The sequence below is a fragment of the Oncorhynchus mykiss genome, chromosome 19 (genome assembly GCF_013265735.2).
Source record: "Oncorhynchus mykiss isolate Arlee chromosome 19, USDA_OmykA_1.1, whole genome shotgun sequence".
Lineage (NCBI taxonomy): Eukaryota > Metazoa > Chordata > Actinopteri > Salmoniformes > Salmonidae > Oncorhynchus > Oncorhynchus mykiss.
Genome location: NC_048583.1, coordinates 20,202,613 through 20,334,681, shown reverse-complemented (window position 1 = coordinate 20,334,681; position 132,069 = coordinate 20,202,613). Strand labels below are relative to the sequence as shown.

At 43.3% G+C, this 132,069-nt stretch overlaps 1 protein-coding gene across 2 annotated transcripts; it reads left to right on the top strand.

Moving 5' to 3' along the window:
* Nucleotides 1-59,700: 59,700 nt before the first annotated feature.
* LOC110497518 (RING finger protein 24) lies at nt 59,701-131,332 on the top strand. Of its 2 annotated transcripts, none has more exons than XM_036954439.1 (6): nt 59,701-60,176; nt 102,217-102,366; nt 112,904-112,946; nt 113,474-113,515; nt 123,927-124,006; nt 125,945-131,332. In XM_036954439.1, exons 1-6 carry the CDS (start codon nt 60,157-60,159, stop codon nt 126,087-126,089), a joined length of 480 nt encoding a protein of 159 aa, XP_036810334.1. In that variant the 5' UTR covers nt 59,701-60,156; the 3' UTR covers nt 126,090-131,332. The 2 variants fall into 2 exon arrangements, with proteins under 2 accessions (XP_036810334.1, XP_021429333.1); XM_021573658.2 differs by lacking the exon at nt 59,701-60,176 and adding an exon at nt 70,832-71,324.
* Nucleotides 131,333-132,069: the final 737 nt, after the last annotated feature.

Sequence of the window (132,069 nt, the reverse complement as noted above, 5' to 3'; positions counted from 1 at the left end):
ATTTGCAACTGCATCAACACACCCACACGATCAGACTAAGAATTTCAATGGCAATTGAAATATATTTGGAGTTATTTTCATTAAAATAAACACACACAGTGATTTATTAGACATACAGTGATGATAAAAAAAAAAAAATTTAAAGACTGCATTGGGTCTTAATTAATATGAGCAACCCTGACCTGCCCAGCCAACAGTGCCTGAGGTGAGTGCCCACAATGGCTAACTGAGAAAGGATCATTTGAGACACCACAAATTGTAATTGTATATTGGCCAACAGCTGAGCTATTCACGTGCCAGACTCTAAGGCCTACAGTAAATTAACTCTGCAGGTGCTGGGATGTGAAAATGCTCAACTAAACTACAACCAGGGCTAGAGTTCTAAAATTCTAAACTTCCCTAAAATTCCCAGTTTTAAAAAAAAAAACCTGGTTGGAAGAACCCTGGAATAAGGTATACTGAGTATACCAAACATTAGGAACACCTTCCTAATATTGAGTTGCACCCCCCAAGGCTTAAAAATCTTTCTTTAACCTGTCTCCTCCCTTTCGTCTACACTATATATATATATATATATATATATATATATATACCGGCCAGTTTATTAGGCAGTTTATTAGGCACACCCACCAGGTCGGACCCCCCTTTGTCTCCAGAAAAGCCTGAATTATTTGGTGCATGGATTCTACAAGTCGGAAACGTTCCACAGGGATGATAGTCCATGCTGACGCGATGGTATCATGCAGTTGCTGCAGATTGGATGGCGGTACACCACCACCAGCAGCCTGTACTGTTGACACCAGGCAGGATGGGTCCATGTCGCTTCGGTCACTTCTTTTGCCAATTCTAACGTTCAATCAAACAGTAACTGAATGCCTCATAAACTACATGGCCCAAAGTATGTGGACATCTGCTCGTCGAACATCTCATTCCAAACTCATGGGCATTAATATGGGGTTATTCCCCCTTTTGCTGCGATAACAGCATCCACTCTTCTGGGAAGGCTTTCCACTAGATGTTGGAACATTGCTGCAGGGACTTTCTTTCATTTAGGCACATGAGCAATAGTGAGGTCGGGCACTGATGTTGGGCGATTAGGCCTGGCTCGCAGTCGGCATTCCAATTCATCTCAAAGGTGTTTGATGGGGTTAAGGTCAGGGCTCTGTGCAGGCCAGTCAAGTTCTTCCACACCGATCTCAACAAATCATTTCTGTATGGACCTCACTTTGTGCACGGGGGAATTGTCATGCTGAAACAGGAAAGGGTCTTCCCCAAACTATTGCCACAAAGTTGGAAGCACAGAATCGTCTAGAATGTAAATGTATACTGTAAAGTTAAGATTCCCCTTCACTGGAACTAAGGGGCTTAGCCCAAACCATGAAAAACAGCCCTAGACAATTATTCCTCCACCACCACACTTTACAGTTGGCACTATACATTTGGGAAGGTGGTGTTGTCCTGGCAACTGCCAAACCCAAGATCATCACTGCAAAGAACGCATTTCTACTGCTCCAGAGTCCAATGGCGGCTAGCTTTACACCACTCCAGACAACGCTTGGCATTGTGCATTGTGATCTTAGGCTTGTGAAGCTCCCGACAAACAGTTATTGTGCTGATGTTGTTTCTAGAGGCAGTTTGGAACTCAGTAGTAAGTGTTGCAACTGAGGACAGATGATTTTTACATGGCGGTCCCGTTTTGTGAGCTTGTGTAGCCTACCACTTTGCAGCTGAGCTGTTGTTGCTCCTAGATGTTTCCACTTCACAATAACAGCACTTACAGTTGACCGGGGCAGCTCTAACATGGCATAAATTTGACAAACTGACTTGTTGGAAAGGTGATATCTTTTGACGGAGCCTGGTTGAAAGTCACTGAGCTCTTTAGTACGGGCCATTCCAGTGCCAATGTTTGTCTCTGGAGATTGCATGGCTGTCTGCTCGATTGTATACACCTGTCAGCAACGGGTGTGGCTGAAATAGTCGAATACACTAATTTCAAGGTGTCGCCACATACTTTTGGCCATGTAGTGTGTAAATATACACATATATATTGCACTTGGTGATTGAAAACGTGCATCTGGTAACCCAAAATATATATATATTTGTAACTTTATTTAACTAGGCAAGCCAGTTAAGAACAAATTCTTATATACAGTATAATGACGGCCTAGCAACAGTGGGATAACTGCCTTGTTCAGGGGAAGAATGACAGATTTTTACCTTGTCAGCTCGGGGATTCGATCTAGCAATCTTTTGGTTACTGGCTCAAAACTCCAACCACTAGGCTACCTGCCCGAATATATACATACACTACTGTTCAAAAGTTTGGGGTCACTTAGAAATGTCCATGTTTTTGAAAGAAAAGCACATTTTTTGTCCATTAAATAACGTCAAATTTATCAGAAATACAGTGTAGACATTGTTAATGATGCAAATGACTATTGTATCTGTAAAAAGCATTTTTTTTATGGAATATCTACATAGGCGTACAGAGGCCCATTATCAGCAACCATCACTCCTGTGTTCCAGGCAGGCCCAGGGTCAGGCCAGGCCAGGCAGAGGTCGGTAATCCAGAGTAAGGGCAAAGGCACAGGATGGTTGGCAGCCTCAGAGTCAAGACAGGTAATGGTCAAAACCAGGAGGACGAGAAAAAGACAGACTGAGGAAAAGCAGGAGCTGAGACAAAACGCTGGTTGACTTGAACGAACAAGCCGAACTGACACAGACAGACAGAAAACACAGGTATAAATACCCAGGGGATACGTGGAGAAGATGGGCGACGCCTGGAGGGAGGGGTGGGGAGACAAGCACAAGGACAGATGAAACAGATCAGGGCGTGACACCAGGGACTGAATGTTAGAGAGTAATTTACTCAGAAGAGGTGGATGGTACGCACGCCTCCTGAGTCTGACCAGGAGCCCACTCCTTCTTTCTCTTCTCTGGCATCAGGCTTTTTGGTTCAGCCCCCGGGATGAATGGAACTGACTCTGGGTGTTCAAACAAAGGATCCAATTCAGGGTTATCGCATTTCTGGTTGAAATGCCAATCTAATATGCAAAGGTTATTTTTGGCTGTGGGTAATGATGCAAGCAACGTTCTGAGCAAATAATGTAAGAAATAACACAAAAACAACAAAAAACATTTTTCATAAATAATGCAAAGTTGGCTAGTGTAACAGTATAATTTTAGACCGTCCCCTCGCCCATACCCGGGCGCGAACTAGGGACCTTCTGCACACATCAACAGTCACCCTCGAAGCATCGTTACCCATCGCTCCACAAAAGCCACGGCCCTTGCAGAGCAAGGGGAACTACTACTTCAAGGTCTCAGAGCAAGTGACGTCACTGATTGAAACGCTATTTAGCGCCCACGCTAACTAAGCTAGCCGTTTCACATCCGTTACACTCACCCCCCTTTTTGACCTTCCTCCTTTTTCCGCAGCAACCAGTAATCCGGGTCAACAGCATCAATGTAACAGTATAATTTTAGACCGTCCCCTCGCCCATACCCGGGCGCGAACTAGGGACCTTCTGCACACATCAACAGTCACCCTCGAAGCATCGTTACCCATCGCTCCACAAAAGCCGCGGCCCTTGCAGAGCAAGGGGAACTACTACTTCAAGGTCTCAGAGCAAGTGACGTCACTGATTGAAACGCTATTTAGCGCCCACGCTAACTAAGCTAGCCGTTTCACATCCGTTACACTAGAAGCTAGAAACAGGGTCGCCATGTCTGCTGACGCCATCCTGTGTGTGTAAGCAGGAAATCCAGCATCCAACAAGGATTTCAGGAAACCTGGGAATTTTTGGGAAAGTTCCTGGAATTTTTCAACCTGAGTTGGAGTGAATTCCATTTTCAATTCAGTCAATTCAGGAGGAAACTGAAATTCCTATTCCATGTTTTACTTATAGAGAAGCATTGTGGGAAATAATAATTGGATTCTCTGTTGAACTGCATTGAAAAGGAATTGTCCCCAACCTTGATAACAACCAAATGCTTTTGTAGACATCTTAAAACGACAACCATTGTAGTACGGTGTACTGTTGAAATATGTGTTCTCAGTGTGTTCAGCAACCATCATGGCCAAACTATAAACTGTGTGGTCCTACAAATAGGTCTTTGTCAGAGTTTGTCTGAGAGTAAGAGTGGGCAGTTGGCAAAAGCAAAGCCCTTTCATTGCATATACCCACAAATATCCATCAGTGGGTGCTCCAGGGGCCCGGGAACTAATCTGCCTTTTGTTTCCAGAAGGTCATTAATAGCCCATGCACAGTCCTGCAATCAGTTAAACTTTTCAGTATTAGTTGATTAAAGAGTATCTTCAACCCTCCCATCAGAGAGCACTAGACTAGAAGATAGAAGGGATGTGAGGACAGCTACACTCCCCTATGTATGTCACGTTCTGACCATAGTTCTTTTGTGTTTTCCTTGTTTTAGTGTTGGTCAGGACGTGAGCTGGGTGGGCATTCTATGTTGTATGTCTAGTTTGTCTATTTCTATGTTTGGCCTGATATGGTTCTCAATCAGAGGCAGGTGTTAGTCATTGTCTCTGATTGGGAACCATATTTAGGTAGCCTGTTTTGTGTTGGGTTTTGTGGGTGGTTGTTTCTTGTGTCAGTGTTTGTGCCACACGGGACTGGTTTCGGTTTGTCACTTTGTCTATGTTCAGTTTTTTTGTATTAAAAACCCATGGACACTTACCACGCCGCATATTGGTCCTCCGATCCTTCTCGCCTCTCCTCTTCAGACGAGAGGAGGAAATCCCTTACAACGTATCTATTTGGTGAAGCATATATTTTTTTTCGATTTGGCTCTATACTCCAGCATTTTGGATTGTTTCATATGAGACGACAGTACAGAATGTCACCTTTCATTTGAGGGTATTTTCAGACATATCTGTTTTACCGTTTGAAGAAATGAAAGCACCTCATGTATCTAGTCTCCCCCATTTGAATAAATTATTTTTTCCAGAAGTATTTGGACAAATTCACTTTTATTAAAGTAGTAAAAAAAAATGTTTTGGGGTCCCATACTCCTGGTACACAATGATTCAATCAAGTTTTTTACTCTATGATGCATTTGCAGTTTGTTTTGGTTGTGATTATGGTTCAGACTATGTTTTGCCCAGTAGTAACTGAACAGTGAATGATGTATTGTGTCATTTTGGAGTCACATTTATTGTAAATAAGAACTGATTATGTTTCTGAACACTTCTACATTAATGTGGATGCTACCATGATTATGGATAATCATGAATTAATCCTGAATAAGAATGAGTGAGAAAGCTACAGAGGAACAAAGGTCATGCCCCCCCCCCCAAAAAAAATCCTAAACTCCACTGTTATTGGTAATGTTGAGAGGTTAGCATGTCTTGTGGGTATGATCTTTGTTCCTCTTTAACTTTCTCACTCATCTCACTCTCCTTCATGATTATACTGTATGGAATCATGGTAGCATCCACGTTAAGGTAAAAGTGTTCAGAAACATATTCTATTGTTATTTACAATAAAAGTGACTCCAGAAATACTTATGACACCTTCAATTGGGAGGACTAGATACAGTACATACAGTGCCTTCATTTCGAAAAGGTAAAGCAGATAGGTATGAAAATACTCTCAAACAAAGGGTACCCTCAAAAACTCTCAAATAGAGGTGACATTCTGTACTGTCGCCTCATATAAAACAGTTTCTCTCAAATCCAAAATGCTTGAGTGTAGGCTGGGGACAAATGACATTTTAGCTTCACGCTCCAAATAAATACAGTACAATACAGTACACAGGGTGAGTGTACATCTCTGTCTTTTAGCTCTCCAACATCTGTTTACAATGAGGGGCCTTTGTGTTACAGGGTCTTCTACATGAGCATCACTGGAAACCAGTCCTTTTGTGTTCACAACTTTCCACGGGCACCCCTCAGGCAGTAGGGGTGTTGTTTGTTTTGGTGTGCCCTGTGCATACTGAGCCTTTAACAACTGGTTTCCTCTGCAGGTTCCTGGAAACAGCCCTTAGCTGTGGTATATTGGCCATATACCACAAACCCTCGAGGTGCCTTATTGCTACAGTGCCTTGCGAAAGTATTCGGCCCCCTTGAACTTTGCGACCTTTTGCCACATTTCAGGCTTCAAACATAAAGATATAAAACTGTATTTTTTTGTGAAGAATCAACAACAAGTGGGACACAATCATGAAGTGGAACGACATTTATTGGATATTTCAAACTTTTTTAACAAATCAAAAACTGAAAAATTGGGCGTGCAAAATTATTCAGCCCCCTTAAGTTAATACTTTGTAGCGCCACCTTTTGCTGCGATTACAGCTGTAAGTCGCTTGGGGTATGTCTCTATCAGTTTTGCACATCGAGAGACTGACATTTTTTCCCATTCCTCCTTGCAAAACAGCTCGAGCTCAGTGAGGTTGGATGGAGAGCATTTGTGAACAGCAGTTTTCAGTTCTTTCCACAGATTCTCGATTGGATTCAGGTCTGGACTTTGACTTGGCCATTCTAACACCTGGATATGTTTATTTTTGAACCATTCCATTGTAGATTTTGCTTTATGTTTTGGATCATTGTCTTGTTGGAAGACAAATCTCCGTCCCAGTCTCAGGTCTTTTGCAGACTCCATCAGGTTTTCTTCCAGAATGGTCCTGTATTTGGCTCCATCCATCTTCCCATCAATTTTAACCATCTTCCCTGTCCCTGCTGAAGAAAAGCAGGCCCAAACCATGATGCTGCCACCACCATGTTTGACAGTGGGGATGGTGTGTTCAGGGTGATGAGCTGTGTTGCTTTTACGCCAAACATAACGTTTTGCATTGTTGCCAAAAAGTTCAATTTTGGTTTCATCTGACCAGAGCACCTTCTTCCACATGTTTGGTGTGTCTCCCAGGTGGCTTGTGGCAAACTTTAAACAACACTTTTTATGGATATCTTTAAGAAATGGCTTTCTTCTTGCCACTCTTCCATAAAGGCCAGATTTGTGCAATATACAACTGATTGTTGTCCTATGGACAGAGTCTCCCACCTCAGCTGTAGATCTCTGCAGTTCATCCATAGTGATCATGGGCCTCTTGGCTGCATCTCTGATCAGTCTTCTCCTTGTATGAGCTGAAAGTTTAGAGGGACGGCCAGGTCTTGGTAGATTTGCAGTGGTCTGATACTCCTTCCATTTCAATATTATCGCTTGCACAGTGCTCCTTGGGATGTTTAAAGCTTGGGAAATCTTTTTGTATCCAAATCCGGCTTTAAACTTCTTCACAACAGTATCTCGGACCTGCCTGGTGTGTTCCTTGTTCTTCATGATGCTCTCTGCGCTTTTAACGGACCTCTGAGACTATCACAGTGCAGGTGCATTTATACAGAGACTTGATTACACACAGGTGGATTGTATTTATCATCATTAGTCATTTAGGTCAACATTGGATCATTCAGAGATCCTCACTGAACTTCTGGAGAGAGTTTGCTGCACTGAAAGTAAAGGGGCTGAATAATTTTGCACGCCCAATTTTTCCGTTTTTGATTTGTTAAAAAAGTTTGAAATATCCAATAAATGTCGTTCCACTTCATGATTGTGTCCCACTTGTTGTTGATTCTTCACAAAAAAATACAGTTTTATATCTTTATGTTTGAAGCCTGAAATTTGGCAAAAGGTCGCAAAGTTCAAGGGGGCCGAATACTTTCGCAAGGCACTGTATATAAAATGGATACCATCACATTAAACCAATTAATTACATATTTTGATTTCAATATAGTCAATTCAGGCGGAAACTTGACATTCCTATTCCACTGTTTTCCTATAGAGAAGCATTGCAGAAAATGAGGGATTCGTTTTTCTGATTACTTCTTGAATTTACTTAATTAAAAAGGAATTGTCCTCAACCCTGATAATAGTAACCCAATGCTTTTGAAGATTTCCTAAAATAACAACATTGTAGCATGGTGTACTGTTGAAATACTGTATGTGTTCTCATTTTGTTCAGCATTCATCATGGCCAAGAAAAGTTGATTTGTGGTTAACAGGTGTGTGTGTGTGTGTGGGTGTGTGTGTGGACATGTTTAGCTATACTTTTACCAACTGGGGGACCTTTTGTTAGTCCCAACAAGGTCAAATGCTATTTCTAGGTTGTTTAGGGTTAAGGTCGAATTAGGGTTAGGTTTGGGGTTAAGGTTAGGGTTATGTTTAGAGCTAGTGTGTGTGTGTGTGTGTGTGTGTGTGTGTGTGTGTGTGTGTGTGTGTGTGTGTGTGTGTGTGTGTGTGTGTGTGTGTGTGTGTGTGTGTGTGTGTGTGTGTGTGTGTGTGTGTGTGTGTGTGTGTGTGTGTGTGTGTGTGTGTACGTGTGTGTGTGTGTGTACGTGTGTGTGTGTGTGTACGTGTGTCTGAGAATGAGAAGAAAACTCCCCTTTGGGGCCTTCAGGCAATAGGGGACGTGCCCTGTGCTAATAGATCCTTTAACATGTCTAAAGGCCCCTTCCAATTGTTTTGTCTGCAGGTCTTAGCGCATAAATCAACAGGGAGACTTGGGGGGAAACTCAAATCAGAGGGTGAACTTCCATGGAGACGTCATCACCATTTGTCTGAGAATTAGCCAATAATCAGTGGGCTTCATCCAACAGGACCCTCAGGTCGACTCCCATCCTGCCCTGGTTTTGTCCCTTTGTTCAGAGTTTATCATAGAATGGAGACATTTTTATTTAAAGGGGTAGTATTCATCACAGGTATGACAGTTGAGTTCCTTTGTGTTCGTATCGAAAAGGAGCACGTGCAGACAGGCTGACTGTGAGCAGAGAATGTTTTTTTTTTCATTTTTTATATTGATAAGCAAATTTTGAACATTGAAAACTATAACGGGACTTGGGGAGCGTCAGTCATTCACGTGCTTTATCACTCTCTTTTCCTCTTTCTTCCTTTCCTTTTCCTCTTTTGTCCTCTTCTTCAATCTTTTTTCCTCTTTGTTGATTTCTCTCTCATCATGGCCTCTGATTATGGACATGTTTCAGCCTCCGAGCAGAAGCTAACGACACTTCTCCTACAGCTTTTTGTCTTGTTACTTGTGATCTATTGTCATTCTGTGTACCTCTGTTCGCGTGTTTGCGCAAACTGCAGAGATCAGAACGCAGGCGTTGAAACAGTCCACCATCACCCACAGAAATAGCTCATAGGAGCCAAAAAAGCAGATCTAGGAGCTACATATGCAATTGGGTTCGATAAAGTGAATTTGTGCAGCTTGTAACAAACAACGATCACTATTAAGACAAGAAAATTGAAATGTCTGGGATGAAAATGAATGATATGAACCTGTTTTGTTCTTCTCGGATGACATTCGTCAGAACACTGGATGCGTTCAGAGGGACAATTTAATTTCAAAAAGGTACAATCTGTGAGAATTGAAAACAGCCAAGTGTGCTATTATCAAACGAGACGATTCGTTTCTGAAGAAAATCATTTGCGCCATTTTTTAACAAAGGCTTCAATAAAAATTCCTATTATTGAAAATTGTCTCGGTACAATTTGGCAGATGGGTTTTTTCACAAGGGGCTGAAGGTGGACTGTACTATCCCCTTGTCTGTGTACCAATATACCAAAAGAAATGAACCAGAAATAACAATCACACAATGTGGTCAGAAATTACAGATGCCGTTTCTTGAACAAAATCTGCACAAAAGCACTGTGTCGGAACACTTATCCCCTTGTATGGCTCCATTTGAGTGGTTGGCCACTGAGTTTTCTTAAAAGAGTGTGTACATGCACTGGGTTTTGTAAAGGTCAAGTGTGTTTCATGGGGTAGTTTGGGAGGAAAGGGAACAACATGACGACCATGTGACAAGTCCCCTGTAGCTCTGGAAGAAGAAAGGGGTAGTGGGCAGTGGTGACAGGGGGCACAGATTGTCAAACAAGGCTGACAGAGGAGAGTCCAACTGTGTGGTTTTTAACACACACACACATGCACACGCGCGCACGCACGCGCGCACGCACGCACGCACGCACGCACGCACGCACGCACGCACGCACACACACACACACACACACACACACACACACACACACACACACACACACACACACACACACACACACACACACACACACACACACACACACACACACACACACACACACACGCGCCAGCTAAATCTGAACTCTAAATGAATCCTTTGGTTTATTCAGGGTCATGTGATGAAAGTAGACCCTCTGGTCAGGCTTTAGAGGGAAACAAAAAGATTTACTTGTACATTCCAGACATTCAGACTTTCACACAGCTTTCATTTTCATGCCTGTACTTATGCCCCAAGCATAGCTGAGTATAATCATAGCTCATTGTGTCCTATTTATAGCCATAAACCATGCCAGTTTTAAAATACCCTTGTTTCACATCAGCAAAACTTGAATGATTTCTATATCATTACCCACCCTTGTGCTATGACGCTGCTAAAATGTGTAGTTAGGAACTGAACCACACTTACGTTGTCATTCCTTTAACCAGTATAATTGACTTAAATGTCATTTTTAGAGCCAAAGATAACCTGAAATAAGTGTTTCCCCCATTGTACTGAAATTATCCAAATTCTCGCAGCATCTACATAAAAATATTATACATGCCATTTATCAGACGCTTTTTTCCAAAGCAAATTACAGTCGTGTGCATACATTTTACGTACGGGTAGGGTAAAAACACTACCCTGGTGTTACAAGCGCCATGCTCTACCAACTGAGCTACAAAGGACTGTTGAAACTCTTCCATTTTCTGTGGTAAAACGTTCTGTTAAAGAGTCAATGTGTGATTGCAAGAACATTTTTGACTTTTTATATTCATGTTATAGTATATAACCAGTGACACCAAGTCCAGGGGAAAAAAACATAAACTGTTGCTTATCTCTTGAAAATACAGTACTTGTAGATACTGGCAGAATAGGAAGATAGGAGGATAACGACATGCGAGTAACTAGGACATCATGTTCCTGCATTCAAATAGTGAAGCTACAGTGAAGGGAAATGTAGCGGTTCCATCGCGCCACATCAGCAGGAAAGCACATTGTCATATCTACATTTTTTCCATGGTCTGTTTAAAGGGACACTTCATCACTTTTTAACCTCATTACCTCCAGCACCAAACCAGTGCCTACCTATTTATATACAGTCTATCGTTCAACTTGTGTGTGTCACGGGCGCAAAGACAGTGAAAAGCTTCACTTGCAAGTCCTACCCAACAGTGCGGTATTTAACATCAAGAAAGTATAATTAATCATCTTAAATAAATACAAAAACATGAGAAAAAATAAATAAGAAAGGAAGCTACAGTATATACAGGGTCAGTGCCAGTACCAAATGTACAATGTGCAGGGATACTGGAGAATGTATATATGTTTCATGTAGGCATAGATTAGGAGAAAGTGACTGGTAGCAGGATAAATAATAATAATAGTAAATAGTATGGCAGCAGCATAGGTGGTGGGTGGGTGGGTGCGTGGTGGTGGTGAGTGGGTGTATGTAAGTGTATGTGTGTGTGTGTATGTGTGTGTTAAATCAAATCAAAAGTTTTTTGTCACATACACAGGTTTAGCAGATGTCATTGCGGGTGTAGCGAAATGCTTTATTCTTCTAGCTCCAACAGTGCAGTAATATCTAACAATTTCACAAAAATACACACAAATCTAAAGTAAAGGAATGGCATTAAGAAAATAGAAATATTTGGACGAGCAATGTCAGAGCGGCCTGGACTAAGATACAGTAGAATAGGATATACAGTATATGCATATGAGGTGAGTAATGCAAAATATGTAAACATTAATGAAGCGACTTGCGTTCCATTATTAAAGTGGACAGTGATTTCGAGTCTATGTATATAGGGGCAGAAGCCTCTAATGTGCTAGTGATGGCTATTTTAACAGTCTGATGGGCCTTGAGATAGAAGCCAGTGTGAGTGTGTGTGCAAGAATGTCAGTGTAGGTGTGATAGGCAGATATGCATGTAAACAGGCCTGAAATGCGACTGGTAGCAGGAATATATATATATATATATACTTATGGTAATATACTAATGGTATTAACAGGAGTAACAGTGACCAGTAGTAGGATAAATAGATACAGTGCCTTGCGAAAGTATTCGGCCCCCTTGAACTTTGCGACCTTTTGCCACATTTCAGGCTTCAAACATAAAGATATAAAACTGTATTTTTTGTGAAGAATCAACAACAAGTGGGACACAATCATGAAGTGGAACGACATTTATTGGATATTTCAAACTTTAACAAATCAAAAACTGAAAAATTGGGTGTGCAAAATTATTCAGCCCCTTTACTTTCAGTGCAGCAAACTCTCTCCAGAAGTTCAGTGAGGATCTCTGAATGATCCAATGTTGACCTAAATGACTAATGATGATAAATACAATATATTGTTTTGTGTGTTCAGTCTAATAAATAATTACCATAGACACTTACCACGCTGCATATTGGTCCGATCCTTCCTACTCCTCCTCAGACGACGAATAAATTAGTTACAGAACTACCCACCACAACCGGACCAAGCAGTGTGGTAACCAGGAGCAGAGGGTTCTGGAGTCCTGGACATTGGAGGATATTTTGGACGGTAAAGGACGCTGGGCACAGGCTGGGGTATATCGCCACCCCAGGGAAGAGCTGGAGGCTGCCAAAGCCGAGCGGCGGCGATATGAGGAGTTAACAGGCAGCGCAACAGGGACGAGAGGCAGCCCCAAAAATGTATTAGAGGGGGCATGTGGGGAGTGTGGCTAAGTCAAGCAGGAGACCTGAGCCAACTCCCTGTGCTTACCGTGGAGAGAGGTTGACCGGGCAGGCACTGTGTTATGCTGTGAGGCGCACCATAGCCCGGTGCGCTACATCGCAGCTCCTCGTATTGGCCGGGCTAGAGTGTGCATCGAACCAGGAGGAATGAAGCCGGCTCAGCGCATCTGGTCACCAATGCTTCTCCTCGGCCCGGGTTATATGGCACCAGCCCTACGCACGGTGTAACCGGTTTGCCAGCACAGCCCAGTGCGGTCTGTTCCACCCCGCCGCACTTGCCGGGCTACAGGGGGTATCCAGCCAGGACAGGTTGTGCAGGCTCGGTGCTCGAGACATCCAGTGCGCCTCCACGGTCCGGTCAATCCGGTGCCTCCTCCACGCACCAGGCCTCCCGTGGCAGCCCCACGCACCATGCTGTCTCTCAGTCTCCTCCCTCCAGGTGCTCCCGCCTGTCCAGCGCTTCCAGAGTCTCCCTCCTGTCCAGCGCTTCCAGAGTCTCCCTCCTGTCCATCGCTTCCAGAGCCTCCCTCCTGTCCGGAGCTGCCAGAGCCGCCCGCCAGTCAGGAGCTGCCAGAGCCGCCCGTCAGTCAGGAGCTGCCAGAGCCTCCTGTCAGTCAGGAGCTGGCAGAGCCGCCTGTCACTCCAGCGCTGCCAGAGTCGCCCTTCACTCCGGCGCTGCCAGAGTCGCCCTTCACTCCGGCGCTGCCAGAGTGGTCCTTCACTCCGGCGCTGCCAGAGTCTCCAGTCTATTCGGGGCCCGCTGCAAGGGTCCCCAGTCCGAGGTCGGCGGCGAGGGTCGCCGCTCCAAAGGTGCCACTTAAGTGGGCCAAGACTATGGTGGAGTGGGGTCCACGTCCCATTCCAGAGCCGCCACCGCGGACAGATGCCCACCCAGACCCTCCCCTATGGGTTTAGGTTTTGCGGCCAGAGTCCGCACCTTTGCCCCCCACTGTCACGCCCTGACCGTAGATTGCTTTGTGTGTTTCTTTTTTTAGTTTGGTCAGGGTGTGATGTGGGTGGGTATTCTATGTTTTGTTCTATGTTTGTATTTCTATGTGTTTGGCCTGGTATGGTTCCCAATCAGAGGCAGCTGTCAATCGTTGTCCATGATTGAGAACCATACTTATTGAGAACCATACTTTGTTTTCTGTCACTGTGTCTGCACCAGACAGAACTGTTTCGTATTGGTCTATTTTTGTTATTTCGGTCGTAGTGTTCTGAGATAAAATAAATGTACATCTTGAAAACGTACCACGCTGCACTTTGGTCCTCATCCCCTTCTTCAACCCACGACAGCTGTTACAGGCTGGCTGGCTAACTAGCAAACGTAGCTCCACACAATAATACCAAAGTGAATATCAGCATGTGTGTTGGCTGTAAAATCACCAAAACAAACTGCACTATCAATTTAGGAGTCTACAATATCACCATGTTCAACCTGTAGATAGATGTGGAGTCTGACATTCGTAACGGCCATGCAACGACACCATGCAATGCACCCTGGACTGAAGAGGCAGAGAAATGTGGTGGACCCTCTGTTAAATTACGCATTTCTCGAGGTAGGAATATTGCAAAAATATGATCAATGGCTCATTCGCGAGAAGAACATGTATGATAGACATTTTCACAATCTAAAAATGTCTACGTCGTGGGCAAATTATTGGCTCGTAAAAGATTGTTGGTCGTCTTGGTTCGTTCAGCGTGAGAAGGTCTGCTGATTAAGTACCACCACGTGCAGTCGTAGGGTCCAACAAAGGTCTGTCAGTTTCAGAAATGTTGAGCATTTATCGTGTGGTGTGGCTGGTGTTACAAGACGATTCCGGTGAGTGACTAATATGAACATGCACAAAATAAAGTCAGATTAATATAATAGTTTGATTTAAACATTTACATGCTTTGCAAGAACTTTGATTTCCCTAACAATCTTGTTTACCTGACATCTGAAATCCGGATACCTGATGCGATTTTGATAAATGCACAAAATGGGCAATCAAAATAAATGTTCTCCCACAACGACTGATTTGATTTATGAGTTCAGACATATTATATCAGACCTCAGGATAAGACCCAGATGCAGACAGTTCGAAATAACAAATGTTTATTTATGAAACAGGGGCATGCAAAACGACAGGTCATGGGTAGGCAGAGGTCAGTAATCCAGGGCAGAGTCTAGAGGTACAGAATGGCAGGCAGGCAATATGGTCAAAACCGGGAGAGCTAGAAAACAAAACTAACAAGAAACGGTGGCAGCCTTGATGAGACAAACTTGCAACAGACAAACAGAGAACACCTAGAAATGTACTGGGGATAATGAGGAAGATGGGCAACACCTGAAGGGGGGGTGGAGACAAGCACAAAGACAGATGAAACAGATCAGGGTGTGACACAAACTTTATATGTATGTGAAAACTATTTCTAATGCAAAATGTCAGTTTTTCCCAAGTCACTTGGGAGGCTTGCACTGCTGGTGCAAAGATCAAACACACTGCTGCAGTTGGCGTAGGCTACGTCGACTGATGTAGCCTTGCAAGCCAATCACAGAATGTGTTGGCAGAACTGAAGCAAGTTGTACAATCTGGCCAGGTTGATATCCAGATTTTAATTTGGTAGCGTTTCCTCTTGGGTATCCCGAAGATTTGGTCGGAGGTACACAAAGAACCCAAGGCAGATCAAATTAAATCAAATTTTATTTGTCACACGCGCAACCTTACCATGAAATGCTTACTTACAAGCCATTAACCATCAATGCAGTTTTAAGAAAATAGATTTAAGAGGTGAGGGGGGTTTAATGCAAATAGTCTGGGTGGCTATTTGATTAATTGTTCAGCAGTCTTACAGCTTGGGAGTAGAAGCTGTTTCTTCGGCATCCAGGGCAGTGTTCGGAAGTTCGGACGACTGACGTGCCCAAAGTAAACTGCCTGTTCCTCAGACCCAGAAGCTAGGATAAGCATATAATTACTATTGGACTACTATTGGATAGAAAACACTCAGAAGTTTCTAAAACTGTTAAAATAATGTCTGTGAGTATAACAGAACTGATATGGCAGGCGAAACCCGAGGAAAATACATCCAGATTTTTTAACATTTTGAGGTCACAGACCATTTCAATGCTATCCAATGGAATATACAAATAGATAGGACCTAGACTGCAGTTCCCATGGCTTCCACTAGATGTCAACAGTCTTTAGATAGGGTTTCAGGCTTGTTTCTTGAAAAATGAACAAGTAGTTGTAGTTTTTCCAAGGTGTCTATCATTAGAAAAGTAGTCTTGCTGTGCGCGTGAATGAGGTGCGCACTCTTCGTCATTTATTTTCCCTAAATATTATCATTTATTTAGAGGATTAATTAGAAACATCGTTTGACTTCTTTGGACAAACCTTACCGGTAACTTTTTGGATTCGTTTGTATGCATGTTGAACGAGTGGATTACTGAGATCATTGGCGCCAACTAAACAGATTTTTTGGGATATAAGGAAGGACTTTATCGAACAAAACAACCCTTCATTGTGTATCTGAGACCCCTGGGATTGCAAACAGAGATCTTCAAAGGTAAGTGATTTCTTTAATCGCTTTTTGTGACGCCTGTGATGGTTGAAAAGTATTTTGATGTGGGGCGCTGTCGTCAGATAATTGCATGGTATGCTTCGCCATAAAGACTTTTTGAAATCTGACAATGCGGTTGGATTAACAAGAAGTTAAACTTTAAAATGATGTAAGACACTTGTATTTTCATGTGGGTTTAACATTACGATTTTTGTATTTTGAATTTCACGCTCTGCAATTTCACCAGATGTTGTCGTAGGTGTCCTGCTAGCGTTTCATGCGCCCTAAGTTAAGGAGCCTTTTGGAACTAGACTTGACGCTCTATTACCACTTGCCCTGCGGTAGCAGAGAGAACAGTCTATGACTTGGGTGGCTGGAGTCTTTGACCATTTTTTGGGCCTTCCTCTGACACGCCTAGTATATAGGTCCTGGATGGCAAGAAGCTTGGCTCCAGTGATGTACTGGCGCATTGTCATCTGTAGCAACTTATGGATGCTGAGCAGTTGCCATACCAGGTGGTGATGCAACAGGTCAGGATGCTCTCGATGGTGCAGCTGGGGAACTTTTTGAGAATCTGAGGACCCATGCCAAATCTTTTCAGTCCTGAGGGGGAAAACGTGTTGTCGTGCCCTCTTCATGACTTTTTTTATTTTTATTATTATAATTTATTTTTGTTACCAACTTTTATCTCCCCAATTTCGTGGTATCCAATTGGTAGTAGTTACAGTCTTGTCTTATCACTCGGGAGAGGTGAAGGTCGAGAGCCATGCGTCCTCCGAAACACAACCCAACCTAGCCGCACTGCTTCTTGACACAATGCCCATCCAACCCAGAAGCCAGCCGCACCAATGTGTCGGAGGAAACACCGTACACCTGGCGACCTGGTCAGCGTGCACTGCGCCCGGCCCCCCACAGGAGTCGTGAGTGCACAATGAGACAAGGATATCTCTGCCGGCCAAACCCTCCCTAACCCGACGACGCTGGGCCAATTGTGCATCCCCTCATGGGCCTCCCGGTCGGGGACGGCTGTGACAGAGCCTGGGCTCGAACACAGAATTTCTGGTGGCACAGCTATGCACCCGGGAGGCCCTTTCATGACTTTCTTGATGTGTTTGGACCATGACTGTCCTACACGTGATCCATCATCTAATGACATGGTGTGTGGATGATCGTTGTCAGATATGTAAGCTTGAAGCCTGTCTTCTAACTGTTTGGACAACCATTTGCGTGACTGACACAATCTTTGAGTTAATCAAAAGGGCAGGATGTAATACACAGTAATAGAGTAGTAGAGAATCACTATTAATGTAATCAGCAGTTTGACATGAGATGGAGCCTGGGAATCCTACTCATTTATGCACAGGAACTTGGTGGAAGACGAGTTAGTCAGCCGGCTACAACTGGCTTTTCCACGCCCCATCTAGCGGTTCTCCAGCACCAACCGATGTGAATCCTGGGCGTTTTCCAACTCCATCAGGGCATGGGCGCATGGAAGGATGGAAATGGACCAGACGGAGAGCCAGTGTTTGATGGCTGTTTGTTATTGTGTAATCAGCATTGGTTGACAGGCAGGAAGGGCCTTTTTAGAGTGTGATCCCTGTACCATGGAAACTCAGTGTACGTCCCAAATGGCACTCTATTCACTCTGTGGTGCACTACCTTTGACCAACGCCCATATCGGGTCCTTTATTCTGCAGAATAACGTTTTGCAGTATTAGGGACTTGCATGATGGTTTATCATTGATGAACAGATCAATATCAACAAAACCCTGTTTGATGTGTAACTATTTGTCATTATAAAGTGTTTCTCATGGTTGCAATGTTGAGGGACACAGGAGTCATCGCAGTTCAAAAATGATTCAGACACTTGTGAGGGCAGAGTTATCGTCGACTTTTCTGTAGACTTTGATGACAAGCCGTCAAAAGGCAGTACGGTACAGTAAGAACAAAAGTAGGTCAAAAATAATGACAGATAATAATAGGAACAAAGACTTACTTTAGATCTACTTGCGTAATACAATTTGCTTGCGCAAATCCCCCACGGACGATGATCAGGCTGGCATATCTCAAAATTCCAACTGGAGTAGAAAAGCACAAACAAAAGCTATTCTATTTCAGTCTAAAATTCAATTGTCTCTTAAATGCAGTGAGCAAAGCTGGTTGAAATTACATTTACAACCAGTTGTAATCTGGTTATAATAATGTCATTTCAACCTGTTCTGCCCACTGGAATTGTTCTAACAGACATGAGGAGGTTTAAACATTCTAATATTTCCCTTTTATGAAGAATAATGTCTTGTTAAGTTTGTGTTACGTTATGTTATGAGGAAGAGGATACAGTTAGTATTCTCCAATCTCTATTACAACAACTTGGATATACGATTTTATTCACTAGAATTCCAAGCCATCATTTGCTGAAGTTGGAGTTCCGAAATGCAACGGCCACAAATTGACACTGCTTGCATTCCAAATGGCACCCTATTTACCAATAGTGCACTTCTTTTGACCAGGACCCTATTAACCCTGGTCAAATGTAGTGTGTGTGTGTGTGTGTGTGTGTGTGTGTGTGTGTGTGTGTGTGTGTGTGTGTGTGTGTGTGTGTGTGTGTGTGTGTGTGTGTGTGTGTGTGTGTGTGTGTGTGTGTGTGTGTGTGTGTGTGTGTGTGTGTGTGTGTGTGTGTGTGTGTGTGTGTGTGTGTGTGTGTGTGTGTGTGTGTGTGTGTGTGTGTGTGTGTGAGAGAGACTCACATAACATAGGACAAACCTGAAAAAATGTGTTCCTCACAATAAAATGACAGGTTTTAATAACTATTGTTATTCAAATTATTTTTTATATTTTTTATAATTATTGTTTTATTATTATGAATTTTTCAGATGTTACATTAATTACCTAAATGTCATCACACAACAGAGGACAAAACAGAAAAAACACAGCCAAATTTACATTTCTACTGTGGTAAGACATGGTAAATTCCCACCTCCCACTTGGTTATGAACAAACCATAACATTGCTGACCATCCACTGTAGAGCTCTAAACATCCACTGTGTGTGTGTGTGTGTGTGTGTGTTTGTATGCGGGCGTGCTTGCGTGCGGATGGCTTTAACTTGGATTAAAACGAGAACAAATTAAGGAAGCCCAGCCAATTCAGGCACAGCTGTAACACACACACAGCTGTGCCAAGCTGCTACAGATTGGCGAGGCAAGAGACAATCACTTCAAACAGCCCAACAAGAGCTCAGCAGTAAGGGACTGTACATTATTGATAATGAGGGATACCTGGAGAAAATCAGACCTCTCTGAAATGAAAATGCATGGGCCTCCCTTCAGTAAAACACACAGTACCAGTCAAAGGTTTGGACACACCTACTCATTCAATGGGTTTTCTTTATTTTTACTATTTTCTAAGTTGTAGAATAATAGTGAAGACATCAAAACTATGAAATAACACATATGGAATCATGCGGTAACCAAAAAAGTGTTAAACAAACCAAATATACTCTATATTTGAGATTCTTCAAAGTGGCCGTCCTTTACCTTGATGACAGCTTTGCACACTCTTGGCATTCTCTCAACCAGAATGAGAGAATGCGGTAGTCAACTGAAATGCATTTCCTTGTTAAAAGTTCATTTGTGGAATTTACTTCCTTCTTAATGCGTTTGAGCAAATTAATTGTGTGTGACAAGGTAGGGGTGATATATAGAAGATAGCCCTATTTGGTAAAGGACCAAGTCCATATTATGGCAAGAACAGCTCAAATGAGCAAAGAGAAACAACAGTCCGTCATTACCTTAAGACATGAAGGTCAGTCAATCCGAAAAATTTCAAGAACTTTCAAAGTTTCTTCAAGTGCAGTAGCAAAAACCATCAAGTGCTAGGATGAGACTGGCTCTCATGAGGACTGCTACAGGAAAAGAAGACCCAGAGTTACCTCTGCTGCAGAGGATAAGTTCATTAGAGTTAACTGCACCTCAGAAATTGCAGCCCAGATAAATGCTTCACCGAGTTCAAGTAAAAGACACATCTCAACATCAATAGTTCAGATGAGACTGCGTGAATCAGGCCATCATGGTCAAATTACTGCTAAGAAACCACTACTAAAGGACACCAATAGTAAGAAGAGACTTGCTTGGTCCAAATGGAAATAGACTGGTGGAAATCTGTCCTTTGGTCTGATGTGTCCAAGTTTGAGATTTTTGGTTCCAACCGCAGTGTCTTTGTGAGATGCAGAGTAGGTGAACGGATGACCTCTACATATGTGGTTCCCACAGTGAAGCATGGAAGAGGAAGTGGGATGATGTGGGGGTGCTTTCCTGGTGACACTTTCAGTGATATATTTAGAATTCAAGGCACACTTAACCAGCATGGCTACCACAGCATTCTGCAGCAATATGCCATCCCATCTGGTTTATGTTTAGTGGGACTATCATTTGTTTTTCAAAATGACAATGACCCAAACAAACCTTCTGGCTGTGTAAGGGCTATTGGACCATGGAGAATAATGGAGTGCTACATCAGATGACCTGGCCTCCACAACCCCCCGACCTCAACCTAATTGAGATGGTTTGGGATGAGTTGGACCGCAGAGTGAAGGAAAAGCAGCCAACAAGTGCTCAGCATATGTTGAAAATATGTTGAAAAATTTTATGTTGAAAAAGCATTCCTCATGAAGCTGGGTGGAAGAATGCAAAGCTGTCATCAAGGTAAAGGGTGACTACTCTAAATAACCTTTATTTAACACTTTTATGGTTACTACATTATGTAGTAACACACCATGTGTGTTATTTTATAGTGTTGATTATTCTACAATGTAGAAAATAGTTAAAATAAAGAAAAACCCTTGAATGAGTAGGTGTGTACAAACTTTTGACTGGTACTGTATATATTATATATATTTAATTTTCACCCCCTTTTTGTGATTATGATCTTGTCTCATCGCTGCAAGTCCCCAACGGCCTCAGGAGAGGCGAAGGTCGTGTCATGCGTCCTCCGCTCGCTTAACCAAGATGAAACTGTTCTTCATTTTGTAAGCATTTTGTAATGAAGGTAGCCAGAAAGATGTGGATTCACAGACCACCGCAGACACTGGTAGGGGTGAATGATGGCAGGCCTGTGTGTAAAATGACATGTTTGTATGAAGGTATAAAGGTCTACTGTAGCTCTGATTGGCTATAGTGCACCGGTCTGTGTAGACTCCGGTCCTGGACAAGACAGATGTTATTATTCGTTTTTTATTTACTGCAGTGTCTATTAATTGTCCAAGTGCACGTCCACTTTCCAACTCTATATCGCTATAGAATTTTCACAAACGCCTTAGTATAGGTATTTCCCAAACATTCTAAGAATTTATGAAAACGTGAAAACAACCATGTCTATGTGGTTAACACGTTTAAGGTAAGACCCAGATGCAGACAGCGTTGATGAAACAAAAGTGAATTCCTAACAACAGGGGAAGGCATGCAGGGGTGAATAATCCGGAGAAGGTATAAAGGGTCCAGAACGGCAGGCAGTCTCAGGCTCAGGGCAGGCAGAACGGTCAAAACCGGGAAGGTCTAGAAAACAGGAGCAGGAAAACAGGGAGGAGCAGGGAAAAACGCTGCAAGGTATGAATGAACAAAACAAACTGGCAACAGACAAACAGAGAACACAGGTATAAATACATTGGGGATAGTGGGGAAAAAATGGACAACACCTGGAGGGGGGTGAAGACCAGCACAAAGACAGGTGAAACAGATCAGGGTGTGACAGTGGTCACTGTCAGAATGTTCTTTTTTAAGCATCATATTCTTCCTGGGGGTGTATATAAACAGATTTTTAATAAGATTTCATGTTGCTAAAATGCTGTCAGTTCCACTTTAAATGCAACAATGTTTCATACACAAGTTATTTTCAAAGAGATGGCTAACAACAGCAAGTGCACTGCAATAAAAAAAACACAGTTCCACTCACCAGATGATGATCATTTGAAACTTAACTTCCTGTTGAAAGTTATTCCTGAAAAGGGAGAAGCTAACAAATTATCAACATTAATTTCATGCCATTCTACGTCATTTTACATGAGTGGAAACAAGCAGAATATATTTTAATACCACAACAGAGCATGACAATGTGTAATGCTCCGGGTGTCGTGGGTGTGGAGTCAAATGCAGGAGACAGAGAGTTCAATGCTGCGCGTCTTTTAATCGCACCAATGCACCACAGGGTGCTCACAAAAACGTTACGTTCCCAAAACACAGGGAATCAAAATGTACAATGGGAAACAATCCCGACCGGACACTAACACGTGCCTATACCACAGAGCCGAAGGTTTACATAGAAATAATCCCGCACAACAACCAGGCGGGCCGGCTGTCTAATAAAGACAAACTAATTAAACATTCACAGGTGCTACCACTCAACATACAAGGAGGGGAAGGAAAAACAATCAGTGGCAGCTAATAGGCCGGTGACGACGACCGCCGAGCGCCACCTGCCCGGGAAAGGGAAACACCCTCGGTCGGACTCGTGACACAATGAATGTGCACCAGCCACAGCACCGGGGACATTTTGATTTCTATACAGGCTAAATGTTAAAAAAGGGGGATAGTCTAAGTTTGGAACAGTGCTAAAGTTGTCTATCAACTGTAAAAAAAATAAGCGCGACAGAACCATCTGATCAGCCGCATATCATCAGTTAGGCCTATAACCAAAGACTGGCCAAACCTGTGTTTTCTAACAGTGAATTCAAAGGCCCTGTATAGCCTAATAAGGCATTTTTTGGTTTAATTATTATTTCATTCAAAGCCTTTATTTTCTATTTTCTTTATTTTCTCTGTTGTGCGAAATTAATAGGCATGTTGTTGAAGTGCCGCTGTTGATGAATTGTTGAAATGCTGAGCACTCCTGCCAGCCCTTTTAAATAATTCAAACGTGTTCCTTCTTAGGCCATCTGGCTTGCTCTTGACTGATTTAGAGTTAGCATGTTGTTTCATAGCCTGTTGAAATGTCTAACATGTTTTGTTTCCATGGCTATATAAAGTTGTAGCGCAGCCTCTGAATGTCATAGAGACAAACCAAAGATATCACATATGCATAGGAGTCATGTCTTTCTCCGGCTTGTTTGTAGCGTAAAGCATTGCAGACTAAAGAGTTGTTATAGATTGCTTTATATAATCAAGTCCATTCAACTCCTATCCATTGCCATGTGTAGTACAGTGTAGCTTAGTTTTACATACACCATCCCAGCAGCTGCCAAACTTATGGAAGGAAGTACATTTTCTTAGAAATGTGCACTGTGCTTCTCTGAGCATGCTCTTCGTATGGCTTAGGCCTATAAACCTATAGTATAGGCTATGAATAATTTGATTGAAACCACACTAGGCGCACTTGATATTGCGCACCCTGCAGAGAATCAGGGCATCATCTGGCACACAGTCAAGATACTATAATAAGTAACTACATCTGAAACCCAGAACAATATGACATTTCATATAAATGACATGACCCTCCCCTGGACTAAATTGAAAAATACTAAACCCTCCCCCTAATTTAAGTGAAAAAGCATGACCCTCCCCCATTCTCCCTTGGGTAACAATTGTGTACATTTTGACCGCTCACGAAGTGGTGCCATAAACTCTCATGACAGGTTAGATGGGACAGGCTAGATGTGAGGACACTTCAGCCCATACAAACGGGCATAGATTTGTCATAGCTATTAAGTTGTCTGAAGTACAGTCGGCAACCTAACCCTAGAATATTGTTTTCATGGTCTGCGTCTCCCCCTCCCCCAATCCTTGTCTACACTCACTCACACCACCAGTTGCGCAATTCTCTTGGTCAGAAGTCACTCTCTTTGTTGTCGTGGTGGGGTGCACAGAATGGCATGACGCCCTGTCCCCACAATACAGGCTGCGCCCCAAATCGCACTCTATTCCCTATACAGTGCACTTAGGGTTGCAAAATTCCAGTAACTTTCTCAAATTTGCCATGTTTTTTAGAAAGGTTAGAGGTGTCCCGGATTTCCGACTGATTCCCTCCTGATTGCACCATTCTTCCAACCAGGTTTTTTGCAATTGAATTTTGTAACTCTAAGTGTACTAATGTTACGCTATAGGGAATAGGGCCCATATGCCCCAAATCAAATGTAGTGCACTATGTAGGGAATATTTGGAGCTTAAAACACAATGTGACGTCTCCCAACCGCCCTGAAAAGAGCATAAGGTGCAGACTAGTAAACTGCTCTGCTTGCAGATGAGAACCTAACGGCATGAACATATGTAGTTGAGGCTGGGGGGAAAAATGAAGGGTACTTTGTTTATGTCCCCCCTCTCCTCTCCCTATTGTATATCAACAATTCCTCATGTACTCCAAAATACCTCACATTTGGGAGTTTTTCCAGTTTAATTGAATTACTGCATGTATAGGCCTACATGCATTTGAATGTTATTTCTTAAGAGCGCATCGAGGTCAAGTGCTTGTGATCAGAGACCTATGGGCCCTGGTTGAAAGTCATGCACTATTTAAGGAATAGGGTGCCAATTGGAACGCATCCTACAGTCACTGAATGTATGATGGTATTCCCACACATAATATGTGATCGCATGCCACTGTAAGCAAGGGTTCAAATGATTATGTTTTAGTCAAAAATGATCTGTTTGGGCTTCTTGCGGTCAATTTGTAATTATGTTCCGGCCCCCAAACAAGCTGCTCAAGAAAAAAAATATCATACCGCGACTGAATCTAGTTGAAGATCCCTGTATTATGGTAGTGCCAGCTGTAATGATGTACGCTGAGAGCCGGGAAGTTCGGGGAGTGAACACATTTAATAAATGAACAAAAGAAACAAACAGCGCACGATGTGAAACAGGAACAATGCGACTGGGGAAGAAACCGAAAGGAGTGACATAAAGGACAGGTAATCAAGGAGGTGATGGAGTCCAGGTGTGTCATTATGCGCGTAATGCTGGTGACAGGTGTGCGGCATAACGATCAGCCTGAGCCTGGTGACCTAGAGGCCGGAGGGGGCGCACACAAGACAGTACACGAGACCCCCCTCCCCGCACACGAGACCCCCCTCCCAGATGCGTGGCTCTAGCCGCAGGACGCCAACCAAGATGACGATTCCAGGGATCAGGAGCGGACCGGTCATCTCTGCTAAAGCGAGGGAACCTGTTGAGCCGGCTGAGGCACGGGAGCATGATGACCTATAGTGCCGGAGTACCCCCTAGAGCGCTGACAGTACCCCCTCCCCGATGCGGTCGGCTCCGGCCACCAACCAAAGGGAAAATCCAGGGGATCTGGAGCAGACCGGTCGCCTACGCTGAGGCACGGAAACCTGTCGAGCCAGCTGAGGCATGGAAACCCGACAAACCGGCTGAGGCCTTGTTTTGGTGTTGGATGTGATGTGGGGTCCGGGGTTCGGACACCCGGACCCGACATCACATCCAACACCAAAACAAACAAACAAAAACAATCCCTGATGCTTCCCTTTGATGAGTCGTCATCCTGTAACAATGTATGCTGAGAGTCGGGAAGCAAGTTCAGGGAGTGAATACATTCAATAAATGACTGAACAAAACAAACAACGCAAACAGCGTACCGACATTACAGGAACAGAACAATGACGGCTGGGAACGAACCAAAGGAGGTGACATATATAGGGCAGGTAATCATGGAGGTGATGGAATTCAGGTGAGTGTCATTATGCGCGTAACGCTGGTGACAGGTGTGCGCCATAACTAGCAGCCTGGTGACCTTGAGGCCGGAGAGGGAGCACACGTGACACCAGTACACTAAAATCCCACAACACTGTATTATACCGCAGTGTTTCACCATGTCTAAAGGGATTCATTTGGATCTGGTCTACATTGAAAAATGGTTTGGTGGATTACAACGGATTTACATCAAAGTATGCTGTCATTAAGGTGCTCCTGCTGTGTTCTACTGAGCTTATCAAACAACTTGTCTCACAGGAAGTTGACTGTGTGAATCTTGAGGGGTCAATTGTGAATGCATGAGAGAGAGAGAGAGTGAGATAAAATTAGGTTGTGTGCATGGCTTCAAGTGTGATAAAGAAATCCATATATTCAGAGCAAGACTATATAAAATAATGAGAGAGAGAGAGAGAGAGAGAGGGGGGGGGGGGGGAGAGCAGCACTTGAACAAGAGATCCCAGTAATAGGGTTTGAATTTTAATAGATGTGGCTTCCTCAATGAAAGATGGTTGACTTTCTCCATCATATCAGAAGGGCCAATTACCAGACAATTACCAGACTTTGTATGCTTCCCTTTTCCTTATATAATACACTACATTTGACCAGAGCCCTGGAATAGGGTGCCAATTGGGACTTAACCTTTCTCTCCATCTACACACAGATCACGTTTCCCAAACTCTAGTCCTAAAGTACATTCTCAATCTCAAATACACTGAACAAAAAATTCAGCTCGCACAAATGCACACACACACACACACACACACGCACACACACACACACACACACACACAGTATACAGTATTAGAGAAAATAGTACTAGAGTATATGATGGCCTAGTTCCACTGATGCTGTAACCAACTGTAATAAAGCATCCGAACGACATGCATTATGCATCTCAACCAATGGATAGTAAATGGCTGTCTCTGGGATGGATTGTACAGAGGAAAGATAGCTGTGGGAGGCTTGTGTGCCTCAAATGGCCCCCTATTCCCTATATAGTGGACTAAATTTGACCAGGGCCCATAGGGATCCGGTCAAAAGCAGTGCACTATATAGGGAATAGGGTGCAATTTGGGACACATCGCCTTGGGAGGCACTTATCGTTAGATAATTATCTAGTGGCAGGCTATAACTGAGGTCATAAAATAATATTTAATCTTAAGTGCTTTACAAGCATATTAATTGTTCAATTTGGATGTTCCTTATTTATTTCCATAAGACTTCAATTACATGTAGCAGCCATATTGAAAAAGTAATATTTAGAAACATACTGATTACATTGAGACCAAAAGGCTTTTTAGGTAACTCTGGGGCTCTCGGCCTCTGAGACACATGATCTTATGCAACACAAGTGTGAGGAGAATGTGTTTTGTTTGCTCAGTATCCAGCTGATGATACAGTACTCCATGAAGCAATGAAACTCTCTCACCTTTCACCCTGAGGTATATACAAAATTCAACTTGATCTGAGTGTGAAATCACATGTATGTCTCGCTGTGTTTGACTCTTTATCCACTCAGCAGTTTTAGTCAGCTTTGCCCTACTAGACTACACTTCTCTTTTCAATATCCTACAATGAAATCAGTTGTATTTTTATCCTAATTCCGATTATTTTCTTCCTAAATCATTTTTTTTCCCGTTTTCCCCTGCCCTCTAAATCACACTTTTTTTAAATAGAAAAACAACTCAATTGGATGTTCTAATTCCACAACGTTGCTTAAACCACATCAGGAGACCACTTTTGAGGTCTTGGAAAAAATCGGAGACGTTTTTATTTTTGGGGTGTAGTTACCCTTCAAATCCAGTCTCCACCTAGCATGACGCTGCTGATTAGCAATGTTTTTGTAGCGCACGTGATGGAAAGAGTTTGCAAAACAAATACCCACTGGATTGATGAATATAATCATGATGTCATTCTACTAGTTAAGCATAGGCTACTTTGTAATTAACATTTAATTGAGAAGGTTTTTGGTAAATCCTTTCCCTCTACCAGAAAATGTGTCATTAGCATCATGGCTAACGGCTACACAAAGTGGTAGCTGTGCGCACCGAACGTACACAGAGCGGTAATTCTCATTACCTCTTCAGAAAGTTGCAAGGAATATCATTCACTGATGCATTCTGTTCATGTCTTATGATAAACTTTAAATCACATTGAGTTGATTCCTTACTAAGTTCAATACAATCTTGAATGTTGTAGAATTCCGTTTTATTGTCTGAATTCCGTGGTTCTGCATGGCGTTCTCCATATGACAGATTTTATAGGGCCCTACATGACCCTCTCATGCTCTGAATCATCTGTTTATGTCAAGGTTTTGTTTTGGTCATGTCAATGGAGAGAACGCACTAATTGATGATGGTGGGATTAGTACATTGAGACTGGACAAATGAGAGAGAACATTGCCTTCTACAGAAAAGCAAGGTAGCTTTTTAGCTCCATTGGAAAGGTTTGTCCATCTATTAGTTTGGACAGGAAATTGAACAAAACCGGCAAACAGGTTCAATGTCACTAATGTCAGTAAGGCATAAAAATGGTACAGTGATAATTTAGGCCATATTAGTCATGTAAAAATAAAGACACTGGATCTAGTGGGATTCTCCCTATTCTCATGTTGTTCTCTATCCAAAGGTGAGCTCTTGTAGTTCCTGATCTTGTTTTCCCACAGGAGTAAAGGTTATCTGCCACTGTCAGAGCCCTATAAATTACAGCAGTCTCAGTCCCTGTTGCGTCTCTGGGGTGTCTATCGTCTGCGTCTGGCTGCTACCCTGGGTGTGTCTCTCTGTCCCCGCCCTCAGTGAGTTATGCAGCACAGATGGCCCACCGCCCCTCTCCCTGTTCTGTTACCCCTGCCCGCTATTCTTAGCCTCTGTCCAATGGACAATGAAACGAAAGGCCTCTGCTCAGCTGGACCCCAATGCGTGAGATTTGGGGAGGGGGAGAGAGGCAGGGACTGTAATAACAAACCCGGGTTCGTGTTCTGTCAGTGGCCCTGGAAGGGGAAGAAAAACTTAAAACGTCAGGAGGACCTTCCCATTCCAAACAACCCCTCCTGTCGTTCGTCCGGTGATCCGATGGTGAAGAAGTGACTGAGGGTGAAGGGGGGATGGGAGGAGGTGGAGATGACCCGCTGACCTGTCGCAGGGGTTCATTTTTGTTTGTCATCCAGGAAATGGATGCGCGAGCGACGCCCTGATAGCATGGTGGTCCACTCCCCAGCTGTCCAGGATCCCTGCTTCCCTGCTTCCCTGTCCCTGAGCACGTTCACACACACACACACACACACACACCACTTTATTACCACATTATTCCATTATCTCAACCAGCAGGGATCTATTTGGGGTTTCTGGGGATTGGTGTTTAGCCGATATAAAAATTATTGCAGACCAAACATCTCTTTCTGACATGTAGATTCAAGGAATAATGTCAGCTCTATTCACGCATTTCTATCTGTAACGTTTTCACAACATCTGCCTACTGAACATGCTCTCAGTCGGGTGGCTTTCCTCGTTCATTTTCAAGTCACTTTCTTATGGAGCTCCATATTCAATCAAAGCTGGTGTCTAGGTCTCCAAGGTGAGTGAAAGAATGAGCTTTGATCCAGAGGGTTTCGAAACGGATGTTATAAATTCGATTTTCAATGGGAAGGTGAGGAAACTCCTTTCCACTGCAAATTAGCAGACCTGATCATCAGTCAGAATATGAATCACTGAGAACATGAAAGTCTGCTAGAAACCGTTTGTACACGCACAACAAAGCAACGCAAGCCAATATTCCAAGAAGAAGAGAGGAAGGATTCTTCCTCAAGTTTCCAGGAGCCAAGAAGGGATTCTGGGAGTGTGAATCATAAAATAGGGCATTCTTTAATGACATCCTAAATGATCGAGGATGGTTTGGAATTTCAACTGAGGAGTTGGAGAAAAACAACCATTCCGCTTTACATTGCATGTACAGTACATCCCAAGACTCCATCTGGTTTGTGTATAGCCTAGGCTCTCTCCTGTCTGGCTGTCTGGCTCCACATAGCCTACAGTACCAGCATCTATGTGTTTGTCATCTGAGACCCACCCTTGCCACCAGACCTGCGTTCAAATGCTATTTGAAGTCATTTACTTAATCTGTTCTCGATTAAGCTTGCCTGACTCAATAGACCAATAGAATGGCGTTGCTGTTTGATGAAAGTCTTGTAGCATTTTTGCAAATGTTTATTCGTTGACATTTATTCAAAGCAGTAACTCCTCTGAATGTACTCAGTGTGTCTCATGACTCTAGGACCAGGCAGATGTATTCAAAATAGCTTTTGAAATGTCATAATTGCATGTTCATTCATGGGAAAAATCTGCAAATTGTTTCAATTTCATAAAACGTTTCTGATTTGGAGATACCGGTAAGACGTTCTCATCATACAGTGATGATGATGCCAGAACTGTAAAACCCTGCCTACTTGCACTTTAGGCAGGCTAGAGCAAACCCTCGCAAGTCTTTGACATATTTCAAATAGTGTTCAAACCCAGGTCTGCTCCATATACAATGTCTGCTTCTGTGTTTGTCATCTGAGACTAAGCCTTGCCACGGGGCCACGTAATGCTATACGCAGTCGGACTAGGGGGTCTTGTGGCTGTGGACCTATCTCGTGACAAAATAAAGTGTAGACTAGCGCAGCGCAGCTGATTCAAAATGTCACGGAAGGGACGAGAGGGTGCGCCAACTTACTCAGCTGTGCAGACTCAGGCACTGCCACCGAAAAGGACTTATATGGAGATTTGCGAGACCTTTCACCTAATTGCAGTCTAACACTTGACCTATAGGCATAGTAGGACCTAGAGGCAGGGTTTGAGCGATTGGTTGTGGTTGGTAGGTAGGTCACTGACTACAGTATAACTGAGAATTGAACATATAGAGCTTGCTGCGACCTCACCTCTGGGTCTCAGTGTGTGTCACGGAGCACAAGTCAACAGAACATTCCGCAGGACTATGGTAGACAGAACACAATCAGATTAATTGTTGCCTCGAGAGCTGGTTTGATGCAAAACGTGATAAAGTGAATCAGGGACTGCACATGTGCAAAAACTGGTGCGAAATTTCACATACTCCCTGGTAAACACATAAATAGATGCCTCCGCACACACTGTACTGTTTCAGTAGGGTACAGTGTACTGTGCTCTGTTGTTGCTACATATGAAGTCGACTCGGTGTACAAATTATTTTCATATGACCTTCCCAAAGCCTTCACATTTGAGAACAAATGTCACCTTTGAGGGCGGCTGTTCACACACGCACAAACACACGCAAACATACACACACACACACACACTCCAGGTTGTAAATGTGTTAAATGGAAAGGTCAGTATCACAATCCCGCCACGGAGTAAAGGCCTGACCAGACTATTGATGAGTGAGAGTTGAAGTCCACATTCTGCCATTACAGCGCTTTGACAAGTTATACTGTACCTAGCATGATAATGACTGTATAATTTGACTAATCATAACCTGGAGAGAACCATTAATGCGGTGTCCATGTTAGAACAGTCTCAGTCTCACATGACAGGACTGACTCAAGTCCTGCTGAGACTGAGGCTCTCCTAACATGGACACCGTAGCTGTGGCTTCCTTTCCTCAATCAGATTGTGATCGGAACTAAATCTAATACAGATACTGAAGACAACAATGTTATCGATAATGAATCAACATGAAAACAGTTTTTCTGTTGACTGGAAATCACTAAAAACACTAAACAGTATTCAACTTCACACCAATCAAAGAGAGGCATATGGTAAAAATACCTGGGTTCAAATACTATTTGAAATAGTTATGTTTGCGTTAACCTGCCTGGAGTGCCAGGTGTGCAGGGTTTACATTATTGGATCTTTTCTGTTAGTCCAATTGCAACAGGGAGGCTCAATCAACGACAGATATAGTATTTGAAATGATTTGAAATGGTATTTGAACCCAGGTCTGGTTGGAAACTGATACCATAAAGTAAACAGACAGCCGGTCATCTAGGTCAGTCAGTGGAGTATACAGCCAGCCAGACCACCAGCCGGCACAACACCATTAAAATATGAAAATACTGATCAGGTTACCGGGAAACACACGCACGCACACACACACTCACATTATTTCTCACATACAGTACCAGTCAAAAGTTTGGACACACCTACTCATTCAAGGGTTTTTCTTTATTTTTACTATTTTCTACATTGTAGAATAATAGTGAAGACATCAAAACTATGAAATAACACATATGGAATCATGTAGCAACCCCAAAAAACTGTTAAACAAATCAAAATATATTTTATATTTGAGATTCTTCAAAGTAGCCACCCTTTGCTTTGATGACAGCTTTGCACACACTTGGAATTCTCTCAACCAGCTTCATGATGTAGTCACATGGAATGCATTTAAATTCAAATCAAATTCACATTTATTTATATAGCCCTTCGTACATCAGCTGATATCTCAAAATGCTGAGCAGAAACCCAGCCTAAAACCCCAAACAGCAAGCAATGCAGCTGTAGAAGCACGGTGGCTAGGAAAAACCCCCTAGAAAGGCCAAAACCTAGGAAGAAACCTAGAGAGGAACCAGGCTATGTGGGGTGGCCAGTCCTCTTCTGGCAGTGCCGGGTGGAGATTATAGCAGAACATGGCCAAGATGTTCAAATCTTCATAAGTCACCAGCATGGTCCAATAATAATAAGGCAGAACAGTTGAAACTGGAGCAGCAGCACGGCCAGGTGGACTGGGGACAGCAAGGAGTCATCATGTCAGGTAGTCCTGAGGCATGGTCCTAGGGCTCAGGTCCTCCGAGAGAGAGAAAGAAAGAGAGAAAGAGAGAATTAGAGAGAGCACACTTAAATTCACACAGGACACCGAATAGGAGAGGAGAAGTACTCCAGATATAACAAACTGACCCTAGCCCCCTGACACATAAACTACTGCAGCATAAATACTGGAGGCTGATACAGGAGGGGTCAGGAGACACTGTGGCCCCATCCGAGGACACCCCCTGACAGGGCCAAACAGGAAGGATATAACCCCACCCACTTTGCCAAAGCACAGCCCCCACACCACTAGAGGGATATATTCAACCACCAACTTACCATCCTGAGACAAGGCCGAGTATAGCCCACAAAGATCTCCGCCACGGCACAACCCAAGGGGGGGGGGGGGGACCCAGACAGGAAGATCACATCAGTGACTCAACCCACTCAAGTGACGCACCCCTCCCAGGCACTGTATGAAATAGCCCCAGTAAGCCAGTGACTCAGCCCCTGTAATAGGGTTAGAGGCAGAGAATCCCAGTGGAAAGAGGGGAACCGGCCAGGCAGAGACAGCAAGGGCGGTTCGTTGCTCCAGAGCCTTTCCGTTCACCTTCCCACTCCTGGGCCAGACTACACTCAATCATATGACCCACTGAAGAGATGAGTTTTCAGTAAAGACTTAAAGGTTGAGACCGAGTTTGCGTCTCTCACATGGGTAGGCAGACCATTCCATAAAAATGAAGCTCTATAGGAGAAAGCCCTGCCTCCAGCTGTTTGCTTAGAAATTCTAGGGACAATTAGGAGGCCTGCGTCTTGTGACCGTAGTGTACGTGCAGGTATGTACGGCAGGACCAAATCAGAGAGATAGGTAGGAGCAAGCCCATGTAATGTTTGGTAGGTTAGCAGTAAAACCTTGAAATCAGCCCTTGCCTTGACAGGAAGCCAGTGTAGGGAGGCTAGCACTGGAGTAATATGATCACATTTTTGGGTTCTAGTCAGGATTCTAGCAGCCGTATTTAGCACTAACTGAAGTTAATTTAGTGCTTTATCCGGGTAGCCGGAAAGTAGAGCATTGCAGTAGTTTAACCTAGAAGTGACAAAAGCATGGATACATTTTTCTGCATAATTTTTTGACAGAAAGTTTCAGATTTTTGCAATGTCATGTAGATGGAAAGAAGCTGTCCTTGAAATGGTCTTGATATGTTCTTCAAAAGAGAGATCGGGGTCCAGAGTAACGCCGAGGTCCTTCACAGTTTTATTTGAGACGACTGTACAACCATTAAGATTAATTGTCAGATTCAACAGAAGATCTCTTTGTTTCATGGGACCTAGAACAAGCATCTCTGTTTTGTCCGAGTTTAAAAGTAGAAAGTTTGCAGCCATCCACTTCCTTATGTCTGAAACACATGCTTCTAGCGAGGGCAATTTTGGGGCTTCACCATGTTTCATTGAAATGTACAGCTGTGTGTCATCCGCATAGCAGTGAAAGTTAACATGATGTTTTGGAATGACATCCCCAGGAGGTAAAATATATAGTGTAAACAATAGTGGTCCTAAAACGGACCCTTGAGGAACACCAAAGTTTACAGTTGATTTGTCAGAGGACAAACCATTCACAGAGACAAAATTATATCTTTCCGACAGATAAGATCTAAACCAGGCCAGAACTTGTCTGTGTAGACCAATTTGGGTTTCCAATCTCTCCAAACGAATGTGGTGATCGATGGTATCAAAAGCAGCACTAAGGTCTAGGAGCATGAGGACAGTTGCAGCGCCTCGGTCTGATGCCATTAAAAGGTCATTTACCACCTTCACAAGTGCAGTCTCAGTGCTATGATGGGGTCTAAAACCAGACTGAAGCATTTCGTATACATTGTTTGTCTTCAGGAAGGCAGTGAGTTGCTGCGCAACAGCCTTTTCTTACATTTTTGAGAGGAATGGAAGATTCGATATAGGCCGATAGTTTTTTGTATTTTCTGGGTCAAGGTTTGGCTTTTTCAAGAGAGGCTTTATTACTGCCACTTTTAGTGAGTTTGGTACACATCCGGTGGATAGAGAGCCGTTTATTATGTTCAACATAGGAGGCCCAAGCACAGGAAGCAGCTCTTTCAGTAGTTTAGTTGGAATAGGGTCCAGTATGCAGCTTGAAGGTTTAAAGGCCATGATTATTTTCATCATTGTGTCAAGAGATATAGTACTAAAACACTTGAGCGTCTCTCTTGATCCTAGGTCCTGGCAGAGTTAGGAGTTAGCTTTGCGACAGTATCAAAAAGGAATTTCTGATTGTTCTTATTTTCCTCAATTAAGTTAGAAAAATAGGATGATCGAGAAGCAGTAAGGGCTCTTCTGTACTGCACGGTACTGTCTTTCCAAACTAGTCGGAAGACTTCCAGTTTGGTGTGGCGCCATTTCCATTCCACATTTCTGGAAGCTTGCTTCAGAGCTCGGGTATTTTCTGTGTACCAGGGAGCTAGTTTCTTATGAGAAATGTTTTTCGTTTTTAGGGGTGCAACTGCATCTAGGGTATTGCGCAAGGTTAAATTGAGTTCCTCAGTTAGGTGGTTAACTGATTTTTGTCCTCTGGTGTCCTTGGGTAGACAGAGGGAATCTGGAAGGACATCAAGGAATCTTTGTGTTGTCTGTGAATTTATAGCACAACTTTTGATGTTCCTTGGTTGGGGTCTGAGCAGATTATTTGTTGCAATTGCAAACGTAATAAAATGGTGGTCCGATAGTCCAGGATTATGAGGAAAAACATTAAGATCCACAACATTTATTCCATGGGACAAAACTCGGTCCAGAGTATGACTGAGACATGATTGAGTAGGCTGCATAGATTTCATGACTAGAAGCTCAAAGACGAAAACGTCATTTTGTTTTTGTAAATTGAAATTTGCTATCGTAAATGTTAGCAACACCTCCGCCTTTGCGGGATGCACGGGGGATATGGTCACTAGTGTAGCCAATTAACAGGTGTGCCATGTTAAAAGTTAATTTATGGAATTTCTTTCCTTCTTAAAACCTCTTAAAACCTGTTGAGGATATGGCAGACATACGCCCCCTTTGGAGAGATTGGGTACCCCTAGTAAACTGGAAAAAAAATCTGTCAAAAATTGTTAATATATGCAAATAAAAATTATTATTGGATAGAAAACACTCTAAAGATTCTAAAACCGTTGGAATTATGTCTGTAAGTATAGCAGAACTCACAGGGCAGGCATTCTTCCAAACTAGTTTTTGTGGCCATGAAAGTTGGAGCAACTTTGACGTCATGGCCCCCACCCTTCCCAACCAGCTATGATTCTGCGGACACTTTCTATCTCTTCCGCTAGATGTCCTCTTTCATTAGAGCTTCAAACCGTTCAAATCGCGCGAGAATTGACCCTATGGGAGTGAAATTAGTGCGTGCCACGAGAGAATAGGCTGTGCGTATGGGCGCGAATTGGTCACAGTCATTCCTTTGTTTCCAGCACTGAAGAGAAGGGCAGACGATGGGCGATTGAATTGAAGTTTGTTTTGCACGTCTAAAACATCATAAAGCTTGCTTCTGCACTTAGTTTGACCTGTTTAGTCGACATATAATGTGTAATTTTGAAGTTTTGATGCGCAACTTATCCGGACCAGAGGACGTTTTGGGTGCATTTCAGCTGATGTTATTAGCAGTAGCTAATACAAAGACGCAAGACTTGAAACCAAACGATGTATTGGGTAAGTATGAAGCCTTCCAGAACATTCTGAACGAAGACCATCGAAGGTAAGGGAATATTTATGCTTAAATCTGTGTTTCTGTTGACTCCAACATTACGTGGAAATGTAGCTTGGAACTGAGCGCTGTCTCACAATATGGAATAGTGTGCGATTTCTGTAACGTTAAAAATAAATCTAACACAGCGGTTGCATAAAGAAGCAGTGTATCTTTCTAACTATATGTAGAACATGTATATTTAGTCAAAGTTTATGATGTCTATTTTACGTTATCTTGCCGCGCTACATAGATTTCCTGCGGGCGTTTTTGAGTAATTTCTGAAGGTGAACTCACTGTAAATGGACATTTATGGATATAAATGGCATATTATTGAAAAAAAAAAATATGTACTGTGTAATATGTCATATTACTGTCATCTGATGAAGATTTTCAAAAGGTTAGTGAGCGATTTATTTTTTAATCCTGCGTTTGTTGATTGCATGTTTTGGCTATTGAAATGAGCTGTGTCTGGTGGTGGTTTTACATATATATGTGCTATGTTTTCGCCGTAAAACATTTTAGAAATCTGACTTGCTGGCTAAATGAACAAGATGTTTATCTTTCATTTGAGCTATTGGACTTGTTAATGTGTGGAGGTTAAATATTTTTAAGAATATTTTTGCGTTCCATGCGCCACCGTTTCAGCTGCACGTGGGAGGGGTGATTCCCAATTGGGAACCAGTATCGTAGACAGGTTAAGTCTACCCCTTCCTTTTTCGAACATTCTGTTAAAAATCGTGCAACTTTTCAGCGTCCTGCTACTCATGCCAGGAATATAGTATATGCATATGATTAGTATGTGTGGATAGAAAACACTCTGAAGTTTCTAAAACTGGTTAAATCACGGCTGTGACTATAACAGATCGTGTGTTTCATTGAAAAACGCAAGAAAAACTGCTCTCTGAAAGCTAAAAATAATTTAAATAAGTCACTTTCATAAGTTGTTAAAAGGGGACAAAATTTAATATCGACCTGCATGCAATTCATACAAATTCCACACGATGTCGCCATTGTCGTCATTTTCAATTGAATTTTTTGTTGGAAAATCCAACTATCTGGATTCCGTTTCTTCCGGTCTCCACCAGGATGTTTTCAATGTGGACATTGGCAGCCATTGATTTGCAGACGAGGAGCTATTGAATATACATCGCCCTGTAATCATTTTGATAGATTATAAACGTTTACTAATACCTAAAGTTGGATTACAAAAGGATTTCGAAGTGTTTTGTGAAAGTTTATCGTCGACTTTTTTAATTTTAAAAAATTACGCAGCGTTTAAAAACGATGTTTTTTTCTGAATGACACAGCTTCCATAGAAAGCTATTTTGGGTATATATGGACCGATTTAAACGAAAAAAAGACCCAATAGTGATGTTTATGGGGCATATAGGAGTGCCAAGAAAGAAGCTTGTCAAAGGTAATGAATGTTTTATATTTTATTTCTGCGTTTTGTGTTGCGCCGGCTAAGCTATATCTTTGTTTACATCGCATTCAGGCATTTTGGGGAGTTGCATGCTATCAGATAATAGCTTCTCATGCTTTCGCCGAAAAGCATTTTAAAAATCTGACTTGTTGGCTAGGTTCACAACGAGTGTAGCTTTAATTCAATACCCTGCTTGTGAATTTTGATGCACGTTTGAGTTTTAACGAGTACATTTAGCATTTAGCGTAGCGCATTTGCATTTCCAGGTGTCTACTTGAGACATCTGCGTCTCAAGTAGAAGAAAGAAGTTAATGTGTTTGAGCCAATCAGTTGTGTTGTGACAAGGTAGGGGTGGTATACAGAAGATAGCCCTATTTGGTAAAGGACCAAATCCATATTCTGTCAAGAACAGCTCAAAAAAGCAAAGAGAAATGGCAGTCCGTCATTACTTTAACACATGAAGGTCAGTCAATGTGGAAAATGTCAAGAACTTTGAAAGTTTCTTCAAGTGCAGTCGCATAACCATCAAGCGCTTGGATGAAACTGGCTCCCATGACGACCGCCACAGGAAAGGAATACCCAGAGTTACCTCTGCTGCAGAGGATAAGTTCAACGGCCTCAGAAATTGCAGCCCAGATAAGTGCTTCACAGAGTTCAAGTAAAAGACACATCTTAACATCAACTGTTCAGATGAGACTGTGTGAATCAGGCCATCATGGTCAAATTTTTGCAAAGAAAACAAACACTACTAAAGGACACCAATAGTAAGAAGAGACTTGCTTGAACCAAGAAACATGAGCAATGGACATTAGACCGATGGAAATCTGTCCTTTGGACTGATGAGTTGACATTTTTGGTTCCAACCGCCGTGTCTTTCTGAGATGTAGAGTAGGTGAACGGATGATCTCTGCATGTGTGGTTCCCACCGTGAAGCATGGAGGAGGTGTGATGGTGTGGGGGTGCTTTGCTGGTGACACTGTCTGTAATTTATTTAGAATTCAATGCACACTTAACCAGCATGGCTACCACAGCATACTGCAGCGATATGCCATCCCATCTGGTTTGCGCTTAGTGGGACTATCATTTTTTTTCAACATGACAATGACCCAAAACACACCTCCAGGCTATGTAAGGGCTAATTGACCAAGGAGAGGGATGGAGTGCTGCATCAGATGACCTGGTCTCCACAATCACCCGACCTCAACCCAATTGAGATGGTTTGGGATGAGTTGGACCTTAGAGTGAAGGAAAAGCAACCAATAAGTTCCCAGCATATGTGGGAACTCCTTCAAGACTGTTGGAAAATAATTCCTCATGAAGCTAATTGAAATTCATTCCATGTGATCTCATGAAGCTGTTTGAGAGAATCCCAAGAGTGTGCAAAGCTGTCATCAAAGCAAAAGGTGGCTACTTTGAAGAATCTCAAATATAAAATATATTTTGATTTGTTTAACAGTTTTTTTGGTTACTGCATGATTCCATACGTGTTATTTCATAGTTCTGATGTCTTCACTATTATTCTACAAGTAGAAAATAGTAAAAAATTCAGATCTTGCATCTTGTACTTGTTCTTACAGTGTTATCAAAGGAGAATGTTCCACCAAACATCTTTGGGTGAGTATGTGTCCTTAAAATACATTTCCGGTGCAGTGGCATCAAATTATTCACCCACCACTTAACAAAGGCATGTTTCGAGTGGTTAGACACATAAGCTAGTTTCATAATCTTATCGGTGCCATGTGCATACATGCCATGGCTCTGTTACAGTAGATGGCACAGGTCAGTATTTATGGCATATAGACAGCATCTCTGTCTTCTTAGCTAAGGTTACCACCATAGCCGTCAGAGAAAGGTGTGATATCTACATGTGACAGAATGTGTTTTGTTCAATTTTACATTTAGATTACAGTCAACCCTATTGAAATGGGGGAATCTATTCAAAAGGAGGAAAGTGTCATCACATGGGAGTAATACATGGTTCTGATGACCCCCCCCCCCCCCATACACACACACATAGACCTGCCATCACCACATCCACACACAGAGTGAGATAGACCCCCCCCTCCCCACACACACACACACACTCATACAGACATGCCATCACCACAACCACACACAGAGTGAGAGAGAAACGCCCCCCCCTACACACACTCATACAGACATGCCATCACCAAATTCACACACAGAGCGAGAGAGAACCCCCCCCCCCCCCCCACACACACACACACACACACACACACACTCATACAGACATGCCATCACCACAACCACACACAGAGTGAGAGAGAAACCCTCCCCCCACACACACTCATACAGACATACCATCACCACATCCACACACACTCATACAGACATACCATCACCACATCCACACACAGAGTGAGAGAGAAACTCTCCCCCCACACACACTCATACAGACATACCATCACCACATCCACAAACAGACCGCACAGAGACACAGGCACAAGCAGCCACACACACATGAGCAAAGGTCTGCAGCTGGAGTTGTGTGAGGAAGCAGGCACAGTAAGCAGCTTATGTAAGTCCCCAACAGCTAGGCATGAGGATTGGGGAACAGAGCTTAATATAGTTCACTTGGGGGGAAAGGCTGTGGCCAAGATCTGTTTCTGTTTCTGTGTGTGTGTGTGTGTGTGTGTGTGTGTGTGTGTGTGTGTGTGTGTGTGTGTGTGTGTGTGTGTGTGTGTGTGTGTGTGTGAGAGTGAGTGAGTGAGTGAGTGAGTGAGTGAGTGAGTGAGTGAGTGAGTGAGTGAGTGAGTGAGTGAGTGAGTGAGTGAGTGAGTGAGAATGAGGGCAGATAGAGCGGGGGGAGGAGAGATTACTTTTTGAGGAGGCTTTGAATGGACAGAGTGAAAATTATGTTTTTTTTGCCTTCATGTCATCAGTTTGAGGTTAGAGACATATTCTCCTAATACTAAAGAAGGGGATTGGCTGCACATTGAGTTAATGCGTTATGATTATGAAACACTACAGTAGTTAAAGTACTTCTATGGAAAAGGGTAGCATATTAGTCAAACCACTACTGGTTCCACATCTATAATCAAAGCACATAATTTGGTGTTTTATTACTTTCCTATTTGCATGTCCACCATACGAAGACATCCCATTTGAAATAATATGCACTGCTCAAAAATATAAAGGGAACACTTAAACAACACAATGTAACTCCAAGTCAATCACACTTTCTTTGTTCCAAGATGGCATAGCCGTTCAGACGTCTTTTGTCCTCGTCTTGTCGTGTCCCGTATATATATATATATATATTTACAACTTTTTTCGCATACCTTTTTACATATATTTTTTGATTTTCCATAAACTCATCTTCAAAACTCTCCTGCAACCCGCCTCACCAATTTATATTTATATAAAAAAAGAAAGTATTATTTACCTCAAATCTGTAATCCTCCATAGAAGCTAACCAGAAGCTAGCCAGAAGCTAGCCAGAAGCTAATCAGAAGCTAATTAGAAGCTAGTTAGCTTCTTTACTGGCTAATCGTTAGTATTCAGCTAACCACGGTTTGTGGTCATCAGCTATCCTTTAGCTCGAAAATCTATCGCCAGTTTTGTACGGCGCGGCTCGGAACGGAACATACCGGACCTATTTTTCTCTCCATGTCCCTGGATTTCAACCGCTAACTCTGGACATTCATACCTGGATCTCGCAGCTAGCTAGCTGCAATCCGTGTGACTATCGGGTTTCGTCGATTCCTGAGCAAACATCAATTATTCCGGAGCTAGCCAGCTGAAGAGTTCCATCAATCACTCCTAGGCTACAATTACCTATCCGGACCCATTTTTACTGACAATGCGGAGCCCCACCAGGCCTTCACAACTGGACTACCGACGTTATCTACCCGAAGGAGTTATCCGGCTGGCTCCTCCATCGCGACGTTACCTGAATGCCCATCTGTGGCCTGCTAACCGTTAGCTGTCTTATCGGCTGCTATCTGAATAGACCTATCGGACAATTTTTGTATTTTTTTCTTTTTTTCCCTTTTTTTTTCTTGGGCCTCTATAACTATATCTATTGTTTTTTTTTGTGTGTGTGTGATTTGGATTCATCCCCTCTACCACACGGAACCCCACTAATCCTACCGACTGAAACGCACGAGGAGGCTAATAACAGACCTCCATCCTATGCTAGCTTGCTACCGATGGCCTGGCTAGCTGTCTAAATCGCTGTGACCCCAACCAACCTCTCTACTCACTGGACCTTTTTGATCACTCGACTAAGCATGCCTCTCCTTAATGTCAATATGCCTTGTCCATTGCTGTTCTGGTTAGTGTTTATTGGCTTATTTCACTGTAGAGTCTCTAGTCCTGCTCACTATACCTTATCCAAGCTATTAGTTCCACCACCCACATGCGATGACATCTCCTGGTTTCAATGATGTTTCTAGAGACAATATCTCTCTCTTCATCACTCAATACCTAGGTTTACCTCCACTGTATTCACATCCTACCATACCTTTGTCTGTACATTATACGCGGCAGGGTAGCCTAGTGGTTAGAGCGTTGGACTAGTAACCGAAAGGTTGCAAGTTCAAATCCCTGAGCTGACAAGGTACAAATCTGTCGTTCTGCCCCTGAACAGGCCCACTGTCTCTAGGCCGTCATTGAAAATAAGAATTTGTTCTTAACTGACTTGCCTAGTAAGATAAAATAAATACCTTGAAGCTATTTTATCGCCCCCAGAAACCTCCTCTGTTCTAGACGACCAATTCTTATTGCTTTTAGCCGTACCCTTATCCTACTCCTCCTCTGTTCCTCTGGTGATGTAGAGGTGAATCCAGGCCCTGCAGTGCCTAGCTCCACTCCTATTCTCCAGGCGCTCTCTTTTGATGACTTCTGTAACCGTAATAGCCTTGGTTTCATGCATGTTAACATTAGAAGCCTCCTCCCTAAATGTGTTCTATTCCCTGCTTTAGCACACTCTGCCAACCCGGATGTTCTAGCTGTGTCTGAATCCTGGCTTAGGAAGACCGCCAAAAATTCTGAAATTTTCATCCCAAACTACAACATTTTCAGACAAGATAGAACTGCCAAAGGGGGTGGTGTTGCAATCTGCAATCACTGTAGAGTCTCTAGTCCTGCTCACTATACCTTATCCAAGCTATTAGTTCCACCACCCACATGCGATGACATCTCCTGGTTTCAATGATGTTTCTAGAGACAATATCTCTCTCTTCATCACTCAATACCTAGGTTTACCTCCACTGTATTCACATCCTACCATACCTTTGTCTGTACATTATACGCGGCAGGGTAGCCTAGTGGTTAGAGCGTTGGACTAGTAACCGAAAGGTTGCAAGTTCAAATCCCTGAGCTGACAAGGTACAAATCTGTCGTTCTGCCCCTGAACAGGCCCACTGTCTCTAGGCCATCATTGAAAATAAGAATTTGTTCTTAACTGACTTGCCTAGTAAGATAAAATAAATACCTTGAAGCTATTTTATCGCCCCCAGAAACCTCCTCTGTTCTAGACGACCAATTCTTATTGCTTTTAGCCGTACCCTTATCCTACTCCTCCTCTGTTCCTCTGGTGATGTAGAGGTGAATCCAGGCCCTGCAGTGCCTAGCTCCACTCCTATTCTTCAGGCGCTCTCTTTTGATGACTTCTGTAACCGTAATAGCCTTGGTTTCATGCATGTTAACATTAGAAGCCTCCTCCCTAAATGTGTTATATTCCCTGCTTTAGCACACTCTGCCAACCCGGATGTTCTAGCTGTGTCTGAATCCTGGCTTAGGAAGACCGCCAAAAATTCTGAAATGTTCATCCCAAACTACAACATTTTCAGACAAGATAGAACTGCCAAAGGGGGTGGTGTTGCAATCTACTGCAAAGATAGCCTGCAGAGTTCTGTCCTACTATCCAGGTCTGTACCCAAACAATTTGAACTTCTACTTTTAAAAATCCACCTCTCTAAAAACAAGTCTCTCACCGTTGCCGCCTGCTATAGACCACCCTCTGCCCCCAGCTGTACTCTGGTTCCCCCCATCTATCTTCAGAGCTCGTGCTGCTAGGCGACCTAAACTGGAACATGCTTAACACCCCAGCCATCCTACAATCTAAGCTTGATGCCCTCAATCTCACACAAATTATCAATGAACCTACCAGGTACCTCCCCAAAGCCTTATACACGGGCACCCTCATAGATATCATCCTAACCAACTTGCCCTCTAAATACACCTCTGCTGTCTTCAACCAAGATCTCAGCGATCACTGCCTCATTGCCTGCATCCGTAATGGGTCAGCGGTCAAACGACCTCCACTCATCACTGTCAAACGCTCCCTGTAAACACTTCAGCAAGCAGGCCTTTCTAATCGACCTGGCCGGAGTATCCTGGAAGGATATTGATCTCATCCCGTCAGTAGAGGATGCCTGGGTATTTCTTTTAAATGCCTTCCTAACCATCTTAAATAATCATGCCCCATTCAAGAAATTTAGAACCAGGAACAGATATAGCCCTTGGTTCTCCCCAGACCTGACTGCCCTTAACTAACACAAAAACATCCTATGTCGTTCTGCATTAGCATCGAACAGCCCCCGTGATATGCAGCTGTTCAGGGAAGCTAGAAACCATTATACACAGGCAGTTAGAAAAGCCAAGGCTAGCTTTTTCAAGCAGAAATTTGCTTCCTGCAACACTAACTCCAAAAAGTTCTGGGACACTGTAAAGTCCATGGAGAATAAGAACACCTCCTCCCAGCTGCCCACTGCACTGAAGATAGGAAACACTGTCACCACTGATAAATCCACCATAATTGAGAATTTCAACCTGGCTACTCCTACCCCGGTCAACAGCACTGCAGCCCTCACAGCAACTCGCCCAAGCCTTCCCCATTTCTCCTTCTCCCAAATCCAGTCAGGTGATGTTCTGAAAGAGCTGCAAAATCTGGACCCCTACTAATCAGCCAGGCTAGACAATCTGGACCCTTTCTTTCTAAAAGTATCTGCCGAAATTGTTGCCACCCCTATTACCAGCCTGTTCAAACTCTCTTTCGTGTCGTCTGAGATTCCCAAAGATTGGAAAGCAGCTGCGGCCATCCCCCTCTTCAAAGGGGGGGACACTCATGACCCAAACTGCTACAGACCTACATCTATCCTACCCTGCCTTTCTAAGGTCTTCGAAAGCCAAGTCAACAAACAGATTACCGACCATTTCAAATCTCACCATACCTTCTCTGCAATGCAATCTGGTTTCAGAGCTGGTCATGGGTGCACCTCAGCTGCTCTCAAGGTCCTAAACGATATCTTAACCGCCATCGATAAGAAACATTACTGTGCAGCCGTATTCATTGATCTGGCCAAGGCTTTCGACTCTGTCAATCACCACATCCTCATTGGCAGACTCGACAGCCTTGGTTTCTCAAATGATTGCCTCGCCTGGTTCACCAACTACTTCTCTGATAGAGTTCAGTGTGTCAAATTGGAGGGTCTGCTGTCCGGACCTCTGGCAGTCTCCATGGGGGTGCCACAGGGTTCAATTCTTGGACCGACTCTCTTCTCTGTATACATCAATGATGTCGCTCTTGCTGCTGGTGAGTCTCTGATCCACCTCTAGGCAGACGACACCATTCTGTATACTTCCTGCCCTTCTTTGGACACTGTGTTAACAACCCTCCAGGCAAGCTTCAATGCCATACAACTCTCCTTCCGTGGCCTCCAATTGCTCTTAAATACAAGTAAAACTAAATGCATGCTCTTCAACCGATCGTTGCCTGCACCTGCCCGCCTGACCAACATCACTACTCTGGACGGCTCTGACTTAGAATATGTGGACAACTACAAATACCTAGGTGTCTGGTTAGACTGTAAACTCTCCTTCCAGACCCACATCAAACATCTCCAATCCAAAGTTAAATCTAGAATTGGCTTCCTATTTCACAACAAAGCATCCTTCACTCATGCTGCCAAACATACCCTTGTAAAACTGACCATCCTACCAATCCTCGACTTTGGCGATGTCATTTACAAAATAGCCTCCAATACCCTACTCAACAAATTGGACGCAGTCTATCACAGTGCAATCCGTTTTGTCACCAAAGCCCCATATACTACCCACCATTGCGACCTGTACGCTCTCGTTGGCAGGCCCTCGCTTCATACTTGTCGCCAAACCCACTGGCTCCATGTCATCGACAAGACCCTGCTAGGTAAAGTCCCCCCTTATCTCAGCTCGCTGGTCACCATAGCATCTCCCACCTGTAGCACACGCTCTAGCAGGTATATCTCTCTAGTCACTCGCAAAACCAATTCTTTCTTTGGCCGCCTCTCCTTCCAGTTCTCTGCTGCCAATGACTGGAACGAACTACAAAAATCTCTGAAACTGGACACACTTATCTCCCTCACTAGCTTTAAGCACCAACTGTCAGAGCAGCTCACAGATTACTGCACCTGTACATAGCCCACCTATAATTTAGCCCAAACAACTACCTCTTTCCCTACTGTATTTATTTTATTTATTTATTTATTTTGCTCCTTTGCACCCCATTATATGTATTTCTACTTTGCACATTCTTCCACTGCAAATCTACCATTCCAGTGTTTTACTTGCTATATTGTATTTACTTTGTCACCATGGCCTTTTTTGCCTTTACCTCCCTTATCTCACCTCATTTGCTCACATCGTATATAGACTTATTCATACTGTATTATAGACTGTATGTTTGTTTTACTCCATGTGTAACTCTGTGTCGTTGTATGTGTCGAACTGCTTTGCTTTATCTTGGCCAGGTCGCAATTGTAAATGAGAACTTGTTCTCAACTTGCCTACCTGGTTAAATAAAGGTGAAATAAACACTTCTGTGAAATCAAACTGTCCACTGAGGAAGCAACACTGATTGACAATAAATGTCCCATACTGTTGTGCAAATGGAATAGACAACAGGTGGAAATTATAGGCAATTAGCAAGACACCCCCAATAAAGGAGTGGTTCTGCAGGTGGTGACCACAGACCACTTCTCAGTTCCTATGCTTCCTGGCTGATGTTTTGGTCACTTTTGAATGCTGGCGGTGCTTTCACTCTAGTGGTAGCATGAGACGAAGTCTACAACCCACACAAGTGGCTCAGGTAGTGCAGCTCATCTAGGATGGCACATCAATGCGAGCTGTGGCAAGAAGGTTTTCTGTGTCTGTCAGCATAGTGTCCAGAGCATGGAGGTGCTACCAGGAGACAGGCCAGTACATCAGGAGACGTGGAGGAGGCCGTAAGAGGGCAACAACCCAGCAGCAGGACCGCTACCTCCGCCTGTGCAAGGAGGAGCAGGAGGAGCACTGCCAGAGCCCTGCAAAATGACCTCCAGCAGGCCACAAATGTGCATGTGTCTGCTCAAACGGTCAGAAACAGACTCCATGAGGGCGGTATGAGGGCCCGACATCCACAGGTGGGGGTTGTGCTTACAGCCCAACACCGTGCAGGACGTTTGGCATTTGCCAGAGAACACCAAGATTGGCAAATTCGCCACTGGTGCCCTGTGCTCTTCACAGATGAAAGCAAGTTCACACTGAGCACGTGTGACAAACGTGACAGATTCTGGAGACGCCGCGGATAACGTTCTGCTGCCTGCAACATCCTCCAGCATGACCGGTTTGGCGTTGGGTCAGTCATGGTGTGGGGTGGCATTTCTTTGGGGGGGCTCGCCAGAGGTAGCCTGACTGCCATTAGGTACCGAGATGAGATCCTCAGACCCCTTGTGAGACCATATGCTGGTGCGGTTGGCCCTGGGTTCCTCCTAATGCAAGACAATGCTAGACCTCATGTGACTGGAGTGTGTCAGCAGTTCCTGCAAGAGGAAGGCATTGATGCTATGGACTGGCCCGCCTGTTCCCCAGACCTGAATCCAATTGAGCACATCTGGACATCATGTCTCGCTCCATCCACCAACGCCACGTTGCACCACAGACTGTCCAGGAGTTGGCGGATGCTTTAGTCCAGGTCTGGGAGGAGATCCCTCAGGAGACCATCCGCCACCTCATCAGGAGCATGCCCAGGCGTTGTAGGGAGGTCATACAGGCACGTGGAGGCCACACACACTACTGAGCCTCATTTTGACTTGTTTTAAGGACATTACATCAAAGTTGGATCAGCCTGTAGTGTGGTTTTCCACTTTAATTTTGAGTGTGACTCCAAATCCAGACCTCCATGTCACGTTCTGACCTTTATTTCCTTTGTTTTGTATTTATTTAGTATGGTCAGGGCGTGAGTTGGGTGGGCAGTCTATGTTTGTTTTTCTATGATTCGGCCTAGTATGGTTCTCAATCAGAGGCAGGTGTCATTAGTTGTCTCTGATTGAGAATCATACTTAGGTAGCCTGGGTTGCACTGTTTGTTTGTGGGTGATTGTCTATGTTAGTGGCTTGTGTCAGCACAGGTCTAATTTGTAGCTTCACGGTCGTCATTTGTTTATTGTTTTGTATGCAGTGTCAGTACTTTCTTTATTAAAGATTTACCATGGACACTTACCACGCCGCATTTTGGTCCGACTCTCTTTCCCATACAGAAAACCGTGACAGAATCACCCACCACAACAGGACCAAGCGGCGTGGTAACGGGCAACGGCAAAACGAGCAGCAGGAGAGGGAACAGAGGCAGCAGCAACAGGAGCAGCAGCAGCAGCAGTGGGAGAGGCTGCACTACTCGGAGAAATGGACTTGGGAGGAGATTCTAGACTGGAAAGGACCCTGGGCAGAGCCAGGGGAATATTGCCGCACCAAAGCCGAGCTGGAGGCAGCAAAAGCAGAGAGGCTGCATTATGAGGAGCTAGCACGGCAGAGCGGATGGAGGCCCGAGAGTCAGCCCCAAAAATTTATTCGGGGGAGCACACAGGAAGTGTGGTGAAGCCAGGTAGGAGACCTGCGCCAACTTCCTCTGCTTACCGGGGGGCGAGAGAGACCGGGCAGGCACCGTGTTATGCAGTGGAGCGCACGGTGTCCCCAGTGCGGGTGCACAGCCCGGTGCGGTACATTTCAGCTCCGCGTATCGGCCGGGCTAGAGTGGGCATCGAGCCAAGTGCCATGAAGCCGGCTCTACGCATCTGGTCTCCAGTGCGTCTCCTTGGGCCGGCTTACATGGCACCAGCCTTGCGCACGGTGTCCCCGGTTCGCCTGCATAGCCCAGTGCGGGCTATTCCACCTTGCCGCACTGGCAGGGCGACCGGGACCATTCAACCAGGTAAGGTTGGGCAGGCTCGGTGCTCCAGTGCGCCTGCACGGTCCGGTCTATCCGTCACCACCTCCACGCACCAGCCCTCCGGTGGCAGCCCCCCGCACCAGGCTGTCTCTCCGTCTCATCCCTACAGGTGCTCCTTCCTCTCCAGCGTCGCCTGAGCCACCCGTCTGCCCAGCGCCGCCTGAGCCACCAGTCTGCCCAGCGCCGCCTGAGCCACCCGTCTGCCCAGGGCCGCCTGAGCTTCCCGTCTGCCCAGCGCCGCCTGAGCCGCCCGTCTGCCCAGCACCGCCTGAGCCGCCCGTCTGCCCAGCGCCACCAGTGCCGCCCGTCTGCAAGGAGCCGCCAGTGCCGCCCGTCTGCAAGGAGCCGCCAGTGCCGACCGTCTGCAAGGAGCCGCCAGTGCCGCCAGTCTGCAAGGAGCCGCCAGTGCCGCATGTCAGCCAGGGGCCGCCAGTCAGCCAGGGGCCGCCAGGGGCCGCCAGTGCCGCCAGTCAGCCAGGGGCCGCCAGTGCTGCCAGTCAGCCAGGGGCCGCCAGTGCCGCCAGTCAGCCAGGAGCCCCTCAGCCCAGAGGCGCCAGAGCCCCTCAGCCCAGAGGCACCAGAGCCCCTCTGTCCCGAGCAGCTGCCCCTCTGTCCCGAGCAGCTGTCCCTCTGTCCCGAGCAGCTGTCCCTCTGTCCCGAGCAGCTGTCCCTCTGTCCAGTGGGGTCATGGAGAGGGTTGCCAGGGTTAGAGAGCCACGGAGGCGGACAATGAGGCGGACTAAGACAATAGTGAAGTGGGGTCCGCGTCCCGCGCCAGAGCCGCCACCGCCACCGCGGACAGACGCCCACCCAGACCCTCCCCTATAGGTCAAGGTCCGGCACCTTTGGGGGGGGGGGGGGGGGGGGGTACTGTCACGTTCTGACCTTTATTTCCTTTGTTTTGTATTTATTTAGTATGGTCAGGGCGTGAGTTGGGTGGGCAGTCTATGTTTGTTTTTCTATGTTTTGGGGCATTTCTATGTTTCGGCCTAGTATGGTTCTCAATCAGAGGCAGGTGTCATTAGTTGTCTCTGATTGAGAATCATACTTAGGTAGCCTGGGTTGCACTGTTTGTTTGTGGGTGATTGTCTATGTTAGTGGCTTGTGTCAGCACAAGTCTAATTTGTAGCTTCACGGTTGTCATTTGTTTATTGTTTTGTATGCAGTGTCAGTACTTTCTTTATTAAAGATTTACCATGGACACTTACCACGCCGCATTTTGGTCCGACTCTCTTTCCCATACAGAAAACCGTGACACTCCATGGGTTGATAAATTTGATTTCCATTGATCATTTTTGCATGATTTTGTTGTCAGCACATTCAAATATGTAAAGAAAAAAATATTTAATAAGAATATTTCATTCATTCAGATCTAGGATGTGTTATTTTAGTGTTCCCTTTATTTTTTTGAGCAGTGTATATATAGCTTGGATCTTGTAGTTCTTCTGTTATTGGTCTATGAATGTGGAAAGTAAATCAATGTATTCTGTGTTTATAAAGCAGTGTATGTGTCACGTTCTGACCTTAGTTCCTTTGTTTTGTCTTTTGTTTTAGTATGGTCAGGGCATGAGTTGGGTGGGTTGTCTATGTTCGTTTGTCTATGATTTTCTATTTCTGTGTTTGGCCTGGTATGGTTCTCAATCAGAGGCAGCTGTCAATCGTTTTCCCTGATTGAGAACCATATTTAGGTAGCCTGTTTTCCATTGTGTTTTGTGGGTGGTTATTTTCTGTTTAGTGTTGTGTTGCACCTTACAGGACTGTTCGTTGGTTGTTTATTGTTTTGTTTTCAGTGTTCCTTAAAATATTTAAAATATGAACACTTACCACGCTACACCTTGGTCCTCCTCTCCTTCCCTAGACGACAAGCGTTACAGTATGTGGTCAATCTAATAGGTTACATAGAAAGCATTCTGTTTACCATAATTTTCAATGTTACACAATGCGAGCTTGCAGAGATATCTATCATACAGCACTGCCACTATGAGACGAAATGAGGCATATTCAATGGTGATATGGTTTCGTTGATATTTTGCTGCTAGTAAAGCAAAGAACGAAGACATGATGTACTCCTGTCTCAGTGTCTTACGGGTGAGAATATTTCCTTCTGATATCATTTGACCCCTTTATATTTAAATGTGTTGACCCTGTGTGTTTGTCCCCAGCCCCTTGTACCCAGCTGGGATGCTGATAGTCCTCTTCTTAGTGTGTCTGAGTCCCAAGTGGTACCCTGTTACTTATGCAGCGCGCTACTTTTTTCAAGTCAAATGTAGTGCTCTATACTTGGAGTAGGGTGCCATTTGGAGCACAGCCCCTGTCTCACGTGACCTGAATAGGTAGTGCAGAGAGGGAGGAAGGGAGGGAGGGAGTAAGAGGGACTGGATGGGTACAGGAAATCCCTCTTCAAGTACAGTGCATTTGGAAAGTATTCAGACGCCTTGACTTTTTCCACATTTTGTTACGTTCCAGCCTTATTCTAAAATGGATTAAATGAAACATTTTCCACATCAATCTACACACAATACCACATAATGACAAAGTCGAAAACACATTTTTTGCAAATGTATTATAAATTAAAAACAGAAAACCCTTATTTACATAAGTATTCAGACCCTTTGCTATGAGACTCGAAATTGAGTCAGGTACATCCTGTTTCTATTGATCATCCATGAGATGTTTCTACAACTTGATTGTAGTCCATCTGTGGTAAATTCAATTGATTGGAAGTGATTTGAAGGCAGACACCTGTCTGTATAAGGTTCCACAGTTGACAGTGCATGTCAGAGCAAAAACCAAGCCATGAGGTCGAAGGAATTGTCCATTGAGCTCCGAGACAGGATTGTGTCGAGCCACAGATCTGGGGAAGGGTACCAAAAAATGTGAACACAGTGGCCTCCATCATTCTTAAATAGAAGAAGTTTGGAACCAACAAGAGTCCTCCTAGAACTGGTCAGGGAGGTGACCAAGAACCTGATGGTCATTCTGACAGAGCTCCAGAGTTCCTCTGTGTAGATCGGAGAGCCTTCCAGAAGGACAACCATCTCTACAGCACTCCACCAATCAGCCCTTTACCGTAGAGTGGCCAGACGGAAGCCACTCCTCAGTAAAAGGCACATGACAGCCCTCTTGGAGTTTGCCAAAAGGCACCTGAAGACTCTCAGACCATGAGAAACAAGATTCTCTGGTCTGATGAAACCAAATTTGAACTCTTTGGCTGGAATGCCAAGAGTCACGTCCGGAGGAAACCTGGCACCATCCCTACGGTGAAGCATGGTGGTGGCAGCAGCCAGAGCCCGTACATCTCTGGAGAGACCTGAAAATAGCTGTGCAGCTATGCTCCCCATCCAACCTGAAAGAGCTTGAGAGGGTCTGCAAAGAAGAATGGGAGAAACTCCCCAAAAACCCCCCAATGTGTGCCAATCTTGTAGCGTCATACCCAAGAAGACTCAAAGCTGTAATCACTCCCACAGGTGCTCCAACAAAGTATTGAGTGAAGGGTCTGAATACTTACGTATGTAAATATGATATTTACGTTTTTATTTTTCAGACAGTTACAAAAGTATTTTAAATGTTTTTTGCTTTGTAAATATGCGGTATTGTGTGTAGATTGATGAGAGAGAAAAATACATTTTAGAATAAGGCTGTAATGTAACAAAAATGTAAAAAAAGTCAAGGGGTCTGAATTCTTTGCGATTGCACTGTATGTTTGTACACTACACGACCAAAAGAATGCTCGTCAAACATCTCATTCCAAAATCATGGGGATTAATATGGAGTTGGTACCTCCTTTGCTACGATAACAGCCTCGACTCTTCTGGGAAGGCTTCCCACTAGATGTTGGAACATCGCCGCAGGGACTTTCTTCCATTCCGCCACAAGATAATTAGTGAGGTCAGTAAATTAGATATTTTACATTTTAACATTTTAATACATTTGCAAACATTTCTAAAAACCTGTTTTTGCTTTGTCATTATGGGGTATTGTGTGTAGATTGAGGGGGAAAAAACGATTTAATACATTTTAGATTAAGGGTGTAACGTAAACCTTTTTGAAAAACGTTAAGGGGTCTGAAATGCTTTCCCGAATGCACTGTACACCAGTCACATCTGGTGTCACTGGCAACTCGTGTAAAAACACGACTGAGGATGCATTTGTGCAAAAGCAATACAACATGACACACGTAATACACTTGCTACAATTGGTACACTCACAACAAGTGTAACAATGCTGTGGAAATCGATCAACCTGGACTCGGGGGTCGACGTAACATAGTAAAACGCGTGTATGTGTTTGAGTGTGTGAGAAAGTCATGTGAATGTGCATAGAGGCAGTGCAGACAGTCAGAGGGTGCAGATAGACATCGACATTTTTCTACCTCCATTTAGTAAGATATGTTATGTTTCTTTATGGTATGTATTAATTTGTTTGCCCATCATCCATTTTATATGATATGTTACGTTCTCAAATTGTTTTGACATGTTACGAATTCCAATTTGTACAATAGGTAACGTTAGCTAGGCTAGTGGTTGGGGTTATGTTTAGGGTTAAGATTAGGGTTTGCATTATGGGAAGGGTTAACTAACATTCTTAAGTAGTTGCAAATCAGCTAAAATAATAAAGTAGTCCATGAGGTGATTTGAACACGCAACCTTTGAGATGCTAGATGATCATGTCACATGCCCACCCATGTCCCCGAAGCTTTCTTTTGACTGGGCTTGACGATTATATCAAATTCGTGAAAACATGGTCATTTAAGATATATATAAAATTACAGTGGCAAGAAAAAGTATGTGAACCCTTCGCAAATACCTGGATTTCATAAAAAATTTGATCTGATCTTCATCTAGGTGACAACAATAGAAAAACACAGTCTGCTTAAACTAATAACACAAACAATTATACGTTTTCATGTCTTTATTGAACACACTGTGTAAACATTCACAGTGCATGGTGGAAAAAGTATGTGAACTCTTGGGTTTAATAACTGGTTGACCCTCCTTTGACAGAAATAACCTCAACCAAACGTGTTCTGTAGTTGCGGATCAGACCTGTGCAACGGTCAGGAGGAATTTTGGACCATTCCTCTTTACAAAACTGTTTCAGTTCAGCAAGATTCTTGGGATGTCTGGTGTGAATCTGCTCTTGAGGTCATGCCACAGCATCTCAAATCGGGTTGAGGTCAGGACTCTGACTGGGCCACTCCAGAAAACCTATTTTCTTCTGTTGTTGGTTTGTTGGTTCTGTGTTTACTTCTGGGTCGTTGTCCTGTTCCATCACCCAACTTCTGTTGAGCTTCAATTGGCGGACAGATAGCCTAACATTCTCCTGCACAATGTCTTGATAAACTTTGGAATTCATTTTTCTGTCGATGGTAGAAAGCTGTCCAGGCCCTGAGGCAGCAAATCAGCTCCCTCCACCATACTTTATAGTTGGGATGAAGTTGACGTGCTGTGCCTTTTTTCTCCACACATAGTGTTGTGTGCTCCTTCCAAACAACTCAACTGTAGTTTCATCTGTTCACAGAATATTTTGCCAGTAGCGCCAGTGCACTTTTGCAAACTTCAGACGTGCAGCAATGTTTTTTGGGGGATAGCAGGGGGGCTTCCTCCATGGTGTCCTCCCACGAACACTATTCTTGTTTAGTGTTTTACGTATCATAGACTCGTCAACAGAGATGTTTGCATGTTCCATAGATGTCTGTAAGTCTTTAGCTGACACTCTATGATTCTTCTTAACCTCATTGAGCATTCTGCGCTGTGCTCTTGCAGTCATCTTTGCAGGACGGCCAGGCCTAGGGAGAGTAGCAACAGCACTGAACTTTCTCCATTCATAGACAGTTTGTCTTACTGTGGACTGATGAACATCAAGGCTTTTAGAGATACTTTTGTAACCCTTTCCAGCTTTATGCACGTCAACAATTCTTAGGGCTTCTGAGATCTTGTTTGTTCAAGGCACGGTTCACATCAGGCAATGCTTCTTGTGAATAGCAAACTCACATTTTGTGAGTGTTTTTTATAGGGCAGGGCAGCTCTAACCAACATCTCCAATCTCATCTCATTGACTGGACTCCAGGTTAGCTGGCTCCTGACTCTAATTAGCTTTTGGAGCAGTCAGTAGACTAGGGGTTCACATACTTTTTCCAACCTACACTGTGAATGTTTAAATGATGTATTCAATATAGACAAGAAAAATACAGTAACTTGTGTGTTATTAGTTTAAGCACTCTATGTCTGTCTATTGTTGTGACTTAGATGAAGATCAGATCAAATTTGATGACCAATTTATGCAGAAATCCAGGAAATTCCAAAGGGTTCACATACTTTTTCTTGCCACTGTATATTTGTGTCCGTGGATGAATTTACTTCTACCAGATAACTTTTACGAAGTTTTTGCATTGAACCCCATTGCACTATGTTTTTGCCCATTGAATACCATTAAAGAAAGACTGTAGAAGTTCAAAAAATACAAGGCTACTTCCTGAAAAACAAGGCTACTTCCAAGAACTCGTACTTTCCCCCCATAAATTACATTCTTTATCGTGAATTATAAACTGAATTGTAAGGGATAACTTGGAATTTACTTGCAGCTTTGTGGGGGGATTTTTTTAATGTATGGTTGTGATTGCTGCCAGCTTGAGGTGGTATGCGGACATTACAGTTGTTATATGAGGTTACAATTCACAGCTTGGCAAAATGGATAACCGGATTCTTTTTGGATTTGAGATCAAATGTTTCATATGAGGCGACAGTACAGTGTCAACTTTAATTTGAGGATATTTACATGCACATATGTTTTACTTTTAGAAATGAAAGCACTTTATGTATCTAGTCCTCCCTTTTGAATCTGTTTTTTTTTCTCCATAATTATTTGGACAATTTCACTTTTAGCGTATTAAAATAGTCAAAAGTTTGATATTTGGTCCCATATTTCTAGCACGCGATGGCTACATCAGGCTTGTGGCTCTACAAACTTGTTGGATGCATTTGCAGTTTGTTTTGGTTGTATTTTGGATTATGTTTATGCCCAACAGGAACTGAATGATTAATAATGTATTATGTCATTTTGGAGTCACTTTTATTGTGAATAAGAAAAGGGAAAAATTCGGAACACTTCTACATTGATGTGGATGCTACCATGATTCTGGATAATCATGACTGGATCATGAATAATGATGAGTAAGAAAGGAACAAAGATCATACCCACCAAAAAATGCTAAACTCCCCTTGGTTGTTCCACCAAATGATTGCTTTTTTGCGTCCCTTTGATATCTTAAGTAGACATTTTGCATGAAAATATGGAATTTTCAAAGCCTGATATCATAAATGAAATACCCTTTAATATAGACCACATGGAAAATTCAACAAATCAGATTTCTAATATGAATAAAGACTTTCTGAAGTGCCGGAATTCAGCATTTTGACAGGTCCCCTCTGTGACACACTTCACCCCAACATTTCTTCAAGTTTTCATCATCATTGTAAAGCCCTGGTTATGTTGTTGCCTTGACAATGTCATTTCTGAAGATGATTATTTATTTCATGTGATTAGTGATTCACTTTAAGGTCAACCCTGTCACGTGAACTGAACTCTCGTTTTAATTTGGTGAAACTATTCCTTTTTAAATATATATTTTTTTCAAAGCAAACATTGAACGTCTAAATAGTCAAATCATAGTGTAAAATTGGGTGAGTTGGTTCCGCTCTTTTTAGCCATTTTCTGGTGTTTTGTGGCTGTTACCCATAGATAGACGGGCTAGAAACGTTTCAACAATGAAATGTTTTTGTTAAGCTCGTTTTGAATCGTCACTCTGTGTTGCACACAACAAGCTTGTCACAGGTGGATTTCTGGATGATTTAAGATGAATTTGTCAACCCTGTTACACAGGTTGATGTTTATTGTCATGAATCTCCCCCTGGAGGCAGAACTGAGCAATTTCCGCTAGCTGGGCCAGCTGCAAAGTCCAAATTGGTTTTACACTTGTTTTTCAGTACTTGTTTTTCAGTACCAGAATAGTATTTATTTATGGGTCCATCAATATGAATTCTTTATACTATATTGGTATTCCCATTAGCTGACGCCATGAAACAGCATTCAATTCTACTTCAAAGCTCATATGCATTTAATGGCATTTAATGCAGAATACAGATATTACAATAGAAACATTATATTGCATGCCTTTACCAAGTTGTTTTCTCTTTTTTTACCAGGTAAGTTGACTGAGAACACATTCTAATTTACAGCAACGACCTGGGGAATTTATCCTTTGAAAAGATAAACCATCCACCTGACAGGTGTGGCATATCAAGAAGCTGATCATTACACCGGTGCACCTTGTGCTGGGGGGCAATAAAAGGACACTCTAACATGTGCAGTTTTGTCACACAATACAATGCCACAGATGTCTCGAGTTTTGAGGGATCGTGCAATTGGCGTGCTGTCTGCAGGAATGTCCACCAGAAGTGAGCTCTTCACGCATGAATCCCGGTTTCAACTATACCAGGCAGATGGCAGACAGCGTGTTTGGCGTCGTGTGGGCGAGCGGTTTACTGATGTCAACATTGTGAACAGAGTGGTGGTGGGGTTATGGTATGGGCAGGCAGGCAGGCATAAGCTATGGACAACGAACACAATTGAGGCCCATTGTCATGCCATTCATTCCCCGCCATCACCCATGTTTCAGCATGATAATGCACGGCCCCATAACGCAAGGATCTGTACACAATTCCTGGAAGCTGAAAATATCCCAGTTTTTCGATGGCTTGTATACTCACCAGACATGTCACCCATTGAGCACGTTTGGGAGGCTCTGGATCGATGTGTACGACAGCCTGTTCCAGTCCCCACCAATATCCAGCAACTCTGCACAACCGTTGAAGAGGAGTCGGACAACATTCCACAGGCCACAATCAACAGCCTTTCTATCTGTATCATGTGAAATCCATAGACTAGGGCCTAATAAATGTATTTCAGTTGAATGATTTCCTTATATGAACTGTAACCCAGTCAAATCTTTGAAATTGTTGCATGTTGCATTTATATTTACGCCTGCTACATTAGGTGAGTGTCCTGGCCTGCTCTCTAAATGAATCCAAAATTGCATCATATTCCCTATGTAGTGCGCTACTTTGACCAGGACCAAAAATAGTGCACTATATAGGGAATAGGGTACCAGTGGGATCAAACCATTTGGGTTGCTTATCTTTTGCACTACTCTGTAAACCTCAACCTGCCTCTCTCGCACAGGACTTTTCTGATCCCCCGGCACATGGGCACCCCTACAATTAACACATACCACTACTTTCCCCAATGCTACACATTCCTATTGTCTCATGACCTTCTGCACACTTCTCACACCTAGGATCCTCCCCCCTACACACTGCTGCCACATGCCCACACCTGTAACAACGTAATGTGTTCGACACAGAATCTCGCACAGGATAACTTATATATCCTAACATCACTTTGTGATGAAGAACAGACAATAACTCTTCTGTCTCTCCACTCATGCCACCCTGTCTGCGTCGCACCAAACAGCGAGCGTCACAAACACCGGGAATCTTCCCTTTTAGTTGGTCAGCTTGCACAGTTATGGCCACTCCAGTAATCGCTCCTTTCAACGGCGCCCTTTCTTGAGAGCCAAAAAAACTATTGACAAGTCTTGCCTGCTGCTTTCCTCCTGGTTCACTGAGCGTGTGCAGCAGGGGTAATACATGGAATGTGGTCAAACACATCAAACATATGGAAACAACGTTTGACTCCGATCCATTTATTCCATTCCAGCCATTACAACGAGTCAGTCCTCCTATAGCTACTCCCACCAGCCTCCTCTGGTATATATATATATATATATATATATATATATATATATATATATATATATATATATATATATATATATATATATATATATATATATATGTGTGTATTAAAAAAAATACATATATATATATATATATATATATATATATATATATATATATATATATATATATATATATATATATATATATATATGTGTGTATTTTTTTTAATACTGTTTTCGTCGTTGTTGTTTTGAACCCACTGCTCGCAAGTCATTGTGACTTCGTCAAGTTCACAACCCACCGCCCACATTTGGTGGCGCATGCTGGTCTGCCTTGTCTAACCACCATATACTAATATCCTCACAAGCCATTAGCCAGCCAGACATATGCAGTGTCATAAGTTGGAAGATGATGAATATTATATTATGAAGTTATTACTTAAGAGCATTGAAGATAAATCACAATCAGTCCCCAAAAAAATATTGTGCCAGCTAACTAGCAGATTTACATCAATCATCAATATCAATGATCAGCTAATAGCCCACCCTCTGTTCCTGATGTCAATGATGTCAATAGGAGGCACTGTAATTAGCTTGCTTACAATTTGCGATGTTGAGTGAGTGTGCTGTTGCAGAAATAAATAGGCCTATGCTATGTAATTTTTACAAAATTTAAAAAAAAAACATTTTGAGCACTTGCCCCTTGACAGTCTAACACTGCACTGGTGTGAAAGCTGCACAAATTACGTAACACTGCGCCACTCTCCCTTTCAGAGCGAAGGACAATGAGGAGTTGGTATGCACATGACAGGCCGACAGGCTGACTACTGTCTCTTAGAAAACACATCCCTTTCATCTTTTACAATTTACAGGAAGCAGAACGAGAGATGCATTCATATTTGAATTGTGCATACATAAATGAGCTAGCTGCATAATACTATAGCTGTGAATACTATTTATCCTAATCCGTGCTTTGCTATATCATCTTTCTGTTGTGAGTGTGTTGCTGTGGGTTTGTTTTTCCCAATTATTTTAGAAGATGCTGAGTATACTATAACTTATGACACAATTCCAATTGCATCACAACCTGACCTGTGATGTATGGTTTTCAACAGTAGAGGGCAGTAGAGATTCATATATGGTGGAAACCACTCACCAGTCAATTATTTTTCCCGAGACAAGGGACAGACAGCCGAAACACAACTCAACACTAAATATCCACACGTATTTGATGGAATGCGTTGTAAAAGTTGGCGGTAAGTTCCCTAAACGAGACTCCTAAATGCTCCTCTAGAAGGCATTGATTGAGCACACATTCCAAAAGAGCACCAAGGTTACAGCAAAGGAAGTAAACAGAGAGAAAAAAAACACACATAGAATGATTGATATTTGAGTCGCCTCTGGCCTTAAGAAAAAAAAAAGAAAAGAAAAAAAAGAAATACATTTTATGGCTTAGGGGCATACACTGGTGATTTCTAAATAAAATGCTTTGAATCCTTGTCAGTAATCAGCTCCATAGCAGAAGTTGGTTCTTCTGTGACCTTTTGACTCTCTGGAGGGCATGTTTAGTTAGATCAGATGAGATTGTGCTGAGCTGGAAAAAAACATGTACACACACCAAGGTTATTAAACTAAAACTGAAACTAATCATGAAAAAACAATTGAGGAAACTAAAATAAAATAAAATAATAATAAGCTTGTGCATCACTATCCCTTGCTATCCCTAGCTAACAGGGAAAAAATGGCTAAGTAGCTAACTTGATTCTTCTGACATGTACTACTAAAGTTAAAAAGCTTTAGATTGGTTACACCAGTCTCTGCGCCATTCCTTTTAAATCCAAGTCACATTAAGATTGACTTTATATCATTTAAACCTAACCTACGACTTGACCCATCACCTTATGTATTACTGCCCCCCAATTGCACACTGGCCCTTGAGGAATAACAAAGAATGTCTTGGAGCAACCAAGTAACCTACCCAGGGAGCACAACACGTATTTTCAGCATCTTTTCAATCAAAAATAATGATTGTCAACGTCTTTTGCTCATAGGGAACAAGTTATTTGATGTTCATTGAAATCCGTTAGTTATGTGTTCTGTTCTCTAGACTGTGTTGTGTAATGTTAAGTAGCCTGGCTGTGAATGTGATGCAGAGCAATGTCGACTGGTCTTTGTTATCTAATTGATTGTCCGAGACAAGAGGGAGTTACACTAAGTATACAAAACACAAAGAACTTGCTCCATGACATAGACTTTACCAGGTGAATCCAGGTGAAAGGTATGCTCCCTCATTGATGTCACTTGTTGAATCCACTTCAATCAGTGTAGATGAAGGGTGAGGAGACAGGTTAAAGAAGGATTTTTAAGCCTTGAGATAATTGAGACATGGATTGTGTTTGTGTGCCATTCAGAGGGTGAATGGGCAGGACAAAAGATTGAAGTGCCATTGAACGGGTTATGGTAGTAGGTGCCAGGCGCACACGTCTGTGTCAAGAACTGCAACGTTGCTGGGTTGTCACGCTCAACAGTTTCCTGTGTGTCAAGAATGGTCCAACACCCAAAGGACATCCAGCCAACTTGACACAACCGGGGGAAGCATTGGAGTAAACAAGAGCCAGCATCCCTGTGGCATGCTTTCGACGCCTTGTAGAGTCCACGCCCCAAAGAATTGAGGCTGTTCTGAGGGCAAAGGTAAAGGGCAAGCGCAGCGCAATATTACGGTGTTCCTAATGTTTGATAAGTGAAATAGTTTTGCTTCCAAATCATTTAATTGAATGTATTAAAAAGCAGCTTGTCTGCGGTTGAATTGGTGTGGGCGTACCACATCAGCAGAATGATGTGGGCGTGTTCCAATCATAAAAAATATGAATGCGAGTAGGCCGCTGATTGGCCAGCTCATCCTTCTCAGGAGGTAATAGCAAGCATTTTTGAGGTGTGGTTTTTGAAGTGCTTTTTTTCAGCAATTTATCCTTCAGACACTAACCATATTTTTTCCAACCCTATGCAGATCACTTCTTACTCTAAACAGGCCTGTATAGAATGCCGTACTCACTTTGAATCTGGTATACATTGCCAGTACACTTCCATCACCCCAGTGAGTGTTGTCACACATTCTTTCTTAAAGTGACTGTACAGTGGAAATCTCATTTTTAAAAGGTAATGTTCTGTTGACTCATACCCAGATAATGTAGTATGACTCATCCTATACTCGTCTTTGTGTCCAAAGGGTTGGGGAAAAAATGGTTTGTTTACTAAATGTACTTCATGGCCAAGTAGTCCTAGGGATGAGTATTACGTGAACATCACCCTTACCAGATATGCGTGTTTATCTAGAACAAACCTATTTTTTGGCTATGTGTGTGTGTGTACGTGTCCCTCCTCTGTGTGTGCGTGTATGTGCGAGTGTACGTGTGTGCGTGTGTCATGCCTCAAAATTTGCCAAATGTCTTTTTCACCTCTCTGCACAAGATGCACACTTTGGGGAGTAAAACACCAATATAGTCTGTTCTATTGTTTTACTAACATTTTATCATGTTCGGGCCGTGCATGAGCAATCTTCTCACATAAAGGCCATATGGGAAAAACACTGAGTAGATGTCAACAGTACACTTCTGTGTACAAAACGGGACATAATAGCTAACATTAGCCTGGAATGATGAAGTGCAAAATGCTCTCCTATTCTAGCTGGAAGAATCCTTCTATTCAGCCTGTACCAGGTAGCAGCCTTCCTCCTCGCCCGCCCCACTCATGCCCGGTTATGTCAGGGGGGCCGGTGCCAGTCTAGCACCCAGTGTGCCACACTCAATGGGCCTTTGTGGACACTGCCATCCTTCCCTCCTGACCAACCCCCGCTGTCCATTCAGGACGGTCGCATCGCACGCCCACTCCGTGCCTGCCGTGCTCTGTCTCACAATGTGTCCCTGTCACGGGTGCCTCGTTGTCATGCACAGGCCGTGGTATTCGCCTGGAACGGCGCGCTCCTTGACGCCTGTCACAGGATAAGGGAAACTAGGGAAACAGGCTTGTGATAGGGTGGTGATGACTGCTTCCTAAATCCGTTGATAAGTCATTCAAATCTCCCTATTATAGTCTGGGAAGATTCCTCACTACGGAAGCTAGTGGGAAATTTAATGGCATCATCCCTTTAACGATGAGGAAAGATGAGATGAGATAAGATGAGATGGTAAACAAAAATAAGACCCTCAAGAAATTCCACAGATTCACAATTGAGAGCATCCTGTCGGGCTGTATCACCGTCTGGTACGGCAATTGCACTGTCCGCCAACCAGCCGCAGGGCTCTCCAGAAGGTGGTGCCGTCAGCGCAGTACATCACCAGGGGAACACTGCCTGCCCTCCAGGACATCTACATCACCTGGTGTCACAGGAAGGCCACCCGAGCCACGTCCTGTTCGCCCCGCTGCCATCTAGATTGCGTAGACGGTACAGGTGCATCAAAGCTGGGACCGTGAGAAAGATAAACGGCTTCTATCTCCAGGCCATCAGTCTGTTAAATAGTCACCACATGACTATTTAACAGCCCTGTACCCTGCCTTGACACTTAGTCTTTTATTTGTATAATTTGTTTTATTTAACCTTTATTTAACTAGGCAAGTCAGTTAAGAACAAATTCTTATTTACAACGACAGCCGACCAAAAGGCAAAAGGCCTCCTGCGGGGATGGGACAAAACACACATCACGACAAGAGAGACACCACACCACTACATAAAGAGAGACCTAAGACAACAGCATAGCATGGCAGCAACAGGTGACAACACAGCATGTTAGCAACACAACATGACAACAACATGGTATCAACACAACATGGCAGCAGCCCAACATGGTAGCAGCACAAAACATTGAACAAACATTACAGGGCACATACAACAGCACAAAGGGCAAGAAGGTAGAGACAACAACACATCACACGAAGCAGCCACAACTGTCAGTAAGAGTGTCCATGACTGAGTCTTTGAATGAAGAGATAAAACTGTCCAGTTTGAGTGTTTGTTGCTGCTCTTTCCAGTCGCTAGCTGCAGCGAACTGAAAAGAGGAGCGACCCAGGGATGTGTGTGCTTTGGGGACCTTTAACAGAAAGGGTCTGGCAGAACAAGTGTTGTATGTGGAGGATGAGGACTGCCTGTACCAGGTATCTTAGACAGGGGGGTGTGAGGCCTAAGAGTGTTTTATAAATAAGCATCATCCAGTGGGTCTTGTGACAGGTATACAGAGATGACCAGTTTACAGAGGAGTACAGACAGGCAGTGGCTGCTGTCTCAGCCACTGCCTGTCACCAAGGGTGTTCCCAAAGGCTCGATCCTAGGCCCCATGCTCTTCTCAATTTACATCAACAACATAGGTCCTATAACATCAACAACATGTGACCTATAAGGAGCATTGGTGGCAAATCTGATGGCCGAATGGTAAAGAACATCCAGCAAGCTCAAGAGCACCCTTACCTACCGATGTATAAATTACTTCTCCGTAATCTAGCATGGGTAAGATGGTCATCTGAATCCGGGTTAGTTTGGCAGCTGGGGTGAAAGAGGAGCGATTACGAAAACAAGGAAACATGCAGAAGGTAGTCTAGTGGTTAGAAAGTTGGACCAGTAACCGAAAGGTTGCTAGGTCGAATCCCCAAGCTAATAAGGTAAAATTATGTTGTTTTGCCCCTGAACAAGGCAGTTAACCCACTGTTCCTAGACTGTCATTGTAAATAAGAATTTGTTCTTAACTGACTTGCCTGGTTAACATAAATAAATGTAAAAAACAACCACATTACCTTTGTTTTGGAGGTGTTCAGAACACGGTTAAGGGCTAAGTGCAGAGAAAGCTTGTTGAACACTAAGAAAGCTTTGTTGTAGAGCGTTTAACACAAAATCCGGGGAAGGGCCAGCTGATTATAAGACTGTAACGTCTGCATATAAATAGATGAGAGAGCCTCTTACCGCCTGAGCTATGTTGTTAATGTAAATTGAGAAGAGTGTGGAGCCTAGGATCGAACCTTGTGGTACTACCTTGGTAACAGGCAGTGGCTGAGACAGCAGATGTTCTGACTTTATACACTGCACTCTTTGAGAGTGGTAGTTAGCAAACCAGGCCAAAGATCCCTCAAAGACACGAATACTCCTTAGCCGTCCCACAAGAAGGGAATGGTTTACCGTATGAAAAGCTTTGGCCAATTCAATAAAAACTGCAGCACAACATCTCTTAGAATCAAGGGCAATGGTGGCTTCACTGAGGACCTTAAAGGTTGCGGTGACACATCCATAACCTGAGCGGAAATCAGATTGCATACCAGAGAGAATACTATAGACATCAAGAAAGCCAGTCAGTTGATTATTGACAATTTTTTTCCAACACTTTTGATAAAAAGGGCAAAATGGAGCAGGTTTCCATCAAGGATCTCTCTGTACTTTGCTCCGTTCATCTTTCCCTCGATCCTGACCAGTCCCTGCCACTGAAAAACATCCCCACAGCATGATTCTGCCACCACCATGCTTCACCGTAGGGGTGGTGCAAGGTTTACTTTAGACGTGACGCTCGGCATTCAGGCCAAAGAGTTCAATCTTGGTTTCATCACACAAGAGAATCTTGTTTCTCGTGGTCTGAGAGTCCTTTCGATGGCTTTCTGCAAACTCCAAGCGGGTTGTCATGTGCCTTTTACAGAGGAGTGGCTTCCGTCTGGCCACTCTACCATAAAGGCCTGATTGGTGGAGTGCTGTAGAGATGGTTGTCCTTCTGTAAGGTTCTCCCATCTCCACAAAGGAACTCTGGAGCTCTGTCAGAGTGACAATCGGGTTTTTGGTCACCTCCCTGACCTAGGCTCTTCTCCCCTGAATGCTCAGTTTAGCCAGGCGACCAGCTCTAGGAAGAGTCTTGGTGGTTTCAATCTTCTTCCCTTTAAGAATGATGGAAGCCACTGTGTTCTTGGGAACCTTCAATGCTGCAGACATTTTTTGGTACCTTTCCCCAGATCTGTTTCTCGACACAATCCTGTCTCGGAGCTCAATGGACAATTCCTTCGACCTCATGGCTTCGTTTTTGCTCTGACATGCACTGTCAACAGTGGGACCTTATGCAGACAGGTGTGTGCCTTTCCAAATAATGTCCTATTCATTGAATTTGTCACAGGTGGATTCCATTCAAGTTGTAGAAACATCTCAACGATAATCAATGAAAACAGGATGCACCTGAGCTCAATTTTGAGACTCATAGCAAAGGGTCTGAATTCTTATGTAAATAAGGTATTTCTGTTTTTTTTATTTTTAATACATTTTCAAAAATCTCTAAACTTGTTTTCGCTTTGTCATTTTGGGATAGTGTGTAGAGAAGGATGAGGACAAAATATAATTTAATCCATTTTAGAATAAGGCTGTAATGTAACAAAATGTGGGAAAAGTCAAGGGGTCTGAATACTTTCCGAATGCACTGCATATATATGTATATATTCTGGACTCTAACATTGCTCATTCTGGTATTTCTTAATTTCATTATTACATTGTTTTGGGTTTGTGTGTATTGTTTTCTATTGTTAGGTTTTACTGCACTGTTGGAGCCAGAAACAAAAGCAAGATTTCGCTGCACCTGCGATAACATCTGCAAAATATGTGTACGAGACCAATGCCATTTGATTTGATTTGAAAAATAGTTTTGTTTCCTTTTGGTCCAGTTTTACTGGACTAATCCTGTTGATTATATAGGTGACTCTTGACACCTGGGATCTAGGCTAATTCAGTTTGAGTCCATGCATGATGCTTTTTATTGTTCTAGAATCTAGACTAGTCATCAGCACCAGACAGTGTTTGACTGTAGAGCAATATCAGGTTGTGACATCTTAACCACTATCTCAGCTCATTCACTGAGACTGAGATCCCATTGATGACATTGTTAATAAGTGGGTGACTAAATAAAATAATGCTCCATAGAATCTCAATAGAATTATCTCTAGCCAAGTATGTTGCATCAACTTCTATAGGCACATAAATGTAAATAACAAACATACTATGATCGATTCATCTCTATAATAAAATAGTCTGCATGTGAATGCATTCATTTTTATTTATTTTGAAAATGGCTCCGGAGGGAAGGGCTGCCGTTTTATTGGCTCTGAAACAACCGTGCTATTTTGTTTGTTTTTTTGCGTTGTTCGTAACTTGTTTTGTACATAATGTTGCTGCTACCGTCTCTTATGACCGAAAAGAGCTTCTGGACATCAGAACTGGGATTGCTCACCTCAAATTGGACAAAGAGTTCTTCAATGAGTCGGACGGGAGGGATATACCACTACAGACACCCGACCTGGCCCAGATCCCTGTGATTCGCTCGAAAAGGAAATGGAGGTTTCTCAGAAAGAGATCAGGGTGTCTTGTGAGGATCAGGCGATGAGTGGCTAATCTTCCCTTTCCTTCCATCCAGCTAGCTAACGATCGAAGGCTGGAAAATAAATGGGATGAACGGAAAGCACATATATCCTACCAACAGCACATTAAAAACTATAATATCTTATGTTTCACAGAGTCGTGGCTGAACGACGACATCAAGAACATACAACTGCCGGGTTATACACACTATCGTCAGGACAGAACAGCAGCCTCTGGTAAGACACGGGCGGGGGCCTATGCATATTTGTAAACAATAGCTGGTGCACGATATCTAAGGACGTCTCAAGGTTTTGCGTAGAGTATCTCATGATAAGCTGTAGACCACACTATTTACCTAGAGAGTTTTCATCTGTATTTTTCGTAGCTGTCGACACACCACCACAGACCGAGGCTGGCACGAAAACCTTACTCAATGAGCTTTATTCCGCCATAAGCAAACCGGAAAATGCTCATCCAGGGTCGGCGCTTATAGTGGCCGGGGACTTTAATGCAGGGAAACTTAAATCAGTTTTATCTAATTTCTATCAGCATGTTAAATGTGCAACCAGAGGGAAGAAAATTCTAGACCACCTTCCTCCACACACAGAAACGCGTACAAAGCTCTCCCTCGGCCCTCCATTTGGCAAATCTGACTATAACTCTATCCTCCTGATTCCTGCTTACAAGCTAAAATTAAAGCAGGAAGCATCAGTTACCCGGGCTATAAAAAAGGGGTCAGGTGAAGCAATGCTAAACTACAGAACTGTTTTGCTAGCACAGACTGGAATATGTTCTGGGATTCTTCCGATGGCATTGAGGAGTACACCAGATCAGTCACTGGCTTTATCAATAAGTGCATCAAGGACGTTGACCCCACAGTGACTGTACGTACATACCCCAACAGGCAACATCTGCACTGAGCTAAAGGGTAGAGCTGCCACTTTCAAGGAGCGTGCTTTAACCCGGAAGCTTATAAGAAATCCTGCTATGCCCTCCGACGAACCATCAAAAAGGCAAAGCGTCAATACAGGACTAAGATAGAATCATACTACACCGGCTCCGATGCTCGTCAGATGTGGCAGGGCTACAAAGGGAAGCACAGCCGAGGGCTGCCCAGTGTCACGAGTCTACCAGATGAGCTAAATAACTTCTACGCTTGCTTCGAGGCAAGTAACACTGAAACATGCATAAGAGCATCAACTGTTCCAGACGACTGTGTGACCACGCTCTCTGCAGCCGATGTGAGTAAGACCTTTAAACAGGTCAACATTCACAAGGTCGCTGGGCCAGATGGATTACCAGGACATTTACTCCGAGCATGCTCTGACCAACTGGCAAGTGTCTTCACCGACATTTTCAACTTCTCCCTGTCTGAGTCTGTAATACCAACATGTTTCAAGCAGACCACCATAGTCCCTGTGCCCAAGAACACTAAGGTAGCCTGCCTAAATTACTACTGACCAGTAGCACTCATGTATGTAGCCATGAAGGGCTTTGAAAGGCTTGTCATAGCTCACATCAACACCATTATCCCAGAAACTCTAGACTCACTCCAATTTGCATACTGCACCAACAGATCCACAGATGATGCAATCTCTATCACACTCCACACTTCCCTTTCCCCCCTGGACAAAAGGAACACCTACGTGAGAATGCTATTAATTGACTACAGCTCAGCGTTCAACACCATAGTGCCCTCAAAGCTCATCACTAAGCTAAGGATCCTGGGACTAAACACCCTCTGTAACTGGATCCTGGACTTTCTGACGGACCAGCACCCAGGTGGTAAGGGTAGGTAACAACACATCCGCCACGCTAATCCTCAACACATGGGCCCCTCAGGGGTGCGTGCTCAGTCCACTCCTGTACTCCCTGTTCACTCATGACTGCGCGGCCTGGAACAACAACGAGACAGCCTATAGGGAGGAGGTCAGAGACCTGACAGTGTGGTACAAGGACAACAACCTCTCCCTCAACGTGATCAAGACAAAGGAGATAGATGACTGTGGACTAGAGGAAAGGGAGGACCGAGCACACCCCCATTCTCATCGATGGGGTTGTAGTGGAGCAGGTTGAGTGCTTCAAGTTCCTTGGCGTCCACATCACCAACAAACTAACATGGTCCAAGCACTCCAAGACAGTCGTGAAGAGGGCATGACTAAATCTATTCCCCCTCGGGAGACTGAAAATATTTGGCATGGGTCCTCATATCCTCAAAAGGTTTTACAGCTGCACCATCGAGAGCATCCTGACGGGTTGCATCACTGCCTGGTATGGTAACTGCTCGGCCTCCGACCGCAAGGCACTACAGAGTGTAGTGCATACGGCCCAGCACATCACCGGGGCCAAGCTTCCTGCCATCCAGGACCTCTATACCAGGCGGTGTCAGAGGAAGGCCATAAAAATGGTCAAAGACTCCAGCCCCCCTAGTCATTGACTGTTCTCTCTGTTACCGTATGGCAAGAGTGCCAAGTCTAGGTCCAAGAAGCTTCTAAACAGCTTCTACCCCAAAGCTATAAGACTCCTGAACAGCTAATCAAATGGCTACCCAGACTGTTTGATTAGTTGCATACCGGTACCCCCTGTATATAGCCCCACTGTTGTTATTTATTACTGCTCTTTAATTATTTGTTATTCTTATCTCTTACTTTTTGGGAGGTATTTTCCTAAAACTGCATTGTTACTTAAGGGCTTGTAAGTAAGCATCTCACTGTAAAGGTTGCATTTCACTGTAATACCTGTTGTATTTGGCGCATGTGACAAATAAAATTTGATTTGATTTGTGATAATACCCTTATTATCATCATCATCATCATCATAATAATGTCAAAAATGTTAAATCCCCACGCCAGCCAGGCAGACTCTATACTCATCTGTAAACTGGTAATCTCTGTATACCCGTAGTAAAACCCAGTGGTTAATTATTTAAAACACCGTCTTAGGCCTCACTCCCCCCTATCTGAGATACCTACTGCAGCCCTCATCCTCCACATACAACACCCGTTCTGCCAGTCACATGCTGTTAAAGGTCCCCGAAGCACATCCCTGGGTCGCTCCTCTTCAGTTCACTGTAGCTAGTGACTGGAATGAGCTACAACAAACACTCAAACTAAACAGTTTACTCAATCTCTTCATTCAATGACTCAATCATGGACACTCTTACTGACAGTTGTGGCTGCTTTGTGTGATGTATTGTTGTTTCTACCTCCTTTGCCCTTTGTTCTGTGCCCAATAATGTTTGTACCATGTTTTGTGTTGCTGCCTTGCTATGTTGTTGTCTTAGGTCTCTCGTTGTGTAGCGTTGTCTCTCTTATTGTGATGTGTTTCGTCCTTTATTCATATTGTATTTATTTTTACCCCCAGGCCCCGTCCCCTCACGAGGCCTTTAGCCTTTTGGTAGGCCGTCATTGTAAATAAAAATTTGTTCTTAACTGACCTGCCTAGTAAAATAAAGGTTGAATTTTTTTTTTTTAAGGGCGGGGGTTCTCCCATCTCTGATGCCAGCACACTCCGTGAGCAATGCATCAATTCATCCTTCCAACCAGAGCACAGCAATCCCGCGTACACACTATACACGACTCTTGTCTCCGTTAAAACGGACTAGGAGGAGGGACTACGAGCACTACGTGCTTGAAGAACCGTTCAAAATTGACCACAGGGATATTGGACACCTGGAAATCAACACATATAGTCGTTTTAGGAGCAGTTGTCGCCTTTAAAAAAATAATCGGTTTAAATTTATCGTGATGTCCGCTTCGCAGTTTTTTTGTTGTTGTCTGTTACAGTGTTGATAAATATTGCCACATCGCTAGCCAGCAAGCCAATATCGAGCAAACCGGAGTCAACAACCAACACCGCGAGTTGAATGAAGACTCTTTGCACGGGCTGTAGCCTGTCCCGTGTAGATAAGACAGCTGTCTAACGTTACTGTCGCTAGTTATCTGAAGTGCAGAGTATTTTTTGTTTGTTTCATTGGCCTGCGAGTTCTCTCATTGGTATTGGTGAAGAAGAGACGAGCAGATTTTGAGGACGGTATTGATTGGTAAGTGTCGTATTATTTGGGTTGCTTTGCAGTGTCAAACGTGACTGTACATACAGGTTTTTATGTTAATAGGCGTGTTTGCAGTTGGGGTATCGTTGTAAAAATCGGGCTAGTTTATTTGTCTATCTGATGTGTGTATATGAATGATAGGGATTATTAAACATTGACCATCATTTCATCGATTTTTCGAAAATACGCCCCCCCCCCCCCCCCCCCCCCCCTCCATTGACGATGGACGAGCAAAATACATTTAGGCCCATTATTATCAGCTGTGCGTTGGCGTACGTCTCGTTGGCAAAAATGTGATCATATTTTCATAATAACAGTGGAATGTGGAACTCAAGTCAACATTGTATAAGTCGATACAATCAACGTTGTTGATAAGCAGGTGTAGGCCTAACGAGTACTAGCTCGTGCTGTGGATATCAGTCGCTCGTGATAAACTGCTTATTCAATTATTTTGTACATTAGACAGACTGATTTGCGAAATGTGCATTTTCTATGCAGTTTCACTTTTAAAACGCATTGGCTCTTGGTTCAGCAAACCTGAAAGTGAAGTTACTAATTTTGCACGCGCAATAGAATGTTCTAGACCTGCTCCTATTCCAAGTGCTGTTGGCTGTTTTTTTCTCTACCATGCATGTGCTTAGTAAAGTGCTAACGTTATATAAACAAAATACAGCACCCTAACCAATAGCGAAATAATTTTCTTCCCTGTTGACGTAGACTAAATTGTTAAACAGAATTGCAGATTATTACAGGGTTAGTGTCATCAGTGGATGGAAAGAAAGTGTTTTAGGTAACGCCTTAACCCTTACCTGCCCGGCACAGACTGCTGTTTAGTTTATTTTTTATTTTTATGTAACTTTTATTTAACTAGGGAAGTCAGTTAAGAACACATTCTTGTTTACAATGACGGCCTACCCCTGCCAAACCCGGAAGATGCTGGCCCAATTGTGCGCCGCACTATGGGACTCCCATCTCCCAATCCTGGAATCAAACCAGGGACTGTAGTGACGCCTCTTGCACTGAGATACAGTAACTTAGAGCGCTGCGCCACTCGGGAGTTTGAGGATCGCCTTCAGCGACTGCACTTGCAGCATCTACTCTTCCTGGGGTCCACATAAAACTATTCTGGCTATAAACCTGCTATAGACCTCACTGGCTTCTGACTCAAGATGCTCTGCATGTGTCATGCCATGTGCACACAGATTGTTGAATAGCTAAAGGCTTAACTCTGTATTCTCTGTGCCTCAGATTCAGTCCCTTGTGAAAATGTATTATTATTATTTTTTTTTACAGTTTCACTGTAAACCAAGTGTACCAAGAGTTTCACAGTGCCCCCCCCTCCCCTTATGGGAAAGGCTATTAAGAAGTAATCAGATACTTTTTATTGTGCGCAATGTCCAAAGATGTAGAAAAGTCTAACAGACATCTTGGCTGCTGAGGGATGAATGAACAATAGGAGAGAACACCCACCCTCGGAGAGTCAGAGTGGAGGATCAACTGCATAATTTCTCTCAAGGACCTCTCCACTTCAAATATGAAATTAAAGGTGTCATGTTCATTAGGGCACAGAACGGAAAAAGGTTTGAAAACGTTTGAGAGAAAATCTAATGTTTCTCATTGGACAACTCCTGATTCATTCTGTTTCGTTACGTTTGGTGCCTATTGAACATGACCAAGGACTCTAAAGCCATAGGAAGGTGACGCCACCCAAATGCATACCCCGTTTATCAAAGCTGTCAGTCACTGGAGCAGTACAGTAGATGACAGGCTTCATGCTGCGCTCGCTAATCCCAAATTACGAAATTCTGCTGTTAGGAGCAGAGGTGAAAGTAATGCTGTTTAAATAAATAGTGGGGGTGTGCCATACCGGTAAAATATGAGCCTATCAAAGTTAATACAACAAAAACTATAGGCTATTACACCATTATTTAACATGACTGCATGTCAGCCACATGAAGAATGCGCAAATTGATCTGAAACTGGGGAGTATACGCTAACCGAGGCGCGCATGGACAACAGTGGATGGATGATGCATCAATTCAGGCTACAAGTGTAGGCCTATTGACAATCGCAGAATTTCATTACACGTAGGTGTTTTGTGACGGTCTCTTTCCATTCATTAAATAGCAGGTGCACAGTGCACTATCGGGATTTGGATGCTGAACTTATTTTGTGAGTGAACGAATGATTGATTGTTTGACAATCCGGATGAAAACATCATGACTGGTTGTGTTTATGCCACGTTAAAAGGCATAGGCGGCGTGTCCATAAGGCTAGGGAAAGCTAAGTTTTCCCTAAAGTAAATTTAATTAAATTGCCAAAATGTATACATGTATAGTCTAATTACCTTACTCCTGTCTATACAGAAATAAATAAAAATCATTCAACATAGGCTACCACACCAGAAAGTATGATTTGGCCACAGAGGATCATTAGCCTCTTAAAAAACAACCGGTGGATTGTTTTAAATCTTATAGCCTACAGTATGGAAGGGCCCGCAATTTGTGCAGCGCACGCTGCCGATACCAAATAGGTGATTGTTAAGTTGCAACTGTCAGTGCAAAGCAGAGAGAAACAGCCAGGCATATTGCAATGTTTAAACATACAATCGGTGAAAAAAATGTTTGGAACGCAAATGGCTATTGCTGTAAAGAGATGGCAATTAATGAATTGAGCGAACAGTAGCCTATCTTATTGGCACCAACGGAGAACATTGGCCATATCCCCGGCAAGTGTGCATATTCACTACCTTTGTCATTGGGTCAGTGCCACTTTTGGACAATAGTTTCCTCCAGGTTAGCTGGACGTCATATTGTATTTGTTTCCCCTTTTCGTAAGACGATTTATATGGATCAGGCATCGTTTTTATTGATCTGTTTGTCAATGTCAGCAGAGGAGGCCACCCTGTAATTTTTGTAGTAGTAAAAAAAAAATACTACAAAAATGCTCTTGCCGGTAGGAAATTAAATCTACTTTCACCCCTAGTTAGGCTTAACAACACTGCATTTGACCATAATTGAACATTAAATGAGACTTTCCTGAGGTCTGTCACTGTTAGGGTAAATGCTCCTGCAACCTATTACATAACTGTGTAAATATAGTAAAGTCTAATGATGGTCCGTTGGACCATGTTATTATTTTCCATTGGCGTATTAGGCTGTTGACATGCTAAAAAAATTAAGATATTTAGTCAAACTCTAGCCGTAACATGCTACTTGGCTACCTTGATTTTGAGAGCAATAGCTAAAGCCTGTTTGTTTTAAATAAAAGTAATTGCAGTAGGCTTGGGCGATACCCTGGTATATGGTATATTATAAAATACAGACGATTTTTAAATAACATTTTAAAAAAATAAGCAAAAACATTTGGGTTGGGGGCATCTGGGGGCTGCAGGGGTGCAGCCCCCAATATACATATATTAAGTGTAACTATAAGAAATCTAAGATACGTCAACTAAATTAGATCCAGCTCAGGGCTCCAGCTTTGCATTTAGTTTGCTAATTTGCTATCTAAGTGGCTAACTGTCATGATCAAGCTTCTTGCTTACAGCAGAGACATTCTAGCCTGAGTACCAGTCTCTTTAAGTAACGTTCCAGTCCTTGCCTATCCTTGTCGTTGCCAAAGAGACTGGCCTTTCTGCGATCTTCAGATATGAACATTATATCATTAATGAGCTCGAGGAGAACAGAGTTATTGATACTGATTCGATAAACCTCACAGCTATTTTCCAAACACAACGATTATCCAATTTTTGGAACTCTGTCGCTTCCCCCCCCCCCCCCCCCACAGAACACGTTCGTATCCGGTTGATAAGCAAACATTTTTTTGTTTTTGTTTGTCAAGACAAAACAAGTCTGTCAAAAGTCGCTAACTAATGTAAAATTGTCAAAACTAAATATATACTGCAATTCCAACCACAAAACTTGCAACTAGCAGCTAAATGTTTATTTTTGACTAAACAGGACACCCTCTTAGGCTTACAGATCGATGGCCAAGCCTACTAATGATGACAACATGACTTGTTATTATAATGATGATGATAATAATAATTGTAATAATAACAATAAGAAGGAGATGCAGATAAAGGAGTGTATAGGAGCCAGAGCTGTGTGCATATTATGTGTGACGACACGGGTGCTGTTATATTACAATACAATTTTTCTGCCTGTTTGGAATAAGTGTAAACCACACTAAATACATTAAGTAATACCAGTCTGTTTTTTTGTAAAGCCTTTATTACAGCATAGCAAATATTAAAAACAGTGAAATTTGCCATTGCATGAGCCTTGGCGCTCACAGAATAAGTAGACTATTAAACACGCTCAAACAGGCAACAGAAGCAAGATCTTTCTATTTTCTGTAGATGTATATGGATGATTTATAAAGCCAGGCACATTTAAGTTAGGCTATTGATTATGTATTTATTTATTACACCTTTTAATTAACCAGGTAGGCCAGTTGAGAACAAGTTCTTATTTACAACTGCGACCCGGCCAAGATAAAGCAGAGCAGTGTGACATGCGACCCGGCCAAGATAAAGCAGAGCAGTGTGACAAAAACAACAGCACAGAGTTACACAAAAGCAAACGTACAGTCAATAACACAAAATAAAAGAAAAATAGAAAAATCTATGTACAGTGTGTGCAAATGTAGAAGAGTAGGGAGGTAAGGCAATAAATAGTCCCTAGAGGCGAAAGCATTTACAATTCAGCAGTAATACTGTGCAAGTAGAGATACTGGGGTGCAAGAGGGTAAGTAATAATATGGGGATGAGGTAGTCGGGTGTGCTATTTACAGATTGGCTGTGTACAGGTACAGTGATCGGTAAGCTGCTCTGACAGCTGATGCTTAAAATTAGAGAGGGAGATATATGACTCCAGCTTCAGAGATTTTTGCAATTCTGTCCAGTCATTGGCAGCAGAGAACTGGATTATAGACCTCATTTAAATTGGGGTTTCTTCTCTCCTCAATCTTCTTAGACAATTAAGCTAAGGCGAAGGCTGTATCCTCGTCTCTGCTGCTGCTGCCGCCTCTGCTACATTGTTCTCACTCCCAATATGCTGGTTAACTTTGATATTATGCACATAGCAACATAGAGAAAGGCGGCAATTCTACGGTGCACTGAAGATTGTTTCAGAACCGAGGACTGCGACCATATCCAACGTGGGAGAAATAGTATTAGATAATAGATTTAGATTTATTGTTGAACCATTCATTTTTTGAGATGCTTATCAGAGTTGGTGCAGTATGCTGACAAACTGGTCTTCAACTTTAAGCAGTGCCAACATGTAAAATCTCGACTAGGGATGGGCATTTTCCATTTTTTGAGTGTTCGAGTACTCAAATGTATTTTCTTTGACTACCGAATGGAGGCCCGCACTGGAAATACATTTGCGCATTTATCTGTATACAATGTCTCGTTTATAATAACCATTACAGATAACAAATCCTAATTGCTAAATTGCCCCATATACACTTACCAGCCAGTTTATTAGGTACATCCATCTAGTACTGGATCGGACCCCCTTTGCCTTCAGAATAGGGCTGGGCGGTATACCGTATTTTACTATATACCGGTATTTATGCACGGGCCGGTTTGGGTTTTTACTTTACCTTCTATAACAGTATTTTAATGTTTGGTTTGTTAAATGTGATACTCCATGTGTAACGTCCATTTTTATAGTTTTCTCTGCTACTTGAGTCATCCCTCTCCGCTCTCTCTCTCTCTCCATGCCGCTTTCCACACAGACCTAGTCCCACCCCCTGTCACTCAAGGAGCGCATTTTGTTGTTGCTTTACCACGAGACACTTTCGTTCAGTCTGCATGGTCAATGCAGCACATGCACACAATGTTGATGACAACAATGTTGTTTCCACTTTGAGCTTAATATAAATCCTCAAGCGTTCTATAATTACAATATTAGTTTGTGTTTCTTACATCTGCAAACAGCTAGTTTGTATTTTCTTAGCATGTTAAGCTAAATCGTGTTAGCCACTAATACTAATCGCTAGTTATCTGGCTAGCTAGCTAATAAAAGTACTGAGTCAGAGTGAACGTAGCTAGCTAATAAATCCTGATACCAGTACCGGTGGAGGCTTAAATCAGCATGTTTGTGCAACAGTATCTTCTAAATCAAAGAGGAATAGGCGAAGCATGAATATGTTGGCTATATTCATAATTTTTTATGTAGCCAAAGATTATAGGGTCCCCTAGGAAACACTGAGCATCACTTTGGTTCCTACCCTGTCACAAGTCGTCCATGGCATTTTCATTCGTTGTAATGTACAGTCAACACTGTATTCAAAGTGCTCACTATTATTGATCTAGAATTATAATAAACTTTATATTATCATGATTCCAAAAGTTCACCCAAGTGTTTTGATCTAAATCGCAATTGCAACATTTGGTTAAAAATAAGGCCTAGTATTTTTGCTCATATTCTGGCAGTGTGGAAATGATCTCAAATGAGTGCAGGAAATGCAGAAATTGATGGAAATGCAGGAAATTATTTTAGGCTGAAGTTGAATTGAACAGCATAAAACAATCCGAATGGCGAAAGACCCATTGAAATAATTTGAAATAATTTAGATATATGTGTTGCCACCCTAGGGTCACGCACTACTCATTAAGTAAATTTAGAACTTTTATTAATCAAAAACGAAAATACCGTCAAAAATTTGAAAAATACCGTGATATGATATTTTGGCTATATCGCGCAACCCTACTTCGGAAAAGCCTGAATTCTTCGGGCCATTCTACAAGGTGTCTGAAACATTCCACAGGGATGTTGGTCCATGCTGACGCGATGGCATCACACAGTTGCTGCGGATTAGACGGCGGTACATTCATGCTGCCAACAGCCCGTTCCATCTCATCCCAATGATGCTTTATTGGGTTGAGGTCTGGGGACTCCGCAGGCCACTCAAGTAAACTGAACTCACTGTCATGTTCAAGGCAATGTCTTTCCACTCCTCAATTGACCAGTGATCGCGTGCCCACTGGAACCGCTTCTTGTTTTTAGCTGATAGGAGTGGAACCAGGTGTGGTCGTCTGCTGCAATAGCCCATCCGTGACAAGGATTGAGTTGTGCATTCCTGAGGTGCCGCTCTGCTCACCACTGTTGTACTGTGCCCTTATTTGCCTGTTTTTGTCCCGCCTGTTAGCTTACCCAAATCTTTAAATTTTATTTTTGTAAATTTTATTTTTTAAATTTTACCTCTTTTTCTCCCCAATTTCGTGGTATCCAATTGTTGTAGTAGCTACTATCTTGTCTCATTGCTACAACTCCCGTACGGGCTCGGGAGAGACGAAGGTTGAATGTCATGCGTCCTCCGATACACAACCCAACCAGCCGTATTGCTTCTTAACACAGCGCGCATCCAACCCGGAAGCCAGCCGCACCAATGTGTCGGAGGCTACACCGTGCACCTGGCAACCTTGGCTAGCGCGCACTGCGCACGGCCCGCCACAGGAGTTGCTGGTGCGCGATGAGACAAGGAGATCCCTACCCGGACAAAGCTAGGCCAATTGTGCGTCGCCCCACGGACCTCCCGGTCGCGGCCGGTTACGACAGAGCCTGGGCGCGAACCCAGGGACTCTGATGGCACAGCTGGCGCTGCAGTACAGCGCCCTTAACCACTGCGCCACCCGGGAGGCAGCTTACCCAATTCTTGATGTTCTCCTTTGACATCTCTCATCAACAAGCTGTTTTTTTCCCACAGGACTACCGCCGATTGGCTGTTTTTTGTTTGTCACTGCATTCTCTGTAAATCCTAGACTCATCCGTGAAAATCCCAGGAGGGTGGCCGTTTCTGAGATACTGGATCCGGTGCACCAGGCCCTGATGTCAAACCACGCTCAGTCACTTAGGTCACTCGTTTTGCCCATTCTAATGTCAGTAACTGGATGCCTGTCTGCCTGCTTTATATAGCAAGCCACAGCCGTGTGACTCACGGTCTGTAGGAGTGATCCATTTTTGTGAACGGGGTGGTGTACCTAATAAACTGGCCAATATCCAGCCAATTAAAAAAAAAAAAGCTGGTTATATTATACCGTGGAACACAATCTTCAAAAAGGCAGTAACCTCAGCAGTAGCGCTTGCATGGAAGCCTATTGCTGTGCAATGGCATAGCCTTATTTTGTTAATTTAGCAGACGAGATGCTCTTATTTCATGAGCCCTTATCACAGTCAAGACACACCCAAACCATGATGTAATACAACCGAATACAATATAACATTTTCCAGTGTGAAGTGATGTATATTTCGTGTCTGGAATAGTTATTCTCAGAGTGATCATTTGAAACTGGGCTTAATTTGGTGAGATGAAAGAAAGAAAAAAGAAAAAACGTTGCAGGGTTACAAACCAAAATCTTTCTGATTTTCAATATACAGATGTTCAATTGAGTTTATTCTGGCTGTTCTTTGGCATTGTCAAAATGGATTAACAATTCCACATTGAACACTACATTGCATGGTGATGAATTACCGCCTTAAGGATTCTGATGAAAACACGCTTTTCCTACTTAAATCAACCAGTCCATTTTGAATTTGTGATAAAACTGTTGTCATTTGGCAAGGAATATAGCTTGTGTATCCCATCAGTTAGGCTTACAGAAATGCCTATAAAAACATATCTAACAGGAGCTTGTGTGTGGACTCAGCACGCATGTGTGTAGGAAGTGGTCGGAATTCAATTGAGTGAATGAGACACAAGGGAGAAAGGTAATTTAGGGAGAACTGTGTGATGCTCGGCTTAGTTTCTTTTTTTGTTGTGCACCGCACATGCACACGTACAAATAGAACCCGAGAGTCAAAGCAAATTAATGTTGTCTCCGGGCAGCCATAAAGCACATTCCACCTAATTGTTTTACAATATAGAAATTTGCTTTTCTTTCAAAAACATGGACCTTTCTAAGTGACCCCAAACTTTTGAACGGTAGTGTGTATATATATATATATATATATATATATATATATATATATATATGTGTGTGTGTATGTATGTGTATATATATATATGTATATATATATATATATATATGTATATATATATATATCTAGATCTATATATATATATATATATCTAGATCTATATATATATATATATATATATATATATATATATATATATATATATATATATATATATATATAGATCTAGAGATATATATCTATATCTATATATATATATATATATATATATATATATATATATATATAGATCTAGAGATATATATCTATATATATATATATATATATATATATATATATATATATATATATAGATCTAGAGATATATATCTATATATGTATCTCTCGTTAAAAATGTAGCTTTGACGTTAATTCTATTACGCGATTACTCATGCCCATCCCTAATCTTGACTCCAACCAATTCAACGGAGTGGAGAAACAATAGACACAACATCCTTGACTTCAGTTGGGTAACCCCATTCTCCAGTCGTAAACAAGGAAGTTGGGCACCAGCTTAATAAGTGTTACCATTTGGCATCCTATCGTACACATGAACACGCTGTCATCACACCAATTTACGATTCCCTTTTTTGATGCAACTAAGCTTGCTTAACGGTTAAGCTGCCACAGATGTGAGGCAGTCATCTCATAGGCCTTTTATAGCAGTCGGACGATGAAATCAGCCCCATGGAATGAATGGTCCCTCTCTTTCTCACACACACACACACACACACATCCCCTGGCTTGGCTTAGTGCTGGGTGGAATTGCCCAATGAACTTGCAATAGTATTATGCCACGTGCCTCAGATGCGATTTCTGTTCTGAGACACAGTTTTGTCTAATGTCGTCGGTCTCTTGTCATTCGTCTGTCTTGTCAGGGCGGCAGGTAGCCGAGCGGTTAAGAGCGTTAGGCCAGTAACCGAAAGCCGACTAGGTGAAAAATGCGTTGCTGTGCCCCTGTGCCAGGCACTTAACCCTATGTGCTCCTGAAAGTCGCTCTGGATAAGAGCGTGTGCTAAATTACTAAAATGTCAAATGTATTTCAGGAAGTACTAGCCTTAACTTATTTGACATGTTGGAATGTTCTCTTTGTGATGGAATTGTAGCGAGGAGGTCCCGTAGTGGACAAGCACAAACACAATTAGGGCCTAGACATCAAGACATTCCTTTCCTCAGTGTTGACTTGTAGCCTAATCCTGATTTAAGCCTGGTTTGAAAATGTGAACATTTTAATTCATTTCCATTTTAGCTTTGTTAGGGCTCGTTTTCGTTGCCATTTGTGCCAGCCAGTGGCTTGCTGTGTATGCCAACATCTGGACGATGCTCAAGGACAAGGTGGTCGTGCCTTTGAGAGTGCTGCTGACCCAGTGCTTTGCTTCATTAGCCCTTGAATAATGTGTCATGTTCAGTCCCATCTGTCCACCACGGGTAATCAATTAGCCATCTTTATCCCACGAGCTCGGTGGAGAGTGTGTGCGCGTGCACATGTGCAACTATTCTTAGGTGTAGAGATGTTGATATTGATGCCATGTTTATATCCGTTCTTGTCTCGCTCTTTGTATTTGTATAGTAGGCGCTTGACTCGTCCTATCACGTTAATGCTATACTATATATTCAGAAGTTCAGCCAGCAAAAGCATTGATATTGAGTCGTTGTGTTGGATTTGTTTGTCTTTCGGATTTTGCCAAGCATTGCCAAGTTGTTGTCGGGCCTTGGTCTGCCCACTCACTCGTCACATGACCACAGGATTTATTTAGCGACACGGACTCTATTTTCAGCAGGGCTCTTGTTTCTATCTCATTGAAATTGAAACGGACAGCAAGTAGACCATCTGCAGAACATCTACATAAGCCTAGTACTGCGTTTCCTGAATCCGACCCACATGATTTGGTCAATTATATCCTCAAACAAAAAGCCTATGTCTAAGAACTAACATGGTAGGCTAATTGGGATGAAATGTAGCCCACGTTTAGCCTAAAATGTTCAATTATAGCCGAAAGGTGGCTGGGGTGCGGCCTGAGTGACCGTTTGAACTCCCATTTAGAAACATAGGAGAGTTTGATCCCCTGGCTTTGAACAAGTCACCCAATAGTCAGTCAATTATTATGTGTGTGTGTAAGCAGGTGGGCAGATGCCCAAACAGGACGTGTAAACCATGTGTTTGGGGGTAAGGTGCGAAACCAGGGGCCACCACCAAAAAGTAGGGCTGTTTTAAGTATGTTTATGAGAGAGAGAGGTGTAAGAAGAGAGTAATTCCTCCCTGAAAATGTAGGCCAAGTGCTGGATTTCAGGAGGGAAGAGGAAGAGGGGGGGGGGGGCTACATGCGACAGCTGCATGTGTCAGTTCCCCCCTTGTTTGTACCAGCTTGTGTTACTGTCTGAGCCCACCGAAGAAGAACGAGCAAAGCTTAAAAGGAAGAGGGAGAGGTGGAGAGAAGTATTTGACTGCTGGCCATAGGAGGGAAGAGTGTGTGAAAAATAAATACAGAAAAGGTATGAAACACACCTTATTTTCGTTTTTTGAAGTAGACAAATATGGGTCTTATGGCTCTATATCCCTTGTCATTATCGGTGTCTCACAAAACTACAGATATTAAAGCCAATGTCAGTCATGAAGGTGGGTTCTATGCCATTTTTTGCGTCTCACCTGCTTCTAATAAAGTCACTATCAATGTCGGTCATGCATCCAGGTCAGTGTCCCACCTCAAGACATGCAGCCAGTGTCCCACCTTAAGACGGGCCACAGTCTCTTGCCCATCTGGCTCTAAAGCCTTTGAATCCGAGTCGGTGTCAGTGAGGCTGATCCCACAGCACAGCCCCAGATCAGCCCTCTGGGTAAAGTGGATTAATTAGCCGCAGGAGCAACACTGTTGCCCTGGGTCAGGGGTTAGAAGATTAATCCTGCTGCCCGGCTCACACGCAGGGAATTTGGACTGTCTGCCATGCATTTCTGGTCTCGTATTCATAAAGCATCTGAGTAGGAGTGCTGATCTAGGATCAGTTTTCCCTTCCATTCTAATGAATAGGACCTGATCCTAGATCATGGGTCCTAGTGATAGTTTCGTATCAGGATATTATTTTTTGATGATGTATAATTTTAACAGTAGTGCAAAATTATGTTTGTGGTAGTTGGCTGTACCTGCACCAGAACGCAGTATATATTTTTTTCAGCGCTGATCAAAACTTGTTTCTTCATGGCTCTCTCTCTCTTGTCCCTCTGCAGCAGACATATGGTGAGCAATATGTTTGGGACATCGAGTCGTAATAAGATCACAGTATTGAATCGCAATACATATAGAATTGTGAGAATTGGAACGCATATCGTATCGGCACCGAAGTATCATGATAATATTGTATCTTTAGGTCCCTGGCAATTCCCTGCCCTAAAGGGTCCTGATCCTAGATCAGCACTCCTAATCTGAGATGCTCAAGAAGGCCCCTGAAGAACACAGTACAGTGGTCTATGGTTTCAACAGCTTCGGTTCTGTTGCAAAGTTCCTACTAAAAGTCAATCTAGCAATGTTTTCCCAAAACCAACTGACCTTTGCTATCTCTAAGAATGCATTGGTCTGTTGATGTGACCTACTTGGCGTATTCCCTGGTTTAATTCTGGGAATTGAGGCATCTGCCCTTCGTATCCTGACATCTGATACCAAATGAGGCAATGACAAAATGTCTGTGTTCCATTGATTCAGTGCCATCTGTTAAAATTAGGCTATAGAAACAGTAGCATAATCTTAGACCATAGGCTTATGTTATTGTGAATGCTGGCTTTGGATACGGTGCAATCCTTGGATAGCTTTTCAGAATCCACAGATAAGTTGGTCCACCTGAAAAACTAAAAGGCATAGAGACTTGGTAATAGGAAATAAAGTTATTTCCATGTTTGGACTGACCAATGTCGATATTTTCAAATACATGCAACTTGAACGTTTCATATTAACAGATGTAGATTTGAAATCATTTGTGTATTAGTGCCATCTTGAGGGAATCCTATTTGAGTCCGAAAAGGATATTCATAGATAGGGAAGATACACAAAACTGCAGAGAGCCTATCCATCTGATAGTTTCTAAAAAAAAAAAAATTCTAAGAGCTTATTGGAACAAGATTTTAAAGAACTGATGTTGGCACAAGATGTAGGGAATGTTGGAACATAACTAACGAAATGAGTTAACGAAAATGCTTAATCCAGTATAAACTAATGTTCAGAATTCATTACTAGACAATTCGCACATTTTACAGCACAACAACAGTCATGTCATTATAGAGTCCAAAGGTTATAGTTGGCAGTCAGAAGTATGTACATTTGGGTCTACTTAAAAAAAAAAAAATCTGTCTGTATATTTCAGGACATGGCATACGAGGGCGCAGTGAGATACCCGATGGGTTGGATGATGCTTCTCTTGTCAATCATCTTGGAACTGGGGCGTGGCAATGGGCACGGTCGACATGGCTGAATTTTAGAGAACATTTTATCTTGGCGGTGTAGAGAGACTTTTCCCCGCCGCCAATTTCCTGTCATTCTAATACTTTCTCCATGGAACTGAGAACTTTTTGCAGTTTTAAAGCACGTTTTCAGTAAATCTGCACATTTTGCCATTGAATTGACAGAAAATGTTGCCATTTCAAAGCAAATTTCCTGCAATTTTATGCACTTTGCCATGGCTAATGGTGTGTTATTTTGCTCAAACATAATAACAAAATCAATACTGCTAAATTCATTGTTTTCAATCTCCCTGACTGTATAGTTTTTATTTTGGTGATTTGTTAGTTCTCAAAGATTATAATACTGTATAAAAAAAATATGTATGTATGTATGTATGTATGTATGTATGTATGTATGTATGTATGTATGTGTATAACATTTATGAGAGATCCATCATTGTTTCTACATACTTTATCTAGGTTTAGTCATTTAAGTTTACACTGAAACATTTTTTAATACAGTGGCCCGAAAAAATTATTGCCAGGAACATCCCTGAGGTTGACCTTGTTCGCTCCTATCGAAGCGCATTCTCTACCCTCCGCCACCACATCTACAGAACTAAAGTTAAAGTTACTGTCTGACCTAGTTTATTGCGGAACTTGGCATCAACTGTGCAGAAAAACAAGCATTAGTTTTTTCGCAACACACATTTCCGCACCTAAGGGAACAGCACTGTTATGTTTTCTCCCCGGATCGCTGGGATGCCTATTTATCTCTATTGCGGTGTCGTTCCCCCTCGGTGAACAAAACCAACCACTCATATTGTCCCGTTGGCTAAAAGAGAACAAAGTGGAGTTTTTCTAAGGTTTCCACTTTAGAAATGGCCTAAATGACAGATGTATAGGATGTATCCCCAGGTAAGCTTTGTGAGTCTTCTGCGTTAGGGCTGACTTGACTGGGTCGGTTCGCAGATTAGCTCACCACTGTTGTCACAATGACTAGGAACAATTACATATACTTTTAGCCTAAGCCTGTGATGATTCCAATGACTTCTAAAGCCCTGATAATGCTACTGCCCCCATGTTGGGAATTTGGGCTACAAGCTCAATTAAACAATAGCTGACTGATGTGTGTGGTAGTGGTGAGTCATGACGGGCAATGTTTTTAACAGCCCCAAGCCTGACTGCTGCCTCGTATGGAGCTCTGCCTTCTGCTCGAGGCCTCTGGTTTGGTGTTGCCCTTTTGGCATATTATGTTTCAAATGTGCAAATCATGGCTGGCTGTAGCTGCCAGTGGAAATTTCCACTTCAGAATCAGATAGCGGCCTTTGTTTCGGGTGCAGGAGGCTTGCCACAAGCCCTCTGTGAAACACTGCAAACAGTCAGCTATTTTAATACAAAAGAGGGAGGGGGAGGGTTGGGGAATGTCATACAAAATCATGTGTTCTGAACCAAAACCATAAAACTGGAGTTTGTATAACTGCTTTTTTAACTTGATTTCTCAATGAAGATTTAACCCTCAAAGGGTGAAAGCCTGATTTATTGTGAATATGTTACACTGCTGTCTATGAAGGTTAGTGAACTACTGTAGTGACTTTTTGATTTCTGATGTTCCTTCATAATGTATCAACCTACCATGTTTGGTGAATCTCTTCCTCCATTGAGCGTAATCTAACCACCACGAAGACCTTTTACAATAGGATACCTTGACAAATTCAAATGAAAAAAATGTTGTGATCTTGTGCTTCCTAGTCATGCAGTAGTGATTGTCAGTTTCCCTTAAATACCAGATAATGGTGTTGCGACGGAGAACACTTCCTCAAAAATGAATCTGTGGGAGTAGGTTCAAAGGTTAAGTTGGTCATCATCAGGACATGTGATTAGTCCGCTAGCAACACTAGTATTGATCAAACATTCTGTAAGAGATGTTCATGGGAAAACCCCAGCTCAATGTGTTTTATCTGAATGTCACATTCAGGTTATTGACCATGGGTGGTTGAAAAATGGATGTTATGTCTAGATAAACCACAAACTTACCCCGCTTTGCACCATTCCTGTCTCTTAGTATTAGACCCTGTCCAATGCAATGGAAAATTACTGGAATGATGCAAAGAGGATTCTTCTTTCACTTTCTGACTATCTACTTGGCTGCTATCTGGTGGGAGGGACTTCCAGGCAACTCTAATTTTAGGTCCAGTGTAAGGCAATGTGTTGTGGTCTGGGGTTCCTTAGTTTGCCGGAACAGCACGGCTCAGAGTGGATATGGTATTACGGCCTCATGCCGGCTTGTAATGTGATTTGTGAAAGCCACGGGCTATACAAGAGAGAAAAGGAGGGTCATTTTGTTAGAGCCACAACCCGAGTATCTCGGGTTGTGGAGTATTTGGACAGATTGAGGAATGAAAGCAAAGATTTTTCAACACGTGTCAAATTGAGCCATTTACATTTATTGCTGGGGGGGGGGGGACAGGCAACCAGGAATGCACACTAAAGATAGCTCCTTCATGGCTGTATGAATTGAATACCTGTAATGTGGAGATAACCAACAGTTTAAATGGTACAGCTTGCCAGTAAACCCCATGTATACCACCACTGCCCTCCAAAAATAAGAACATTAACTTGCACAATAATCCCCAGACTACCCACATGGTACCTAACATTCTACCATTTGGGCAGTTACTCTGGTGCAATCTAGGAACTAGCGGGCAGATCTATGTGACAGACGCAAGGAGAAAACGAGGGGAAAACTACTGAAGCCTCACCCTGAGGTCACCCAGTCCCAGCCAGGGTAATCAGATCCCTTATCACTGGGCAGACTCTAGTCAAGTGTTTCTCATACAAGTCCTCGTCCTGAAAGCCTCAAGGGATCCACATATGCAATCTATTCCAGTACGAACACACCTAATTCAGCTGGTCAACAAGCCATCATCATCAAGCCCTTCACTAGTTGGATCAGGTGTGCAAGCGGTGGAATCGATCAAATGTGGGAAACTGTCAAAGCGCCCAAGGACATGTTTAAGAAACACTACTTTAGCTAGAGAAACTGCCTTCCCTCAGTGGTGGTATTATTAAGGTTCTTGTTTCCCCACAACCAAAACATGTCTAACTGGGACTTCACTGTTCAGTCTGTGATATAAGAAATGTACCGTCTTTGCATGTGTATTTGTGTAGGCAAACCACTTTGTGAGTATTGGAACTATTGCTCAGGTCAAGCCTTTGGGAATGGTCATATCCTTCAGTGTTGTCTGACTAGACTAAACTGTGCTCAATAAAGCAGGCTAGTTTTATTGAAAAACAATTTGGCATTAACTGGGCTTTGGCTACTGTATGTGTTGGCATTAGCTAGGCTAGGCATTGTTTGGTTTAAGAGATGTTTTGGCCCATCTGTTTCCTCTTTAGATGATTTGTGAGGGTCCTGTGGATTGGTTGGTGGCTGCTGGGCAATGGCTGAGAGGCACTCCAGAGTGCTTGTGAGAGCAAACAAGGCATGTCTCACTTCCTATGCAACACCTCTGTGGTTTTATGGTGCTTAGCCAAATACATTTGAATCGTTTCGGCATTCGTTTAGACTATTGTTGAAACAAATCGGTTCAGTAACCCCATACTCACTAGATGCTCCCCATACTTTGGGGTGTCAGGTAGCCTAGTGGTTAGAGCATTGGGCCAGTAACCGAAAGGTTGCTAGATCAAATCCCCGAGCTGACAAGGTACAGATGTGTTGTTCTGCCCCTGAACAAGGCAGTTCAGAGATGAGAAGAAGTAGGAGCTAGGGAATTTTCAGGCCCTTTTTGTAGGATATTTGAGGTACTTTTCTGTGACTGGATCGGATGACTTTTAGGTGCTTTCCTTTGAGGGCAGTGGTGTGCGAGTGTTAGATTCTGTAATTTATATGGTCAATAGTCCTGTCACTCTGACTGCCAGTTCAATTGGCTTTGTTCTGGCACTGTGTGAGGCAAGAGAAGTGTACATTGGATTTTTTTCCCCTCAAAGTGGCCTGATTCAGTACAAACAAGGGAAATGTGAATAAAGGTCCACGTCGTGAGGTCGCATGAACTCTGGAGTGACTTTATGAGTGTGCGTTTTATTTGTAGGCATTTTGGTGTTCCAGCCCCACAGAGTAGCTGGCTGTAGATCGTAGACTCCCTACATGTCTGTGCCCATTTCAGAGTTAATGTCTGTCTGTCTTGCTGTCCGTGCCCATTTCAGAGTTAATGTCTGTCTGTCCAGTGAATGACCTTCCCTGTCAGTGCTGAGAGGCACAGGCTCTGGACCGGTTACTCAACTTCCTCGGCTTCTTCGACCTCCTGCAAGGATGTGCTTAGAGACACGGAGACATCCTGCTGTATAGACCTAAATAGAAACCCCAGTGATGAAAGAAGAAAAAGTCTTTCAGAAAGCAGTTGGTGTCAGAATTGAAGAGATAGCCAGTGTCAGAATTTGAAAGGGATGAATTAGGACTCTCAATAGTGTATTTTCCTCTCATTTTTCTTGCTCCATTCAATAGCGGGACAATATACAGCCATGAGTGACACCTGAAGCACGCCTTTGTGGACGATGTCGGTTGTTTACCGCGAAGGGGTAGGGTTACCGGGACGACGGGGTGTACCCGGGACCATCTAGCTAAGCGTATCCTGATACTTTCCATTAGCAGGGGGTCGATGGTCGACAGGGGCCTGCGACACAACGAGGGGAGGAAGGGGTTCTGGGAGGGATTCTATAAATCGCCTTAGACGAGATCCCCAAGAGAGACGTTTTAAAATCCTCTCTTCCCTGCCCGTTCCCCAACCCTCCCCTCCTTACCCCAACCCACCCTACTTCAACAGCAGCTAGGCTACTTTGCTGCTACGTTGACATTTAGGCCTAGACCTGCACTCCCAGATCTTACATCAATTGGATCGAAGCCGTGTACTGTACGTCCTCTGTGTGTGAACACACGTGCGGTGAAAACGTAACTATTTAATCAACTTAACATCAAACATAAATCGAGCCTTACTGTAATAGACTCGATGTTGGGGAATGTAGTGGTAAGAAGTCCACCATTTTGAGATGACAGTCAGGGGCAGAGGACAGTTTGTCAGGGACTGAAATGGTCTATGTGATTCAAGTCCTCTAGTAGCAAATCAAATTTTATTTGTCACGCGCCGAATACAGCAGGTGCAGGTGTACAGTGAAATGCTTACTTACAAGCCCTTAACCAACAATGCAGTTTTAAGAAAAATACCTTAAGAAAAAGAAAGAAAGAAATCAAAGTAAAAGAGCAGCGGTAACATAACAATAGCGAGGGGCTCTGGTTAGTCGAGTTAATTGAGGTAATATGTACAAGTAGGTAGAGTTATTAAAGTGACTATGCACAGATAATAACGGAGTAGCAGCAGCGTAGAAGATGCAAATAGTCTGGGTAGCCATTTGATTAGATGTTCTGGAGTCTCATGGCTTGGGGGTAAAAGCTGTTTAGAAGCCTCTTGGACCTAGACTTGGCGCTCCGGTACTGCTTGCCGTGTGGTAGCAGAGAGAACAGTCTATGACTAGGGTGGCTGGAGTCTTTGACAATTTTTAGGGCCTTCCTCTGACACCGCCTAGCCTGTTAATCAGTGTAAAAAAAACAGATAGGCTAAGCTTTTATGACTGCAAATCGTCTAATGGTCAGTCATTAAACTCTGAACAAAATCAAAACCAGTCGTAAAAACAAACTGCTCCTCCACACAAACACACACACACACCTCCTAGTCTACTTCAGTCATGATAAGTTATAACAGTGCCTTCATAAAGAAGTGAGTGATCATATCTGCCTGCCGTGGGCTTGGCACCCACCCAACAATGTTTACCCGGTGGGTGTTGCATAACGACACGTGGCTCTGCCAGCCTGGGCAGAAACGGCGTTTGTCTCAGCAAGACTGCTCTGGTGTGTTTGTGGGTGTCAGTGTGCGTGTGCGTACATATGATGATCTAATTAAACCAAACTTTATTTGTCACATGCGCCGAGTACAACAAGTACCGTGAAATGCTTACTTACAAGCCCTTAACCAACAGTGCAGTTCAAGAAGAGTTAAGAAACATTTTACTTTAGTTTATTTGGTAAACATTAACACAATAACATAACAATAACGAGGCTATATACAGGGGTTACCGGTACCGTGTGCGGGGGCACAGGTCAGAGGTAATTTGTACATGTAGGTAGGGGTGAAGTGACTATGCATAGATAATAAACAGCGAGTAGCAGCAGTGTACAAAACAAATGGGGAGGGGGGTGGGTCAATGTAATAGTCTGGTGGCCATTTGATTAATTGTTCAGCAGTCTTATGGCTTGGGTGTGGAAGCTGTTTGGCCACGCAGTTGTGGGTGTACAGGGAGTACAGGAGGGGACTAAGTACACATCGCTGAGGGGCCCCAGTGTTGAGGATCAGCGTGGCATACGTGTTGTTGCTTACCCTTACCACCTGGGGGCGTCCCGTCAGGAAGTCCAGAATCCAGTTGCAGAGGGAGGTGTTCAGTCCCAGGGTCCTTAGCTTAGTGATGAGCTTTGTGGGTGTCATGGTGTTGAACACTGAGCTGTAGTCAATGAGTAGCATTCTCACATAGGTGTTCCTTTTGTCCAGGTGGGAAAGGGCAGTGGGGAGTGCGATTGAGATTGTGTCATCTGTGGATCTGTTGGGGCAGTATGCGAATTAGTGGGTCTAGGGTATCCGGTAGGATGCTGTTGATGTGATCCATGACCAGCCTTTCAAAGCACTTCATGACTACTGATGTGAGTGCTATGGGGTGGTAATCATTTAGGCAGGTTAACTTTGATTCCTTGGGCACAGGGACTATTGTGGTCTGCTTGAAACATGTAGGTATTACAGACTCAGAGAGAGGTTGAAAATGTCAGTGAAGACACTTGCCAGTTGGTCCTCGCATGCTTTGAGTACACGTCCTGTTTAAAGTTCTTGCTGACATCGGCTACCGAGAGCGTGATCACACAGTCATCCAGAACAGCTGGTGCTCTCGTGCATGCTTCAGTGTTGCTTGCCTCAAAGCCAGCATTAAAGGCATTTAGCTCATCTGGTATGCTCACGTCACTGGGCAGCTTGCATCTGGGTTTCCCTTTGTAGTCCGTAATAGTTTTCAAACCCTACCACATCCGACGAGCGTCAAGGCTGGTGTAGTAGGATTCAATCTTAATCCTGTATTGACGCTTTGCTTGTTTGATGGCTCGTCTGAGGGCATAGCGGGATTTCTTGTAGGCGTCCGGATTAGTGTCCCGCTCCTTGAAAGCGGCAGCTCTAACCTTTAGCTCGATGCGGATGTTGCCTGTAATCCATGGCTTCTGGTTGGGATATGTATGTACGGTCACTGTGGGGACGACGTCGTCAATGCACTTATTGATGAAGCCGATGACCAAAGTGCTATACTCCTCAATGCCATTGAATGAATCCCGGAACATATTCCAGTCTGTGCTAGCAAAAGTCCTGTAGCGTAGCATCTGCGTCATCTGACCACTTCCACATTGAGTGAGTCACTGGTACTTCCTGCTTTAGTTTTTGCTTGAAATCAGGAGGATAGAATTATGGTCAGTTTTGCAAAATGGAGGGTGGGGGAGAGCTTTGTATGCATCTCTGTGTGGAGTAAAGGGGGTCTAGAGTTTTTCCTTTCCTCTGGTTGCACATGTGACATGCTAGTAAAAATTTGGTTAAACTGATTTAAGTTTGCCTGCATTAAAGTCCCTGGCCACTGGGAGGGCCACTTCTGGGTGAGCATTTTCTCGTTTGCTTATGGCCTTTATAGAGTTGGGTTGAGTGAGGTCTTAGTGCCAGCATCGGTCTGTGGTGGTAAATAGACGGATACGAGTAATATAGATGAGAACTCTCTTGGTAGATAGTGTGGTCTACAGCTTCTCATAAGGTACTCTACCTCAGGCGAGCAATACCTTGAGACTTCTTTTAATATTGGACGTCGCGCACCAGCTGTTAATGACAAAAAGACACACACCCACCCCTCGTCTTACCAGACGTAGCCTTTCTGTTCTGCCGGTGAATTGAAAATCCCGTTGGTAGGATAATCGTAATCGTAGGTCATCAATTTTATTTTCCAGTGATTGCATGTTAGCAAGTAGAATTGATGGCAGTGGAAGTTTACTCGCTCTAAGGATTCTCTAAAGACAGCCTAATCTGCGTCCTCTTTTCCTCTGTCTTCACGCAAATGACGGGTATCTGGGCCTGTCCCCGGTAGAGCAGTATATCTTTCTCGTTGGGCTCGTTAAAGGAAAAAGCTTCTTCCAGTTCGTGGTGATTAATCCCAGTTCTGATGTCTATCAGTTATTTTAAGAGACTGTAGCAGTAACATTATGTACAAAATAAGTTAACGTTACAAACAACGCAAAAGAACGAACAAAATAGCATAATTGGTTACGGGCATGTAAAACTTCAACCGTCCTTTTCGGGCCGTCTTAACATTGTTTGGAGGGAGAGACTGCCGGATCCAGCTAGAGCCACCACAGAACTAGCCAATGCAGAAAAAAAGGCAGTTAGGCTTTTTCTGGATCAAGTCAGAGTGACTTGTCCTCAGACTGTGGCATATTTTGGAGGTTAAGCTAGTATCTATGAAACTGAAATTAAATGTGCCCTGTTACAGAAATAGAATGTCTTCTTTGTCCAAAGAATTTGGTATTTTATTAGGATCCCCGTTACTGTTGCAAAAGCAGCAGCTACTCTTCCTGTGGTCCACACAAAACATGGCATAGTACAGAACCATTTAATAGACAAGAACATCTCAAGGACAGAACAACATTATTTTTTTAAGCGGCACACACAGCCTACATATCAATAAATATACACTATCTACACTATGTAAGTCGAGAGGCGCTGTGCCAAGAGGTGTTCTCATATTTTTTTTGTTTGGGCCATTCATTGCACCCAGACCAAGAACTAGACTACTAAAGCAGTTTGGGGCGTTGGCGGAGATGGTAGAAGATTGTGAAAAAAAGACCATGTTGTTTAGGTTCCTCCCTTTTGTGGAGTCGATCCTCCCAGCTCCTCCTGAGGAATTCTGAGAATTTCTGCAATGCAGAGATCTTAGACCTGCCAGCCAGGCTCCCTGACCCCCTCAGGCATCCTACATTAAGCCGTGAAAGAGTTAGCCCCCCCCCCCTTAACTATGGAGCAACAGGCACAGGTCTCAGACCTGTCTGCTAGGCTGCCCTGTGGAAGTACTGCTGTTGTAGGCCTGCTCACAGATCTCAGAACTGTCAACCTGCCTCCTTAGGCATCCTTCATTAGTAGTACAATAGTAATGCCTCCCTCGGCTGTGGATCAAGAAGCTGTTTAGATAAACCAGAATAGGGAGTCGTCGAATGAGGTCATATTGATGTAGAAATTAGCCTGTAAGTGTAGATGTAGATCTATAATCAGCTTACCAATTATACTAACCTAACCTCTGAGGGTTATATGTAAAAAATAAAGACTGTGGATCCGCACTTGAGGGCAGATGCATGGAAAACTGTCAGAGGAGACTTTCAGAGTGAGAGGACTGCAGGTTAGGTGAAACACTGCACTTAGCCTACTTCAGAATATCACAGACAGCTGGTGGGTCCTTAGAGCCTTCTGGGAGGGAAGGGTTAATCCTATACACCCCCCGCATGCACTACATACATACATACATACATACATACATACATACATACATACATACATACATACATACATACATACATACATACATACATACATACTTTTGTATATATAGTGTACCGTATGTGGACACCCATTAAAATTTGTGGATTCGGCTATTTCAGCCACACTTAACAGGTGTACAACATCGAGCACACCGCCATGCAATCTCCATAGACAAACATTGGCAGTAGAATTGCCTTACTGAAGAGCTCAGTGACTTTCAACGTGGCACCATAATAGGATACCACCTTTCCAACAAGTCAGTTCAAATTTCTGCCCTGCTAGACCTGCCCCAGTCAACTGTAAGTGCTGTTATTGTGAAATGGAAACGTCTAGGAGCAACAACGGCTCAGCTGCAAAGTGTCAGGCCACATATGCTCACAGAACGGGACCGCCGAGTGCTGAAGTGCTTAGAGCATAAAAATTGTCTGTCCTCGGTTGCAACACACACCACCGAGTTTCAAACTGCCTCTGGAAGCAAAGTCAGCACAATAACTGTTCGCCGGGAGCTTCATGAAATTGTTTTCCATGGCCGTGCAGCCACACACAAGCCTAACATCACCATGCGCAATGCCAATGGCGCAAAGCTGGCTGCCATTGGAGCAGTCCATCTGGCAGTCCGACAGACAAATCTGGTTTGGCGGATGCTAGGAGAACGCCATCTGCCCAAATACATCGTCCAACTGTAAAGTTTAGTGGAGGAATAATGGTCTGGGGCTGTTTTTCATGGTTCGTGCTAGGCCCCTTAGTTCCAGTGAAGGATTATTTTAACGCTACAGCATTCTAGTTGATTCTGTGCTTCCAACTTTGTTGGGGAAGGCCCAACAGTTTGGGGAAGGCCCTTTTCTGTTTCAGCATGTAACGAAGCGAGGTCCATACAGAAATGGTGTGTCAAGATCGGTGTGGAAGAACTTGACTGGCCTGCACAAAGCCCTGACCTCAACCCCATAAATTTGAACGCCGACTGCGGGCCTAATCGCCCAGCATTGGTGCTGACCTCACTAATGCTATTGTGGCTGAATGGAAGCAAGTCCCCAACGTATAGTGGAAAGCCTTCCCAGAAGAGTGGAGGCTGTTATAGTAGCAAAGGGGTGGACAAACTCCATATTAATCCCCATGATTTTGGAATGAGATGTTCGACGAGCATTCTTTTGGTCGTGTAGTGTACAAACATACAGTGCAATCGGAAAGAATTCAGACCCCTTGACTTTTTCCACATTTTTGTTACGTTACAGCCTTACTCTAGAATTGATTTTTTATTTTTTATTCTCTCAATCTATACAAAATACCCCATAATTACAAAGCAAAAAAAATGTTGTTTTTTTGCACATGTATGAAAAAAAAAAGAAGGAAATTTCATATTCATATTTGCATAGGTATTCAGACCCTTCACTCAATACTTTGTTGAAGCGCTTTTGGCAGAGATTACAGCCTCAAGTCTTCTTGAGTATGACGCTACAAGCTTGGTAAACCTGTATTTGGGGAGTTTCTCCCATTCTTCTCTGCAGATCCTCTCAAGCTGTCAGGTTGCATGGGGAGCATAGCTATTTTCAGGTCTCTCCAGAGATGTTCGGTCGGGTTCAAGTCCAGGCTCTGGCTGGGCCACTCAAGAACATTCAGAGACTAGTCCCGAAGCCACTCCTGCATTGTCCTGGCTGTGTGCTTATGGTCATTGTCCTGTTGGAAGGTGAACCTTCGCCCCAGTCTGAGGTCCTGAGCACTCTGGAGAAGGTTTTCATCAAGATTCTCTCTGTATTTTGCTTTGTTCAGCTTTCTCTCGATCCTGACTAGTCTCCCAGTCCCTGCCACTGAAAAACATCCCCACAGCATGATGCTGCCACCACCATGCTTCACAGTAGAGATGGTGCCAGGTTTCCTCCAGACGTGACGCTTGGCATTCAGGCCAAATAGTTCAATCTGGTCTCATCAGACCAGATTATCTTGTTTCTCATGGTCTGCGAGTCCTTTAGTTGCCTTTTGGCAAATTCCAAGTGGTCTATCATGTGCTTTTCCTGATTTGCTTTCATTTAGCCACTCTACCATAAAGGCCTGATTGGTGGAGTGTTGCAGAGATGGTTGTCCTTCTGGATGGTTCTCCCATCTCCACAGAGGAACTGGAGCTCTGTCAGCGTGACCATCAGGTTCTTTGTCACCTGCCTGACCAAGGCCCTTAAAGGGAACTTCTTCCCTTTAATAATGGTGGAGGCCACTGTGTTCTTGGGGACCATCAATGCTGCAGAGATATTTTAGTACACTTCCCTAGATCTGTCCCTCAACACAATCCTGTGTTGGAGCTCTACGGACAATTCCTTGTGGCTTGGTTTTTGCCAAAAGCGCTGTCAACTGTGGGACCTTATATAGACAGGTGTGTGTCTTTCCAAATCACGTCCAGTCATTTGAATTTACCACAGGTGGAGTCCAAGTTGTAGAAACTTCAAGGATGATCAATGGAAACAGGATGCACCTGAGCTCAATTTTGAGACTCATAGCAAAGGGTCTGAATACTTATGTAAATAAGTTATCTTTTTTTCAGTATTTTTTTTATACATTTGCAGAAATGTCTAAACCTGTTTTAACTTTGTCATTATGGGCTATTGTGTGTAGATCTATGATGAAATGTTTTAATTTAATACATTTTAGAAAAGGCTGTAACATAACAAGATGCGGATTAAAAGTCCAGGGGTAAAGCACTGTATTTGCGCACACACACTTAACCATACATATACACACGCATAATCTAGGTCTTCTACATGCCCTTGAACTGTAATTCTCCCCTTAAAACTTACATTGGACTGTATACACGGAATGGAGTGTCTTAACCAGGGCCTAAAACGAACACCCGTCAGGTCAGGGCTCCATAGTGCGAGCATTTCACTTGCATTTGTGAATATAAATAGTGCAGTAGCTGTTTTTAAAGTATTTCTGCCGTTTTTTGTTTCATAGCTGGTAAATGAATTTCACAAAGTCCAAGAACTACGAATCCTATCCCACCTTGCGCTGCTGAGTGAATGATATACTTTTTTTTAAATGGGTCTAATTTGAAACTAAAGTCTAATGAAGTGATACTTTGTTATTTTCTTGGCTATTTACATTGTTTGTTCACAAACTAGGTTGTTTTTCAATGTTTGAGTTTCAACTGTTGGGGAAGAGAAGACAATGCGGTTACTAGTCAGACTCAATTTCTAGGCACAATCATGTTCTTGAGTCGCATTTCCACGTTAACCTCCCGGCTCGTGAACATTTTTGTCTCATCTGTGATCTTTTGGTAAAAAATGAAATTAGACAATATACCACGTTACTTCTTACTAGTAATACATTTGTTTTAGAAACATTACAAAGCATGTTCATCTTTTTTTTGTGTTTTGTTGGTGTAATTTAGGGAGATTTAAAAAAAAAAAATGTTTAGCTGGTAAAAAATCTGAGTGGCTGGTAGATTTTTTTTTTTTATCTACCTGCCACAGTGAATGGTGGACCAGAAAGTACAGTTTAGGCCCTGGTGTGAACATATGGGTTTCATGTTACCCCCAGAGTTTGTGTGTGTTTTGCCTCTGGAATGTGTATGTCAAAGGGCCATGTGGACCCAATGTGTTTGGGAGCCCCACTAAGTGGCGATAATCGGGCTTTCCAGTCGTGGCCTTGTTTTGATAGAGAGGTTGGCGTGGAGCCACTGCATACTGGCAGAGCAGGGGGCAGATTCGAGCCCAACCGAGAGGGCAGCAGTGTTTATGACCACGTACCAGCCTGGCGGCTAAGCTAGGGAGACTGAGGGTGTTAAATTGTGATGGTGTTATTACTACCGTTCATGGTGTGTGTGGCAAGGGGAAAAGGAAAATGAACAAAGGCTGAGCTTCCTCATCTTCCCAGCGCTGCCGTTCGCAGAGTTATAGATTTAAAGATGGGGTTCCGCTCAACACTATGAAGGCACCACGCGGGTGAGTGTGTGAGTTAATGAGTGTGTTTCTTCTGGAAGTAGACAGTGTGAGTGGAAGGCAGGGTTTATGATTTATTTTGTCTGTTGGCTTGGCTGTATAGGAAGGAGTAACTGTAAACTGTGTGTTAGGGTTGGGCGGTATCCAGATTTCCTACCTTCTTACCGTGCCTGTGCCATCCCAGGATATGCGGTATTACCAGTAGTGAGCACAAGGGGCGCTGTGTTCTTTTCCATATGTAATTTATTTTTTCTCCCATAAACGTTATTTACCAGAATGCTAACAAAATGTTAACAAGTACTAAGGAATCCCCATAGTGGATGCTAGGTAAACGCTAACGAGCGCATGCAAACATTTTCTACTAAGACACAGTTTGCAGCACACACAAAACAAATATTTGAGCGCAGGGATCTTAATCTAGGAGGGGATCGTCTCTGCTGCTGTCACCAAGAAGCTTGATCTTGCTAGCCAACATTAGCCAGTTGGCAAAAGCCAGCTGGAGTGAGTTGATTTGGCACATCTGAGATGGTTAACTTAATAGTTATCAAATATATTGCTGTCAAACATACAAGTGTAACTTGTTCATCTCACTTAAGTTGTGCTGCAGGAGTGACTCCCCCCAAGAAGCTCCCGTTTTGATCATCTTTGTAAACAGCTGTTTTGGGAAACTAGTATCGGTAAGCTTCATAATGAAAAATGATCTAACAGGCAAACTGATGAACACGATCTGCTTTGTCTATTTCCTAGTTCACAACTTGACTGCAGATATTTATTTAAAGTGTACAAGTACTTAAAAAAAAATATTTTAAAAACGTGTTGGAAAATCCATACCGAGGATTTTTCTCAATTCACGGGATACGGTATGAATGGTATACCGCCCAACTTTTGTGTGTTTTTTGTTGGTCTCTTTTCATCTTTTCATTCTTAGGCATGCCCAGTCATGTCCCTCTGTGGAGAATGGGAATTTTCAGTTGTAAACCACACAAATACATACTCACTCAGGAATTGTATTCTCATTTTCTTCAATAGTAGTGGGGTGTGTGTGTAGACACATTTTAATATACTTGTTAGTACCAAAGTTCCACACAAGAATAGTAAACCAACTAAAACTGGGAGGACATTCTACCGGGCCTCACTATTTTAGGGTTCGTCGTTAAGTTTAAGGTTAGGGAAAATAGGATTTTGAATGGGAATCAATTGTTGGATCCCAAAAAGTGTGTGCATGTGTGTGTAAAAATATGTCTATGGTGTATGTAAGCACCTGAGCTGAGACTGGGCTTCTACCGCTACACTATCAAATTGGAGCAGCAATGTATGTTAAAAAACAATGGTGTCCACATTTTGTGTATATATAGTGTAGAAATGTGAGTTACAGATCTGTCATTCGCATGGAATGCAAGTCTAAGAATCTGTATGTGCGCTATTTCTATGCTTCCCGTAATTCATTTTTTTGCGTGTTTTACTTTTGATTTTGTACGCTAGCTTTAAACAACAGAAAATACTATATTTTTGGTTACTGAAAAGATCATTCACAGCGATTTAGATGGTACAATGATTCTCTACACCCCTCAAACTCTTAGGGACCAAGTGACGCAGCGGTCTAAGGCACTGCATCGAAGTGCTAGAGGCGTCACTACAGACCTGGGATTGATCCCGGGCTGTATCACAACCGGCCGTGATCGGGAGCCCCATAGGGCTGTCAGAGACGTGTGTGTGTATATATGTGGCAGGGCTGTCAGAGACGTGTGTGTGTGTATAGGTGGAAGTCAGGCAAAGGAGAGTCAAACGGAGTGTAAAATGCAGTCTTTTAATAAATGTCCAAGTAACATGCTCCATAACACTAATAAGAAAAATGAATATAAACAAATATGGGAACGAAGACCCGTCGCGCACCTATACAAATAAACACTACACTGACGATAAACAATCTCTGACAAAGACATGAGGGGAAACACACAACAGGTGAAGGATGGGATTGAAAACAGGTATGTGGGAAGACAAGACAAAACCAATGAAAAATGGATCGATGATGGCTAGAAGACCGGTGACGTCGACCGCCGAGCACCGCCCGAACAAGGAGAGGTAACGACTTAGGCAGAAGTCGTGATAAGGGCGGCGCACTATTGGCCCAGCGTTGTCCGGGTTAGGGGAGGGTTTGGCCGGTGTAGGCCTTCGTTGTAAATAAGAATTTGTTCTTTAACTGACTTGCCTAGTTAAATAAAAAAAAAAGGGGAAAAAACTCTGGACCTCAAAGCCAGTCCCACTGCATTTTTTTCATTGTTCCCCTCTAATCAGGGGGATCAGCAATTGTCATGCTGAAAGACCCAGCCACGTTTCATCTTCAATGCCTTTGCTGATGGAAGGAGGTTTTCACTCAAAATCTCACGATACATGGCCCCATTCATTCTTTCCTTTACACGGATCAGTCGTCCTGGTCCCTTTGCAGAAAAATAGCCCCAAAGCATGATGTTTCCACCCCCATGCTTCACAGTAGGTATGGTGTTCTTTGGATGCAACTCAGCATTCTTTGTCCTCCAAACACAAGTTGAGTGGAGTTTTTACCAAAAAGTTGTATTTTGGTTTCATCTGACCATATGACATTCTCCCAATCTTCTTCTGGATCATCCAAATGCTCTCTAGCAAACTTCAGACGGGCCTGGACATGTACTGGCTTAAGCAGGGGGACACGTCTGGCACTGCAGGATTTGAGTCCCTGGCGGCGTAGTGTGTTACTGATGGTAGGCTTTGTTACTTTGTTCCCAGCTGTCTGCAGGTCATTCACTAAGTCCCCCTGTGTGGTTCTGGGATTTTTGCTCACCGTTCTTGTGATCATTTTGACCCCACGGGGTGAGATCTTGCGTGGAGCCCCAGATCGCGGGAGATTATCAGTGGTCTTGTATGTCTTCCATTTCCTAATAATTGCTCCCACAGTTGATTTCTTCAAACCAAGCTGCTTACCTATTGCAGATTCAGTCTTCCCAGCCTGGTGCAGGTCTACAATTTTGTTTCTGGTGTCCTTTGACAGCTCTTTGGTCTTGGCCATAGTGTAGTTTGGAGTGTGACTGTTTGAGGTTGTGGACAGGTGTCTTTTATACTGATAACAAGTTCAAACAGGTGCCATTAATACAGGTAACGAGTGGAGGACAGAGGAGCCTCTTAAAGAAGAAGTTACAGGTCTGTGAGAGCCAGAAATCTTGCTTGTTTGTAGGTGACCAAATACTTATTTTTCACCATCATTTTCTCATTTTGTCTGTCATAGTTGAAGTGTACCTATGATAAAAATTACAGGCCTCATCTTTTTAAGTGGGAGAACTTGCACAATGGGTGGCTGACTAAATACTTTTTTGCCCCACTATATGTCAAATCTATGTAAACAAATAAGTACATAAACAAAGGGAAACCTGCTGCTGAATCCCAGAGATGTAAAGCTACAATAACAGTCTAGGCCTATATTCCATAGTCTAGAGCCGTAGGAACAGACACAAGAGGTAGGCACAGGTTCATGGGGACCAATGTTCCCAGGCCACTGTGTGGGTAGCTGGCAATACAAGGCTCACAATGCTCAAACTATATTATTGGACAGATTTGCTCACTGACTTAACCCCAATTTAGGCTAATATGTTACCATTGGCTGTTATGCAGACACCCAGTAAGAGTCAGTCTGAATCAAATGTGTTGCATGTGACATTACGCAACTAACACATTTATATGATCGTGGTGGCCTATTGTCGTCAATTCACCCTACCTATTGTCATTGTGTGGCAGGCTGGAAGCCCTATCAAAGCTTCCTGCTGGCTATGAGAAATTGTCCAGCACACACTCAGCCCTATAGTCACATACAGTCCTACGGTCAATCTGTCAATCTTATCACTTCATCACACCCCCTAATCCATCTCTCTCTCGTTGCAGGATATCCATGAGCTCCGATTTCCAGCACTACAGTTTCAGGATGCCTAATATTGGGTTCCAGAACCTTCCCCTCAACATCTACATTGTGGTGTTTGGGACCGCCATCTTTGTCTTCATCCTCAGCCTTCTCTTCTGCTGCTACTTGATAAGGTATGATCGACACTGCTGCGTCCTAGTTGATGTAGGCTAGTTCCTAGTTTCAATAGTCTCCTTTGGAAATCTTGATTTGTGTTTAGGTTTCCTTGCCACCGGTGCCAGACAGTGTAGATTCTTACAGTGTGGAGTTATTACATTTGTTTGTGACCCCATATTTGACCCCATTCATTTTGTTGTTGTTTTTGATTGAAATCAACACTACTTTTTTGTTGTTGACATCAACAAAGCCTCACTTCAACGTTTACAGAAGCCATTTTTTTTATGCTAGCACACTGAAGTGTTCGTGCAATAAACCACAGATTCTTCAAAGCTGATTGACATAGGCTAAGTCCATTGCCTCGAGAATGACTTGGCGCATATCCAATTATGAAACGGCAGTGTTTTTAATCTCAACCCCAGTGGTCAAGTAAATGACTTTGTTTATCCCATATGAGTTGCAGCATTTTCACTGTAACCACATTGGTTATTGATATTTTCCTACCACTGAGTTAGAAGTTAAATACGTCCAGACTGCGAGTGAATTCACAGTCATACACTAAAGGCATTGCTCGGGTGTCATTACTTTGCCAATACTTTGGCACCGGTCTTATGTTGGATTCCATTCGAGCGTCGTACTCAAGGACCCCCCCGCCTGTTTCGCCTCCCAGGATGGTATGTCCCACCATGTGATGGTCTGCTCTATTTACAGAAACACTGTGCGTCCCAAATGGCACCCTATTCCCTACATAGTGCAATACTTTTGTCCAGAGCCCCATAGGGGCTGCCTATGAACATGGTTCAGGCCTTCTCCCAAACACGAGTAGCCTAGCCGTGCTGTTTTACAAGAACTCGGTGTACTAGAGGGATTATTTGTGTCCTTCAGTCCAAGCAGCGCACATTTCTCTCTCTGCTGTAGTTTGTGGAACTAGGGGGGGGACAACATATTTCCCCTATCAAAGATGGTGATGCTTTTAATACTGCTTTAAGCCAGTATGACGAGAACAGAAGGATAAACAGCATGAGAGAGGAGAGGAACACAGACAGCTGGTACAGCTCGGGAGAGAAGGAAACTTCTTTCATCCTTCTCTCCACCATGTCAGTGACAATATGTCCCAAATGGCACCCGATTCCCTATATAGGACACTACTTTTGACCTAAGCCCTATTGGCACGGGTCAAAAATAGTGCACTATATAGGGGATTGGGAGTCATTTGGGAAGCAGCCACAGGCTGTTCACCATTCACACTAGTTTACTTTGAAGACCTGCTTTGAGCACGGGTAGAAACACAGAGTTAGCCGAAACAAAGAACATTTAGGCTACTTTAAAACGAGCAAAGGCGCTCATGTTGTAGGACTTGCCAAACTGTGTTGCCAAGCCTGCTATCATCAGATGTGATGATGAGACTAGAATGTGTGCATTTTCAGGCTCCTAGCATGCAACACTCAGCGGGGGTACCAGGCAATCCGGTAGTTCATCAGCTGCATATAAAAAAATGACTTGTAATTGTGTCCGCAGCAAATACGGCTGGATTTGTATCTGAAGTGTAAGCGCTGTTACCCAATGTGTTCAGGCAACAGGGTTTTGAACTCAAACTATGACCTAGCCTAACCTTTGCGGCTCCGAGCAAAGCTTCCAAGGCTGTGTTTTTAAAGTAGTTGAGTGAACAGATGGACAGAAAAGCGGCAGGTCTGTCTTGCGCTTAATGAATGCCTTAAGTAACTGAAGCGAGGCTCGTGTTAGTCCAATTATTAGCCAAGCGGTCAAATTATTTCAGTCTGCTTTGGTCTTTTAACAAACCAAAATCCACTTTAGTTTGTTAAAAGCTCAGTAAATGCAAGTTATCCAAGACGGGTCAATCTTATTTGCTGTCATTAGGCCTAAACAACTCCTTTCTTGGTGGTCTTGATTTAATGAAACTGTATGGCATATTGGGTCTAAATTAAATTCATTTGGTGTGTGTTATCATGTTCTTTTCAAATTAACCCTTTTTTCATAAAGGCTTGTAAAAAAAAAAAAAAGATTCAACAGCACAGTTTGGAGAAGGTATCGCTGACTTGATCATCTGAACTGGAAAAAAAAAAAATCCCACCAGAAAAATGATATCCGGGCTTGTTCTCCCCTGCTGAAACATTTATTCAAAGCTGCTTAGCTGCATAATCACGACCACAACTCCCAACCTTGAAGAGGCTTGTGTCGTGCCTCTCATGTTAAGTCCTTAGGCATGCTCTCTCCTCTTAGATGGAAATCCAAAGGCATCTGTATAGATGTTGGTATAAATCCAGCACCGTTTATGCATGCTTCCAATTGTCATCTTATTCACTATATCATGCATTACTTTTGACCAGTGCCTATAGGGCTCTGAGTGGTTAACCAGCGCTCAACATGGCTGAACCTTGAACCAACTAAATTAGTATTATCTTCTTAAAGAATGACCCCTTCCCTTCAGCACGTTTGAAGTCCCAGACCTGGCTTGGAGATTTTTTTTTTTACTGGAGATCTTATTGGTCCTCCACTCTAGCCCCTCTGGTCTAATCAAGGTGGTCATTGGCCAATAACGTTGGAACTCTGTAGCATTTCTTACCTAAAGCAGCGAGAAGCAGCGTGTCTCAACCCAAATTCGCCCTGCCCTGTACCTAACCCAGCGGGGGGGAGATGGTAAGTGTGTTTCTGCTTTTGTTTCGATGTTTCAAGACAAACTATGAAATTGATGCAGTGTCACGTTAAAATTCAGGGAGGAAAAAGAAAAGGGGGGAAAAAGGTGGTCTGATTTTACCAATTAATTTGGCAAGATGGTGTCTTTGTCCCAAATGGCACCCTATTCCCTATATAGTGCACTACTTTTGAGCAGAGTCCTGGTCAAAAGTAATGCACTGTGTAGGGAATAGGATTGCCATTTGGGACGTCGGCAGTTTTTACTCTGAAAGGCTTCTAAAGATGCGGTCTCCCTTTCTAACACCTGTGGCCCCCACAGTTCCCTAAATCACAATAACCACCCACCCACCCAACCAACCAACCACACACACCACATGGCCTCACTGGATACTTTTCCCATTTATCTTAACAACACAAACAGTTTGATTAGCCTTGACCAAGTTTCATTTCCTTTTAGAGACAGATGGATGAAACACTGAGCCGGGTCTTAACTTTAGCCCCCTTCACCGAGGCTCCAGTGTGAAGTTTACCCTAGACACAGATCTAGGATCAGCTTCCCCCAATCCTAACCTTAACCATTAGTGGGGGAAATGCAAAACTACCCATAGACGCTCATCTTGCGTCAACTTCACCCTACTCCTCAAACCCAGTCCACAGATGACCCTCTAAAACTGGACAAATACGGGACAAGGAGAGGGGAACGAGGCCAGTCGGGCTCTGGAGCGGACGTGCGAGCGCTCGCTCTCCCGGCCCAAGCAAACACAGCTCGGACAGCTTGACGTGAGGCTGAACGTCACAGCTAGACTCGACTCCCTCCTCTTGGTTAGTCCCGAAGTCCACACACATACGTGAAATAAGCCTGTGGCTGGCGACACATACATGCATACATAAATGCATACTACATATATATATATATATACACACACACACAGAGCAGTGTTTATCTTGCCCATTTCTGTTTTAGAAGTCAGTTACATTATTTTAGTATAGGAGTCCATGGAAAGATCACATTCTTAAAAACCACGTGGCCCTTCTGTGGGCCCCTGTACTAAATGTTACTGAAACTTTAATCTCACCCCCCCCTCACTACCATGCTAACAGGGCCACTCATCAAATCACCCCCTGCCCCTCACCTCTGACAACCTCTGACCTCTGCCCCTTGCCCAATGGGAGTCTCTGCACCTTTACCCGCTGCTCTCTTTCAGAAGGTGTCAGTCTCTCTCCTAGAACTGTGCTGCTGTGTGTTACAGATCCCTCAGCCTCTCGCTCTGCTCCGAGAGGTTAAGGTTACTAGTAACGGAGGTAAATCTTCAACAACTATGTATCTCAATCTCTTTCTCTTTTTCTCCCTCTTTTTTATACACTGAGTGTACAAAACATTAGGAACACCTTCCTAATATTGATTTGCACCCCCTTTTGCCCTCAGAACAGCCTCAATTCGTTGGGGCATAGAATCTACAAGGTGTCGAAAGCGTTCCACAGGGATGCTGGCCCATGTTGACTCCAATGCTTCCTTAAGTTGTGTCAAGTTGGCGGGATGTCCTTTGGGCGGTGGATGATTCTTGATAGACACGGGAAAACTGTTGAGCGTGAAAAACCCAGCAGTGTAGCAGTTCTTGACACACTCAAACCGGTGCGCCTGGCACATCCTACCAAACCCTGTTCAAAGGCACTTACATCTTTTGTCTTGCCCATTCACCTTTTGATTAGTGCACACACAATCCATGTCTCAATTGTCTCGAGGCTTAAAATTCCTTCTTTAACCTATCTCCTCCCCATCATCTACACTTATTTTGAAGTGGATTTAACAGGTGACATCCATAAGGGATAATGGCTTTTACTTGGATTCACCTGATCAGTCTGTCATGGAAAGAGCAGGTGTTCCTAATGTTTTGTACGCTCTGTGTATATCCCTCCTCCTACTGTCTTTCGATTCTGTTTTTCATTGAACATGTTTTATTTTTGTCCATTGATTTGTGCTAAATTGAATGACTGGTGTATGATAATACAACCCGACCACTGGTGTTATCTATGATATTCCTTTTTGCTTCAGGTGATGGGAAAATGTGTGAACGGGAGTTACCAAAATAGCTTTTGTTTATAAATGTCTGTTAATATCCAAGCTTGTGTAATGTTCATGCACTACGTATATTGACTGTTCATAGTAAAAATGTTCACAGGGTGGTGGTGTGTGTGTGTGTGTGTGTATATACTCACTGTTTTCATAATATTTGTGGATCTATTTAGATTGCTTTGTGCTTGTCAGCTAGGCATCATTTTCCATTCTCACACACACACACTTTTCAAAGGGTTATTTATCTTAAGAATGTGGACTTGAACTTCCTTCCCTATGCTTGGCTGCCTCTCTCTTGAGTTGACCTAAACACTCCTCTCCCATTTTGTTAACATTTTCAAGCCCTCTTAAAGGGCTTTAGCTGCCCCACTAAAGGTTAATGTGCCCAGTCGTTTCCTTTCCTTGTCTTCTATCCCCTTGATCACTGATCTAAGAGGACTTTAAAGGTGAAAACAAAAATGTCCGAGCCCTATCCAGTCCTATCACCCATCGTTGCTTGTTGAAGGTCCAGGCTGCATCACATCCGGCCGTGATTGGGAGTCCCATAGTGTGGTGCACAATTGGCCAAGCAGCATCCAGGTTTGGCCGGGGTAGGTCATCACTGTAAATAAGAATTTGATCTTAACGGACTTGCCTAGTTAAATAAAATAAAAGGTCAACGGAAGAAGATCAAGAAAGGAAGCTGTTTAGTTTTATTGAGATACAGTGGGGAGAACAAGTATTTGATAAACTGCAAAATCGGCAGTGTTTCCTACTTACAAAGCATGTAGAGGTTTGTAATTGTTTTATCATAGGTACACTTCAACTGTGAGAGACGGAATCTAAAACAAAAATCCAGAAAATCACATTGTATGATTTTTAAGTAATTCATTTGCATTTTATTGCATGACATAAGTATTTGATACATCAGAAAAGCAGAACTTAATATTTGGTACAGAAACCTTTGTTTTCAATTACAGAGATCATACGTTTCCTGTAGTTCTTGACCAGGTTTGCACACACTGCAAGAAGGGATTTTGGCCCACTCCTCCATACAGACCTTCTCCAGATCCTTCAGGTTTCTGGGATGTCGCTGGGCAATACGGACTTTCAGCTCCCTCCAAAGATTTTCTATTGGGTTCAGGTCTGGAGATTGGCTAGGCCACTCTAGGACCTTGAGATGCTTCTTACAGAGCCACTCCTTAGTTGCCCTGGCTGTGTTTCGGGTCGTTGTCATGCTGGAAGACCCAGTCACGACCCATCTTCAATGCTCTTACTGAGGGAAGGAGGTTGTTGGCCAAGATCTCGCAATACATGGCTGCATCCCTCCTCCCCTCAATACGGTGCAGTCGTACTGTCCCCTTTGCAGAAAAGCATCCCCAAAGAATGATGTTTCCACCTCCATGCTTCACGGTTGGGATGGTGTTCTTGGGGTTGTACTCATCCTTCTTCTTCCTCCAAACACGGCGAGTGGAGTTTAGACCAAAAAGCTCTATTTTCGTCTCATCAGACCACATGACCTTCTCCCATTCCTCCTCTGGATCATCCAGATGGTCATTGGCAAACCTCAGACGGGCCTGGACATGCATTGGCTTGAGCAGGGGGCCCTTGCGTGCGCTGCAGGATTTTAATCCATGACGTTGTAGTGTGTTACTAATGGTTTTCTTTGAGACTGTGGTCCCAGCTCTCTTCAGGTCATTGACCAGGTCCTGCCGTGTAGTTCTGGGCTGATCCCTCACCTTCCTCATGATCATTCATGCCCCAAGAGGTGAGATCTTGCATGGAGCCCCAGACCGAGGGTGATTGACCATCATCTTGAACTTCTTCCATTTTCTAATAATTGCGCCAACAGTTGTTGCCTTCTCACCAAGCCGCTTGCCTATTGTCCTGTAGCCCATCCCAGCCTTGTGCAGGTCTACAATTTTATCCCTGATTTCCTTACACAGCTCCCTGGTCTTGGACATTGTGGAGAGGTTGGAGTGTGTGGACAGGTGTCTTTTATACAGGTAACGAGTTCAAACAGGTGCAGTTAATACAGGTAATGAGTGGAGAACAGGAGGGATTCTTAAAGAAAAACTAACAGGTCTGTGAGAGGCGGAATTCTTACTGGTTGGTAGGTGATCAAATACTTATGTCATGCAATAAAATGCAAATTAATTAATTACAGACCTCTACATGCTTTGTAAGTAGGAAAACCTGCAGTGTATCAAATACTTCTTCTCCCCACTGTATGTACCGTAGTAAAGTAAAGCTCCCATTTCTCCCCCACAAATGACCCATCAGTCTCTCCTATCTAGCCTAGTCAGCAGTAACGAAGGCCACTACGATAAAGTCAGGAGCTCTGGTTGGTTAGGCACTCTCACGTGGAAAGCATCCCTGCTGCATTCAAACGAATGACGGTGATAAAACCACGTATTCTGCTGGCAGAAACCATCCGTGGGGGGTGCTGAAGAGTTACTAATGTAACAGGGATGATTGGTTTAAAGAAGATGTATCCTAGGCTATAACCACCTCAAGCTGTCAGTTGTGGTATTTATTATTATTATTATTTTTTTTTTTACGCTTTAGAGAGAAAGTATTAGTCTCTTGACCGGGCGGACATTTTGTCTAAGCAGTCCAGATCGGGCCAGACCATTCGTCATTCAGTACTGGGGTAGGCCCACATTAAATTGAGTTGTGTCAAGGCGTGGAATTCCCACCTAGTTGTGGCAGTTCAGCTGTACCACAGCGCGACTGCTGACCAGTGCTGCGTCAGTCGTCACAAGGTCGTCCGGGTGAGGTTTGAGTTTGGTACTGATAGGTGGGTGGGAAGTGAGTTATGTTTTGGTTTGGTGGGGGTCAGTGGGGGATGTGTAACAGTGTCATCAGGGTCAGACGCAGCCAAAGCAATTGGGGTTCAATGTCACAGGTACAGTGCATTGCGAAAGTATTCGGCCCCCTTGAACTTTGCGACCTTTTGCCACATTTCAGGCTTCAAACATAAAGATATAAAACTGTATTTTTTTGTGAAGAATCAACAACAAGTGGGACACAATCATGAAGTGGAACGACATTTATTGGATATTTCAAACTTTTTTAACAAATCAAAAACTGAAAAATTGGGCGTGCAAAATTATTCAGCCCCTTTACTTTCAGTGCAGCAAACTCTCTCCAGAAGTTCAGTGAGGATCTCTGAATGATCCAATGTTGACCTAAATGACTAATGATGATAAATACAATCCACCTGTGTGTAATCAAGTCTCCGTATAAATGCACCTGCACTGTGATAGTCTCAGAGGTCCGTTAAAAGCGCAGAGAGCATCATGAAGAACAAGGAACACACCAGGCAGGTCCGAGATACTGTTGTGAAGAAGTTTAAAGCCGGATTTGGATACAAAAAGATTTCCCAAGCTTTAAACATCCCAAGGAGCACTGTGCAAGCGATAATATTGAAATGGAAGGAGTATCAGACCACTGCAAATCTACCAAGACCTGGCCGTCCCTCTAAACTTTCAGCTCATACAAGGAGAAGACTGATCAGAGATGCAGCCAAGAGGCCCATGATCACTCTGGATGAACTGCAGAGATCTACAGCTGAGGTGGGAGACTCTGTCCATAGGACAACAATCAGTCGTATATTGCACAAATCTGGCCTTTATGGAAGAGTGGCAAGATGAAAGCCATTTCTTAAAGATATCCATAAAAAGTGTTGTTTAAAGTTTGCCACAAGCCACCTGGGAGACACACCAAACATGTGGAAGAAGGTGCTCTGGTCAGATGAAACCAAAATTGAACTTTTTGGCAACAATGCAAAACGTTATGTTTGGCGTAAAAGCAACACAGCTCATCACACTGAACACACCATCCCCACTGTCAAACATGGTGGTGGCAGCATCATGGTTTGGGCCTGCTTTTCTTCAGCAGGGACAGGGAAGATGGTTAAAATTGATGGGAAGATGGATGGAGCCAAATACAGGACCATTCTGGAAGAATGACCTGAGACCTGAGGTCAAAAGACCTGAGACTGGGACGGAGATTTGTCTTCCAACAAGACAATGATCCAAAACATAAAGCAAAATCTACAATGGAATGGTTCAAAAATAAACATATCCAGGTGTTAGAATGGCCAAGTCAAAGTCCAGACCTGAATCCAATCGAGAATCTGTGGAAAGAACTGAAAACTGCTGTTCACAAATGCTCTCCATCCAACCTCACTGAGCTTGAGCTGTTTTGCAAGGAGGAATGGGGAAAAAAATTCAGTCTCTCTATGTGCAAAACTGATAGAGACATACCCCAAGCGACTTACAGCTGTAATCGCAGCAAAAGGTGGCGCTACAAAGTATTAACTTAAGGGGGCTGAATAATTTTGCACGCCCAATTTTTCAGTTTTTGATTTGTTAAAAAAGTTTGAAATATCCAATAAATGTTGTTCCACTTCATGATTGTGTCCCACTTGTTGTTGATTCTTCACAAAAAAATACAGTTTTATAACTTTATGTTTGAAGCCTGAAATGTGGCAAAAGGTCGCCGAATACTTTCGCAAGGCACTGTACATAGCTGTGAGATGGGTGTGATATCACATAGAATGCGTCCCAAATGACACCCTATTCCCTATATATAGTGCACTACTTTGGACAAGAGCACATGGGGGTGCCATTTGGGATACACATATTATGAAATAAAATGGGTCTGTGGGCAGAACAGGTGCCCTGCCCGACCTCGGGTCATTCCATTATTGACCATAAGATAGCAGATCCAATCCTTTTCGAAAGCGATTTTGAAATGCCAAATGGAACCACTTACGATGACAGACAGAATGTACTGTGTGTGTGTGTGTGTATAAAGACTAAATAGGGAAAGGCCTGGATTCAATTCAGTGGTTATTACAATGACCATAGCTTGTATCTTCCATCAACTCATCTGGATTGATTTATGACTTCAAAACTAAAGATTAAAAAAAAAAAAAAAAAAACCTGAAGGTTAAGATTGAATCCAGGCTGCCATAGTCAAGATATTGTGCAGGGGTGAGTTTCCTGAAAGTTTCGTAGCACTAAAATAATTTTTAATCCAATGTAGACCAGACTAGTTCAAAACTGCAGCACTGTCATCAATGTCTGTTTCTACCAGGGGTGGAAAAAGTACCCAATTGTCATACTTGAGTAAAAGTGAAAGTCACCTTACTTGTGTAAAAGTATGTTTTTAAATCTACTCAAGTATCAAAAGTAAACGTATAAATCATTTCAAATTCCTTATATTAAGCAAACTAGGCGGCGCGATTTTCTTTTTTTAAATATACGGATAGCCGGGGCACACTTCAAGTCAGACATCATTTACAAAGTATTTGTGTTTAGTGAGTCTGATAGATCAGAGGCAGTAAGGATGACCAGGGATGTTCTCTTGATAAGTGTGTGAATTGGACCATTTCCCTGTTCTGCTAAGCATTCGAGTTGTAACGAGTACTTTTGGGTGTCAGGGAAAATGTAAGGAGCAAAAAGGACACTATTTTCTTTAGGAATGTCGTGGAGTAAAAGTAAGTTGTCAAAAATATAAATAGTAAAGGTACAGATACCTACTTAAGTAGTACTTTAAAGTATTTTTACTTAAGGACTTTACACCACTGGTTTCTACAGCATCTAAACAGTTGAATTTGACTTGCTTTTATTTCAGTGCTGGAGATTTGAATGGAAATTGTTAAATCAGCTATGCTTTTCTGCCCTGAATGCTCTCTATCTATGCAGTCGCTCACTTCCTGTTTCAGGGTCTATTGACTTGTCACTATCAGAATGTACAGTGAGTGCAACTGGCGAGTTGTAGAGGCTCCTTTACTAATTGAAGAGATGCTGTGTTTCTCTGCGTTGTCCTTGCAGGTTAAGGCACCAGGCGCACAAGGAGCTGTATGCATACAAACAAGTAAGAGGCCCGTCGTCTACACACACACAAAATACTATGAACATGGTTTATTTTTCTCACAGTATGTTACTGTAGTCTATAAATCCTCTGTTGCTGAATATACACATTATATAAATACACCCATAATATACATGCTGTAGAAGGCAACAAAGTCGGATGGTGGTTTATTTTGGGCTACTTTCAGTGGAAGTGGGGGACTCTCCCTTTTTAAATGTACGGCCGGTTTTTAGCCAGCCAGGCCTGGTCAGCAGGGCTGTTGTGACTAGCTAATCCGTACCCTTTTCCTAACATGCCAATGTAAATTCTCCTAACCTACCACGAAAAAGTCATGATTTTGTTGACGCGCCTTTAATCCCTTGGAGCGGTGAGGGCTTGGGCCTGAGCCACACAGGTCCATAACTTCTAGTCTTCTAATACAAAAAAAAAAATTGCATTTGATTCACTTCTGGATGTTTTCTTTGAGAAAAAGTGTGTTTATGTTGCCAGTTCTAATTGTATGCCTTTTTTAAATTTTAATTTCCCCTCAGGTTATACAGAAGGAAAAGGTCAAAGAGCTAAATTTGCATGAGGTAAGCGCTTACATTTTTTTCTTGTTCTATTGTCTTGATACTGTATCTCATGGTTACACAGACTTTGAGTTGATGTTGTTTAGCATTGCACCAAGTGTTGAAACTTTCATTGGACAGGACAGTGACATTCTGTAATACAACTGACAAGCTTAGCTGATGTACTTCCCTAATGTAACCTATCAGTAACTGTATTTGGTTGTTGTACTGAACTTTAGTTCTCTCAAACGCAACATTTCAGACAGGAAACGCCATGTATTTGTGTAACCATTATTTAGAAAAATATTGCAATATGTTAGGGTTGGTGTTCCCTCGAAGGAGCAGAGCCTATCTCACTGCCAGAGAGTTCATCATGTTAAAGCTGTAATATGTCACTTTTTGGGCGACCCCGACCAAATTCACATGGAAATAGGAGTTCTAGATCTGTCACTCATTGAAAGCAAATCTAAGACGCCGTAGATATGTTCTATGTGAGCTATTTCTATGCTTCCCGTTCTTATGTTTCGTTTTTTGCAGTCTTTTAATTTGGGTTTTGTACACCAGCTTCAAACAGCTGAAAATACATGTTTTTGGTTATGGGAAATCTATTTCACAGTGATTCAGATGGTACAATGATTCTCTACACTATACTTGCTTGTTTTGTCACACAAACTGAAATTAGGCGAACTCTTTGAATATTTGCAACCAGGATATGGCGGAGCGATTTTTGCATAGTGCACCTTTAAGATCCTAATAATTACAGGCAGTGAACAACAAAAATGCAACCGCAAACGATCGAGTAACCAACAGCAGTAGAGAATGTGAGAAACTGATCAGCTTAAATATACCACCATATTAAGGTAGGAAGTGTTTGTGGAATATGATTGGTGCGATGTCAGCTGATGCATATACTCTGGTTTCCTGTCTGAACCGGCTGCGCTTGATAAACTATAAAGTCGCCGTTGGTCTGGTATTCACATTGATTGGTTTGTTGTTTACTGCGGTGTTACTGAATATGGGTCTCATGACATAAATTTAGGCTACTTATTTATTTAGAAACGTGTGATATTGATGAAGCAGATTTATCAATGTCGCCTGAAGCGAACTGGTTGTTCAATAGCCACAACCTCCCTTAGGTTTCTCTTGAAAAAGTAGATTTGTATCTCAACTAGACTAACCTGTTTAAATCCCCCAAAATACATGAAATGACATTTTGTTTAAATAGCGAGGGAACCCAGTTATGCAAAGTGAACCTGTCGAGACAGTCAGTAGACTGTCGTTGTGTCTCTCATGTTTAGGGTATCCATGTCAGAAGAGGCACGTTGTGTGTGTGTGTGTGTGTGTGTGTGTGTGCGCGTGCATCCTGTCCTCTCTCATTATGCATGTCTGTACTGTCTCTGGAGCTTGTTACAGTCCATCTGTTGCGTCGGACAATGTGGTTAGAAGTCATAGCCCAGCTGTACAGCTAGCAGCGTTCGCCCCTTTTCCGCCGATCCCATTTCATAGCCTCAGCCCTGGCCCTACTAGCCTCCGCTACTCCCTTTAGCACGCTCATGCTAATGAAAAGGCTAGCGCTGGCACCCGCGTGTAAGGAGTGAAAACGCTACGTCGCTAACCGACCCGGGGCAGGAATTTCCCACCGTGCAGAGCTCTAGTTATGTAGCCATTATTGAGTCATTCAATGTCATTACAAGTGGGAGAGCGTGTGTGTGTGTGTAATTCTTGGACAGCCAAATTGTTATGTATTGCTTAGAAACAATAACACTCACCAACACTGGCCGGGGGAATGACCCATTTTATTGAAAGGGCCCTGTCCAAATGAAAATGTTTTGGAAAAAGTGTATAGATTGCGCCTCTTGCAGCTGTATACATCTAACCTCCATTTGACACAGAACATGGCTACAACAGCTGTGAATAATCCGTTCATTTTATCCAGCTGAACATAACCCTTGTAAATACACACAGGTCTACACACATACAACGGTACATCACGTCGTGTCCTTGGCTGTTTACGTGTGAGGAAGCGCAGCAGCTCAATATTGTGGCAGTTCAGTATTACAGTGTCCTTGATAGTACTCAGCCAATGGGCATAACACCCTGTCAGATAGTGTTGCTGTGACGCTGCACTGTACAGCCGCAGCAATGTACCATTCAAAGAACATTGAACATTAGAAGCCAGTCTCTAACATTCAAAGAACATTAAAGGAACAATTTATGCCTAAACCTTGTGACAAAGGCTAATCAAAATGTAGGACTATTGTATGTGGCTGATGAGTGTTGACATTAGCCAGCTTTGGCTTTGACTTTCGCTTCAATAAGCTCTCAGCTCTGTTTGTCTTGCAGCATTTTCACATGCGATCCTTCCCATAGCAAACAGAGGCCTACTTTTTGAATTAATCAGCCGTTATCGTTTTGATAAGATAAGCCTAACTCTGGCCTTGCGTCACAAATGGCACCCTATTTCCTACATAGTGCACTACTTTTGTTCAGAGCCCTATGGAGACACAGACAAGGTCTATGTTCACAGCACTACTGATAATATCAGGTGCTTGAATTAAATACCATTACAGGGGCATGGTTTGGTAGGAGCAGCAATGCTCCCTGTTGCCAATAATTGCCTACAGGTTGTTTTTCAGTTTGAACACGCGCGCAAGCACTGCTTTTTATGAGCTTCGTAATGGACATCTGTGGTGACCAGGGGACTGTGGGCCTCAACAGTAGTTTTGAATGGGCCCCTGGGGGTGATCCACTGTCCCCATTACGCCCCCTCACTGTCCCCACATTGTCTCCATCAACTCAAAAGCTCTTTGTCCCCGGTTGTTTCATTCCAGAAATATCTCCGCTTCACAGTTCAAATTGACCCTTGGTTGACCCTTCACTTTTGCCTAGTTTCCTTGCCATGCTGCGCTCTTCAGGATAGAGAGGAGGCAACTGGTCATCTGGAATGAAACACAGCCCCTCACCTCTAGTTCAGTGCAGTTGTAGAGGAGAGGAGGGCAACTTGTCACGAATGAGATGCAGCCCATCTCTCCTCTAGCTCAGTGCAGTTCTACTCAGAATGGAAAACCCCCACTAGCCTCAGCCTGGGTCTCTGGTGACCCCATTTCCTGCCCAAGGTAGAGCTGCTTACCCTAACCCATAGTTAGCCTGCCTGGGGACACACACACTGACCAGTACACATTTTGATATACACACATGCACCTCACGTACAATATCCACTTAACAAACTGCTCATTAAGCCAGAGGGTTTTTACAGGGTTTCTTAAGTGGCTACGTGGGATTAGAACTACGCAGAACGGTACAAGGAGAACTTGATTGTTTGGTTTAATAGGAATTGTATCTCACAAACTAGCCTGAACCAGTGCAAGAGAGACGTTTTTTTGCTGATGTTGGGTCATTTTCTCGACTAATGGTTAAGTATAGGATTGGGGAGGGGAAACTAGATCTGTACCTAGGGGAAACTTCAGACAGAACACAAGCCATGCAACCTTTAGGTGGAACGGTAATAGTAGCGCCAATTTGCTGTCGTTAATTTTCATGAGGCCGTTGGCATTTTGAGCAGAGCGTTTCAATCAGACACAGGCCGTCTGGCTTTGTTTTAAATGCTAGCTTTGTGGACAGTAGTCTGTGTTGTGGGTTGTTGCTCAGTTTTACAAGAGCAACAAGGCAAGTGCTTATTTAAGCTGGGATGTGGACCAAGATGAGCAATGGGTGGCCAGATGTCAGGGCCAGTATTCATAAAGCGTGCTGAGCTAGGATCAGGTCCCCTCTAATCTCTCTTGGACAGATCTACGTAAACACAACTGGTACTGTAGAATCTGTCGGACTGAACGGGATGCGTAGGATAACGAGCAGCGGTTATTTGGAGAAAAAAAAATCATGTTTTTGCAGGTGTTGGGGTCTTTTGAATTTCGGAATGGGAGGGGACTTTCGCCCATAACTTACAAAGAGAGAAGGTGGAGCTCCTCGTTCTAGCATTTCTTGATCCCTTCTCTTAACATGTATGGACCCAGAACTTAATCGAGCAGCTGACCATTTCAGCAATATTTCAGTTCAGTTAACCGATCAGGTTCCCTCTGTCCATATATTTGTATTAATTATGATCTAAAAGGCAAACCTGATACTAGATCAGCACTCCTACTGAGACGCTTTATCGATATGGGCTGAGCTGGAAGCAGAAGTAAAAGAGACACGAAATAGCCTAGTACTTATTATTACTGTATAACTGCTCTACATCTTCTATCAAAAGCGACAACTTGTTTACGATGCGATGGAGTTTATTTTAACATAGCAGTTACATAGCATCAGATAGTTTGACATTGTGGGTGCTCTTTCTCCCTTTCCCCCTCAATCTCGCCCCCCCTCTCTCCTTGAGTGGAGTGATCATTTTCTTCTCATAAAAATGTTTTCCGGTGGTTGGAGTGGTCAGGATTTTTTTCCCCACGGCGACAGAGATAGAGAGCGAGAGATCAGGAGTCTCATAAATAGTCATGTGATTGCCGCTATCTCCAGTGTCCCTATGTCCTGAATAGAGGTCGACCAATTAATCGGAATGGCCGATTTTAATTAGGGCCGATTTTTTTTAGTTTTCATAATAATCGGTAATCTGCATTTTGGGACACCGATCATGGCCGATTACATTGCACTCTGTGAGGAGACTGCGTGGCAGGCTGACGACCTGTTATGTGAATGCAGCAAGGAGCCAAGGTAAGGTGCTAGCTAGCATTAAACGTATCTTATAAAAAACAATCAATCTTAAAATAATCACTAGTTAACTACACATGGTTGATGATATTACTAGTTTATCTAGCTTGTCCTGCGTTGCATATAATCGATGCGATGCCTGTTAATTTAATCAATGAATCATAGCCTACTTCGCCAAACTGGTGATTTAACAAGCGCATTCGCGAAAAAAGCACTGTCGTTGCACCAATGTGTACCTAACCATAAACATCAACGCCTTTCTTAAAATCAATACACAAGTAAATATTTTAAAACCTGCATATTTACTTAAAATTACCTGCTAACATGAATTTATTTTAACTAGGTGAATTGTCACTTCTCTTGCGTTCTGTGCAACAGAGTCAGGGTATATGCAGCAGTTTGGGCCACCTGGCTCGTTGCGAACTGTGTGAAGACTATTTATTCCTAACACAGACAGCCAACTTCGCCAAACGGGGGATGATTTAACAAAAGCACATTTGCGAGAAAAAGCACAATCGTTACACGAATGTACCTAACCATAAACATCAATGCCTTTCTTAAAATCAATACACAGAAGTATATATTATTAAACGAAATCCAGGTTAGCAGGCAATATTAAACTAGGGAAATTGTGCCACTTATCTTGCGTTCATTGCACACAGAGTCAGGGTATATGCAACAGTTTGGGCCGCCTGGCTCGTTGCGAACTAATTTGCCAGAATTTTACGTAATTATGACATAACATTGAAGGTTGTGCACTGTAACAGGAATATTTATGCCACCCGTTCGATAAAATATGGAACGGTTCCGTATTTCACTGAAAGAATAAACCGTTTTGTTTTCAAAATGATAGTTTCCGGATTTGACCATATTAATGATCTAACGCTCGTATTTCTGTGTGTTATGTGATAATTAAGTATATGATTTCCTATTTGATAGAGCAGTCTGAGCAGTGGTAGGCAGCTGCAGGCTTGTAAGCATTCATTCAAACAACACTTTTGTGCATTTGCCAGCAGCTCTTCGATGTGCTTCAAGCATTGAGCTGTTTATGACTTCAAGCCTGTCAACTCCTGAGATTAGGCTGGTGTAACCGATGTGAAATGGCTAGCTAGTTAGCGGGGTGCGTGCTAATAGCGTTTCAATCGGTGACGTCACTCGCTCTGAGACCTTGAAGGAGTTGTTCCCCTTGTACTGCAAGGGCCACGGCTTTTGTGGAGCGATGGGTAACGATGCTTCGAGGGTGGCTGTTTTCGAAGTGTTCCTGGTTCGAGCCCAGGTAGGAGCGAGGAGAGGGACGGAAGCTATACTGTTACACTGGCAATACTGAAGTACTTATAAGAACATCCAATAGTCAAAGGGATATGAAATACAAATGGTATAGAGAGAGTCCTATAATTACTATATTAACTACAACCTAAAACTTCTTACCTGGGAATATTGAAGACTCATGTTAAAAGGAACCACCAGCTTTCATATGTTCTCATGTTCTGAGCAAGGAACTTAAACATTAGATTTTTTACATGGCACATATTGCATTTTTACTTTCTTCTCCAACACTTGGTTTTTGCATTATTTAAACCAAATTGAACATGTTTGATTATTTATTTGAGGCTAAATTGATTTATTGTATTAAGTTAAACTAAAAGTGTTAATTCAGTTTTGTTGTAATTGTCATTATTACAAATAAATAAATACACATTTAAATCGACCGATTTAATCGGTGTCGGCTTTTTTTGGTCCTCCAATAATCGGTATCGGCGTTGAAAAATCCTAATCGGTCGACCTCTGCTGGGTGGAGATGGTACATGGCCATTAAGGCCAGGTTGTTCTTCAAGATGTTCAAACGTTCATAGATGACCAGCAGGGTCATTCAGAGGTCGAGACAGCAGGTGCAGGGGAGAGAGAGAGTCAAAAACAGCAGGTCCCGGGACAAGGTGGCACATCCGGTGAACAAGTCAGGGTTCCAAAGCCGCAGGCAGAACAGTTGAAACTGGAGCAGCAGCAGGACCAGGTGGACTGTGGACAGCCAGGAGTCATCAGGCCAGGTAGTCCTGAGGCATGGTCCTAGGGCTCAGATCCTCTGGGAGGGGGGGAATAACACTATGCTAACTTTAACTGTATGTAGGCAGGCTCCTTACACTATTTTCAGTGCAGGTTGCTCTTGTAACCCTGGCTACACCCAAAGAGACTGCTTTCCAGAGTTGAGCACAGCAGCACACCAATTTATTCTAGTGATAGTAATACATCTACATGCCCTCGTACACTCACACACGCTGTGAGACCTGGGTGTGTGCTGTACTGAGCCCAGGAGGAGCTGGTGCTGAGATGTGCTCTTTGGTCCATATCGCGCACACAACTGTCAGATCATGTAGATGAGCAGTGCAATAAATCTAACGCTCACTTGCATAGATACCACACACACACACACACACACAGGAGGAGGTGGTGGTGCTGAGACGTGCAGTTTTGGGCCGTATGGAACATCACGCCTCTCCTCCCATTAATGTACCAACATAGTTAAAGAACGGACATCGTCGATCTAGTGAATGAGAAGGAGCCAGGGTTTAGTGTTCAATGGAGCTCAACAGAGAGGATGGAGTCTTGTCTCAAACTATACCCTAGACTAGAGAGAAACCTTAGCGGGCTACCTCTTTTCATCCCCAGCCCCAAGCTAGTCTGTTTTTAAAAGGGGGGAGAAGTATGCCTTTTGTCCTTGAAGTGTAGCACTCCAAAGTAGGTCCTGCCACGACGTAATACTGTAGCCAAATGGCCGCAGGTATAAAGATGGGCACATAGGATTTGTGGCAAGCGTGTCCTCTATAAAACTCTATTTGCAAAGATGTGCCCTCTATCCAACTCTAACAGCACTAGCAGTTCTTCTGTATTGAGGGAATGTTACACGCATCCTTGAATTTGACCTAGTAATTTGCGTCACTGTGCAGGGAGCCTCCTGGGCCGTTGTCCCAAGACAAGATGTCATGCATTGTACTGATATGGATTGAAACTACCCTTGGATATAGTGACGCACTTAATGATGCAGTGGTAATGTTCCGATTTCAATGTCTGGGCTACAACATTACTAGCTTTGTCTGGTTAGAGCTGGAGTTACAAGGATGATTCACCATGAACGTTGTGGAACCACCACTGGCAGTAATGTATACACACACACAATAGTGCCGATAGGTCAGTGAATGGGGTGTGTGTACAGCAGCACTGGCAAGCTAGTGAGTAGATGAGCTCTATCCAGTCTGCCGGTCTCCATCCTGCCTCTGTCAGCAGCGTTGTCTTGTACCTTCTCCATTGTGTCAACAGACACACACACACACACACACACACACTCCGATCTCCCAGTCCACACAGTCCTATTGTGACAGTGGGTTAAATGCTTCATTACAGAACGCGACACACACACAAGCCACACTTCTTCTCGCCGCCCACACAGAAAACAATTGTGACAGTAGGGCTAGTGCTTCATCAGGCAGCCATAAACGCACTACCTCAGCCTCACTAGCTCCCAGTCATTGTCAACACATTGTCACACACACACACACACACACACACACACACACACCAACCACTGCCTCTCAGCACGCTGTTCAATCGAGCATGCACTGCTGTACAAACAGGTTGCGTCCCAAATGGCACCCTATTCCCTCCTCAGTGCACTACTTTTGACCAGGGTCCATGAGGCTCTAGTCAAATGTAGTGCACTATATAGGGTGCCATGAGACTGATGCATAGCCTAATTTCTCCTGAATGCTTACAGGTTTTCCGAATAAGGCCTGTGCACGTGCACTGCGCATACAGTAGTTTTTGTAAACAATGATCCCTGCATCAATATTGCTAAAGCAGGATTGATTGAATCCAGCCCTCCACAAAAAGTGACTTTAAATACCCAGTCAAGTGTCCCTCTCGCTCCATGAGTGGTGTTCTCTTGTCTTACTACACAGCTAGTATTTGCTTCAGCTTGGCCAAACTAGGCTATAGGCCTAACTAAGACCAGTAAAGCTAGTTTATTTGCCGAGCTGCCTGGGCTGGCACCCTCACCCAGCTGGGTCAGACTGGTTTGGGCTGAGGAGACCCCTACCAGATCTAGTTTCAACTGGTTTTTAATGGCTTATATAACTTTGAGGGCGCAATCAACATCATCGTTCGTCTGGTTGGTGGATGTGTGTGTGTGTGTGTGTGTGTATGATGCTGGCTATTAGTAGATGTGCGTGCGTCTCAGTGGCGTGTACAGTGTGTAATTTCTGGATTTAGTCAGACGGCTATGATGAATCCATCATGCCCCTCTGTGTGTGTGTGTGCGTTACGTAAGTTAAATTTCTACAACCCTCCAGGTACAGAGGCCTTTTCTGTTTCCACTCTCCAGAATGCTCCCTCTATAACATCACAGTTGAATTAAAGCATTCTACTGATTGAGGGAGAGGCTTCTTTCTCCAGCCTGAGGAGTCTTATCTCAAGGTGTGTCACCACTCTTTCTAGGTCTGAGAAATCACATATTGGGGTCTGGCAGGAGAAGTGGTATATCGAGGTGATTGCTTATATCGTCGACATTTCTCTGGGCTTCAGGGCCCATAACTCATAAAGCATCTAGTAGGAGTGCTGATCTAGGATCAGGTCCCCATGTCCATGTAGTCTTATTCATTATGATTTAAAAGGCCAAACAAACTGATCCTAGATCAGCACTCTGAGACGATTAATGAATATAGGCCCAGCAGTGTACAAATTATATATCAAGGCGTGTTGACTCTCCCTCCTCTGGCTATGCCCAGACATGTTTTAGTTTGAGATACTGACGTCTGTCATCCTTGTTGCGTTAGCATAACGGTACATACAAAACCCGCTATCTCGAAGCTACATTCCAGGAAAAGACTGGGTGTGCTTCCTCTATCTGTCATCTGTGAAGTCTTTGTAGATTTGGGAAATGGTGTCGTTGTCAAGTGTTTTAACTAAAAAAATAAAACAAGTCTTAAAATAGGCCCATGAGCACTTCCCTTCAGTGGGTCAAGTCTATTCGGTCGTTTTTTGGAGGTCAGTTTTGAGTCCATGTTTGATTTTCCATCTAGAGTCCAACCCATGAGTGATTATTTACCCACAGAGCATGCATGTTTATAGTTGCTCAGTTGAGCCGACCGTGGTGGCACCAACGACCGGAGTACAGCAGTTGACCTCTGTGTTCGAACCAACTCAACTTGAGGGTCTGCAGTACTGTTTGAGTGAGCGAGAGGAGAACAGCCCAACTCGCTATGAAATAAGATGCCCAACTCAAACTAATTCTGTTTGCGAAGGAATGTCGCTAAAGCACAATATACACACTTCCTCAGTCTGTTCATGTAGTCTTTTTGTAAAGCTGAAAGACAAGTTACAACCTCGGTGTGTTTCCGTTTGTATATTTGTACTGCTGAACGACAAATGTCCTCGACAAGGATAACGAGTCCTTGCCTGCATCCCAAATAGCACCATATTCCCAACATAGCGCACTGCTTTTGGCCAAAGCCCTATGGGTAGTACACTATATAGGGAATAAGGTGCCGTTTTGGTTGCATCCCTTTTCTACAGGACAGCAGCAGTGGTTGGCTGTTTACGTTGTTTTTCCGCCCTGCTTTTCCCTCTCCGTCTTAGTCTCTCTTTCTCTCTCAATAAACTACAGTAGCTGTGGTTGTTTTGCTGCCTTGCTAACCCTGTCCCCCCCCCCCCCCTGCCCTTCTCTCTCTGTCTGTGTCAACAGATATGTGCGGTGTGCTTGGAGGAGTTCAAACAGAAAGACGAGCTGGGGATTTGCCCGTGCAAACACGCCTTTCACAGGAAGTAAGTGCGCCAGAGGACCACATACTGTACACAGAGCCTGTAGATGGGGCCTGGCCCAGCTAATCCTAGGCTGTCTTCCAGACTTAGCCCCAGTCTCACAATAACATTAAACAGTGCTGTTGAGCGCCATCTACACAACCCAGTGTAATAGCCACACCCTGTACACAGAGCCCATTTCCCACCCAAACTGCGATTCCAAAGGATCACCCAGTTGCACAATAGGTTCTGTTGATGATGAGCATGTTGGTCAAACTGGACCCAAAATGGTACACAGAGCCCTTCCCATCCAAACTGTAATTCCAACTCACTCAACCTAGTGTAATTCACACACACTGTACTCAGCCCAGTCGCACAATAACAATAATATTGGTCTGTTGTTGATGAGCTTGAGGGGCAAAGTGGGTTCAAAATGGTGGACGACCTCTTCAAACAAAGCACTTATCATCAACACAGTTAGTCCAGTGATTCCAGGGCACTCAGCCCCAGTTGCACAATAACAGTAACTTCTGTTGAGGGGCAATGTGGACCGGACCCCTCCTCACACCAACTCAAACATGTTATGATTCGGCTGCAAAAGTGATGGTCCCCTTACTACCATTTCTTCACCGTTATCTACAGTACCCACCCCTCCAAGTAGAGTAACCCGACACATGATAACAGAGAGCGAGACTGAACAAATCCGTGAAAGTAGAGGGGGGGGTGAATGCGATGAAGAAAGAGAGCGATTACTGGGAAAGGAAACGACCGACCGAGAGCAACCTGGGGCCAAATTACTTCTCCCCCCCCCCCCCCCCCACCCCGGCATGACAATTTAAATTGGGCTGTTTACGTCGAGTCTTGGCTGAGTTTTTACCACATGTCAGGAGCAGGGGCGGGGCCCACTCAATCACAACACACTGACTTGCATGTCAACACACCACTGATTGTGTGTGGCCCTCTGGGACAGTGCAGAGAACTAGATGATGCTAGAGAGCAGAAGATTTATGAACTACCCCCTGCCTCCCTCTGTCCCCCTCATATGCAACCCTCTAGTAGGGGACCGTGAGAAGGAAGCACAGTGGCACAGTCCCTCTCCCCCTTCACTCCTATGTGTGAATCCCTTCCCACCCCTGTGGGACCAGAGTGTACCAAAATAGAACTGCCAGCCCCACTGTAAATAATTCAGTAGCAACGAACACGCCACGCCACCCCCACCCACTTCTGACTGAGTGATGTGCAAAAGCTCTCGTTTAGCGTCCCAAATGGCACTCTATTCCCTATTTAGTGCAGATGTTTTTGCACCCTGTTCCCTATTTAGTGCACAGTATACCGTGCCATTTGGGACGCGCCCCTAGTCTAGTCCCCATCAACCAACTGTACTGATTCACTCTCTGTTCAGTTAATGCATAGCACAGAGCATCCTTATTCAGTAGGGCTGAACATGTGGGGAACACACACATTGGAGAATGACTGAGCTATTTCTAGCTGCTATGCGGAACAGTCTGCCCTGTGGAATAAGCCCCCTGTTCTTCTAGTGCTAGCTTTTTGTGAGCAGTCAGCAATAGATCAGCTGGATGCAGCAGTCAGACCTGAACTGAGAGGGCTAGTGTTTAGATAGACAACACTAGAAACACACGCGTCTAGTCGATGTTGGTGTCACCCACATTTGCAAGTGATGATTTAAGCCTAGGGGTTAAGGGAGTTGGGTTAGTAACTAAAAGGTTGCTGGTTTGACTCCCTGAGCCGACTAGGTGAAAAATCTGACGATGTGCCCCTTGAGCAAGGCACTTAGCCATAATTGCTCCTGTAATTCGCTCTGGATAAGAGCGTCTGCTATATGACCCCAAAGATTAACCATCTTGTTTCTCTCTCTCCCTCCCCATCCTCTCTCTCCCTATCGTTTTCCCTCCCTGTCCTTACTTCCTCCCTCCTCCGCCCACCCCTGTCTCTCTCTGGCAGGTGCCTCATTAAGTGGCTGGAGGTGAGGAAGGTGTGCCCGCTGTGCAACATGCCTGTTCTGCAGCTCGCCCAACAGGCGGGCGTCACCATCGACGTCACCGTGCCCATACAGCAGCACCTGCCAGGCGTGGAAAATCCGGTGTAGCGCAAACCGCAGTGCACACACACACACACACACACAACTTCACACACATGTACAGGTACACTTATGCCTCGATCACACCGACAGCATCATTGCATTTTTGGTACACCAGAAGTACATTCATTTCCAATGGAACGCTGTGTTTACCTGGCATACGTTCGCCGCTGCATCAAATTGTATGCGTAGGCGGCTTGACAGAAATGGTAGCAGAAGAGGAATGCTGAAATTTGTTGCACACATATCCAGATGATGCTGTGCACCATTTTGCGCAATGGCTCTGTAGGTGCGATCGAGGCGTTATATATGATTAAAAGACAGGACAGACAATGGAGGAACACAACAGTGTTACGATGCAGACAGGGACTCACGGCGACGAAGAAGTGAATCTGCTGCCTCTCCTCCTCTCATCTCTCTGCCTTGGTGGATTCACATGATGATTTTTTTATATATAATTACGGTTCTTTTTATTGACAATTAAATGTTTTCTTGTGGACACAGCCGTGGTCACTATTCTGACCGTTTCACAACCAAAGCACTTTTCTGGGGACACCAACGCGTGACGAATAAGAGACATAAAAACCAACAACTACCACACGTTGATATGAAAATGGCTTCATCGTTTCGTTTTCTTTTTAACGACTAAACTTGTATTTTTTTTTTCTTTTTCTACAAGCACTTTAAACATTTTACTCAAACTTAAATTGCTTGTGAGGAGGTTGTAGTAGCAACAAGGTTATTTTATTATTACGATTAACTTTTTTTGTATGTACATACAGAGCCACATTAGTTAATTTTATAGTTGAGTGAAGATTTTTTTTGGGGGGGCCAATACTATCTTAAAGGGACAGTAGCCTCCAAATGAATTGACTTTGGGATGCTCAAGGAACTGCAGAATTCTGTGGCCTGATCCTCCCTCTCACTCACACATGCAAAAAAGGATATTGGAGGTGTGTTTATGAAGGGAGGGTCACCCCAACCTCAGTACTTGGTGTTTAAACAACTTAATGTGAATTAAGAGAGCAATGGGTTCGAATGTGGGGTTGTGATTAGGATGTGATTCACCGGTGCATCCGACTCTGCGTCCCCTCTTGCATATGAAGGTTGTACAGTTTGTTACTCACTGCACACCTCAGCGTCTGCGTTCCCAAATGGTACCCTATTCTCTAAAAAGTGCACTATTTGGGACACAGGATTTTTTTACCACAAGGCTTTTCTGTGGCCACTTTCACGGTCTGCATCTGTCATTACAGAAAAAAAGTTACTATTCTGTTTGTGAACTAATTGTTAAAACGCAACAATGCAGAGGTCGTATTTTCATTGAAAGATTTTTCACTGAGGTTTTTATAAGGGTCGACTCAAATTAAAATAGTAGAATTACCCAGATACACACTCCCAACTGTGGAGGGGTCCTGGCCTCAGTCACTTCCTGTGGACGAGCGACCAGGGAAGTAAGAGTAACCCAACACCCCGAGCCCATGGCACCCCTAGAGCTAACATCCAATCATATGCCTCTGTTCTTGTTACATAAGAACCCCCCCCCAGCCCGCAGCGCTCCCAAAGCATTACTCATTCAGCTTGTGGCAACGGAGCGCTATGAAAACACATAGTTGGAAGACTCCTCTTTTGGTTTTCTATGTTTAAAAATACATCCCTCTCTTGCTGTCCTCTGGTTTGAGTTTGAATGAGGTTTAGCCTGATGTAAGTCTAAAACAACTATCCCAATCTACACACTAAATAGTGAACAAGAGTACTTCATATAATGACGAGATGAATTATATTCCATATGGTCTCCGACGTGATCATGTCTAGAATCATATATTCTATAGGCTAATCTTTATGAAACCTAGAACAAATACTGGTCCACTGAGGCAGGGGGTTCTTAAACTTTTCCAGTTTGAGCCCCAAATTAGAAATTGATCATCCTCCCCTGACCCAAATGGTCCTCCAACAACCCAAATGAAGAAGAAATAGGGCGTGATTATATTCTCACATGCCCAGAACCCACTTTGGGTGAGGACCCATAGTTTAAGAAACCCTGCACTAAGGCATTGTTGCATTTTGACTGCTATACATTAAACGTATAAAACCAGACAAGTTTGCTCAGTTCATTGCATTTCCAACTTCTGACACAGAATGATGGTAGTGAACGCTACAGGGCTACACAGCACTGCCTTGGAATGTGAACGGCTTGGTGAAATGTATCAAGCTGTAACACTATGCAAACTAAGCAACAAACCTCGTCTCTTGTTTGCTAGCCGTTACTGATGTCGTAACAGGAGCACCCGGGGATTCACTTCATTCTCAATTCTGTCAACGATTCAAAACTGCTTCTGTGATTAATTACTAAACGCTATTTAGCTTTAGCTTAGCATTGATCTAATTAGGCTATGAGGGATATAGGCTAAGCATCTAGTTGAAATTCTGGCAGCACTCAGCATATCGGTCAACACACATACGTACGTTCCCAGTAGATGTCATTGAGCTGGTATAGGCCCTGGTCAGCAGTCGTAAAGAATTGCAGTGTTTTAGCAGGCTCATTCTAGCGCTTTCCCCAATCGCTCTCTCCACACTGGTGTTTTGTTCACCTCTACACACGCACACCAATCCCTCTACCCTTGTGCTTTGTTCCACCACCTTTTGTGGGATCACTGTAGTAAAAGTGCTGTGTGATAGTTTGGAACAGAGGGGGATAGTGTCTCATAGTTCAGGGGTCAGCTTGTGTCAAAGGTCACAGACTAGATCTAGGTGATGGGTCATAATAATGCTGTTCAATACAACTTTATTTATAAGACAGCCTGGTCTGTCCTAACAGGTTCGATTTGGTTCTTCCCTCAAGTGTTTGTAACTTTTCAGGAACCTGGCTTTTTCAGTGCTGAGCATCAGGCCCAGCTCAAGAACCACTGTGCTTGTGTCTCCTACAAATGGAATGGTATTCTTAGAATTCTAGTCATTCTATGAACTGTCTTCCATTTTTGAAGTGTTAAGACCACCGAGTCATCAACCACCCAACGAAATTGACTGTGTCCATTGGCTTCACTTTCGAACAACAACCGAGAGGAATGTTAGCCTACTGTAGCTAGCTGGTGAAATGAATAGTAGAACATGTTGCCGCCAATATCAGAAACAATGTCTCCCCCGCCCCACCCAATAATATCTATTGTATTTGAGGAGGATGACAATTTCGATTATGATATTTTTTTTACTTGTGCTTTTACTTACGATGTGTTTATATTTTGGCCATTTGTTTGAAGAGACACTAGTCTGGCTGAATGTGGAATGATAAAAACCATAACCTTTTTATTGAAGGAGCCCGCCGTTGCTAGCATGTGCGGGCCGCTTCGGTACCCGTTTGACTCTTCTTGGTTCTGCTGTGTGGCTACACACACAAATTTGCCTCGCAGAAACCAATGGAGGCGTCACCCTTTCTGTATATCACTCAAATAGCATATAAGTATATAACACCTCCTTTGTACGAAGACACTTCAACTCGGATATCCATCTCAAAACTCCCACGTTTGACTGGTCCAAAGTTATCTTTTGACAACAAGCCCCACCACTTTCTTATGCCCTTAAGACTCCTATATTGTAACCCGTAGCCAACAGGAAACACAGCCAGTCTTGAAGCTTCATCCTCCACTACGTGTGGTTGTCTCCGAGTTGACGGTTTAGAGGGAGATATGACATAGGACTGGGAGACACCGATCATGTGAAAGCATGCGATGAAATGGCACCTGCAACCAATTTGACCATTGTAATTGTACATAGAGTAGTAGCAGTGTTGGTAGGAAGGCATACTGCATAAACACTTTTTACTGTGAGGGGTTGTGCATTGTGCACCGATAATTCTTCCATTGAAAACACTGCAACTGCGCACTTAGAACTGCCATTTGCCCAGCCGAGAATTGTAACAATGCCAGCCATTTTGTAATGTTTTCTTTCAAATGAGAGTTGAAGGTCAGAAGAGAAACCTTTATCTATTTACCCCATAATTTCTTCCTGTGTAACTCCCTAATCCTTCCCCCACGCTTCTTGGGCCAGACGACATGGTTCTAGGTTCTCTCCGAGTCCTGGAAAGTAGCCACGGTCAAGTGCCAGAACAGCAGGCAGTTATAGGCCCTTACGCAAGAGGAAGGAATAATGTGTATATTCATAGTGAATAATCACCTGTCGTCTACTAGTTATTACTGCACAAGGTACCAGGCCAAATCTATTTGAAAAACATTGGGAGTTTGGACGGTTGATGAATTTAGTGATGAGTCACCCTACTGTAATCTCCATGGACGTCAGCACTGTTCCAGAGAACGCCAGGACATTGGGCTGTAATATTAAAGGACTATGATGTACTTGCTTCAATATCATGAATTACTGAGAGGAGAGTGAGGCTCTTTGTCACCACAGCAACCAAATTACGTAATAACGGGCCCCTTATCGTGTGTCCTTTCTATAAGGTGCTTTTATCTCAGAAAGTATACCCAGAGACAGAAGAGGAAGTGGGACATCCCGCTCCCTTGTTTATTTTCTGTTTCAATGGAAGCCAAATGAACTAAGTAGACCAGACCAAGCTGCTATTGCATTGGTGTCTTCAGTAGAGCCATCCCCTTAAGTAGACGCTCTATTCAATGGTGAACGGCCTGAGTCAACCATCTTTTGTATACCTAGCTGTTGGCAGCCATTTTGTGGGCCAGGCCTCAAGGTCAAAGCTGTGTAAATTGGCCACTTGGGCCTCTAACACGTCACTGCCTCACTGAAAACTCTCAATGTTGTGTATGGTGTGCATTTATTCAGTGTATAGTTCTTGTAGTGCACCCCCCCCCCCCTTCTCTCCCTTTAAGTACATCCCCTGTCTCGCCCCTACCACACTTTATCCCAACCTCCCACTCCAATAGCCACCACCTTCTCCTCTCAATAAATCAACCTACCCCACCATCTTACCCCAACCTCCCACTTTATCCACCAGCCCACACTTTCTTCCCTTGATGGGTGAACCCTACCCCATCCTCATTGGGGGGTCTTACCCATCCTACCCTGTGATATAACATTGTTTATAAAATTAAGAATTCTGCAGCAGAATATTTTTGAAGAAATATGCTGTACAGTATTTGTAAGCTCTATTTTTGTATATTTAATTGCCATTTTGGAAAGAAAAAGTAATGAATGCATTTCTTTTGCTAATTGTTTTATTCATAATGTTTTTTTGCATGTGACTGACTTGAACTGTAAATAAAATGACCACGTTTTGGAAATAATGACTGCTCATGCTTTTAGTAAAGTTCCTTTACGTGGTTGTAGCAGCATCCTTAAAGGGGCAATACGGGATTCAAACAGCAGTGGCTCACCGCCTCATTGTTTGTTAAAGGATGGGGCTGGTGAAATGGAACCACTCCAATCCCAGATTGCGCCTTTAACATTGTACTGCAGCGTAAGGTAATTGTTTACCAAGTCAAATAGTTAGCCAGATCTCGTGATCCTGAAGATGTGGTAATACTCCTGAGGGGCATACTACGAAGGAAGCTATACTAAACAAAAAGATAAACCATTTCTAAAGTAGGGGTGTGGATCAGAGAACCAGTCAGTAGCTGGTGTGACCGCCATTTGCCTTATGCAGCGTGACATCTCCTTCGGCATAGAGTTGTGGCCTGTGGAATGTTGTCCAAAGTTGCTGGATATTGTCGGGAACTGGAACACGCTGTCGTACACATCGACCCAGAGCATCCCAAACATGCTCAATAGTGACATATCTGGTGAGTATGCAGGCCATGGAAGAATAGAGGCATTTTCAGATTCCGGGAATTGTGTACACCGTGTGACATGGGGCCGTACATTATCATGCTGAAACATGAGGTGATGGCGGCGGATGAATGGCACGAGAACGGGCCTCAGGATCTCGTCACGGTTTCTCTGCATTCAAATTGCCATCAATAAAATGCAGTTGTGTTTTTTGTCCGTAGGTATGGTGTGTGAGAGGCTTTTAGAAGTGCCGTAT

Bases quoted from the DNA above. Each gene is read 5' to 3' on its own strand.
- LOC110497518 (XM_036954439.1), top strand. From the start codon at position 60,157: ATGCGTTGTAAAAGTTGGCG. The intron at 60,177-102,216 runs GTAAGTTCCCTA...CTCTCGTTGCAG, and splicing joins ATGCGTTGTAAAAGTTGGCG to GATATCCATGAGCTCCGATT. The intron at 113,516-123,926 runs GTAAGCGCTTAC...CTGTGTCAACAG, and splicing joins AAGAGCTAAATTTGCATGAG to ATATGTGCGGTGTGCTTGGA.